Source organism: Micropterus salmoides, unplaced genomic scaffold (assembly GCF_014851395.1).
Source record: "Micropterus salmoides isolate LMB-PRFRI ecotype aquatic unplaced genomic scaffold, ASM1485139v1 Ms_hic_scaffold_20, whole genome shotgun sequence".
Lineage (NCBI taxonomy): Eukaryota > Metazoa > Chordata > Actinopteri > Centrarchiformes > Centrarchidae > Micropterus > Micropterus salmoides.
Genome location: NW_024041151.1, coordinates 12,387,799 through 12,509,450, shown reverse-complemented (window position 1 = coordinate 12,509,450; position 121,652 = coordinate 12,387,799). Strand labels below are relative to the sequence as shown.

General features: G+C 39.3%; 1 protein-coding gene and 2 long non-coding RNA genes across 3 annotated transcripts; 1 reads left to right on the top strand and 2 right to left on the bottom strand.

Annotated features, from left to right (window-relative positions):
• Window positions 1–11,051: 11,051 nt before the first annotated feature.
• Window positions 11,052–14,597, bottom strand: LOC119914749. Its single transcript, XR_005446836.1, has 3 exons — window positions 13,940–14,597; window positions 12,089–12,122; window positions 11,052–11,531 (listed from the first exon to the last, which is right to left on the bottom strand). It is a non-coding gene; the product is annotated as an uncharacterized LOC119914749 (long non-coding RNA).
• A 6,225-nt stretch (window positions 14,598–20,822) lies between these two features.
• Window positions 20,823–21,870, top strand: LOC119915051. Its single transcript, XR_005446883.1, has 2 exons — window positions 20,823–21,137; window positions 21,742–21,870. It is a non-coding gene; the product is annotated as an uncharacterized LOC119915051 (long non-coding RNA).
• Window positions 21,871–35,416: 13,546 nt separating this feature from the next.
• LOC119915098 (potassium/sodium hyperpolarization-activated cyclic nucleotide-gated channel 1) lies at window positions 35,417–112,801 on the bottom strand. The gene is made up of 8 exons (XM_038734676.1): window positions 112,446–112,801; window positions 105,293–105,716; window positions 83,053–83,214; window positions 63,998–64,216; window positions 58,721–58,867; window positions 54,733–54,973; window positions 44,440–44,604; window positions 35,417–36,852 (listed from the first exon to the last, which is right to left on the bottom strand). The coding sequence occupies exons 1-8, from the start codon at window positions 112,799–112,801 to the stop codon at window positions 35,729–35,731; spliced, it is 2,838 nt and encodes a 945-aa protein (XP_038590604.1). The 3' UTR covers window positions 35,417–35,728.
• Window positions 112,802–121,652: the final 8,851 nt, after the last annotated feature.

Here is a 121,652-nt window from a genome sequence, read left to right as displayed (position 1 = left end):
TTTGGAATTTTCCAATAAATATCATGGGTAGATTATGTACAGCAACCCAAACAGAAGCAAAGCAAAACAAGTGGATCACAGCCATAATCACTGTGCTGCACACTGTATGCACTGTACTGTACACTCCTCTACTGTTGTGATTTTCTTGCTGTCATCTCAGTGAGAACGAGTTCCCGCACCACACGTCACTGTGACTCCCTCCCTCTCTCTTTCTCTTTTCTTCACTTGCACCAGGGGTAGGGTTAAGAGATGTGCTGTGTGAGGAAGTCAGCTGCTGTAAACATGCCCATCTGCACAGAAGTGATCCTGGAAAGCAAGCGCTACACGCTACATGCATAAAAGGAAGATGATGGCTGTCCACAGCTAAAAGCACATGTCTAAGGTACTATTGCACAGTAAGATTACCCCCCTCCAACACCCCATTGATTACTACCCCAGTAAAACCCCAGTAACAATTCCTGTGACAGTGGAATTTGCTTCTACTACAGTACATGTCACTGCATGTGTCCCCTCAAAGGTTCCGCGATCAATAAATATAAATAACCACAGTGCAGTGTCCTTGGGATGGCCACATTTCACTGCCCCTCCCAGCCATTATGTCTCTCCCCCTCCTCTGGATCTCATAGCTCACTGTTACCATCCACCTCTAACACACACACATGCACACACACATGTACAGTCCACTGCATCCCTCCTTGAATTCATCCTTCCTTTCCATCCTCCTATCAGATCCACATGCTCATTAATAAAGGAATGTATCGGTCTGTTTACACTGCCCTCTGTGGCAAGCTGCGTGTGTGTAACGTGAACTGGGAAGACAAGTAGCATTTGGAGTTTATAATAAGATGAATAAAACCAAGTTATAAAATAAGTTATGAGTGAAGTGGACATTGCTGATTTGCTTAACCTTCAGTAAAAGGCCTGACAGGACTGTTGGCAGCAGTTCCCGTATCAGATGGATAGTTTAATTTCTTTAGACATAAAGAATGTGCTGCATATTTCTTGATATGGATGAACTGAAATATACAGCCAGGGAGCAGATGGTTGGACTGTGGCAACCCATGCGGGAAAAATGGGAATAAGAAGGGATTCCTTCTCTTCGACAGACCCTTTGCAACATGTCCATCCAAAATAATGCAATCGGAGTTCACCAAAATTTTTCTCTACATGAAAACATAGCTATCATGTAAGAGTATTTCTAGGCAAAATTTCTGTGGTAGTGATCCAGTCATAACAATTATTGCTTCAGATGGTGACAAATGAGTTTCCTCTTTGCCTGCCTTTCTCAACCCTCTGTTATCAGGATTAGCACAGGTCTGGTAATATGGCTCATCATCATTTAAATTAGTTCTGAGGCATTAGGCAGAATTGGCCCTGGGTATCAGTGAATTTATGGCGCAGTTGTGGCAACATGCACCAATACACAGAGCCATATTGTTTAGCTTACAAGCAATTATCATACCTATTTGTTTCCTTTCACTGTCACTGGATATTGGAATTTGCAGCAGTGCCCATTGATTTTCCACTCAAGCAGCCGTTACTTTGAGATTAAATTCACGTAGTTTCTGTGTGAACTGAGCTAACAAAGGGCATTGTTTCGATTTGTCCACAATAATGTGAGGTGAGACTAGGGTTGACTTGTATGCTTGTACAGTTAAGTTCAGACACATGCAGAGGTGCACTTTTCACTGGTAGAGTGATCATTCTTGGCAAGCTGTAAGATATCGCCTCTGGATAGGTTACTTCTCTCTCTGTCTTTCTCACTCATATACTGCTTTTACTGAACCAGACATGCTGCCACCTGCTATAGGAAAACATTCTATCTCCCACTTATCGTATACTGCCATTGGGGCTGTTTGTATTTTTATACTTTCTGCATGTAAATGGCTGCATTTGTATAGCACTTTTATCCAAAGCGCTTTACAATTTTTGCCTCTCATTCAACCATTCAGACACACAGTCACACGCTAATTGCAGCAAACTACCTCGCAAGGTGCAGGCCTTAGTTATCAGGAGCAATTTGGGATTCTGTGTCATAGTCTAACAAATATAAGAGCAACTTCACATTAGTTTTCATTGTACCGTTTGCCTTTCAAGTGTTCAAGTATATGTACATAAGTATATGTACAGTAAACATCGCTTTAAGCTTTATTGCTGATGTGCTTTGTAAAAAAAAAAATAGTGCATGTATAGAAAGCTGGAAATTTTTCATCAGTAAAACTTACAAACCCTTGATTATATATTAACACAGCTCATGCAGATTGCTGCTTTGTTGTCCAATTGACCTGTCTGAGGGGTCAACTTGCTGATAAGTTTTCCCCCCATTAGCCAGCTGCAGCCACAGCACCCTCACATTTTTATCCTTGAGTACACCTACATTGTAACTAATCTCTGGCATCTGCATACAGTGCCTATGCACTGATATTTTCTTATCATTCACAGTTGATCAGTTATGACATGTGGCCCCAATGCAGTTTTACAAACTCTATGTCACCACAGGTAATGACGGAACAATAGGCCAAATTGCTTCCACTCACATTGATTTCTCAAATTAAAATCACTTCTTTCCCCATTTTAGATGTTTATTTATTCATTATTTTCTTAACACTTGAATCTTACATAATCATTCTGTGAGAGAGAGGGTTTTTTAGTGAAAATAGTCCTGATTTGTGTATGCATTTACAATTAGCTTCTTGAAATTTCCAGCAATCCAAGAATTCAAACCTATTTTGTTTCGGCAACCATTTTAAATGTAAATGTAAATGCATCAAAAGATTCCTTTACATTTAAATTCTGACAAGCCTCCTGTTTTACCATGTTGTTGATTCTTCCACAAGACAGCCAGGAGATAGGCAAGATTACCTTAAGATGAAAAGCGTTGTGCCCTGGACAACAATGCACATTATCAAAGGTTACTTGTAGCATTTCCTGTTGCAGTCAAAGAGATTCCCTCAAAGCTTTAGTTTGAATTTGTGTAAAAGTGTTGTGAACATTATAAAAATATCTAGGATGTCATCATATGGGAAAAGTTTACATCTCACCCTCTTATATAGCTGTGGTTAACGTGCGTTTAGGCTTGTGACATTCCTCACGGTTGCATCAGTCTGTCAGTTTTCATCAGTTCAACCCAAGAGTCCTTGTACTAGACCAGTAGCACCAGTTGCAGTTATATTTAATTTACTAGTAGAATCAAGCCACGCCAGCCACGATGCTATTATGGCAAAAAAACAAAAATACATCATAAAAACATGTTTTAGGTAGCTGAAATACTGTATGTCTTTCTGCTTTCTTATCCTGGAAATCCTCTCACAACCCCTCAGTTTTGATCATCTTGTAAACCCGAAGTTGGGACTGTCTTATATATCATATCAGTACTTAAAAAGTGCTTAATCAAATTTCATTTATGTAGTAAAATTCATATGCAGGGAAGTGTAAACTCATACAAAATGCCAAACTTGAGGCTTCAGAAGTCCACAAATCAATGGGTGACATCACAGTGACTACGTGCAACAGGGTTCAACGACAGCGTCTAACACACAAAAAAACACACGATTTTTGTTTATCCACTGACACAAATTACATTAATTCTAAATTGGCTCAGTTGAAAGACAGTTGGGGCACACGTCTGGTCAATTAATAAATTCTTGCAGCAACTGGAGCATAATGATTAAAAACAGTGCTATTAGACTTGGAGAAAATACAGCTGGATGAAAAGTGACCTGGATCTACTGCCATTGTTAAACCCCTCTGGATTGCATACAATTATGGTCACTGTACAAACATTGCCATCTCGTGCGCTGCTTTACACTTCAACTGTTGATGCACAAATGTGTTGATTGTACTATACAGGCCAAAGTAATCATAATCTTACAGCGCTGATGTGCAGTGACGTTTTGTGCTCCTGAGGAGACATGGGCACCGTGAGCAGAGAGGCACACAGCATGACACGCGGTTCACTAACTGGCTGCTTACTTGATGCTCATAAACAACATTCTGAAACCATTTTCACACTTCACACATGGTTCTTCATAATGTGCAGCGCTGTGCAGTACATGCTGTTTCAGTAAGTGTTCGCACTCCCGGCATTCTGCCTCTCTAGCGAATGAGCACCTTTAAAAGTACCAGTGTTAACTAGGCAGTGAATATTTGCATACAAATACATGCAATTACTCTATGCTGTTGAAGCATGAAATATCAAACTCTTGTCATACTCTATATATTGTTCTGAGCACTTGAAGCCCGCAAGCCATTTTAATAATGCATTAAACAGTAACTTTCAGGTCAATGCAAGGAGGCGGTGGTGGTAAATAAAGCATCAATATGGATAAGTCTCCAGCAGCCTCGTTGCTGGAGTCTTGGCCGCTTTGCTCCCTCTCTCTCACCTCAGACACACGGTCATCTCACTTTCTCTCTCCTACACATGAACTGTACACACACACACACACACACACACACACACACACTACTGATAGGGCGTGATTGCATAACACTGACGCTCACAGCTGCTGGTTTATCATTTATTAATGCTTCCTTCAGTGGCATAATTTGCTGTGCTCTGTATCAGACAGTAATAACTCAAGTAATATGCTGAAAATGTGAGATGGGCCAGGAATTGGATCTGAACTTTGGAGAATTGTTTCCTTTTCTTCACTTCACATCAAAGGGGCTCATTTAACAACCTGAAGGCATCAGTATAAAGGGAAATAAGCCATTCAAACTATATGATAGAGAAGTCATTTGACAACACAAAAACAAATCTAATATGCAGCTGGAGCACATACCTTAATATTATTGTAAATGAATGATTATGTGACACTACTGTTTTATCTGTGATGTGCACGGACAGACAGGAAACAAGGCTGAGGGCCCTTTTTATTCCACCACATGCAGCTACCATGTGCATGTTCTGGGCCTCATAGAAAGTTGATTCGCAAACACTGTCGGTCAACTTGAGCCTGTTCACTGGAAATATATGAATTGGTTGAAGTACCTGCACATTTGATCCTGCTAATTAAATTACCAGTGAGCCAGGCTGAAGGACAGAGGATGGTGGAGACAAACTTGAAATTCAGAACATGATAGAACGAGACAAAGAGGAGAAAGAGATGGGAGGGGTGCACTCCAAGAGATGACAGATTGAGTGTGAAATTTGTTCTGCTCAGTCCTTCATAATAACACTATTAAATGTAAGATAAATAGTGCAAGTGCAAAAAAGTGTCCAATAAAACCAGTGGAGAGTTTTTTGGCTTCCATATTCTTATCGTCATCTATAATGTTTTGCTACAGTGTTGTAAGTGTTCTGTAAGTATGCAACTTGATTTTGATTGAGGCAATGGTAGAGAGAGTTGCAGTAAATCAACCATTAACAGATGCAGGCATGAATGACTTTCACCAGGTCAGCAAAAGCCCCTCAACTCTTTTCATCTGTTCATCAAAATTCTCTTTGGCACCATAAGTTGACTTATGGCACGGATGGACTAAGGGCACATGCTCTTTTCATGGTACTATGGATGACGGATGTATGAATTACAGGAGTTTACAGTCCACAGCATTCAGCCCGAGAGGAGTTTCTCTTAGTATGGTATTGTGTACATTATGTTGGGGATAAACCCTCAGAATGTTGAACTTCTCTTGATTAACAATACATAGAAAGAAAAATACATAATTTATTGCAAAGTGAACATAAAATGTAAAAATCAAAAACATAACAGTTGCCAACATGAGATTGATTTCTTTAAAAAGATTAGATTTTTCTAACTTTACATCCTTTTGACCCTGACACTAATTGGCAAGACTTATCAAAAGATAGAAGAATTGTCGCAGTTTAAAGTCTGTTTACAGCTCTTGAGGTGTACCACTTCAGAAGGATCTGTGAAACATCTGATAAACTGTGTCGACTGACAACACTTGTTACTATGATTCATGAAAATACAAAGCGGACAGTGGAGGGTTGACAGTGCATGTGAAAAACACTGAGGACAGATTTGATTTTTTTTATTAATAATATTTTTATAACTTAATAACCAACTGAAATCATTTTTCATATGACACAATGTATGTAAATGTTTTCTTAGCCATGCTATCTTGTTTGTCTAATTTGCATATTATGCTTAATGATAGTTTTCGTTTTTTCGGAAACCTGGGTTCAAGAATTCAGGGCCTGGTTTGCCTTTTTAAGGGTAAACAGATTGTCAGACTATTGCACTTTACAGTAAGGTCTGTGTAACATTAACCTGGCATGCCATCGCCATCTGGATTACAATTTATATAAAAGGAAAGATAACATGGGTTGGTTGCTTCAAACATTATGCCTACAGTGTTGAGCGTGACTCAACAGTGCTCAGAAACATCAAAATAGAACATTTAAGTGCTGAAATGAAACAAGCCTGCAGAGCAACTTCAGCCTGACAACTTAAGTGGTGCTGTGTTCTGACCTGCCAATGTCTTGGCTGAATTTGTGGAGTGCCATTACCAACTGGAAAGTCCATTTAAGCTGTCAAATAGAGTCGCTAAATCTTTGCCGCTACTGCTTCCTGTGCAATCACACTGCACCAGTTTGCTGCCATCCACTTGTGGATGCATCCCGAGTCAGTTAGAACTGATTTTCTCCATGCTCTGTTGGCAAGGAGATAGAGCCGTATGGCCGTATGCCAAAATTAAATCTGTTTTCACATTTATTCTAAATAAGACACAAAGTCTCCATCTAAAATGCAATTAAAAGCAAAATTAGGGAAAGAAACAGAATACATTAAATCTAGTTATAATGAACTTTTTGTCCATTTTAAACAAAAACACAGTAGGATGAAGTGACTTCATCAAGGAGTCTATCATGTCAAGTGACAGCAAAGGATTACTATGTTAAAGAATACATGTGTGACTGTATATGAGGACTTATCATAAGGAGGTTAGACTGGAGAATGATGAATAACGATCAATCATACGAGTTTCAGTTGTGTGCCTTTCATCTCCATGACTGTATTGAAAGCTACTCAAACCTATTAGATCATTTTAAAACACAGTGCCACGTACAATCACCTGGCCAAAACACTATCAGTTCTCTCATGCTCTGCCTGAGGACACGCAATAAAGTAAACAAAAGGAAAAAAGGAACAAAGATGACAAGAACAAAATGGATATTGTTCTGAGATCAGAGAGGATACTTTGCTGAGCAAGCCAATAACGTGAGCTAGAATGGCTCTGAATTACATTGTGTGTGTTGCAGCGGAAAATGTAACAAAGATGACTTGCTGGACTCAGCATTACAGGACCATAAGGCCTCAAAAGACCTCAAGTGTTTTCAGTTTCACCTGTAGTCAGATGTTGCATGATGAAGCATCTCCTGCCTGTCATAATAGTGACTATAAATCACATACAGTTTGGGTAAATTCTAGCTTACTGCCAACAGCTAGCTCCAAAAGCTTTAAATAAATTGTATTCTTAACAGAGGAACATGGAAGAAGGCCATCGCCCCAGAGGAGACCTGTGACTTAAGGCCAGTGGTATTAATGTTCGTGGGAATTAAGGCGTTTGAGAGACTGATCAGGACTCAGCTGGCAAATTGCCTACAGGGCAAACAGAGAGGTCAATGATGCAACCGCAACTTCTCCATCTCTAACTAACTATCTCTATAAATGATTAATGGTATAATAACTCATGCAAGACTTTTACAAATTGATTTCCTCCCCTTTTATAAGGTCTATATTTTAAATAACAAAAAACTACATATTTTAAATTTTGATATCCAGGTTGTGAGATGAATTTCAGACTGGCTCACTTATAGATATCAGATGGTAAGGGAGAAACATATTCTGTTCTCCACAGGCTTCCCACACAGTGGTGTCCTGTCCTCGCAACTGTTTATTCTCTACACCAATGAGTGGAAAATATTTAAAAACAAAGACTCTTTTATTGAAAAGACAAACATCACTCCTACCTTCTCTGAGGAGTGTTGCAATATATTGACGAGAAATTGAACTTGGATAAGAACACTGAGGCAATATGCTAGCACAACAAAGACTGCACAACTATTTCTGCTGAGGTTACGGTAAATGTTTTTACAGAAATGACGGGCAGACCCCAGTAGGTGAGGGTGGGCGGACACACTTCTTCCACCCTCATCCCTAACACCAGAGCACCCCAGGACTGTGGTTTGTACTCCCTGTACACACGACTGTGTTGCCACTTCTAACTTCAACACCAACACAGTTGTGGTGGGTCTGATCACAGGTAAAAATAAAGCTTCCTTTAGGGAGGCCACCTGAAAGAAGTAGAGGTACTGAGGAATTTCTACTCCTGCACCACAGAGAGCGTCCTGACAGGGAAAATCACTCCCTGGTACGGAAACAGAACAGGACCTGAGAAAACGACCCTGAAAGGCCCTGAAAAGAGTGATTTGTTCGGCTGAATGTACAATGGGTGGTGCTCCACTATGCCTAAAGGATATTTACACCAAGTGTTGCAAGAATAGGCTAGGAGAATCAATAAGGATCCCAACCATCTGGATAATAGCCTTTTCTCTCTGCTGCGGTGTGAGAAGAAGGTACCAGATACACCAGTCCAGCACTCAGGAAGAGTTTCTGCCCTCAGGCCAGTAGGATCCTAAATGAACACTGCGAGACAAGAATCATCTGGACAACATTGTGAATATTGGTGAGTTACACAGCCTTCTTTTTCCAAGATTTTTATTTATTTACACTGAAAGCTAAATTGCATCATGACAAATCTAAAACATCGTCTCTTTAAGGAATTTGACATCCCATCCTCCTGGTCAGAGATAACAGTTTCTGAAAAGTATAAACCATTTATGGCTCTTGGTTCCCCATAAAGCTTTGCACTTTGTCTTATTCCTATTCTTATTGTCACTGTTTTTCTTTGCTTTCATCACATAATCCGTTGCTGCATTCCGTTTCACATGTCTAGTACCAGCACTTTGAATGTCTTTAATGCTCTTACTGTCTTATTTTGTTTTTATTGCGTTTATGTTTTGATGCTGCCTTGCTCCAAAAAGAATTTCCCCTTGTGGGACAATGAAGAGCTGGGCTGAACAAAACTGAGTTTTACACATGGTATTATAATATTTTATGAATTATGGAGTTTTCTATTTTATTCTATTTCTATTTTTTCTATTATGTTAAAACAAGAATCTGGCATCAATAAAAGATTTTCCCTTGCCTAATAATAATCATTGATTTTTCCTCTGAGGTCATTGTGTTCAGGTCATCTGAGGTTTGGCCAGTAGTGTATGTCAAGCAACCCAAGTTTCCGTCTTGTCAATAAAACTCTAAGGATGCTACATTGGAGTCATAAGCAAACACCGATCTAGAAATAGCTTTTCTCCAATGTCAGGATGACAAAGACAAACTTTCCACAGCAACATCTGGGAACAGAATACATGAATACGCCCACAAACACACAAAATACACACTCACAACAAGAAAGACACAAAGAGAGAGAGAGAGACAGTGAGACGGGGGGCTCACCTGGCCTCTTTGTTATGTAAATTGATTGAATCAATATGACAAATGCACTGTAAAGGGGAAAATACAATGCTTTTTCATCTCCACCAGCATAAATCCTCAACCATTGGTCTTATCACCACTCCCAGCCATGAGCAAAGACCTGATTAATGGCTGCCACGTGTCACCTACGTAAATCGTCAGGGCACGCTTGGTTGCATATGAATGGACAGGGTGTGAAATGGATGGCAACACGCAGAACAGAGGGCTCAGGGTTTCCACTTTTGAGTCTACAGAAGCTTGGAGGCACTATCTCAGATGATTTATCTGGCTCTTTTCTTTAAAGGATTTCTACAGAAAACTCTTTTATTTTCAAGAAAGGAGACAGACTGGATTTTCTATCAAAACATTAAAAATCTAAAAAGATGTTTTAGAATATGAACATTCAGTGCATGACTTGTGTTACTAAACAAAACACAACATGACTAAGAGGCTACAGCCAAGCTAGCAGCTCTGTGACACTGTACTTAGGCACAGTAGTGCTTTGAGCTAAATGCTAATGTCAGCATGCTCACAATGACAATGCTGACATATAGAAATATAGTTTATTTATGTCTACCATTTTTACAATTGCTTTTATATTACTGTAAATTTTCTGCTATGTAGCAGAAGGGAGTTACAGACTTAATTTCACTTTACAACCTGTTGAAATGTGACAAATTAACCTACCTTGTACCTTGTATACTGTATTTCATGAGTGCAAGTTGCTTTATGTATTAGTTAATGCACCTTTAGATTCAAAATTGTACTTTGCTACTTTGCTGATGTGGACTGACTGACTGCGTAACAGCCACATGGCCACTCAGTGTGCCTACCATTACCTCAGGCTGATCATCAGTGTCTGGTTGGTTACTTTATTCCAGATCTGTACATGTCCATTCATTCTGTGATGTAATACTTTCTCGTGACAGGAAGCCATTTGATTATCACATAGCTTCTGTCAGGTCCTGCAACATGAGGGGACATGTCAGGCCACGCAGATGGCTTTTTTTTTGACATAATAATGTTTTGACATGCTTATGTTTTACCCTTAAAATGCTTTCCTCTCTCTAGTGAGGCCTTTTGTGATTTTCACAAAAATTAAAAGATATTTTTGACATCACAATTTCCTTTATTTTTCCTTCTTTTGTGAAGATTGTAGTCTATTTGATTTGGGCAAGCATACACTCAGAAATCTCTAAGGACTGTAGCATCTTCATGTGAAAGAAGAAATTATTCATAATTATATTGTCTCTTTACAAATTACAAATATGTGACCCAGTATCTTAATGTAATCTGTATATATAATATAAATGTGTATAAAATAATTACACAACACCATGGAACTTATAATATGCAAAGAAATACTGTCGATTGTCCTTAAGAATAGTTCAGTGTACTTCAAAGGCTATCTGAGGAATCTGGACTCAAATCTGCACTATAACAACACACACTCAGAATCTAGCATGCATGCAAAAGAGGTCACAACTATCTACTACTTAAGACAACTGTGACGGCAAAAGAGAGAAAGAATTTACAAAGTCTCTATTGGTCCATCCTTAATGCCAGATTATATCAGGATTGCATGAGACATCTGCCATGCAAAGAGCTCAGTAAACTGCACAATATGACTTGTGAATGTCACAGATGACAAAATTAATCTGTTCAACTAAGACGTGGAGAGAGAGCGTTTTAGATGTCTTCATATGTTTGGTATGCCGCAATAGAATTAAAAGGACTGGGAGTTGTTATAGGTGGGAACTCTTCACTTTCCTTGTTGGTAAGATAGTATGTTTATTATAACTGAATAAAAATAATTATTTAGATTGTGATTATGATTGAAATGTTGTTACAATTAAGGCTTTTTAGATGCATTTTGATTGTAAAACCAGTACCTTTAATGAATGATTAAGTTAGAAAAGGAAACTGTACAATGAACGATAGCCCACAATGAACTCTGCAGTGTTGAGGACCTGTCCTGTACCTCAACCTGGAATCTGACCTCCAGGGCAGTGGGAAAAAAGTAGGAGAAATTTCCTGTGGGGTTCAATAAAGTATCACAATATTACATTAAATTATTGTGCACGTTTCATTCAGGGCATAGCCTACTTATCAGCATATCATTGATATCATTGATCTATCACTGCACAGAGACTAGTATATTTAGACAGTACATTTTCTTAAGATGACAGTTTAGTATTACCCATATACCAGAACATTCAAATAAACTTATGTTAAAATAGTACAAGTGATAGTTTTAGTACTATGCATGACATTAGATGTCGCAGAAGTAATAGTAATAGCACTAGCAGAAAAACAAGCAGCAGTGGCAGTGCCATAATAGAATTACATTAGATCCTTTTCATATTTTATTTTGGGGGGAAAATAAAAGCTTATGTCGTCTAACAGACGGTTCAGGATTCCACAGCTTAGATTTAACAGGCTCCCAGAGGTCATTCCCTTCACAATCCATTAAATTACAAATACATGTTTTGTGAATGTGCTATGCTAGTCAGTCTGAGTTCCCTCCACTGTAGCTGTAATTTTTCCTATAGTGAGACGGGCATATGCCTGACGCTGCTCTGTATACTGACCACAGCAGCTCCGCAATCTGTTCACATCCTTGTCCTGATGATACATAGAACAGAAAACGAGAGGAGAATCATAATATTATCATTAATATTGTCACGGAAACTACAACAAAAAGTCAATTCATAGGGGATTTGCTTTAATCTGGCTGGGTTTAACGAAGGCAGGATTATTTACTGTTATGCAGGAGGCTTTAGGTGTCACATGTCCATGGAGTCTAGGATAGGGCTCTACATCAGAGGGAAACCTCTTACATCCTTTTGCCCTCCAACTGACCAGATTATAGTTTACTTTAGTGATGACAAACTGATACTGAATGACCAGGATTTGAGTCCATCTAGCCACACAAAATACATAAACACAATGTTTTTGCAAACCTCACTCACACACAGCAGCAATGCCCAGACTATGCATTTACTGTTTAAGCAGGTACAAAATGCTCTCATAGTCAGTTCAAGTTTTCCAATTTTTTTTTTGCCACCAAACACTATAAAACACATATCACAGCAGGGGGAGGGAAAAGGTGTTTGAGTGACAAGACCCAACAGACAAGCAGTCTAAAATATTTTTCTTTATAGATGATCAAAAACTAATGTGACCTCTTGTCGGTATATGGTGTTAAAATTGGATGCCATTACATGTGAGATTGTCAGACCAGATTCAGCTCATTTATGCTCGGGAAAAAAGCAGGTGTCTTTCCTCAGATCAAATATAATCCAACAATATTACACTGTAGTTATTAATTGTTGTAAGCGGTTCTCGGAAAGAAAAGATTCATCCACAACAGACCTTAACAACTGGCTGCTCTTTTCCTTTGTTAACTGATAATACAATGTCATGATTTGTGGTGCAATTACGTAATAATGTGTTCATTCCTTTCACTACATTAGAATTCAATACTCTCATCACATACTGGTAAAATGTACCATGTAAAGGTATTATAGTTTTTTTCAGGCAGAAATGGCATTTAGAGTAATTGAGGTTGTGAGGATACATGTGCCACCAATGGTAGAAAGTAATTAAGTATCTACTAGTATTTAAATATTTAGGGACACAAGATGCTTGTACTTTACATGAGTATTTCCATTTTATGCTACTTTAAACTTGTGCATCACTACATCTCAGCGGGATATATGATCCTTTTTACTATTCTACACTTACCTAGCAGCTACAGTATAATTGTTATGCAGATTAAAATTTTACTTACAGAATATAATCAGCTTCTATGATGCATATTCATAGTTTGAGCAAAAATGTGCACCACACTGATCAGCACATTTACTCAAGCAATAGTAGCAATAGACCAATATAACATGGACCATCGTGCAAATTCAGTATTTTTATTTTTTATACTTTGTATCAGTGGCTGATACACTTATTTTCTTTTACGTCAGTAAAATTTTGAATACAGGACTTTTACTTGTCATAGAGTATTTTTTCAGTTGTATTGTTATTTTTACTTAAGTAAATTATCTGAATACTTTCACTACAAGTCAGTTGTGTGCAAAGTTGTTCGTGTTAGTGTAACAGCACCACAAACTACATCCTCCTTACAGCTGAATTAAACAAAAACTGAACATTTTAACCTTCATGGAAGTAGGAGTATTGCAATAAAGTGCATAACTTTTGGCTGGGTGTAAGTTACCTAATAAACTTACAAGTGAGTGTAGGTCCAATGAACCCTTTCCAAAAAAAAAAGAAAGAAAGGCAGTCCATTTCATTTACTGAAGCAGTCACTACAGGGCTGCTCCTAACTAACTAACTAACTAACTAACTAGCTTGCTAACCAACTGCTAACCCTGCTGGGCTACACCAGCTGCCACCTCTACATATAGCATTTTCATAAGCAAGCTCACCTGTCAACATGTCCATCATGTGACTTCAGGACCTTTGAGGATCTTTGTTTGCTGCACAGCCATTCTCCATGAATTTTTTTTTTTGTATTTAACGTTATGCTACATACCGAAAGGGTTCATATCAGCTGAGGACCTCAAACTTGAAGTGTTTTTTTTCCGTCCTGCTGTCTCCCGCTTGGGGCTTCCTGCGACTTTTGAAATGGTCGTTTTGTGACGCACATGATCACTGCAACAACAAGGTAAGAGTTTACTTTCTGCTTGCATGAAGTATGCATTAGTTCAGGTTTTGGCTGTGTCCAGTCAGTGTTTGAGGACAATTTCATGAGGCTTCAGACCTCCCGCTGGCTGTGCAAGTTTCAGCTTTTATGTCGCTTTATGGAGTATTTGCACCAACTTTAATTGTATATTAAAATTAATTACTTGTTGCAGCAGAGGTCAACTCTCCTTTGGTGGTTGGAGACTTTTGCTTAAAGATGATTTCATGCTGTTGGTGAAGAGAGTGGTTTCAGTATTGTGAGTGACCTGACTTGAATTGGCTGACTATGTCATGTGCCATATTTCCTGTTGTTTGAGGCAGTCCTTAAAGATTTAAAGCGAAGTGGTCGACTCTAGTGGAGGTTAATGCTGCAAACTGACACAAAATGAAATGGCACATTTTCCATGCACTTCAAGCATTGGATATCAATCTAATTCAAAGCATAGGTTTGACACGTTCTCTTTTCCGGGCTATTGCTTGTAACCTTACGTTAGCATGGACTCTGATGTTTGACGTAGCCTAATGAATAAGAAGAGATCGGCTGCTCCTAATTTTTGTGTGTGTGTGTGTGTGTGTGTGTGTGATTTTAATATCCATCCATCCATCCATCTTCATCGCTTATCCGGGATCGGGTCGCGGGTGTTATTTTAATATTTGTTAGTTAATTATTTGCTACAAGGTGGGTCTCTTGGTTCAAGTGTGTCATCTCACTTAACTGATTATGCCACCAATTATTGCTTGTATTATTGCTGGGAGTAAGTGATCAGAGCCTGAGGCAGATATCAACTCCATAGCCTAATTGACATAATAAATCCATGTGAGATGGGTGGCTGAAATACCTTTTCCATATCCATACCTGCAGATTTTTAAACCCAAGACAAAACTTCAGTGTATTTATTGACACTTTTGTATCCAGCTGGAACTTTCTCAGAATTGCAAGGCTATAAAAACTGCATCTATAGGCTATATGAAAATGTATCTTTCATCCAAATTCAACCTTCCAGTATCATTTGTTTTGTTGTCTTTCTTTCTTTATATTTACTTGTATTTAAATCTGCATTGGATAGCCTGCTTTCTCTGTACATTGGTTGTAAATTTTTCTCTTAAGTTTTATGCTAAATTTGATATCTTTGGACAGTTAGTTGAAGACATCATCTTGGGCTTTAGGAAATAGTGCTAAGCCATATTTCGATGTTGTATAGATGATTAGTTGAGAGGATAATGGTTGATTAATCTATAATGCAAATAATAATTTCTAAACATCAAAATTGTGACATCCAAGCAACAAGTAGGCTAAGCCTGCAATATATTAAGGAGAATTTCTGATTTTACAGAATTGTATTTAAAAGCTCTGAAAACATCAATCAGCTTCTTAAGGTAAGTTATAGAGTCCAGGGCAACTAAAAGTTATTTGCATTATCAATTTATCTGCTGATTATTTTGTCATTTAATTGTTTGGTCTATAAAACATCAGAAAATAGTGAAAATAATTCATCACAATTTCCTAAAGATTCAGTTTACTGCGACGCAAGAATCTGGAACTATACATTTTTTCATTTTTAGCTTGAAAATTTACCTAAACAATTTAGTAATTATCAAAATAGTTGCAGATTCATTTTTAGCTCTTACATCCTACATCCTATTGTTTTCTACCAAAGTTACAAAAGTTATGGTTATATCACATGAGAGATTTCTTTTTATCCTCCATTCACCAATCAGGATTAAGAAACATTTGACTTATGATCTGATTACAATTGTTGGGTTGTTTGGTCACTGTCAGTCCAATCTGATCAAACCACATCCTCACAGTCCTGATGAAGCATATTAGCTGAGATTTTAATTGTTAAACTACTAATAAATAATACCTAAAGATTTTTTTGTTGTTAAATTAGTCATGAATATTTAGTGTTCCAGAGGAATACTGAAAATTTGAAATCAGTTTTTTAAACTGGATTGTAAGCTAATATCCGGACCTCTCAGAAAATACCCTGTTTTGTTTGGTATAAAATCCTGTGGATCAGTTCAGTGTACGAATCAGGCTCGGTGCACATTTAAAAACAAAATTTGTTGTCTCCGACCTTAGGTGGATCAGTAGGAGGATGACAGATTTCCCTTTGCCCCTTCACTTGTTCATATTGTAGGCTGGCATTTCTGGGAAAATATTATCCTGGCTTGTTCAGACAGATTAATGTTGGAGAGTAGAAGAGAGGGACTGCTAAAGGGATATTGTATGTTGTCGTTGCTGCAGTTATAAGATAATCTGCTGATCGAGACCTCTTAAGAGGACCCCTGCTGCATGTTTGTGGGATCAAAGTCAGTCAGGGGGAGGGTTGCAGAGATTGAAGATCTGTAGCTTCTCAAGGGCGATTCATCCAATGTTGAGTTTGTCATGTGTTTCATATCATAAAAAAATGTAGAACAAGACAAGAACCTTCGGATAAAATGTATACATATAATTCTTATGAAAAACCTGAGATATGACAATGGCTAAATTGCATTTGTGAATGCCAATGAAGATAAGTGATTATTAGAAAGGCCAAAATATTTACTTTTTCAGTGAATTCTACTCCTGCCCTGTAATGGATCAAATATCCTTCTTCCTGCAGTTAGTCAGCAGTTTATACCGCTATTATCTCTCTATTAGCTCTAGATTGTGAAGATCAATTGGATTGAGGCAAACCTGTGGTGCTCTGTGCCTTTCTAATCATTTTAGTCCCCTCATGGATGCGTACTGATACTTTACTCTGTGCAGATGTTTGGGGAGTTTTAATCCTGTTGTATATGTTGTTGTGTATAGGAATGCAACAGAATAGATCATACTGATAAATTAATAATGGCTGTAAATAAATTGACATTGGCTGTAAAATCTTATCATTCAACTAGGCGGTCGCATTGAGAATTAAATACTGTGTTTTCTATAACAACTAAATGGATTTTCACATTATTTAGTCTCTCTGGAAGGACTTAATGGTTTCAGAATGTGCAAAGTTAATGTGGTATGTTATGGACTGTCAGACCTAGTCATCTATAAACATAATCACACTTCTTGACTCCACAGACAAAGACTGCGTTTTCCTCTGTCTCACTCTTTGTTTGTATTTACAGCAGATTTTGGGGTTGTGGGAAGGACAAGAGAGGAGAGTAAAGATGCAGTAATGGGGGGGAAAATCCTTTGGGTGTAATTGATGGAAAGATGTGTTCCATGAAGGAGATGACAAACACCATCTGTTGACAGTTCATCGATAGGCGTTTTAGGCGGTGGAGGCAAGGCAGCATCACGACACAACACGAAGGACCGGTAGATGATGAGTGAAGGTGGCTAACATCATAATATTAACATTTCTCATTTCTCATTGAGAGAGAGAGAGAGAGAGAGAGAGACCTTTAACCCTTACCGTGAAGTCAGCCCAGACGTCCAGCAGTCATATCTGAGGTTAAACGCTGTGTGAAAGCGAGGTGCTTGGGAAAGGCTAAAGTGACTCACCTCACATCTGGGTACTGCATAAAAGTCTTCAGCATGAGCCCTGCGGGAGAAGCTGCTGCATGCAGCCTGATTGGTACGACAGTTCATGTGAAGGTGCTGAAAGGATCAATAGTTCAGTCAACTGAAAATTAATCAATGAAAATGATGTCAAATGTAAAAACTTGTTTGTGAAATATTTTCAGATTTTCCAGTTTTAGTGTGTCCAGTCAGGCTTTATTATAAAACGAGGAAGGAAACAAACTTATTGAGAGTGTCACTTTGGGATCTGGTAACTTGTGATGGACACGTATCATTATATTTGGCACAATAAATTTGCTGCCGAGGAAATTTAAGATATTTTTAGCTAAATTGATAATGACTAACTGACTTTAAATTACATTTAATTAATTGACATACCCTATGATTCAAAGGTGTTGTTCAGTGTGTCTTTCTTGGCCAAATTTGTCCATTTTGATTGACAAAAAAGTCAGAGATGGCTGGAGTTGTAGGATCTGGCAGATACAATTGATATTTGTTATCATACATTTAGCCATCGCAATTAAGATTCAATGGTGAAATTGTCACATCAAAAGTATATACATCTACGTATCTGGATAACATCCAGCACCCAGACAATTAGCACTGGCGCCCTTCAGGGGTGTGTGCTCTCCCCACTGATCTACCCTCTAGTGTAGAGCGAGAACCCGGGAAGTCTGGCTGGGGTCACACAAAAATTATAAAAATTATGTTAGGTTTTGGGTCGGGTTCGGTCACGTAGGCTAAGTTAGTATACTTGCTAACATAGTGCTTCAACTACTTTTTATTGACAATGTAAAAATAAATTAAAATGGTGGACCTACTGTCTGTCACTGTGTTGCACTTCTATCTTGCTGTTTAGTGATGGGGTTTGATATTTACGTCACTTACTTGGCAGCAACGCCTGAACGCAACACATAGGCTACACAACAATTGCGTGATTGCATCAGGCTCAGGTCTGCATACAGACGGAATATCGAACAGCTGGCTCTCTGGTGCAGTCAGAACAACCTGAATCGTAACACGCTCAAACAGCGGAGGTGACAGTGGACTTTAGGAGGAGCCCCCCACCACCATACTCAACAGCCTAAGGAGCTGCTGATCCACTTCTACACAGCCATCATTCAGTTCGTTCTCTGCATGTCCATCACTGTCTGGTTTGGATCTGCCACTTAATTGGACAGGGACAGGCTGCAACGGACAGTCAGGACTGCAGAATAGGTCCTTGGTGCCACCCTGTCCTCCATTCAGGATTATACCTGTCCAGAGTGAGGAAACGGGCAGGAAATATCATTGCAGATCCATCTCACCCCGGACACAACCTGTTCCAGCTTCTCCCCTCTGGTAGGCGCTACAGAGCACTGTACACCAAAACAATCAAGAAGCAGTCTCTTCCTCAGGTCTTTGTGTCTGGAGATAACTGTTCATCAGAATGATGCATCACTCTGATAAACAGTTGACTTCAGACACAGTGTCAGGAACAATCTCTGTACAGTAACTTTGTAACTCTGACTCTTAACACCTACCTGAACTCTATTTATTATTATTTATTCGTCATTTTTTAAATTCAGTAGCCATTTATATTGTATATACTGTATATACCATATCCTGTCCTATCATGTACATAACACCGGCACAAAAATAATTATTCCATCATTTGCACTACACTTATTGTGCTGTCTTGCTGTCTACAAATGCTGTTTTTGTTTATGGTGTGTGTACAGTATGTGTGTGCTGTACACTGTAGTCTGTGTCTGCTTCTTGCTGAGCAGTTTTTGTTTATGCTTGTTCTGTGTATGTACATCGTGAGCAATGTAAGACCGGAGTCAAATTCCTCGTCTGTGTACACGTACCTGGCCATTAGGGCTGATTCTGAACCTGATTTATTGTGACACAAAACGTTATTTCTGTTCAGCCAAGCTGACGTTTATCATGGACAAAACCTCTCAAACCTTGCATGAGACAGTGAGGTCCCTGAGCAGCTTCTTCAGCAACAGACTGCTGCACCCACAGTGCAGGAAGGAGCGCTACTGCAGGTTCTTCAGACTCTACAACTCAGCAATGACGTGCAAATGTGCAATTGTACATGTCAGTATATAAAGTATTAACCCTAAACTATACTGCTAAATATATTTTTGTCCTGTGCAGTCATATTTATTTTCTACATCATGTACACTATAGTGTATGTATAGATTCTTAGTCTTATTTGGTCTATGTCTACTATGTTGTGTATTTTTCAATTCTATTTTGTTATCTAATTTGGATTTTCTTATCTGTTGTGTTTAGCTGCCATAACAAGTGAATTTCCTCCATGTGGGATCAGTAAAGTCTATCTTATATTATATTATCTTAAAACACCAGATACTGTACATTATGGGGATTTGTATGGAGGTAGATCGGTGCCAAAAACATGGAAAATGGACAGACTAAAAGTCACAAACAGATATTACAACTTGTAAACACATAACACAATCTACAAATAGATTAAAATTTGCAAACAAAGTTCTCATGATCCACAAATATAAAGCATGATATACAAAAATATTAAAAATCTACAAATAAACACATCATGATTCACAAATAGAAATCAGTGACTTGTACTTGAAAACCAGAATTTGAATGAATGTAAAGTGATTTGTTTGCAGGTGAATTTCATGTTCTGTTTATAGATTGTGTCACATTTGTTTTCAGAATTTTGGCACTATTGTTTCGCTGTGGTGACAGAACAATGCCATAATTGTTGAAAATTAAGAGACTATGAGTCAAAAATGCATATTACAATTTGTAAACACAAAACAAGATCTACAAAAAGTTTTAAATCTGCAAACAAACTCTTTATGATTCACAAATAGAAATCAGTGACTTGTTCTTGACAACCAGAATTTAAATGAATTCATAGTGATTTGTCTGTGCATGAGGGTCATTATTTGTTTGTAGATTGTATTGCATTTATTTTCTGAATTTTGGCACAACTGTTTTGCTGTTTTCCCATTAAAAATTCTACAAATGCCCTCCTCACAATTTGCAAACAAACGCAGTCAAACTTGTATTTTCAAACCACTGTAAAAAGACATTCTTACACATTCTGTGCAAAGCTCAGCATGCAAGTGTTGAATCTGTGTTTGCAGATCACAGGGCATTCACAGATCCCTCTGCACATGTCTACAGATCATTTTGGGACTATCTTTCCGCAGAGTGTGTGACTACGATCCACATGTGTAGTCAGCCAATCAGGGGTATTGCTTCAATGTGATGTCACGTCCCCTCAATAAGCCCTTTTCAAAGTAAGAGCTAACGCTTCTCGGATAGGTGGGTTGGGCTCACTGCCAGTTGCTGGTGTCACCGCACTGACAGGCGGGCAGAGCCTCTGCAGACACAGCCTGGGCAGTGCTGGGGAAGGAAGGACGGACGGACCGACGGACACTCTCAAGATGGGTTGTCAGGTAAGCGGTCGCTCGATCAACTAATTATGTGACATTTAATAAAGAATAATGTTATCGCAGCCCAGTAACCGTTAACGTTATGCACCACCGTTAAAACTGTCCAGAACCTGGCTCACCAACAGCCTGGCGTTAGGCTTGTGCGGACTACACGACTTTCAGCGTCGGCTGAACAAATGGCATTGTGTAAATTTGCACTTGCGCGTTGAGTTTTAATCAAGTCCCCAAACTTGTCCAGCTAACGTAATATCATTTAGCTTTGGCTATAATTGTATAACCAAACGTGTTTACAGCATATGAACAACAGCACATACAGCTAGCTAGCCATACCGCACCAAACAAACGTTCGCAGGGGACGCATCGGCGTCAGGACCCCCGCCGAAATCTCGACCTTATTACTGGGAACTAAAGGACACTGCCTCCCCGTAGCATTTATTTTTATGGCATGGCAAATATGTAATGATTAACCGAACAGAGCATTAATGTTAACTAGAACGACCCCTCTGTTGTATCGCAGCTTTTGTCTGGTAAAAAAACCTACTAGCGTTTCCGAAAGCAATGTGCTCATGTCTTTTATATTTTGTTTTTTTTCCCCCTCTGTCTGCAGAATCCTGACCGGAGGCGCCCAATCCGTATCCAGAACTGCCAAACTGCTGTGGTTGTGTTTGTTTGTTTTGTTCTTTTAAGAACTTGATGGCTTTATCCAGTTTGATATTAAATTTGTTATGAACTTTAATTGTGTGTCTCTTCATTTTACTCACACACAAAGTAGCTATTTTTATTGGTCAGGCATATTGTTTTGCATTATATTCCCATCAAATCTGATGTTCATGTATAGCCCACACTTAGGTCATGGATTGGATGGTTTTACGCCCATTCGGCAGGTGAGGGCAAAATTAAGGGAATGTTCTGTGTGCGGGGGTGTTAAAAAGACTCTTAAGCCTCTCTGGGACAGTCTAGTCCATATTTGAGGGCCCTAGCTGTAGTGGTTTTTGATCTGGCCCAGGGCTTAAGTGTAAATATCCTAAATCACCCTTTTTATAGTGTTTTCACAAACAGGAAAAAGTGGGTTTCTGGCAGCATTAAGGTGTTTGAAAACCTGGTTGAGTAAAAATTGTACCTAAATTTTACCTAAAGTATGAAAAGGACTCATAATGCAGTAAAATGTTCCTGTCAGTGTTGCATTATTATATCTGATGTTTCTGCTACACTAGGCCCTATCTTGCATTTTACTGTGATTGTTATGTAAAATCATTTTTGGGTTGTTTTAATGGAAAGTCTTTAATCATAGACCCAGTGCAAACTTATTGTTCTCCCCCTCTAATCAATGTGTTCTGGTAAGCTGTTTCTGTAGAGTGGTGGCAGAAGTATTCACTTTATTTAGACTACTTCAGTAAAAGTACTACTACCACACAGTGAAAATACTGCAGATTGTGCTATGTCCCAGCCTTGACAAGCCCCCAATTCACTCAAGGATTTACCACACTTTAATTCATTTCAGTTTGCACTTTTCATATAGAGCAGGTCTAGACAGTACTCTGTGATAAAATTTCCAGAGAACCAACAATTCTCACCAAGAGCAAGCACTAGGCAACAGAGGCAAGGATAACTTCCTTTTAAGAGGCCTTTTGTGTACATAGATAAAGTCTTAGATATCTAAGACTATAGTGTAGCTCGTGATGAATGGGGGCAAAAACATATATATAAAAAATACAAAGGATTGTGGGTATGTACAATATTTACATTATTAAAGAATTACGGTAAACAATATCTAGGCTTATATATCTATAAATATATATGTAATAAACCATATATATATGATAGAGATAGATAGATGGTTTGGGGTTAGAAACTTTCGCTGGCTTTTCTACTGCCGTTCTACTCTCTGAGGTGCTCTGGCGCCCTTGACTCACAAAGTATGCGCCACGGTGGCACATTTTTGCAAAAATGCACACTACTCTTAGTACCTGCACTCTCACCTCACAAGGTCTTGGGTTCGAACCTTGGTCGCTCCAGGCCTTACTGCGTGGAGTCTGTATGTTCTCCCTGTGTCTGCGTGGGTTCTCTCTGGCTTGCTCCCACCATCCAAATACATGCAGGCTAGGTTAACTGATGACTCTAAATTGTCCTTAGGTGTGAGTGTGACTGGTTGTTTGTCTATGTGTACCCCGCCCGGATTGGCTCCAGCCCTGCCGCGACCCTGTGCACAGGATAAGCGGCTGACAATGGATGGGGTGTCCTTGGAAAGTAGGCCTTGGCCACAGTAGCCTACAGTGGCAAAAAGCACATTTTCCTACCGAGAAAGCCTCAAACTCCCATGCAGTACAGGTTAAACTTGAAAAATTAGCATATCGTGCAAAGGTTCATTTATTTCATTAATTCAACTTAAAAGGTGAAACTAATATATTATATAGACTCATTACATGCAAAGTGAGATATTTCAAGCCTTTATTTGATATAATTTCGATGATTATTGTGTACAGCTTATGAAAACCCCAAATTCAAAATCTCAGAAAATTAGAATATTCCATGAAATCAATAAAAAAAACAGAAAGGATTTTAAATACAGATATAATAAACATGATTGTGTTTTGTGTTTACAAGTTGTAATATCTGTTTGTGACTTTTAGTCTGTCCATTTTCAATGTTTTTGGCACCGATTTTGAGCCACTCTGATATGACTCTTATTGGAAGTAGATCTGAGTAGTAGATCCACAGAGGCTGTGGCAAACCAATAGCTGCTTGAGTTTGTAATCAAGTAAATAGCTGAACTACTTGCTATCACAGGATATAGGCTATGTGCCCATTGATGCGCACACATATGTAAGAATACTCTTTATTGATTATAGCTCTGCTTTCAACACAATCCTGCCTAACAAACGCGTTACCAAATTGCAGGACCTAGGACTTAACACATCATTGTGCAACAGTCCGTCAGACTTAGCAAGTAAAGCCTAGTTCACACTACATGATTTTAAGCCCGATTTACAGTTCGGCGAGCTCTGTGACCGTCGGGCTGTGATCAGGGGTAAATCAGGGATTGATTGGCGGTCGCCAGTCGTTATGTGTGAACTAATCAACGACACATCAAAACGGTTCCCCGACACATTTATGACACATCGCCGACGTCTGCCAGATATCTAGCATACCAAATATCTGGGAGAGTCAGCCGACTCCACATCCACATCCAGCCAAGAAGCCAACTAGTAGTATGGTGTAATAGTTACAACCTGGCTCTGAAAATCATGAAGACCAGGGATGGGATCGTGGACTTTTGCAAGTCAGGACAACACACTTACACCTCACTCTATACAAGGAGTGAGGCAGTGGAGAAGCTCGCCAAATTCAAGTTCCTGGGCCTAACAGTGACGAAGGAACTGTCCTGGAGCACCAATGCCGCCTCAGTGATTGTGAAAGCCCAACAGCGCCTCTTTTGCCTGACAAAACTGAAGAAAGCAAACGATCCGCAGAAGCTCCTGGTGAATTTCTACCACACTTCCATTGAAAGTATGCTGAAATACTTCGTGTCAGTGTGGTTCACCAGTTACATGAAGGCAGAACAGCAAGCTCTTGAGGGAGTAATAAAGACAACTGGGAAAATCATCGGTCCCAGTTACCAGATGTCACCACCATCTACACCTCCCGCTGCCTACGTCGATCTCGCAGCATCATCATAGACCAGTCCCATCACTTGTTTGACCTCCTGCCCTCAGGAAGATGATACAAGTCTTTCTGAGCAAGGACTACCAGAATGATGAGCATTTATTTCCCCCAGGCAGTGAGGCTGTTAAAATCAACTCTCCAAGCCCCCACCCCTCCTGTTTCATCCCAAAATCCAGCCTTACTCAACAGTATGTTGTACAGTACCTATACAAAAGGTAATCAACATCTAAGCATTTAAGATAAATGCACATTTTAGCTTGTATTTTTATTGTTACATTTAATGAAATATCTTTAAATGACATCCAAATGAATCAACAATCTATGTAAGTCTATGTAAATGAGCCTTTAGGCAGCATTGTGAGGACAGTATGTTTCTTTATGTTGCTTTCACAGAAATTAGGCTAAAAGATTCCAGAAGCGAACAGGGATAGAGGGCAACACTCTCCAAATGTTAATTTCTTTGTGGCTGCACCGAGTAGCTGTACCACATTGAAAATGGCCTCCCATGAAGCGCAGACTGGGACCTCACACAGCTAATCTTGATTGACTTTTCCATTTTGACTTTAATATTGAGCTCAGATCATACTCCTGCTGTGTCCTCTTTGAAGAAGATGAGTAATAAGATGTCTCCATTTTTATTGCCTCTGACCTTTTGCCGTCCATATTAGTGTACGTTCATGGCCCGAACCTTACCTCAATCAAGCCCAGTACTCTTTTGGATGAGATTCTGTCATGTGGTATTTCTATAGTTATAAAGAAAGCATATGTTTTCTCCCCTAGGTCAAAGGGTTTAAAAGGTAACAAACCTGACCTCAAAGATGGTCTCTTTGAGGTGTGTGTATGTGTGTGTATAATCCTTGATAAATAGTGTGGGCAGACATAGACAAAAACGAAAAAACAAAGCAGCAGAAGAAGAGGTCAAACAGCAGCAGGACTGCTCTTGCATTCTAATCAGCGTCCCCTGTTTTGGCTCCCAGGAAGGTCTCACTCAACAGGCCAGGACATTGTACATCTCATCAGTGCCTGCACAGATACAGAGTAAACACACACACATATACAAACACACACACACATTGACTGAGCAAAATGAGTCTGTCTAGGACTGTGGGGAAATAGCCGATACGAAACAAGGCGGCAAAACGCAGGACAGACAGAAAAATTAGGTGACCCCCCTAAAATGAGCCCACTGTCCGTTTCTGGAAAGCTGCATGAATCTGACTAATTTTAGATCAACTTCAATAAAAAGCTTGCACAAGCTGTGACAGAATATATGTGGTACTGTCAGAACACCATAAAGCTACTTAAAGGGACAAAGAAGGGACAAAGGGTTTACTGTTAAACCAGCAAACAGCTGCTACTGCTGTATGTGGGATTTATCGCTTATGTATTTGTGATATTGCTAGGCTTTTTGCAGCATGATTTGTTTTCAGAATAACATATTGACATATTGTATCCAAGAGCACAGCAGTGAAACACATTAAAGTACTTGCATGGGGTAAACAGAGGAGGTCTTTAAGTCCTTGATAAATAGTAAACTGTTGCCAGATAAATCACAAGTTATGACCACTGGTGGTACAGATATTCATTAGAGTAGAGAATATCTGATTTAGAAAATAATTACATTTCAAATCCATCATTTCTGAGGAGAACTCTACAGTGTATATTTTATTCCGAACTGACTTTATGGCTGTTGGTCACCAATGAAATGCTTTACCACACACTTCTGTATCTTATACTGTGCCATACCGTCCTTGGTGTAATTACTGACCCCAGTGCTGCAGGTTTAATAAAATGCTTTTATTTGCAATCCTAAATAATTGAATCCATAGGAGAACCTCATTCTAAAGGACAAGCAAACGCAGTTGTAGCTCACAAGTCATTTCATGGTGATACCAAGGTCAAGGCACATGTTCCTTCAGTATACTACTGAAACATCACAGAATTGCTACACAGATGGGTAGACTCTATGCAAGGACCTCAAACCATCCCTGACTGAATACATTTCAACAGTCTATTCTGGTAGCATGAGCAATAATCAGAATCAGAATCAGAAGGAACTTTATTGCCAAGTAGTATTTTACACATACAAGGAATTTGTTTTGGTGTTAAGGTGCTACACGCAGACAGACATACAGCTGACATAAATAAATGGAGAAATATATATATATGTAATAAACAAATGCAAGTTATATAAGAATAACAGTAAAATAGAGAAAAATAATACAACTGAAAATATAAAAAAATAATATTAAAAATAACAATGGAACAACAACAATTTACAATTAACAACAAATTAACAACAAATATGTGAAATGTGCCAGGTTCGTGCATGATATGACACGAAGTGATATTTACATGTGCAAAGACGATATTGTATTATTTGAAGGGGAGGGGAGTGTCAGTGGGGGGCCTGGGCCTTGTTGAAGAGGCTAGCAGCAGATGGGTAGAAGCTGTATTTGTGGCAAGAGGTTTTGGTCCTGATGGACTGCAGCCTCTTGCCAGAGGGGAGAGTCTGAAACAGTTTGTGACCGGGATGGGGAGGCATCAGCTGCAGTCTTTCCTGCTCACCTCGGAGTCCTGGAGGCGTACAGGTCCTGAAGTGATGGAAGATTGCAGCCAATCACCTTCTTTGCAGAGCGAATGATACGGCAGTGGCAGCAGCGTACCAGATGGTGAAGAAGGAGGTGAGGATGGACTCAGTGATGGCGGTGTAGAAGTGCACCATCATTGTCTTTGGCAGGCTGAACTTCTTCAGCCTGCCTTCTTGGTGAAGGAGGTGATGTTCAGCTCCCACTTGAGGTCCTGGGAGATGGTGGTGCCCATGAAGTGGAAGGAGTACACAGTGGCGACAGGGGAGTCACTCAGGATGATGGGGGAGGGTGGGGCTGGGCTCTTCCTGAAGTCCACGACCATCTCCACTGTCTTCAGAGCATTGAGGTCCAGACTGTTCTGGCCGCACCAGGTCACCAGATGGTCGATCTCCCACCTGTAGGCAGACTCATCCCCACCAGAGATGAGCCCAATGAGGGTGGTGTCGTCCGCAAACTTCAGGAGCTTGACAGACTGGTGACTGGAGGTGCAGGTGTTGGTATACAGGGAGAAGAGCAGAGGGGAAAGAACGCAGCCATGAGGGGAACCGGTGCTGATGGTCCTGGAGTCAGAGACATGTTTTCCCATCTTGACGTGCTGCTTCCTGTCCGTCAGGAAGTCTGTGATCCACCTGCAGGTGGAGTCAGGCACGTTCAGCTGGGAGAGCTTGTCCTGCAGCAGGGCCGGGATGATGGTGTTGAAAGCAGAGCTGAAGTCCACAAACAGGATCCTGGCATAGGTTCCTGAGGAGTCCAGGTGCTGGGGGATGTAGTGAAGGGCGATGTTTACTGCAACATCTACAGACCTGTTGGCTCTGTAGGTGAACTGCAGGGGGTCCAGGAGTGGTTCTGTGATGGATTTAAGGTGGGACAACACAAGGCGTTCAAAAGACTTCATTACCACAGAGGACAGGGCGACAGGTATGTAGTCGTTTAGTCCTGTGTTTCTTGGTTTTTTGGGGACAGGGATGATGGTGGAGGCTTTGAAGCAGGCTGGCACATGGCATGACTCCAGTGAGGTGTTAAAAATGTCTGTAAACACCGGAGACAGCTGATCAGCACAGTGCTTCAGGGTGGATGGGGAGACAGAGTCCGGCCCCACTGCTTTGCGAGGTTTCTGCCTCCTGTGAACATCCCTCTCTAGGATGGTAAGAGAGGGGGAGGAGGTGGGGGATGAGATGGTGGACTGTGGCCGATCAGTGGTGTGATGGGGGATGGTCTGTCCCATTGTCTTTCAAAGCGACAGTAAAACTGGTTCAACTCGTTGGCAAGGCGTGAGTCGTTCATGGAGTGGGGGGATTTAGGTTTGTACCTGGTGATCTGTCTGAATCCTCTCCAGACAGAAGCAGAGTCATTCCTTGAGAACTGGTGTTGTAGTCTCTCTGCATACAGTTGTTCAGCATCTCGCACCGCCTTGCCACCGCCGTAGAGTGGAATTATTCATGTCCATGTTTACCAAAGAACAAATAGGCACATTAAAATGTGATGTCCAGGTAACTGTAGCTTTCATTCTAGCTAATGATAATAGTATTGTCTACAAATATAATGACTTTGGCTTCTCTCACAACACATTTGTCAACCTAGACTTACTGCTGGATCAGTGAGGGTCAAGCCTAAGCTGGTAACCTTATTTTACTCTTTTCCCTCTTTTCAAAGGAGATAACTCCCATTAATCCTAACCATATGCATGCAGGCCTGTAAGAGAGGACAGAGCCTTACATTGCAATAATGTATGAAAAGGAGTGACGGATGAAGGGATGCTTGGATGCTGGGATGAGAGACGTTCTTTTTTTAATGATACTGACAGGTGCAACCTGGGAGTTTCCTGACCTACTAACGCATTCATAACAGCCTGGTTTGACATCACACTTCCTAGAAAGAACCTGAACAAGCCATGACTCATGGTAGCCTGATCATGTAATAAAACTGGTAAAAAACAAACGAGCAACTAGATAATACATTTATTTGAAAATAAAGGGCACATAGTTGTGTGTTACAGATGTCACTCAGTCTGGTTGGCTATTCTCTCTTCCCTTCGGGTGGACTTGAGCTGCTCATGCTGTTTTAGGTAGTGGCAAATGTTTTGGTGCCCTAAGTCAGTGGTTCTTCTTTATTTTTTTTATTTAATTTCATTTAATTCATCCATAAGTAAAATAGTGACTGAAAGCATGACTATTTTGGTCATGGATTTCATACACTTTCTGGAATAAAACATCGAAAAGCCAAAATCCTATCAAATGGGCGACCCTGGGACAAAATCTTATCAAATGGGGGTCCGTGGTGTCAGTTCAGGGGTCCTTGATGTGAAAAAGTTTGAGAACAATTACCTTAAGTGAACTGTCATTAAGAGCACCCTGCCAACCCCCCCGCCCCCTAAATTCAGAATAAGAAGTCTACTCAGAAGAGGCATCGATTGGCATGGTGGCGGTTAAACTAATTAAAATTATTGGTTGTTTATCCATTTTCAGATTTCCAACACTGTAGCCATGCCTGTAAAGACAACTATCATTGGATTCTTTTGATACTGAAAAAACTTAAAACTTTTGTTTTAAGGGCACTCTGTAAATCATGTCTATGCCAAAGAAGCAAATACTGATAGAACTGTAATATAAGAATAAAAAAAACTTTTATGGTGGCTAATAATGTTGGTTGTTCCATTGCCTGTGTTTAAGCATGTTAATCAGGCCATTTGTTCTTCCCTTTTAAGTCTGGTATCTATAATTAAACAGAAGTTGAACAATTTTACCAGCTGAATGGAAGATGAATGGATGTGCTTGTTCATGTAGCGCACAGAACCCATAGTAGACAATGCTGCCAAATTGTATTGACTCATAGACGTAAGGTAGAGCTTGAGACCGCAGATGCCTTACCAAATGTTGTTTCATCATTCACTGTATAGACATGTATGACAATGGCACATAGCACACTGATTCATGAAAGTTCATTGTTGTTCTAGGAAAACATATTTTAACAATATAACCCCAAGGTAAAGCTCTGCACAGCTTTTTCCAGAGCTATAAATCCCACCCCATTTGAGCATCAGTTTGTCTTTAACAGAGGGAAAAATATACAACCACCAGTTAAGTAATATGAGACTTAAGTTGAGTCAACTTCATGACACCTGAGGAAGCTCCAATTGTTGAATAGGACTGTGAAATGTATTTGAAAGTAATGGAAAAAGCTGGCACGTGGACCTTGAGTTAAGATTATTTTATCAAACCATATTTAATTTGCCTATTCTCAGCTTCATCACAGTACTAAAACAATAGACAGGCCGTATATTCACATTCATACAAGTATACTGTAGCCTACATACAGTATTTTGTGTTACTCTTTTATTTTTGTATTTTCCAAAGGGATAAATCATATGAATATCTGTAAATTGTAAATATCTAGTGCCACATAATAACTCATTGTGAGACGATGAGTCATTATGTGGCAGGTGACGATTCTCTTGTGATGATAGCTTTGTAGACAAACTTTGGTTGTCATATTTTAAGTCACATCACAGAAACGCATACAAAAAATCAATTTCCCCTGAATACACTCACTTATATGTAATGAAACATCAAATGCCTAATTGAGGGCCGTATTTCTCTGAGAATGGAGCTACATATCAACTGAAGCATGCGTCACCCCAGCGTAACCCCTGTAAGACTGGCTTTCAAAAGGTAACCGCACACCACCTCTGCAATTTGAGCTGTGCTCAACTTCTATTTCATATTGGGAGGTGGAAACAGACAAGCTTGCCGTGCAAAATACTCATTCTTCGAGATTCAAATTCACAGTCAAATGTATTCATAAATGTTATAATGTTGGACATTAGGTTTGCAAGTAACTATTATTTTCATTATGGATTAATCTGAAGGTTATTTTCTCGATTAATCTAATCATTTTGTCTGTTAAATGTCAGAAAATATTCAAAGATGCCCGTCCAATTGGTTTCTTCAAATGTCTTGTTTTGTCCAGCCAACAGCAGAAAAAACAAAGTGATTTATTTTACTAAGATATGTGACAAAGAAAATCATCAAATCTGGATATTTGAGAAGCTCAAACTAGCAGATGTTTGTGATGGGGAAAAAAAGAACAAAACAATTTTGCGATTATCAAAGTAGTTGCAGATGAGTAATCGTTTGAGATCAATTGAACATCAGTCAAAAATCAATGTAGCTTTAACACAAGCAAGGTGCTGTTCTATTGTAAGTAAGTAAGTAAAATGTATTTATATAGCACTTTTCACAGATAAAATCATAAGGTGCTTCACAATATAACAACAAAATACAGTTCTAGCTAGACACCAGAAACACATTGACATATGTATAAAAAGCAACACATTTGCCTGTATTTAGTAACTTGTCCCATCTCTGAGCACATTGCTATCCAGAGAAATCTGTCTTTTGCATGACTTTATGACTGGTAACTGGATTTGTAGATAATGAATGGAAATCCCTGGAGGCCACATGGACCAATTTTTTACCTCGCCTGTAACTGCTGACAGACGCTATTCCTGAATACACTATGACCCTCTCCATCACTGCTTCATCTCCTGAAATCATTTCTCCGCTTTCTCCACCGATCAAATTGTAAATGAGTAAAAGCTTGTTCATGCAGCGCCTGTCTCCATCAAAACAAATACAGTTTGACAATGGAAATGACACACACTCGTTTTTTTAGATGACAATATGTCGTTTATTTTCTATATTTTAAAGGTTTATTATTTACAAACAAAATAAACAAAAAAAAGATTTTTTGACAAACACTGTTTGTCTGCATATTGTTGTAAGAAAGTTTACATTTATCTTTCTTTCATCTGTATCAAGTAACCAACTGACAGTTCTTTTTGTCTAAGCCTTGGATTACATAAATGAGCTGAACAGTGACCATGTGAGCGGGGTTTAAGAGGACCAAGCAGCTTGTCGTAGCTTCTGCCCCTTCTCTTCACTACGCATATCATCAGTAAACATATGAAACCTGTGGACCTGTCATCAAAACCAAAAAACATGGTTTGTCCTCTCCGGGCATTTTTCTCACTTCTTTTTGCATTTCTTTTTTTTCTCAAACCAACAAAACAACAAACAAAAAGAAATATACAAATATATGTGCTGGTTTGTTGAGTCTCTATACTGCTAATATGTAAGCTCATTAGTTTGTGTTGTACATCACCATTAATGCCCATTCCAGTATGTTAGTTGTGATTGGTATAGTGAAAAAGCACATAGTTGGGAAGCTCTCCCTCCAAAGGCAAGTATCAAAAACAGCACAAACTAACAGTGCTGCTATCCATCTTGACTGTGTACTAGTTCCTATACGCTATGGCATATTCACAATTAAGCACTCCTCGTTGTAAATAGAACATCTCCCCCTCATTTAGAACCCTCATACAGGATCAGGGCAGCACAAATTCTCTGGGATATTGCTCCTTTACTAACTCATTCAACATCTAACCTAGCTGAAAGAATCTTTTTTTAGTAAATCAGAAAGTGCAATTTAAAACAAAGACAATGACTTGTTTTGCTTTGGCCAGTTACCTTCCATACATCAATATTCAACCCAAACATCAGTGGCTAGCTACAAAGAAAGGTATAAAGGTGCTCCAAATTTGTACAATGTCTCATTGAGCGTGATATTACTGCAAGTCTAAAGATTGCACTTTTTTTTCAACTGTACATTACCTCATTAAATATGCTATATAGCTTGACTGACAATGTTAGAAAAAACCTGCCTCTAGAAGTTCATATTGTATGTTAAGATACCAATTGGGTAATCTGAGACATTTGGCCATCATCATTGCTTACTCCTTTCCTGTCTAAAAACACTGGGACATAGAACACATACAGTATAGTAAGAATGAATGCGCAGTTGTGTGCAGAAGTACCCCCTATACACACCCGAGCTCACACTCATAACAGAAGATGAAACATGGCTATAGTTTAGGCACAAATACTTAAGAATGTCCATGTGAAAAGTCAATGTTTCTGTTCACACACAGATAACGTCTAGGCAGACAGACGATGAACAAAACATAATCTAACATTACACTTAACGTCAACATTTTTTGAGATAGTATCTTTTTAAGCATTTGTGACAGTGCATGCTTTCATGACATTGGTGGGTTGACTGTATTGGTACACTATCAACACGATCTGTAGCGAAGACTTGAAATCTTTTCAAAACGGTATCTCTAAGGGCTTAGTCACTTTGAACTGATGGGCTATTTGGTTGCCATGAAAACTATGACTCTAAATAGTTCCCATTTGACCCACTGTATGAAGACAGCAGTAAGGCCTTGCGCACAAACGGCAATATACTGTATGTGCATGAAAATGGCCCTGTAAGCCGACATGGATGGCTTATTTTAGTTGAGTCATGAAATACTTTGGTTATTGGAAGATTAGAATATTCATAATAGTTAATTTTCTTTTTGATAGAGTCGCAATTTATTGGGGCTTGACCTTGCTTCTCTGCCTTAACATCAGTCAGTCAGGTCAGTTTAGAGTAGCTAAGCCCACATGATGGATTTACATGAGACAGAAACCTTAATGCAAACCAGCATTTCTTTTTCCGACTTGTGACAGGAAAACACCTCTCAGTGAAAATGTCCTCACGCACACTTGAGTGACTGATGTCTTTAACTTATGTGTTGAAAATGTCGTGCCAGGCTCTTCAACTACATGAATTGTGATTTGACTGCGTACGGTACAGTTTTAGTCAAGAAGCGGATGAGCAAGCACAGAATTTGTAGTTAAAAAAAAAAAGAAGAGTAAGCCTCATTTTGGTTCTTAAACACTACATTTCATAGAATTATCAGTTTGATATATGAACCAAAGAAGCATTCTTAAAATGATCCTTAGCAGTTTGGGGAAATGAGGCTAGAAAAGACACATTTACTTTCTATAGGATGACTTTGAAATCAAGTTGTGTTTTGTAGGTAAATATTGTATACGTTCAGTTGGTGTGAAATGAAAGACTATATTAGGACTAAGAATCGTATACAGACAGAGGGAGGGATTCTTACTTTAAATGTCCTTAAATCAGGCATTTCTCAGCATCAGGTAGTGCTAGCTATTGCATTAAGGTTTGTTTATCTCTTATGAAACGTGTGTATTTTGTCACTTAACCTTTTTCACATATAGATGATATCCAGGTTCCTGATAGAAATAAGACATTGTTATGATAGAGAATGCACCACACAGTATCTGTAAATACTAGATCTACAAAACTATTTACAGCACACATATAGGTAATCTTTATGTCACAGTCTATTGCATAATGGTGATAATCTTTAGTTTATAAATATTATAAATATACACAGAATTTTTAAGCAACATTACATAACATATCAGCCATCTGAAATCAGAAATAGAAAACAATAGCATCCATCAATATCTTTCTCCACACTCCATTCTCCGCGAAAATAAACAAAGAAAGCAGCATTTCTATTATCTATTCCCTTTGGACCCATAACACTGTCATGGTTTGTATGTGAGCCGCTGTGGGGGTATAGTGGCTCAGCAGACTGCATTTCTGTTGCTGTGAGCAACATAACACTTTGTTACAGTATCTGTGTTGATTTCTGAAATGAGGGTTCAGGAAATTAGTATGAGAGTGTGTGCTTTTTGAGATTATTTGTCCGAGTTTGTTTGCATTTTATTATTCCACAGTGGTGCCTAAAGCTGATTAATAGGAGAAGATAATTTGTCTCTTCCTCAGTGGTAAAATAAAGAAAGAGAAAAATAGTCATTGTCAGAATCCACAATGCATTCCAGTTAAAAAAACAAACAGAAAGCAATAAAATAAAATAAAACAATGTCATACATTGTATATAATTCTTTATATTTCTCAGAAAGGAAGACTCATGTTTATACTACAGCTTTTAAATTGCCATTGTCAAATATTCTAGTTGGATTTTACACACATGGTCACATGCACGCACACACACACTCACACACCCATACATACAGCAGTGTATATACAGTATATATATGTATATACACACACACACACACACACACACATATATATATATATTGTGGTTTTGTGTATGTGTGTGTGTGTGTGTGTGTGTGTGTGTGTGTATACATATATATTTATATATAGAGATAGCGTAAAAGAAAAGAGAGATGTATCTGTGTAATATACATTCTTAAGTTTAGGGAGACAATCTGTCTAAAATATAATACAAGGGCTTTTATGTACAGGATTTCTATGAGGTTATTTTAGAATAAAATTGGAGAGAAACAAAAATGCTGAAGGTCCTCACTTTTATCTCTTTTGTTGTATCTCCATTTTTAAATATGAATTGAAATATATGGAAGTTTAAAAAATGAGAAGGGAAAAATGGGATCATAAATTTGATGCAAAACGCATTTTGTCTTGCTCAGTCTCTGTACTGCTCAGGACAGAATCTCTTCTAGATCCGGGGGATTCCCTGTGCTGGGTTGATGATGATGCTGCTGCCGCCACTGCCGCAGCCGCCGCTGCTGCTGCGGCTGAGCGCACAGGGGGCAATGCTCCTGACGACATCTGGCGGAATAAATTGACCCTCTGGGGCACTGTGGTGCGGATGCCACTCTGCAGATTCATCCCCTGGATCGCTGCCGCCGTTGGTGGCACAATGGAGGCCAAAGAGTCTCCTGAGGCTGGGTGTACTCTGGGCCCCAGAGATGTGTCATGTGGCAGTGATGGTTGGGAGGCCGATAAGTGTCTAACATCTCGACTCAAGCTGCCTGACTGAAGAGCCTGTGTGCTCTTGTGGATTTCTCCCCGCTGAGGTGAAGGGACCTGCTGCTGCTGTGGTGACGGCTGCTGCTGCTGCTGCTGCTGCTGCTGCTGCTGCTGCTGCGTTGCAGAGGCTGCGGCTGCACTTGACACAGCAGGCTGCTGGGCAAGCTGTTGCTGTGTGGATAGAGATGGTTGGGCAATGGGCTGCTGGATAAGTGACAGCTGGGAGGCTGTGCGTGAGCCATACTGGAAGCTCCGGCTAGCCAGAGGGGTCTGCACGGGGGGACTACACATGGCAGCCGTGAAGGAGCAGGGCGACATGATCGCTCCTTGCTGCTGGAGTGGGGTCTGTGGGTTAGTTAAGGATGAATTCAGGTTGCCATGGGAAAGACTGGGAGCAGGGTAAACCCCCTGCGCTGCAGCAGCAGCGGCAGCTGCTGGTAGCATGCGGGCAGCAGAAGCATTGGCAATAGCTGAAGCACTATAGGTCATAGGTACAGAAGACTGCTGAAGCTGACTTGTGCCGAAGGCAGTTGGGAAGGGCGGTTGGGCTGGTGAGTTAATGATGGAGTTTCCTGACATTGGTGTTGAGTTCATCCCGGTGACTGACTGTTTGCGGTCCACCATCATCACCATCTCCCTGTCCTGACGGATAATCTGCTTCAATATCTCGTTCTCCTGTGTGTTGAAAACACCGGCGTTCAGATCCTTCTGGAACTTCTGCAGCAGCAAGGAGTTCTTCTTCCCTGTTGGGGTGCAGTCAGAAGAGGTGAGCACATAAAGCCATGGCAAACTTTGGTTGCCCTAAACCACAGGAAAAGGGCAGGATTCAGGACAGGGATGATAAAGATGCAGCTTGTATGTTTTAGTAGGAAGACTTGAGTGCATTTGCATTATGAAGCAAAGAATTTCATCTTGATTCACTCCACTAATTTCAACTTTGTCGCTCTTACGAGCTGCATCTTTTCAAGTCCACTAATGTCTGTCATATTGAATATAAAGTGTGAAGGACATTGAATGGTAATGACTATGGGGAAAATTACGGTCTGAGAGGAGTGAAGGACACATAAGGAGACAAAGATTGCTCAAAGTATGACGTGATAGCATAGACTGTGAAGGTGCTGACAATGAAACACAGAAGAATACTGATGAGTTGTACCCATATGTCACGTTACTGAAGTTTTTTTTTGAAGAAGAAAAGACAAAGTCTAAGCTCTAGGAATACATTTAAAGCCACATTATATTTAAATCACAAGAACTCCGCTAAAACACATCACAAGAACACTTAGAATAATGCCTTTTTTATGAACAAGGTGACAATAAAAACAAACAAAGAAAGCGACAAAAGTCTATTCCTAACATACTACCTCAGTGGGTACAGATTGTAAATATAATTCTACATTAAATACCTTTTAAGGAAAACTAAACTTAACTCACCTTACCACAGCATGCTATGTTATCTTTTTCATTAAGATTTGCATGGTATTCTCTGAAGATATGTTTTCATTTTTATAAATAAAATAAAAATAAAAAGTTTGTTATTCTTTAATGTGAACATATTTGTCTGCAAAGTTAAATATTAATTATAAATCTTTCCTTAATACCGAATACAGTTTGTTTTTTAAAGTGTTATATATGTGCACTACAAAGAGCATTTTTAGCCCACAGGCCTGTAAATATTTCCCGGCCTGTCAAAAGTCATGGGCTGTGATAATAAAAGCTTGACAGATGGCTTCTTTAAACACCTAACACTTTTGTGGCTTTTATGAGTTTGGGAGCAAAACTGTGGTAAAATGCTACGTGGTACTAAAAAGCATGAAAGACATCTTGAAACTGGTCTTTTGTAGAAAGAATGGCCACATTTGAACAATGATAATAGTAAAGATCTGTGTAACATCTTTACTTAGAGGATGTCTATACTGTAATTACTGTTGACCTTGAGTATTGACAGGCTGTGACGTGTTATTTGTCGGTAAAGGAGACTGAATTGACTTTCAGTGTGCTGAAGGCTTTAGCCACAGTCAATCAATCACTAAGCTCCGTCCTTGAGGGCTGAAGCGGCATTTGCTGGGTGGCTTTCTCTCTTCTCAAGGCTGCCAACAAGCCATGCATTCAGCTATAAGACAGGACTTTCACAGCTGTAACAGCTGAAAGTGGATTAATGTTATGTTTTGCAGCCATTTCTCAGAATCAAGTTCGCCATTTGACGTTGTCCATTTTGACTGCAACAGTCACTACAGGGTCGGGTAGTTAAGGGCTAAAACTAGCACCACATAAACGACTACTGTACACTTACAAGGCTGCTTTCATTGCATTTTTAAAGGTGGTAGGGTTAAACTCTGTAGATCGGAAGGATGAAACATATTCATTATTTCTCCAAATAGAACCTGTGAGGGTCTGAATGTTTGCTGGAAGTTAGACAGAGTGGTATTGTTAGGATTTCAGGGCAACAGTGCTTAAGATGTCATCAAAATGAAACGGGAAGTTATCATTGTGGTGCACTGTAATGTGTACATACAATTGTCTAGACTAGGCAGAAGAACAGTTTGAACTCAGACTTGCTGCTCATACATTTTGTTTGGCAGTTACAGGCTACCAGTAATGTATACAGTGTGCCGTCTGTCTCATCTGTTGCTGTTCCTGCTGCCCTTCTAGATTCTTCTGGCTGCTTCTTACAGTGTTTCTCTGCTCCTCTAATCTCTCTTTGACATTTCATCGCAAAAGATAAACAGACATGTATCAAAGAATATAACAGACCTTTAGAGCTACTGTATGTATTTACTTACATTTAAGTAATTTTTAAGAAGCAAATTATTTTCCGTGCAAGATTATGACTATGGGGACTTAGATTGTTTTTTCATCAAAGAAAATAATCAGAATGGATGTTTGTTGTGCATTAGTAGAATAGGTAAAATTTCAAAATATCACTTTAAGTCAAGGTAAACTTTTATCCATGGAATGTTAAACTAACCAAAGCTAAATAGGAGGAGCTGAATTTGACTCATTAACCAACTGTGAGGTTGACATTTTAGTGCTACTTAACCAATGTCATGGTAAATGTCAGAACTCCGTATGAAACATAAACACATACAGTAACATGTGAGTTTGAGTTTGCCCTAATACACACCTTGTTCCTTATAGAAAAACTGGCCTGCTCTGACAGTTTCTGATAGTTTTTTTTTTTTTACAGTGCAATTCTCTACAGGCAGAACTCGTAATGGGAGAGAGAGGCAAACAAAGCACTGACTGTATATTTCTGTTTAAAATATTCTGGACTGTTTTCCCAAATGAATGCCAGTGGTAATTTCTGAACATGTCTGCAAAATGCAGTTTACCTGATTTAAAACTCAGAAGATAAAAAGAAGATGTCAACATATTATCCCTTAAAAAACAAAATGCAAACAAACAAAAACATAAATAAAATGTAAACACCACTCATGGATAAAGAAAGGTTCCCTTTTTTTGCATACAAAACTGTACAATTGAAATAAAAAATGATCAGATATGGGTTGAATCACCATTTGGAAATAATGCAATTATAGTATGAACTATGTTGCTTATTTGTCTTTCCCTGGCACAGTAGAACCAGTGTGATGTTCAATATACAAACATCACCTATCAATTTGATTTCAAAAGATAATACTACAGTAATTAACCCATATCTGAAATCTAAAACATAATCATTGTAAAACAGTCTGAAAGCCAACAAACACACCAAACAAACACGTAAAAAAACAAGCAAAACACAAACATCATAATGTTAACATACATCATAAATAATGAAGGCTGTATTTGATAAAATTCACAAATTTTGAGATTAATTCAAGGCTTTGCAGAAAAATTAAAAAAATGTTCATTCTAATTTACAATTGAATTTGATAAATCATTTCACCAATAATCTGTAATAAATTGTTTAATTTATGAGTCACTGCAGGGAATGTTTTCTTGATTCTTCTTGTTGAGGGTTATTTAGTACACCATTACTAAAGAACTTTTAAAGAGGATAACTTGTGTAAATGTGCATGGAAAAAATGATAATGGATTAAATTAAATTAAAAACTTGCCCTCCACATGTGCTCAATATGACATTACTGTAGCTCTGTGTTTGAATACAGTTTAAGCCAAAAGATGTGATTACCTAATTCTTTGATAAGTTTCAGTGAAGTACAAAAATTTTTCCAAATGATTTATACAAAAGACAGAATTCATATTGCAAGTCAGACAATCAGAAACAAACTATATTTTTTTCTATTTGTGAAAACATGAATAAATAATGAAATGGGATTTCTGCATGTAACAAAAAGTGTATGTGGCATTGCATTAGTAAAGTTTTTTTACTAATCTGCACGCATGATTTCATTTGTGAATACACTTTGAACAAAGGATTCAAAGGTTAAATAAAAATGTCACTGAGCATGTGCCCATAATCCTGTTAGATCTGTGAAAGTCTGTTACAAAATAAACATGGGATGTAACACTGAATGGAATTCCTTTGTTTCTTTGATTGTCTTAGTTGTTGACATTTTGAATGTGTCCATCAAAACATCTGCAGGACTGGTGTGGGTGACTTGAATTATGTGTCACTGATGCAGGAATTAAACAGTTTGTGTAACCTTCAGCAAGAGGTCAAACTCCTGGAGGAAGAATTTGAGACCGGATCCATTTAGCAAGCCTCTATAGGTCAATTTGTCCCTGTTCGAATATTGGAATTGGAATAAAGTGTTTACCTGATGCCTACTCGTCGGCCAGGACACTCTTGAAAACGAGATGTGCTCGTCTCAAGACGGACTCCTGGTCAAATAATTTTTAGATAGATAAAAGATAATGTCAAATGTGCAACACGTTATTGGTTTCAAAGCATGGTTACTTTTTTTTCTTTTCCTTTTTAGAGCAAGACAAGCATGTAACCAAATGCAGTTCATATATAGAAACGATACAACCAGCACGGATCATGACAAAGTATCATCCCTCGTATGAGACAAAACCCCCTTCATGGTTAGTCTGAAAGGATGGATTGATATATATATATATATAACTCTGAGAAGTGTCAGAGTGGGCAGCTTTCATTTGCTAACATTTAGCTATAGTGAAACTGAGCTTTTAACTTTCATAAAAAGGGCAAATGTAGATTTTGACTGTTAAGGCCAAAGGGCATACAGTATGTTGTGAAGGGCACAAATCCATACACTTCACTACAGGGCAAATAAAGAATCTGTTTTTATTTTATGCTAGTCCAAAAAAATACAACCTTGTCTCCTGTGAATTAGGCTCATATGCAGCTACTTCACAATTAGCTATTAGTGTTCAGTTTCAATGCAAGAAGAAGTGACATGCGTAAAGCACAGAGAAAAGTGTGGGCGTTGACTTCTGGGTGGATAGAAGTGCAAAGCTAGAGGTGAAGGTTTGTGTCTTGTATTAAATTAGAAATGAGTGTTGTCATTTGTAAAAATTTAAACATTCTCAGTAGTTTTTTTCTTACCTTAACCATGCTTCAGCTGCCATGAGCAGATATTGTAAGAATAAACACTGATGGTGAACATTTCGCAGATTTGTTCAAAATAACGTTTGCAGACACGGCTTGTATAAATTTGGATGTGAACATTTTGCAGATATGTTTTGTGTTTGTCAGATATTTTGATATAATCCAGTCATCCATCCACTATACCCCCCCCCCCCCCCCCGCCCTCCATATAAAAGAAGTAAATAGTAGTAGATGAACTTAATTCTAAGGAGAAAAGGTTGTCTCAACAGTGACACACATCTGTTGTTGGATTCTGATTTACTCTAAGTGGTCTTGTTCCAGATGTATTGTTCATTGCTTGTTGCTGACTTGCCTGACGCTACAGTATTTCAATGTTGAGTCAACACTTGGGTTGCAAAGCAATTCAATATTGATGTGCCTGTGTCAGGCAAAATGATACACAAATACAAAGCCATGACAAAGAAAAACAACAATAACAGATAGAAAAGTAGATACAGACTGCAAGCTTAACCACTGATATGAGACAACATTGGCACACTGTCACTATGGAAAGTCAACTTTAGTTTTGTATTCAGTTGATATTGTTTTCTGGTTTATATAATAGGGAAACAAATCACCAAACATTGTGGTCTCTAGTGTTACTGGCAGGCATAAAGGTTTGTTGGCAAGAAGGCAGCTTTATTGGTAAAAGCCAGCAGCGCCGCACTGAGAAGGTGTGGCTAATTTATGATAATGAGCTGCTTGGGTTGTCTGTGTAGCAGCCATAAAAGCTAATGATATGAAACATAAATCATTTCAAAAGTGTCTTATTTAACAAATTCCATTTCTTTCTGCATAATACATAATAATAAACTAAAATTTTGTTTTTGATTTTTCTCTTTCTGTGCAAAGGAGGAAGCAGTTCTATGAAACAGCAGGACTGCATGAAAATATTTACTTTATTCACCACCAGTAACCTGGAGAGCATCCAGCTGCAATTGAAAAAATAAAGAGGCTTGCCTCAATAAATTAGCTTTACTGTCTGCTGATTACTTGCAAACCTTACAAAGGTGGGAAATGCTTTTCAAACATATCGTGAAGTTCTCTGGAGCTTTCAGTTAATTCAATGTATCATAAATCCCTAATGAATTAGAGCATGACTAGCAAGACACTTTGCCGTGACCTTATTTTTATATTTTATATTCTGTTATTTAATTAGAGGTTAGATTAAAATGCACTGTAATATTTTAAAATGTTCCAATAGTAATTCATGGCATTTCATATCATTTTATACAGTAACATACATTGTGTCATTTCTTTTCACCAGTGTTTGTACAGTTTTTTTTCATATGCCCTTAGTATATCCTTACTGTATGTAGACTATATGGTGGTATAACCTCCTTTCCTCATTATATCTATCTAGAAGTTTGTCAGGTAAAGGAAGATATTTGTTTGCTAGTTGTTACATGTGGAAATACACTAGTCAGAATATTCGTAGCACATCAACACTATGATGGCACATACATTACAGCGGTAAGGTACAGTATGGCAATCGCACTATTCTGCTGTACTGCCTCACTGACAGTGTACGATAGCTGAGCTACTAAGAAAACAATAATGTACTTTAAGAAATGAATGCATGCTATTCACGTGTCCATACACATCAGTGTGTTTTGAATCTGTACCTGCCTTTTTTGTTTTAACGAAATGTCATTGTATTTCCTAATGGGGGTTGGGTAAGACTGATACCAGATCTTAAAATACATACAGTAGTATCTGAGATATCAACACAAATAATACTCATTAAACACTTAAAGTTTACTAACTATACACACTGAAATGTCTATATGAAATGTGCTGAATTCATTGTCAAGTTATATATATATATAAGAGGTAATAAAACGAATACATTTTCATTTCAAAAAGATACATATAATTAATGCAGCAAAACATAAGCAAAGACAAAGACACATTCTACTTCTGTCAGTTTAAAAATATTTTTTAGACAACACTTTAATATTGTCATATTATCTTCTACATGTTTAATATGTCAGGTCCAATCAAAGTATTAAAGCAGATTGAACACATTTAAAAAAGGAGAGGGAGAATGTGCAACATAAGGGTCAATGCAACCAATTATTGCCCTGTTTGCCGTACATACATGTGCCCCTTTTGTAAACTGTAACAAATCTATGTGTCTGAACCATTATCATTTATTCTATTTCAGCTACAATCTGTCAGGGCCAAGCTCTTCTATCAGACTATGAAAATAAGGAAGCATTGTTGATAATGAGGGTATAGTTGAATGAAACTATACAGGCCTGTTGGCCTGATGGATGTTTGGGCCTATAACAACTCCCTGATGTCACCTGGCCCTGCTCTTATTTCTTTTTTTGTTTCTTCTGGCTGATTTTGAGTACTCTGATATGGGGTGGGGTGCTGCTCATACCCAGGAGTGCAGATGGGTGGAAAGAGGGCCAGACACACATGCATGTGAGGTTAGCTTCCATCCACTCGCTGACATCCAGTGGGGGGGTCAACACCAAACCAACAAGGGGGCGAAGTGACTCCCTCCCGGACAGCGACATGCACTGCCTTCCAGTTAATCCAACCACAAAACGCTACTTTGGTTCTTTAGAAGGATTAATGCTGGTTACAACATTTTTTTTCTTTCACGTTATTTAAGATAAAGAAATAGACAGAAGTAAAAATAAATAGCATACAGGTCATGCAGCACAAGATGGCAGACACAATGCTTTTATGAAGAAAGAAGGCAAACGAATACTGATTAAGACAAGACGACAAGGCACGATGACAGGCAAGAGATCCGACCAATCAGACAGGACAATAATTAAATGTAGGCAGGTCTTACCAATGCGGTCCAATCGGTCAATGGCAACAGTTTCGAAAGCACGTCGCATCATGGGGTACTCTTCTAGCACCTCATTGAAATGGTCAACAGAGAGAGAGAAGAGTCGACAGTAGGTGTCTGCACGCACACTCGCAGTTCGCCTGCCCTTGGTGAGCAGACAGATCTCTGTTTGATGGGGACACAAAGAGACAAAAGAAAACATAGGGTGAGAGCAGAAGACATTTTGAGACATGATGAAACGGTTACAGAAGTGAAGACTGTAGAAGGACATTAACAAAATTATCCCAGTAATTACAGCATAGATTACCATATAGATGAACCTTGAGTACAAGAGGTATAGAAGCAGAAGCTAATGTGGATGCAGGACTGCATCAGTGCACTGCATCAGTTGTGAGACAGTGTATAACTAAGCAGAGTGGTTACTTAGGTAGTTTAGCCCAGTGGTTCCCAACTTCCCAAAGGGTTGAAGACAAATCTCAGGGGTCATGAAAATTTGTATATTTTAATTTTAAATATAGGATAATTTACCAAGAAATGAAACCACCTGAGAAGTTGAGAGGGGATATCTCTCTTCAGCGGAACTACTAAGAACTCATAGACATCTGAAATGTGAAAAGGGGCCCTAATTAGATGCTGCTTATTTGTAAGGGATCAGAATCCAAGAACGTTGGGAATCTAAAGTAAAATGTAGTGTGGTATAAAAAGTTACATTTTCCCTCTGAAATGTAGAGGATTAGAATTACAAAGGATAAAATGGAAATACTAATGAGGAAAGTAAGATGTACATAAGTGCAGCGCTTGAGTAAATATACTTAGTTACTTTCAGGGGAGGTGGGGGGGTTGTAATCTGAAAGAGGCTTGAGAGGGAAAAAAGATAATCTTCCCAACTTTGTCAACTCCACTCTAGTTTCATTCAGCTATACCCTACATGCAAAGGCTAATTCAGCCCACTTTTACTGAGGATTTGAAATATGTCAGAAAGTGTTCTCTTAGTAGGGTGCTTATAATTACTAATACTCATTCATACTAAAATCGTCTGAACAGCAATGAGATGATTGCAAACAGACCACATGCTGAGGGAAAAAGGTCATGCTTTTGATTCAGCCTACAATTTTAATGTCCAAAATAGGGGTTTCACTTCTGATGTCAATAACAACAGACTAAAATCCAGTTTCTATGGTACAGTGATTAGACAAGATGATTTCATACATGTGTTTAAGAAAACTAATCTCAGTATTGCTATCCTGTAAAGGACTTGCAAACTAATCTGAATTTCCTCACCTGTGTGTCTTATTGAGCTAGCAGTAAATGATACGTGATGGTAACACCTAACATTAACAAGGCCTGAGCTCCTCAGTGTTTTCATGAATCAGTGACATAAAGCAGAAAGTGCACATAATGCACAATCAATCAATCAATCTGCCTTGTATTTATTCAACCTACATCTTTTTCTTCTCTTTAGCTTTCAGTGCCTGTCTTCCCAGTATCAAATTCCCTTGCTTTCTGTTCAGTCCTGTTCACCCGCCAACACCACTCGACCTCCACCCACATTTGCACTTCAGTCCAGTCAAGAGCGCAACTTCCATCTTCATTAAATCGTTAAATGTTAACTTGTCGTGGTGTGATCTTTTCTGGCTATGCTATGAGCTGTCGTGAAAATAGAGCACAGAGTATGCAAGGTGTGAGAGCAACACTCTCAAGCTGTAGGTGTGAATAAGGTGTCCGTGCTGTTATAATGGTACCTCTGTTAACACAAGATACACAGAGAAAAAGACAGCGACAGAAAGAAAAACTTGCGCTTTGTTAATTTTGTTTTCACAAAGGTGAAGAAACAGAGGCAGACACAAAGACAGTTAGTGGTTGATCCACAAGCTAGCATGAGGCGCTGTGCGGCTGCATCCAGAGGTAAATGTTTTACTTATCAGTGATCGACTAGTGGCTCAGGTCTAGTAAGGTGGGTTAAGTTGGCTGTATTGGAGAGCTGGAAACGGCTGACATCCCCCAAATTACTGACTCTCATGGCACTCAATTTGGACTAATGCCTAATACAGCTTTGAAACTTGTTAAAATGAAGCACTTCTAATTACTGCTTTGTCATTTCAGTTCATACTGAAACATTTCCCAACCATAGATTCAACCAGTACAATCAAATGATTAGTTGGAACTTGGTGCCAAGGTAAGCTACTCTGTTGCATCTGTTATTCTCCAAATCACTAGGTATAATTGTAATTGACAATTAGAGCCAATGTGACCTGAAAGCCCTGAAGTGGTAGCTAAAAATGTTCCTCACTATGAAAAACACAAGTATTAAAACATGTTTTAAAGGAATGGTTTGCCATTTTGGAATCTCAGACGTGTTGAGTGGTATCAATCTTGTCATCTAAGTCTCAACAAGAAAGTGAATAAGCACATTTCCCAAAATGCCAGTTCTTTCAATAGTAGAATGTATATTTTGGCTAGACATGCAGGAGGTTTTATGTGACTTTTTCTGCCAAGGCGACCTGATCTACTAGTAGGAGTCACTAATAAAGCAACCAGCATGAGAACTCTTTAGCCGTGTTTTTACCAAAGGAACCATACCCCGGAACTAGGAACCTTTGGAGGAACTCACTGCGTTTCCACCGAAGGGACCAGGGTCTAAATTTAGTTCTAGGGTCTTTATTTTAACCACCAAAAAGTCCCTGCTTGGGGGGGTAGTACTTTCCAAAAGTACCGGTACTTTGGAGGGGATGGGGCTTGCCTTGCAGTGAATTTCTGAATGGATGAGTAGAGGCTACTGGCTTTAAATCAAGCATGTCGGCTGTTTTACTACTACTGCTCCTCTCTTTTCCACCGTTGTTTGCAAACCAATAAATCACAATCAATAGTCAGATAGCGCACACACAAGTCTCACAGATGGAATTACACTAAATACTGGGTCCGAAGTTGTTGTTTGAAGTTTTCATCTGTCAGGAAGTTTTTACACAGAGCCGAAGTTGGTCTCCTCCTCTCCAAAACAAGCGGAACAGCTGATTACAGCAGGTAATATAGCTCCTCCGACGCTTCGGCGGACACAGACGTGAGTCCTGCAGCCAATGTGCAGCTCTTGTCGGCTGGAACTGTTTTAATAACCTTATAAACTGTCTCGATTTTATGTTTCTTTCTCTGTGCTGGAGTTCTTTTATGAACTTGATGGCTTTATCCAGTTTGTTTTTAAATGTATGTCAAACTTTATTGTCTCTCCATTATACTCCCACAAAAAAAGCTGTTTCTAATGGTCAAGCATAGCCTATAGTTATTCATTATATTCCAATCAAATCTGATGTTCATTTATAAATTTTGCTCATGGATTGTTGTTACTAAAAATTATGACTGTGCATCGCTTTGTATGGCCTACATCAGCTGGTTAATTTGCCTAATCTTCACAGGTGGAAACGCACACAACAGTGGGCTGAAGGAACCTTTTAGTTCCCTGAAAAGAGATCTGGGGACTAAAATGTCCAGGTACTTTTGTTGGAAACGCGGCTCTTGCAGCTTCCCACCAATCAATGCAACCCAGACATTACAATGCCTGGAATTGAACCACAGGCCCCTGTAGTGGTGGCTGAGAATTTTAGCCTTCAGTTTTTTAAGCTGTTCATGTTCTGTTTCTTCTCAGAAACTGCAGTGAGGCGGATAATTTGCTCTTCCTAGCTCTGCTTTGATTCTGTTGTCAGGTAGCCACACCACCCTATAACTGAACTGCAGAATAACGGCACAAGCAACAGTGGGAAACATTTCTTCTATTTTTTGCTTTCCTCTGTTGGAATAGCACTTTCAAACTGTGCTAATTCATTCTGTCAGACTACAGTGAACTCCATTTGTGAGTGATTGTTTGAGAGGATGAAAGCATCATGCTGACAAGTAGCTGACAGACAGAAGGAAAGGCTGTGCTGTGCTTACCCACTGTCCACTGTTTTAACACTATATACACATTTTTTTTTTACATCAAATTGTTCAGCTTGTTCAGCAGTTTTTTCTTAAAATTTAAATATCAAAATTCAAGTGTCAGGGGCAGTACACAAAACAGAAGAGGCCAAGTATTAAAATGAAGACTGAGAATCTGATTTCATAAAGGTAATGGTGTGGCCTCTGGTGGTGTGATTCTTACTCAACTATTTTTGAACAGCCAAAAATTGTGCATTTAAGCACAATTTAGTTGCTCCTCTGTTGCTGGCAGGTGGAAAACTGAAAAATTTCCAAACTAGGGAACAGACATATTATAGATATTTTAAAACTCTTGTCACCTAAAAGACCTGGTGCGGTTTGACACGTATCTGCTGCCTTGTCACAAACACAAAGCATCACCGCTGACCCCAGGAGCATTGTGGATAATTTGCCTTTACTTCATGTGTCACATACTCTCATGGCAACCAGCTCCCCTGCTCCTGCACCCCATGGCTGGGACTAAAGAGAGGGAGTCCCACAGGACTAAGACATTCAAGTCCAATAGGGATTTCATCTGCTGTCTGTCATTGTCCTAGCATTATACTCCAGTAGTCCCTTAGCCTCAGAGTGACTTCACTACAGAGCTGTGTGGTACCAATATGTAATCCTATTCACAGGGGCCCAGGAGTGATTACTGTGATACCTTTTTAGCATGCAAGCTTAGCATTGACCATGGTTGGAGGTGCTTTGTGACCTACTGTCCTCATAGATGTCCTCCTCATTACTATGCTAATAGTTTCCTGTGGCTGCACTCTGTTTTTGTACTCGCTCTCCCTCCCTCTGTTTCATTCTCAGTCCCCCTCACTGATTTCTCATTCTGGCCACGGTATGGCCTGGTTGTAAGGGGAGTGTGTATCATCGGAGAAAAGGGGGAAGAGTGAGGTGCCTGGCACAGCCAGCTGCTCCCAACTCAGGGCTCATCTACTAATGCCATACAAACGGGTAAAAATACCAGCTGGGCAGAAGGCAACGGCAGGTGGCCGGGCACCAATAAAACTCAGCAAAATGAGCAGTGCACCCTTTATTATTTGGACAGATAGAACAGATATCTTTTAATTAAAAGATTAAATGACTCATTAAATGGGAACATCTACTGTATGTTCTCCAGGTTCTCTGTATGTTTTTTTCCATTTTCAGTGAACTTATTGGTCACATGGTCAGCTTCTTGCACTACCAGTTGCACTTATGAACTCCTTTAGATTCTGGTGAATCAATATGAACTGATTTGGACATATCTGCGCAGAATGAGAGCACACCAGACAGTAAAAACACACACAAATACACACAAATTAGAGGTACTATTTTGTGGTACAGAATAACCTTGAAAATGTTTGAGACAAAGCTTGAAAAAGATCATCCAAAAATCCCTGATAAGTATCCTCTGTCTAGCTTCCTCAATACATTTCCTGAATTTTTAAATTTGGTCTCCAGAGGTTAGTTTACAGGGGAAACTTTAGCTCAGGTAGCCTAGCAATTGTTTGCTAGGCTACGTGTAAACTGTTTTTACTACATGTTGCCATTATACTCCAGTTTAGAGCTGAAGGGATGACTCCATCAATTAGTCAATTGATAGAAAGTCAGTTGTCAACAACTGATAGTTTGACTGCACTTTCAAACATTCTACTATGTGAGGATCTTCAGTGAAAACAATGGGAAACAAGTTCTCAAGTCATCAACAAGTACATTTTTTAAGGTGAAATGTTTGTGTGTAAATGTATCTGGCCACCATTTACACACTCACACAGTCACACTCTTTTAGCTCCGTGTTTGGTCTCTACCTTCTCACCTGAGGGAAATATACATAGTTCTGTGCGCGCCACTTTAAATTCTAGTTGCTATGCATGCATGACCGGGAAGCTACGCTTTAGGCAGTTGCCTCTGCCTTACACAGCCTGCATGGAACGCTCGCATGTAGTTTCCAAATTTAAACCTTTCCCACTCTCCGACACCTGGCAGACCCGGTCGAGGCCTGGGAATGCATGCTCACACGTGGCTACAAAGTCGACACAGCCCTGTTAGAAACTTAGGCTAAATATCCACTCCTTGCCAACACAAGCACAGCCACACCTACTCCTAAAAACACCGCAGTAGCGACAGATGTCAAATTTAAATGTTTTCACAGAGGCGAGACTCATTCCAAGGTTCACACGGCTGTCGGTGGGGCATTTTCCTGGGACTGCACAGTAGACAACAACACAGACTGCCACACTGCATACAAGCCTAGCGCTGACATGTTATGACACCAAATCCGTGCCATCCCTGACCTGTACTGGTCCTGTGGGAGTGGCCGGCTGTACCAAACTCTGCCGGAAGGATGGAGAGGTACATGCGCGAAAGTAGTATTGGCATTGGATGTCCTGATCATGCCATACGAAGCCTCACAGGCAGAAATGCTCCAGCCAAGACTTTTTCTCCATTGATCCTAATGTGTTGATAGAGGCCATCGGGGTGCCCTGAGGGGTCCCAAATGAGTTTAAAGAAAGAAATTAAATTAAGAAATTAAAAACAAACAGACGGAGAATGGTGGATACTTTTATTACAATCAACCATCAAAGCTTGTAACTGTTAAATATTGAAATAATAACATGTGATTGTCCGAAAGACTAATTGAATTCAATTTAAGGAATTAATTTACAAATATAGACCAAACTCTTTATTATCAATTTCTTTCCGGTGACAGGACCATTAGATTGGTGAATAATGCACACGCTTGGAAAAGCTTTTATCTGATGGAAACAGGCAACAGTTTTTCAAAACAAAGGTCTCAGACACAAAAGTAGTCCTGCAAAGAAACATTCACACTTAGCTTTCGTAGATGTCCTTGTTTTATCCCACAAGTTAATCTAGGAGACTAGGAGATTATAGATTATTATAGACGCTATAGGTCAGTTATGAATATATATGTTTTGTATTATACATGATATTTGATAGCCAAGGTTCTCATCCAGGATGAGTACAAATATAAATATGTTTGATCCCCTGCTTATTCATAACTTAATAATGTCTATGTTCTGCAAAATTGGCTATGGCTAATTTTCTATTGTCAATTTTCTGTATTTGGATGTCCATATACAGTGCCTTGCGAAAGTATTCGGCCCCCTTGAACTTTTCGACCTTTTGCCACATTTCAGGCTTCAAACATAAAGATATAAAACTGTAATTTTTTGTGAAGAATCAACAACAAGTTATGAAGTGGAATGAAATTTATTGGATATTTCAGACTTTTTTAACAAATAAAAAACTAAAAAATTGGGCGTGCAAAATTATTCAGCCCCCTTACGTTAATACTTTGTAGTGCCACCTTTTGCTGCGATTACAGCTGTAAGTCGCTTGGGGTACGTCTCTATCAGTTTTGCACATTGAGAGACTGAAATTTTTGCCCATTCCTCCTTGTAAAACAGCTCGAGCTCAGTGAGGTTGGATGGAGAGTGTTTGTGAACAGCAGTTTTCAGTTCTTTCCACAGATTCTCGATTGGATTCAGGTCTGGACTTTGACTTGGCCATTCTAACACCTGGATATGTTTATTTGTGAACCATTCCAGTGTAGATTTTGCTTTATGTTTTGGATCATTGTCTTGTTGGAAGACAAATCTCCGTCCCAGTCTCAGGTCTTTTGCAGACTCCACCAGGTTTTCTTCCAGAATGGTCCTGTATTTGGCTCCATCCATCTTCCCATCAATTTTAACCATCTTCCCTGTCCCTGCTGAAGAAAAGCAGGCCCAAACCATGATGCTGCCACCACCATGCTTGACAGTGGGGATGGTGTGTTCAGAGTGATGAGCTGTGTTGCTTTTACACCAAACATAACGTTTTGCATTGTTGCCAAAAAGTTCGATTTTGGTTTCATCTGACCAGAGCACCTTCTTCCACATGTTTGGTGTGTCTACCAGGTGGCTTGTGGCAAACTTTAAACGACACTTTTTATGGATATCTTTGAGAAATGGCTTTCTTCTTGCCACTCTTCCATAAAGGCCAGATTTGTGCAGTATACGACTGATTGTTGTCCTATGGACAGAGTCTCCCACCTCAGCTGTAGATCTCTGCAGTTCATCCAGAGTGATCATGGGCCTCTTGGCTGCATCTCTGATCAGTCTTCTCCTTGTATGAGTTGAAAGTTTAGAGGGACGGCCAGGTCTTCGTAGATTTGCAGTGGTCTGATACTCCTTCCATTTCAATATTATCGCTTGCACAGTGCTCCTTGGGATGTTTAAAGCTTGGGAAATCTTTTTGTATCCAAATCCGGCTTTAAACTTCTCCACAAGAGTATCTCAGACCTGCCTGGTGTGTTCCTTGTTCTTCATGATGCTCTCTGCGCTTTAAACGGACCTCTGAGACTATCACAGAGCAGGTGCATTTATACGGAGACTTGATTTCACACAGGTGGATTCTATTTATCATCATTAGTCATTTAGGTCAACATTGGATGATTCAGAGATCCTCACTGAACTTCTGGAGAGAGTTTGCAGCACTGAAAGTAAAGGGGCTGAATAATTTTGCACGCCCAATATTTTAGTTTTTTATTTGTTAAAAAGGTTTGAAATATCCAATAAATTTCGTTCCACTTCATAATTGTGTCCCACTTATTGTTGATTCTTCACAAAAAATTACAGTTTTATATCTTTATGTTTGAAGCCTGAAATGTGGCAAAAGGTCGAAAAGTTCAAGGGGGCCGAATACTTTCGCAAGGCACTGTATATGGCCAGACGGAGGATTGTTATGGCAGAAAATTGTGTCCTCTTACATTTAATCTTTTATGTATGTTCTTTTACTATTATTATTATTATTATGTATTAACCTTTCCTCTCCTATACTTTTTTGTTAGTCTGTCCACATTTACTAGGGTTTAGGTCAGAGCTGTGAGATTTTTTTTGGTGTTTTCCCTCTCTTGTTGTTCCTCTCCTCTGTTCCCCAAAACATAGAAACCTAGACTGTGTAAATGATGATGCATCCCTTTGCTCGGGGCCAGACGTTAGTGACTGTCTTAGGAGACAGAACCTCTGGTCCAGCTGATTTGTGTTGTAGTACTTCTCTGTTTATTCTCTTTTGTTAAATAAATTCTTCAAAGACAATTGTTTGTTGTAACTCAATTATTTGTTGTAACTCAATTATTTGCTCAGCCCATCACCAGGAATATAATTTCCGCGACAAGAACTACCATTATTTAACTTCATCTAACTGGAAATAATAGCCTATTAAACACCCTGTGGTTTGGTAAATGCACTCACTGCCTTGAAGATCCATTTGTAAGAGCCTTATTGGCCAAAGGTTTTATCCTGACATTTCAGCTTAGTTTCTTAAACAAGATGTACTTGTTCTGTGCCACAGCGATTCTGCAGCCCCAGAGGATTAATTGTTTGATTGCTGCACTCCCACATTTCTTACTATTTGACATGTCCACTCCATGCAGAGTTTAAAATGCCCCCCATCCCATGGCATTCCCATATTTGAAGCGAGTAACTTTGCACACTGGCATGACAGCAGTCCTGTGGTTTGAACAAGCACGAAAAAAGATGACTAACTTCTTTTTTGATTCACTGCCTTCCCCTAGCTTGCCTGTGAGACATGAACTGCGTGCAGCAGACGCACCAAAGAGAAGGTATTCTTAGACTCCTCAGTCTCCTTCCATAGTGGGGATGAACTTGTGAGATAAAATATGCAAGAACCTCTAAAATAGGAAACTTTGCTTTGCTTTCACATTGACAAAATCCGCAGGAAGACATTGTCGTGTCTGAGTAAACAACGTGCAATGAAATTACATTTGACTGAAAAATTAATGCTATCTGTAATGTTTTGGAGAGGGAACGGGCTGAGAGGAAGAGAGTACAAAGACAGAGAATGAAAGCACAGCAGAGAACAGAACAATATAGTAGCTCCTGATTTTACACAGAAGGAACAACTAGCTATTCTCTTTTTTATAAGCAGAAGGGATGTATGGAAAGGGGAGAAGAGTTCATGAGTGTGTGCACGTGTGTGTGTGTGTGAGGGTTGGGGAGGAACCTCTGTGTGTCCTAAGGGATGCCTGATCCATGCCTTGGCCATCTCCGACAACCAGATGAGAGGTTATATAACTGCGGAAGCTGTCCAACACTAGTTAATGAGAATCTACATCTACAATAACTTCAAACAGCATCAAACGCAAGACCTTAGGCTAGACTCATGTCTTAATAAATAATCATATGAATATACTGCAGGAATGCATGCGTGACTATGAGTACGGTGCTCTTTCATGGCAGTACCCACATATATAATTCATGTTTGCATTTTCATGTGAACATTTCAATAAAAAACAAAAACTCATTTTGGATTGTTAATTTATTGTTCTCTTACCTCCAAAGTACGATCCATCGGTCAGCTTCATCTCCTTGTTGAACTTGGTGATGACACTTGCAACACCATGTTGAATGAAGTACATCTTCTTCCCAACGGTGCCTTCTCGGATAATGTAGTCGTTGGGTTGAAAGACCTCAAACTTCAACTTGCTCAGCATCCCCGTCACGAAGTTGGGGTCCGCGTTGGCAAACAGTGGCATGGTGGCCACAAGCTTACGGCAGTTGAAGTTGACAATTTCCTGTTGGAGACAAAAAATGTTGGTTGAACAGATGAGATCATTCCATAAATAATTCAATAATCTCCACCTACAACTTGAGAAATTACCATCAGTTAGGTAGTCTGACACAAAACACCACAGTAAATCCTTCCTTTCTGCCGCTTTTATCTGCAGGCACAAATGAATTGCATGCATATTGCTGCTTTATCCCTAATACTTCTAAAGCACTTCCCATCACTCCTGAGAAGAAACTTTTTGGCACACGCGTCAGATCCTGATGAGTTTGCCCCACGGTGCCGGCTGCAGGCCATCTCTCTGGCCTCATCCTGTCCCCTCAGACCCAGCAGGAGATTAGGAGCTTGTTGTCTGTTTACCCGTGCATCTATGTTGCTGTGCAGATGGAAAGCCGGGGCACTTGGCATCTGCGGTGGTGTGTTGCTGACCCCCCGTGAGAGATGACTCTCTTGCAGTGACAACAGGACATTAGCGGAGAGATAACCAATCTCTGGGACGCTCGCTAGCTAGTCGAGGGCGACGCAAAGAGATGTTAGCTCAGTGTCAGATGCCGGTGTCAGCTAATGCCACGGGCCTCTGACCTCAATCATGCATCAGAACTAATGAATTAGAGAGGGTAAGCAATTTTCATGCCCACCCGGGAGTCCTCTTGGGGAAACAATCTTTGGCTATGCCTATTTAAAGATTTGTCATATGGCAGAAAATAAGATGCAGCAAGACAAAAGAAAGGAAAGGTGGGGTTAGCAGAAAGAGAGAACAGTCTAGCTATTATGTTATATTTTAGCGCATAAATAACAAACTGCATATATTTGACGTTGCTATATTTATATATATTATGGTAATTTGTTTAACAACTTGCAGAACTTTTAAACTTGCCCAAGACAGGCAATCCATCACAATGAGCATTCTGTCACATTATTTTTTGTCAAAGTCACTTTGTCATTTTCTGGTAATACAGTTGTGAGCAGAGCCTGTTTGGAAAATTCTCCCTGCTGGTGCATTAACAGACAATCTGAGACATGACTGATGAACAGCAAACCTTTTAATGCAGTGCAGTTTTCCTTTTCATGGTAGTTCGTGTTTGCTTGTGCGTCTTGCTGACCAGATTTTCTGATACCAGAGCCTATCAATTAAATGCTTCTTTTGCAGCTAACTATCAGTTATTGTTGTAGCAGTTATTGATGTTGGGGCGTCCTCGAAAGAAACACCAAGGATAGTTTTAAAGTGGTTTGTGCCAACAGCTGCAGTACAGCAACAAACTGTTCAGTTTGATGGATTATTATTATTTCATGGATGGTTTCATAGTGTACCGAAATGAATACAAACCAGTAATGGGTTATTGGAAAGACTATGTAGATACAATCATGGACTAAAATATAAAAGAAACCCAACATCTCAGCAGATCCATTTGAAATCAATTTAACAGTTGTCCACAGCTGCACACCAGGATGATTAAATGAGGACTTTGCTGTAAGCATCATTAGCTCTGACCTTCCCAACCCCACACCAAACCTCAAAGTTGTTTTATCCACTGAAGCAGAGTTGTCATGTGAATCCCAGGTAGTCATAATTGCTTGAGCCAGCGGCAGGCTGAATCGGGCCCTCCTGGTTGAAAGACTCATGCAAGACTTATGATAAATGACATCCCAGAATCAGTTGAAGTATACTCGGATTGATTTCATGGCCCAAAGCAAGTCTGAGTGTTGCTAAGTAGAGCTGATTCTGAACCCAAATTGACCTATAAGTTGCTCAATGCTCATTGCAATCAGCCCAGACCCCGCTACCTCCCGGTCATTCTACCTGGAATGGGTCTTGAAGCAACAGTCATTGATTTTTAAATGGCTAGGGAATAAGACACAGACCAGGGATACAGAGTTTGAAAAAATCTCCTTGCTCCCTTCCTTTAGCTCTCAAAACAAAACATATGGTCACTTTACTACAGAGGCCAAGAAGGCCAAGTGAAACAGAGAAGGTGCCACACCGACAAATCAAAATGTATCTAATTTAATAAGCTATAATTTTATTACTGTTTGTTAAGTGTACAGTTACTTTTAGTCTGATGTGATTCAAATAGGAGCTGGCAAAAGCAAGCTCATTTACATATGTGGTATTGGAACTTGCATTAAGGTTGGCATTAGTCATTTAGCTTTTTAAAAGGATGGTCCAGGAACAGAAGAGGTGAGGGATGGGGTGTAGCTGGGGAACACAGACAATTCTGAAGATAAAACCTGGCATTAGCCAAGTATTTTCCTCACTTTTTCACTGTTTTGCTCACTATGCTGTGCTTATTTCATATGTTTTTATTTTGGTTGTGTTTCTTGAAGACTATAACAAAACTAGATAATTACACATGTTCCTAGTTCCATAGTAACTGACCTAATTCTATGATGACCAGACAAAAACCTTCATTTATGTAGATGACAAATAAGCTGGTCGCATGCCGGACATGGGGGGAAAACAATCATCATACTCGAGTTAGTAGTACAGTTGTAGCAATCATTGGATTAGAAAGATTTTGAAACAGATGTTTGGTTGGCTGTATGAACTCGGTTCTTATTTTTATATCTTCCATTCCAAAAAGACTGAGCCAGCACAGTTAAAATAAGTGGACTGAAGCCATCAAACATGTTGTGAAAAGTAACACAAAAGTAATTTCTGAATTAACCAGCTTCTTGTACCTTCTATGAGAGGAAGAGGCTGTTGAAATAACCCATAACTGACGTTTCATAAGAGCAGCTTTTCAGTGAAATGGCGATGTAAGCTAGTTTCCGTGTCCTGATTTGCTGGGACACGACTCTGTTTGTTTTTATCAGGTGGTCTCGCGGGCATAGCTTTTACTGTGACACTGTCTCCATGCAGATTTAAAATTTGCTTGCTATGCACGGTGAACCTAAGCCTGCAGGATTTTCTGTGTAGTAAGTCATACCTTTAAATCCCAGCACCTCCCTGTGAGTGTCTGGCATCGTGCAGCGACTCTCCTCGCCCCAGCATTCGACTCTGCAAGGTGACTTAATTGGGCTACGTGAGAGATCACAATTCCTATGGTTGCTTTGCTTTTTATTCCTCTGCTTTTCCTTCTACCTATGCATAATTACCCATGTAATCTGCTCACACGAGGAGGTCAGCCAAGAACTTAAAAAATGGTCACTGACTCCAAAATTGAATATTCCTTCCCATTACCTCTCTTTTTGGGTAATATGCAGTTTACTCAGATGGTCCTTGAGTTGTCTAGCTGTGTATCTGTGCTACACTAATGAGTTCAAACTTGTAAAAAATTTAAAATAAAAGAGCTCTGGAACTCTGGTTATTTATCACAAGTGAAAGTGAGACGCAGGTCATGCTTCTGTAGTGAATTTTCTCATATCTTAAAGGATGCTCAGTCTGGGTTCACCCAGGATGCTAAGGAGAATCCATTTAGCTGTTTTTCTTCTTGACCTTGTAAGACGAGACGACAGGTTTTGGTATTTCAGTTGCAGTAACTGCACACTTAAAGGTGCCAAATGAAGATTCACTCTACATCTTGAGGGAACAATCCTCTAGTTCCAAAACTAAAACCACCTTGTGACAGCTTACCTGTCAAGAACCTTTTTTTTTTTTAATTTGAGGTTTGTGTATTTTTTTTACATGTTCTAAAAATAAAAATAAAGCCTTCAAACACAAATCTCAAAAAGATTTATAAATGTTACTAAGGAGCTTCTTAAAGGAAGCGATGCTTGAATTCAGTTTAGGGTCTTAAAGGAGAAGTTGTCTCACCTCTTTGAGTGGGTCGTTGAGTTCACTTAGGATGTTGTCCTCATCAAAGATTTTGCCTTGATAGCGATGTTCATAGTAGTCATGGATTTTCTGCCGCATGTCTGCTGGAAGCTTGTGGAAGGACATGTATTGTTCCACTTGCTTGTACTGGGAAGACAAACAAAGCAGATGGATATCTGTTCAAATGAGAGCTGCTATATGTTAAACACCAAACATTCTAATGGCAGTGTTAGAAATAGAAACAAGCAGAGGTTTTCAGAGTACACCTTGAATAAACCGCAATGTGTGTGTTTGTGTTTCTCTATTGAGGACAATCCGTGCTCTCACATAGTCACGCTCCCATGTCCTGGTTCTGTGTGTGGGGAGGGAAAGACAGAAAGAGGGGAGGCAGGTGGTGAAGGAAAGTAGGAACAAGTACAGGCCCGGGGCTATGTCAGACCAAGGTAGCAGTTCCGATTATCTCACCCATGCAGGAGCCCATCCCTAATAGGCAACCAGGCTATGATATAATGTGAACTAGCAAGGAATACCTGATATCCTGAAGAGATTTAAGAGATGCATAGACACAGATGGCACAGATTACATGACTGATCACGTGATAATTATTTGCCTGACTTCTCTTGAAAATTCTGTTGTGATTTCTTTAATTCGGAGCACACGAGTAGTACTGAGTACACTTATGTTTATTAGTGTTTGCCAAGGTGATGCCAAAGGGATTGTCCAACCTCCGTCTCCTTTTTCTTTAATTATCTTGTTTCTATTTAACAAAACATGTATGTAAAATATTTTAAAACTGTCTGCACATATGAATTGTGCTGTAAACTTTCCATGCAGTTTATTGATTTGAAATGTTTCACATTCATGACACATTTATTTGTAAAAACTAAGGAAAACAACTGGTTAAATTTCAAAATAATTTAGCAGTAATCACTGACTGGCATAAACCTTTAGATATAATATTATATAACTTATTGTCATATATTTTTGATGCTTAATTCATACTGCAAGGAAAGAAAGTCGACTTGCTGTTTTGTGTGAAAACGTCAAAATTAAAGCGGTATTTACAGTTTACAGCCCTGATTAAATTTTTATGCAAAGTTAGCAGTTGCAATACTTTTCAGATACATCTACCACTATTGAACACAGAAATACAGCACAAATCTAAGTTAGGGTATATTTACTGTCATTTAAACACTGGTTAAATAATCAACAACGAGTTACTTGTTGTTCTTTATAAACCTTTGCTGTTATTAATGGTACAGTACACAGGAGAGAGGAAGAGAAGGATGGAAGGAGGAAGGGAAGGAAAATAGATATTAGAAAGGATGGAATATTTTGTGGCCTCGTCTTTTTGATCAATCTGTATTTCCTCGCACAGGTTTTTTACCCAGACACGTGAAAACAATCTTTCAAGCCAGTCTAAGGCCCTCGCACCTGAAAAAAAGTCTCTCTCAACTCCTCAGGTAATCACAGTGGAACAATAGGTGGGAGCCAACAGCAGCTGTGAGGTTGGTGGTTGGAGGTTGGCGGGCTCTATGGCCAGTGTGGTGCAAGCATGGTCCACCCAATGAAATGTTGCAGTAAGAGAGAAGTAACAATATCTCCGTCATTGATTTCTTGACTTAATTCCCACTCCCACACAAATTCATTTTGTAGATTTGATTGGTTAATTATCCAGTTATAAGGGAGCAATTTAAATCAGTGCTAGCTAGTAAAGTTTTTTCAGAAATGCAATAAATAGTGTTCCAGTTTTATAAACCTTTTGGGGGGGTAAAAATCAAGAAATAGCTTGACATTTACTTATTTGTTTTCTTGCTGAGAATTTGATGAGAAAATTTATACCACTCTCATGCCCCTGTGTTAAATATGAAGCTGGAGGTAGAAGGTGATTATCAATAGAGCTAAGCTAGCTGTTTCCAGTCTTCATGCTAAGCTGCACTAACCGTCTCCTGGCTGTAGCTTCATATTTAACGTGTGGATGTGAAAATTGTATCAATCTTTTCATCTAACTCTCAGCAAGACAGCGAATAATGCAGATGCCAGAAACATATAATTTCATACTTGGGTGTAGGCCTTTATATTATTATTATATTATACAGCACATCTGACCGGTTTTAAACAGTCATGCACTAATTCATTCCATTGTCAACCTTGTGTGACAGATCTGCTCGCCAATCACAAGCTCCATGCACCTCCTGTTACGGTCCTACTCACCAATCAGAGTGGGCACAGGGCGTGTACATTTTACAACAACAAACGAAAACAAACTAGAGGAAAACGTGGGATACTGGCGCCACAGATAGAGGCAGCGGCTGTGCCGCGGTTTTGGCCAACGTCAACTCACACTGATGTGTTTCAGCGTTTGTCCTACACGTTGTTAGCGTGTTGTTAATTTGTCATTTTGTGTGCTTCAACTACGGATAACCGCTCTCTGTGAGCCCGTTCCGTTCTGCTCTCTGCAGGCTGACTTTTCATATCCACATAGAGCGTTTCAGCTATTCTAAGCATAAGTATACTGTGTGTAGAAAAATATGTTCTAACAAGTCAATTAAGAATAAAGTTTTTGTAATTAAGTATAACCTGTTGCCAAGAATGATTCCTTGCATCACCTTTTCTCTTCCTTCCTCATCTTCTGTACTTTTCATATCCACCCTCTGTCCTTAACTAATCTCACACCCACATCCATCTCCCGATCCATGTTTCCAACCCCCAAGCTGTGGTAGTGATAGATGTAATGACTAGAGGCTGAGCACCCAGAACTCGTCCCTGCTGCTGCCCAGCCTGCTCCACTGATATGCACAGCCATGCAGCAAATCAGCTGAATCTGGCTACACACTGGGGCTCTGTTACCATGAGCATGGCATTCACAGCCTCAAAGCTGTCACTTCAATGCCTGGAGGGGTGTTGAAAGGCTAAAATGGGATGTAGATAAAACAGATTTGCTGTGAAGCAGATGTACATCACATACTGAGAAAGACGCATGTAACTAATTCAAACTTCGAACGGCTGACTTGTTTGCTCTGGGTGACCTGCTATTATACATTTTTGGTGGAATGTGCTGTGACATCTATATCTATCTGGCTGTTTCTGTTCAATCATAAAGAGGTGTTTTGGATTACGATTCAATCAAGATTATGAAGAAATCATCACTGTGAATTAATTTACCATGCCGTGGTGTTATTTGGCAAAGTGATTTATTTATTTATTTTTTGTCAGAGTAAAAGATCTTTCACTGTGGCAGCTCTGCCTCGCCAATTTGCATCTTCTTGTCCTGATTCTGGAGTGCACTGATGTTTTCTGATCTGCTATTGATAATGCACCGACTGATGATTAATGTGACGATGAAATTTTCTTTCTCTTCCTGTCCATCTTTCCCAGGATGATGAAATGATTAGGACTTCATGATCCCATTCAGGTTAACTTCTTTAGCCTTGATGTTGGCTAGATGCTTCTTCTCCTTGCATTTCACCATTTCCACCACTGTTTTAATGTGTAAGCTGTGGGTGGCATTGTACCATAATGATGCTGTAGCAACTGTATTTTTCAAAGGCACAAAAGTGAAGGAAAAACAGATTGTGTTCTAATGATGAGTTTTAAGGGCCAACACTGCAGCAAAATCGCAGAGAGGCATTGCATTGACCATGGAAACATCTGCCAAGGTCAGGCCATCACTTTAGAATGAGCTTATATGACCTAAATGCTTTTACGTGCGAGCTATAAATTAATGAACTGGTATTTTAGCATGTCCTGTTATAGTCACAGTCAAGGTGACTCTGCTGATGCTTCGATAAGAATTATGGCAACAACCTCCTGCAGGATAATTGATCTGCACTTTGTGTATCAGTCCATTCCAGTCAGTCAAATGTGAGGAATGTTTTTAGCAATTTATCAGTATTTTCTGACATTTGACAGGAAATTAGGAACTGAGAAAATAATCAACAGAAAATAAAATATAAATTATATAAAATAATAATAGAAAATAAGCCATAAAATATTCACATTTAAGAAGCTGGAATCAAATCATCTTTCTTATAAAAAATGACCCAAAGTGATTATTGGATTCATCGTTGCAGCTCTATTTATCAATAATGAAAATAATCATGAGTTGCCGGCTTTGCAGATTATTATCTCAATCGTTTGGTCTCTTAAATTTCAGAAAATGGTAAAAGCACATCACAGTTTTCCAAGTTTATGACGTCAAACTTCTTGGTATGTAAGATATTTGCTTTACTTTCACATGAGAAAAAACTAGATAGAAAAAACTGCAAATTCTCAAAAGTGAGGAGAATGTTTGGCATTGTTGCTTGAAAAAAAACTTTTAATTAAATACTTGTAGAATATTTTTCTAGAAATATACATTTCATATGGCCAGATCATTGCCAGTTTCTGTTCACTGCTCTTTCACTTGACTCATCGTCCCTAAATGACACAATGACAACCAATTTATATACATTTCTATGTGGTAGATGAATCATGATGTTACTGCATAAGTTAAAGGTCAGCTCTTCATTTGATACATAACTATGTCCTTAAGTGGATCAAGACTTAACATAGAGGGCCATAATCCCCCGCACTACAATTTTATATGTACATGGAATTCTGTAGCATAAGGGCAGGAAAAGTTTTGGAGTTAAACTCAAGTTGTTGCGTGCAAGCGCACAGTGCGCATCAGTCATGGCCGTGTGTTCTGGGAATTGCCCAGGCCCCTCAGCGGGATCACAGATGGTGGCTCGGCTGAAACACTGGATAATCACCCTCCATGCAAAAAAAAAAAGTGATGTAATAGGGACTGAAATGAAAGGGAAGAATAAAACGTGTTCACTGGCAGCATATAGACAGTGAGGTGGCTGGTCATGTCATAGACCTCCTCACCCCGTTGGCCTTGTATGATCTGCTTGGGGGAGAAAATCCTCTTTCCTAGTCATCGCCCCGGATATTGTGATCTGTGAGAGCTCAACCCATTGGTCCACAGTGCCACTGAGAGAAGACCTAATTTATTTAAGTCTAGCTCCAATGAGTAGGATTTTATGTAGTCGGAAAGAGCAAAACCCTCAGATTAATTCTTTAAGACCATCCCAGCGGTAATTAGCATTACTTACCTTGAAACAACAAAACATTAAAGATTTGTTCTTCATACCATGCAGTTCCTTGTTGTTAAATAGTTGCTTAATTGAAATAACATCCAATATTATTTAAATCATGTAAACCCAAGTTTTTTTTTATAATGCTAAGGTATTTATTATTAGAATGTGTGTCACTGTTTCATTGTTACTGTACCTTTTCTTGGTATTGCCTGCGTGAAGAGTCCAGTGATTGGATTAGAGCTGTAGCGTGGCCCACAAACATGGCGTAGCACGTGGCGCCTACAATCATACTCAGCATGGTGATCCACAAGTCAGACATGCTGACGGGTGCCCGGGCACCATACCCGATGCACAGCATGTGGCTCATGGCTTTGAAGAGGGCATAAGAGTACTGCTTACCCCAGGAAACATTCTGTAAGGAAGGAGACAAAGAGGGGGGGGGGGGGGGGGGGGGGTCGGGGGGGAAAGGAATGGAGAGACAGAGAGGGGTGGGGGGGAGTTACTGCAAGGCAAGGCAGGGAGGGAAGGCTCTCCAGCAGGCAGAATGGAAAGACAGGCTTTCCTTTGATGGATCACTGAACCTCTACCAAACATTCTGCCAACGTACTCTTCATGCCTCAGAGCCTAATGCCCTCACTGACTGGCTGAACACTCTACCTGTCTCATTTTCACCCTCCTCTTTCACTTACACTTTCAACACCGTCTCTGCTCTCCCTTTGCCTGGACCTACCGGTTTTTATTCATTTTCACCATTTGCCAAAGGGTGGAAAACAGTTAATGTTTGCAAGTGCTCAAAAAAAATAAAATAAAACTGCATTATTTACAGACGTCTGAGGTATTGTTTCCTTTAAAGCCCAGAGCAACCATCCACCCCTCCACCAAGAAAAAGAGGAGGAATTGGTCTGGATTGTTGTGTCCTTCCTCTTAGGTTTTATTTTTATAATGGGACTGAGTGTGTCGGAGCTGGGAGGGACGGAAATCTTCTGCAGTCTCCACACACTCATGCAGAGGACTCAGTGCTGACAGTCATGTAACATATCAGCTTGAGTGTATAACAGTCTTCCTAGTTGAAAATTTCATGAGTCAGTCATGAGCGACTCTTTTAAACAGCTCTTTGTTACAAAGGGAAGGGGATGGGAAGTAATTTGCGCTGGGTGAGAGTCATTCCTTTTATCGTTCGCAGTATGTGTTCTCCTCACATAGTGACATCGTCTTGTGTGCCTTTAACTACACAGTAAGATTGCGAGTTGGGTTCATGAGGCCCATATTATCCAATGTGTCCAGCTGGGTTTATGAGAAGCCATTTCATTGTCCTCTCGTCATTACTCAGACTAAGTTGTTTGAAAAGAACCCGATTGGTCGCTGCCGACTGGTAAACGCTGCTAGGTAGAAGTGTAATTCTTCCACTCAAGATCAGCTTCTATGACTCCTTTCGACGATGTGCACTATAAGACTGAGGTATTATGAGGCATCTGACATTGTCATGAACTTTCTTGCTTGTTATAACATCAAAATTAATGTTTTACGTTTCAGTATGCTTTAAGCAAAGTGCTTGTTGGATCGTCAAACAGCATCTGAAACCCCCTCACACCGGCTTTTGGGCAATGTTTTTCCCAATTATTGAAAATGACTATTTGTTTTTTTCTTTGCTGTGCAATGACAAATCTTATTAACCCTCACTTCCCACATATGCTCTTACTACTATGTGTTGGATGGACCAGCAGTGCTACTCTATGACATGTCATTGGAAAAGGAAGACAGGTCCAGATTTCACAGATGAATGTTTTATTTTTTGTTATTCAGCCCCAGGAGAAGTCATGTTTTGGAGTCAGAGCAAGATCTAGACTCCTCATTAATACAGTACACGTCAAATGTGTGCTTTTTGCCCGGAGACATGCAAAATCTCTAGTGAGCAGCTGAACAGGCCCATCGTGGCTACATCTGTGAAACCCAGTAAGTTCCTATCTGGAGGCAAATGTCTCCAGCACAGGCCTTGTAGCCACAGCTAAGTTGCTGACTCCTCCAACTGTGAAAAAGAAATGCTGAGGAAGCGCTCCATAAAGAATACCTATCTCACCCAAAACAGAATAGATAATGAAAGCAATATGAATCCAGAAAATATAGTTAATTTTCCACTGGCTGACATAGTTCCACATTCCAACACATACAGATATCTTCTGTTAATAAATTCGTAAATTTACTGTTAATCATCTGCTCTGGATGACTCACCACTTCTCATATCCATGCTGATTAGTTGTTTATTCCAGAGACTGATTAGAACATTTGTGATAATTACACTTTCCAGCTTAAATAACAAAATAGAGTCCAGTTTGTTGGTCTTGGCAGTTTCGATTTCTTTCTCTAAAGGGTTTAGCCAACAAAATACTACCTTCAAGTGCCAGACAAATAATCACCATTTCCCCCCACAATATACACTGTAATGGAAACATTTGTAGCTACTGTGTGAGCAGTAATATATGTAGTATTTTTCTGTGGCACATGACACATATACTGAATAATCTATTTACACACAAACTGAACAAACCCACCCAACCATGTAACAGGAACAAACGTCATTTGTGAGGTCAGGGGCCTTTCACATGTGTACACTTGGCACGGGTGGTTGAGATGGTCAGCGACTTATTGAGCAACACTGCAGAAAACAGATGAGCTGGGGTGACTCACTGCACCTTTTGCTATGCATCTTTGTCCTGTGTGTGTTTGGTGCACAGATACAAACAGGGAATGTCTGCACTGAGTGTGTCACATAATCCTATTGTAGTACAGGTTATATAGGGCTTGGGACTTGACGTCACATCTTGTTGCACTGTATGTCACATTTCTCTTTGTTAAGAACATATGACGCAGGCGCTATTTTGGGGCACATTTCAGTACCGATTTTTGATTGAAGATGAACAATGAAATCTTGAAGAAGCAGGTCAAATGGCTAGATAGATGTTGAGGATGTTATCATCCACCACAGAATAAACAAGAAGTCACTAACAATTAAGAGTTTGCGCTGGACAATGCATAACAGGACATTTGAGACTTTAAACAAAGGAATGTGCTTGGTGTTAGTATTTACTAGAGTCCTGAATGTTTGAGTTGTAGTGCTCGTATGAAATTTGATGACTAGTGCCTGTTTGCATATATTAATAAATCTAGTCTACATCATAAATTAAAAACTAATTTGATCGAGTGTAAGTAGCTAACAGCCTACTTACAGCTAAGCAATTTACCAACATTGCCATTATGATGTTATTTTTTTATGACAAAATTATCTTTGTTTGTTAATGAATAGAATTAGAAAAAATGTGTGCGTAGCCCACATTTATTAAGACATTATATTAGTGATATATTAGTCAATAATATTAAAATATAATCATGACATTTATAAGTGCGCCTATATTTTCTTATAGTATTATGTTTCAGCCACTTACGAATTCAATTCAAATGAGCTTTATTGGCATGACTGTATAACAACAATACTGCCAAAGCATCATACAAACTACATAAGAACAATCAACCCCATACATTTCATTAAACAAGTAATTAAAGCGTAAAGTAATTAAAGTGTATGTGTGTGTGTGTGTGTGTGTTAGAAAAATAAAAATATATTAAAAATTTAAATAAAATAAATAGATAATACCGTAATACGTAATTACCATAATATTGAAAAAACTGCTGTTAAGGGATGTCTGACAGTGCTTTTATATCAGATTGACGACACCTTTATGAATCTGTCAACAGCTCTGAACTGTAGCTTCTTCAGATGAAGCAGAAATGTATGTAATGTAAGTAATGTTAGCAGCAATTATCTAAATTATAGTCAAAATGCTCTTGCAATTTGACAATTGCGCTCTCAACCAGACCAGTGATAGTCAGCTCATTCATAAACCAATCACTGTCTCTATTGGACTCAACTGTCAGAGAGAGAGAGAGAGAGAGAGGTCAACAATAAGCTTCAGTTTAGCTTCGGCTCACAATCGCCGTGCACAAAAACACACGATTCGACTATCAGTTGACTATAGCTGGACTTGACGATTCTGATTCGACTATGTAAATCCTTAGTTGGGGACAGCTCTATAATGAAGTACAGCATCATAACAAAAAATCTAAGAGCAAAGCAGCCGTTTGGGGAACAAAAGCCATCTGTTTAAAATCACACAGTTACAGGTTTTAGAATTAGAAACTGTAGTTCTTCCATAAGCAGATAGTAAGTGGCTGATTTTTATAAAGATTTGCAGTAGGTATTTTTTAGATGGATTTTTGAAATGTGGTTGTATGAGGTACTTATCCATAGTCAGTCTAGTTCCTACAGTAGAGGCTGTCAGCCCGCCCCCAGTTTGGAGAAGCAGACAGGATTACCAGGATGGAAGCTAGGCAACCTCCTGCTGTGGATGGGGTCAGCAACAAAACGTGCATCAGTGTGAGTGTATGTAATATTTAGAATATTTCCATCACTTTACCTTGCCGCCACTGGCACTATATTATTCTCAACACCAGAACTTCCATATTCATGTGCACACTGTATTATGCTGCAGATCATCTGTTTGTGTCAACGTTAACACAATTTCTCTAGAAAATTCAGTTTGTTCCTTCCCCTACAATCTCCTTGATTTTAATAAATGTGGCTAACACAGCAGATGTGTTCTGTTCCTCCAGAGGTCTAAATATAATTAAACTCTGAATGGAGCAAAACAAGTGACATCAGATACTGCATATTCATCTTTCATCAGCTCTGCCCTTATTTACAAGTAGAGCAGTAAAGTGAATTCAGAGACTTCATTATCACATGCATTAATACTAATCTCACCCCACGCCATCGTCAAAGTATTTAAATCGACAACTTAAAAGTTTCTATAATTAGACTAAGCCCAAGTGTCTGACTGTACTTGTATATTTAACAACTTGCCAGCATTTAAATTTATTAGTCACAACACTGTGCCTCAAAGTCCGCTCACACAAGATGTTACTGGTTATGTGACCGGGAAGGCGATTGATGATTCATTGTTCCAGTGTCGAGTGTAACCCAGAGACGTCGGTGGTTGTTGATACAAACGAATAACTTTGAGACTAACAGGACGTAACACATGACTGCAAAGGACAGGATTTGACCCCTCAGCAGCGTGAGTGCTCATAGGGCAAATAAAGTGATTTCTCATCTGTACTCCCACAGTTGCACACTGATTCAAAAGATGTCCTTCGTTTTAGAGCTATACTTGTACATAAAAGCCAAGAAAAGTGCTTTTCCTTTCATATCACTGTGAAAGTCACACTTGAGGGACTTTTTAGAATGTGTGCAAGTGTAGACTTTCCATTTTCAATATGTCTAAGTTTCATCCTGTCTTGATTTTTCAAGCATTTTGTGTTTACATTTGTTTTTTTTAAACATTTGAGAACAACATGATGGTTTTAATTCCTCAATCATATAACTCTCTAAAACCCGGCAAGCTGTCCCATGCATGGGAAAAAAATGTGATGCCCAATATTCGTTTTTCAATTACATAATCAAACTACAAGCTGTTCACCCTGGGAGTGCACAGAAGGCACGGCAGTCTTTGAACACATAAGCGAGGAAGTGAAGGGGTCTGCGGGCCCGCATGAGTGCCAAACTGTAAGTTGGCAAGAAAAGCACTCACTGTGGTGTATCTCGTAAGTTTTCATGCTTCTCGTCTGCTCAGTAGTCCTAATGGAAATATCCTTCTTAGACTTGGACTGCCCAAGCTTTCTACAGTTTTCTTCTTATTGGCTTTTATTGTTTTATTTTTATTGTTTTTTGCAGAGGTCTCATTTGCTTTCCTCAGGGTTGTAAGTGGAGTTGTTCGTGGGGTTGCAACTAATTATTTTCATTATCAATTATTCTGCCAATTATGTTCTTAATCAGTCGTTTGGTTTATCAAATGTCAGAAGAACAGACCAAAACTCAAAATATTCAGTTGACTATCACATGAAACAAAGAAAAGCAACGCATTCTCACATTTGAGTAGCTTGAACTAGAGAATGTTCAGCAATTGAAATTAATCGGCCAAAAATAGCAAAAATAGTTCAGCCTAATAAGTCAAAAGACTGATTACATTTTTATAACAATTACATTGACATGTCGATAGTGTGGAAGCATTTTAAAGTGTCTGAGAAAGATGCACATCCACTCTATCTGTGGCTGACTTCTTAGAAAAGGCAAAAAATGGTCTGACCCGCTTTGAGTGTTTCTGTCACTCGTTTCTGAGAAGGCGATTAAGCTAGCCGCACCTAAATTTGGAGTGCACACGTATTCAAGCATTTGTGATAATTCACTGAAATGGACCAGTGCGAGCTGACAGGCAGATTAGCGACTTTATTTATTTATTCTGTGCTTTGTGATGCGTTAACTTCCCTGTATTTTCTTTATTGCATAATATACAGTCCCTCTAGGATTTTGCAATGACGCGATCACAACTATTAACACAAATTCAACAAATCCCCGGGTTGCAATTTTGACCAATTCTAGCCGTTTCCTGCAAAACGTTTTCGTCAGCTTATCACTTCCTGGTTTACAAGATGCAGCAGACATGTACTAAAGACAGTGAAAAACAATAGCCATATCGTCTTTACCAAAGCTGGGGTAAACTGCCAAATGTGCAATACTGTGGTCAAACACAAAAGGAAATTGTTAATGATTAAAATGTAATTCTAAAGTTAAAACCATTGCAGTTTTTATTTTTTTTTAGAAAAGCAGCTTTTAGACCGCTGCTTTTAGACCACAGCGATCACTAAAAAGGCCTGCGAAATCCTGGAGGGACTGATTATAAAATAAAACTTTCTACTTTAACTGAAGGGTAATAAATACATGTCTACGACCAGAATGACATTCTGAGGAGTAAGGGTACTTTCCTTTTTCTTTTGGTGTCCAATCATGTGCAATCAAGTATGCAGCAGCCACTTTCACTGATGAGCACACCTTCAATCAGAAAGGTTAAGCTAAGCAGTAGAGAAATCTATTTTATGTTTGGAATTGAGAATCTTCCTGCGCACTCTACATGACAATAGTCCCTCTCGACCTCAACAAAAGTGATCTTGTGTCTATCAAAATTGTTTCAGCAGCAAACTGCAACAGCCCTTTAAAACTATACTGGTGTTGAGTCCTTTGCAGTCGTGCTTGAGATCTTGATAATTCTGGTGGAAATACTCCTCAATACCTTCTGAATACACAAAGACACTCCCGGACGAGTGTGATTAAACTCTCCTATTATGAGCAAGGACTTTCCAAGAGGGGTAAACAACACACCCAATAATTTCAATCAACCAGAGCTACTCGGTACACCAAACAATTCATTAAGAGAGCCACAGAAACGAGCTCTTCACATCAGGGCAGAAGCACGCTTGCATCTTACTCAGATGAAACCAACGTGTCCTCTTGTTGAGGTGACGTGCCATGAGAGAGGTGAGAAGAAAGAAAGTTTTATTAATTCATAAACTATGGACTGAGCCCGGCTGTTGGAAGTGACTCATTCTGGGAAAGAAAGAGATGAGAATGTAGTGGGTGGTCCAGGGATAAAAGAGGACAGGAAGGATGACTGATGCTGAAGGGTGGTTATGCATGGTTAGCGAGGCCTTTCTGTTATTTTTTTTTTGTTGTTGTTTTTTTGTCTGTCGACCTACAATATCTGTCTGTCCGTCTGCCCCTAAACCTCTCTGAGACACCAATCCTCAGCAGACTACTGCTCAGCTGTCTGTCTCTTAATATGAGCCTGGACAGAAATGGTAAGCATACAAACACTCGACAAAAGGGATGTTCCTCCATACTCCTGAACACATATCTTTACACTGTACATGCAGACAAAAGCAACAGCCCATCGGCCTCTCACCCGAGCAACAGCAGCATTATCTTGTCTAGTGATTAGGTAAATGCAGCCTCTAAAGAGTAAGAAGCTACTCTCAGGCCATTAGTCCAGAAGATAACAGTCCTACACCTTGTACTGCACCACTCAGCAGTATCTACAGTCCTCGTAGTCCCCCCCTTCTCACAGCTGGGGACAGAAAGTACCAAGGCAACAACAGAAAAATATGACGCAATCTGAATTTGAAGCAGTCATTCTTGAGCAAATGCAGCTAAAAAGACACGACCTCTGAAGGTTGAACATTCACCTGACAGTCCCTCTGCCGGCGGCCCAGAGAATCACATTACATATTTATACCTGCAGTAAACCGAAAGGGAGGCATCTTATCAAGATTTTTAGCTTATGAACACTAATGCATTGTGATGGATGGTGTGAGAAGAGGAATCCCACAAGTGGGCAGGGCTTTTCACTTTGAATTTGCCAGTCCGCAGTCAGCACACAGGCCTCTTCTTCTGCAAGGATCCACAGGGAATAGATTCAACAAATTGCTCATTCTACCACATCATAGTCAGTAACACTATGTTAGCTGCTCATGAGCTGACATCCTACAGTACAGTACAAATTACATATACAAAGATTTTGCATCCAATATGTCTCATTTAGGGCTGCAACTAAAAACTGTCTTTTTGTATATTTTCTGCACACGTAGGTCCAACGCAAGTGAGAATTCAACACAGATCTGGAACAATATAATATAATTGAAGATTAGATTGATCATTGATTTATCCTCTGTGTTTGTGATTTTTTTTTGCATCAGTGCAGAGAAATCACATATGTGTTATCTTTAATGTCATTATAAGCAAGTATTAAGTATTTGCCCTTGCAAAGCCTTCAAGTTTTGATGTTTCTGCCCTCATGAATAAAGGTCCATATTCTACATTCTATATGTTTTTTTGCATTTTGCATGGATTACCTGACGTGTGTGGATTGGATTGCATTTGTGTATTGGAGACTCTTTTAAGTGCGGGACATTTATGCACAGGAAGCTCCTCAAAAGCAAACTTGATTGCTTTGAATAATGAGTCAGAAGTTGGAAATATATGTCTACTGATATTTTTCCAAGTTGGATTGTATTTATTTGTAAAATTATTTTACATTTGTTCAAATTGGTTGGTATTTGCTGGTGGATTAGAGAATGCATTTGAATTACTCACATATCATCACTGTAAATGTCACTTTAATTTCTGGATCACAAAACACACCGTTATTGAGACAATTCTTTTGAGGTGACCATTGTGTTGTGAGTACAGTGATCCTTTCAAAAGTACAGATTTTTTTACATTAATTGTTTATAAAATGTCCAGAGTCCAAGGTAACTTGTAAAAATGGTAATCATAATCCAACTGTCCAAGAAGCTGTGAAACTGCCGAGATTTGAAGGCATTATAGTGCCTTTTAGACGCCTGTACAGACGAACTTTGAAAGCTTCACTATATATATGTGTGGTAGTCTGCGTACAAGCAGCTGCAGTCATAAGATGTGACTAGAAACCATACATTTGTGAGGAGCTTGGTGACATCTTTGTAATGTATTTTCTACAAACTGAATAGAAATTATTCCACAGTTTAATTTTACCAAGGAGAGAGAAATTTTGATTAATCAGTTGTCATAGTAGTTTTAACTCACCTATAAGCTTCCAGCTCATAGATATCCTACAGTGTATTAGCTCTGTGTTTCAGAGGCCCTTTTAAAATCTCCAGTTATGGATATAGATTTCCACAGCGCAAATGATCCTGCCACACAGGGGGCAGAAAATTTACATCTTACATGATTCCCATTCTGTATTGATTTGGAATATGTCAGATTCATTCTGAGCAAGGGGAGAAACAGGTGTTTATAATTAGTGGTACAAGTAATACGACGGAAAGTTAAAAAAAAAAAAATATATATATATATACACATATCGTGTTGCAGTAAATAAGGGGTTTGTTTGGCCAGTTTTGTGTACATAACCATTAGTAAGGATGAGTTGTGACAGTTATGTGGGAAATTATATCACTGCAAATTCATTTTGGTGCAAACAGAGATGGATAATGTCTGTTTGGATGAATAACACATGTTAGTTGGTATTGGGCTCACTCGGGCAACTCATTGCCTCGAAGTGCAAATAGGAGTGGGATACAGAGTTGTGATGTTGAGGAAAGCTGACATTTTCACCTCCAGTCTGATGCCTCTGAGCAGTCAGTGTGCATGTGGAGTACAGAAATGTTTTAGGAGAGTGGGATATGAGAAGGCAGAAGAGTTCTTCTGGCGAGCATTTACAATCAGCATTACCCAGGAGGCCTTAACACACTTCTACACTATTGCATCGCTCAGGGAAAGAGAGGGGAGTGGAAAAACTGAAATGAAAAGCACAGACAGAGATGAGACAAACCAAGCAATTTTCTGTATGGAAATTCCCCCATTTAGTTTATGGAGAGGCCTGACATGAGTAAAAAACAAAACTTGGACTGCACCAAATAGTTCAAAGCTCTTAGCTTCATAACATTGACATTCAAATTCTAAATCAACATTTTTGAATGCTGCGTAGATTTTTTTCCATGTCCATTCTGCAGTGTGCAGGATGTGAGGTTGGGACTCAAAAACGTAGCGACCAGGTTACATCACAGTGTCCGTCTCTCTCCTCTGCTCTCTGTCAAGTCTGTTTGACCGAGGGCGGGGCTGAGCTACACACACACACACAAGCACAGCAGACAGGATAAAGCGTGACTTCAGCTGCATTCACACAAAATCCGACAATGTGGCTCTTTCCCGCAGGGTTGTGCGGAGGTGTGGCCATGTTTATTTGTGCTTTAAATTAATGTAACGGCCATGAAACAATCAGAAGGTTAGGCTACTTTTTATTTCTCTGATTCACTGCTAAAGCTGCTCCCTCATTTACACTCTGGCTTGCTCAACATCTCTCTCTCAGGGGTTGTGTTGACTGAACTTTTTTAAACAATCTGAAGGCTGTCATTTTGACAGATTAAGACTAAGGGTGATCTACCGTAACATTAAGTCATTTACATGCAACACTGTCAGTAAAGACAGGTACACCACCTGTAGTAGAGCCCCTGTCCAGTTGGTGTCGATTGTAGGGATGTCACGATACTAGAAATGTAGTAGTAGATACCAATATAAATAAAATTCCATGATTCTCAATACCGAATTTGATACCACAGTAATAAAACAAACAAACAATAAAATCCCAAGTACTTCAACATACACTCCTTTAATATCAATAACTGAACCTTTCAAACAGCTGTGAAATGTATGAGAGTACATACAGGACAGATGAGGTTTGCTACATGCATTTTCAAGGCAATAGGTCACTGATACTGGTGTTAAGGGATTTACTAAGGGCTTTTCTGCAAACTAACAGCTGTGAAGGTTGAGAGAGGATGTCCAGGACAGCTGTGATGTCAATATATTCATAAATGAGCAAGCTATTGAAATTACAACCTTGCAATGTGCATAATTAGTTAATTCCCTTTCCCTCACCCCACTCTCCCTATGGAACGTTAGCTACCTTCCAAGCAGTCAATGGACCTAAAGTTGCTTCTTATTTTTTTTTTTTAAGTTTAATTGATAGGGACAGATGTTATAAACATTGAGAATTGTACAACAATTTTCCAATGCACAACATCACAGCATTTATAGCTACTGCTATAATTTCCAATGCCCGTCCCTAGATGGTTACTGTGATGTAGAGAAAGTGCGCAGTTAAAAAATTACGTGTGAAAGATAAATTTGTTACAAATGAACAACTTACCACTCTGAACGGTCCTGCTCCAGTCTAGGTTTCGAAGCTGGTTCGGTCGTTCTGCCTGTGTTTCGGGATCAGATTTGGGCTCAAACATGTACGGCTGAACTGAAGATGGTTATCGCTTGAAGCGGCTTTGCTTTTGATCATACTACCTTCCTTGTCAGGATAGTAGTCCTTACCTAGGAACTGTGCATGTGTGACTCCCAACAAAGATTGTATAAAAGTGAGATGCTTCAGTAGCTAAAACGGGACATTCAACCCACAGGGTGAAAAGAGGTGCTGCAGCAATGTGAAGTATGACAAAAAATATAGACTGATATGAAAATGAAACCATGTAATCCTATTCAGGTACAACCCCTAAACAAAATTATGAATTTGAAAATTAGCATAATATGATCTTTTATTCGTTTTTTTTTTTACAAAGTTACAGGTGTGAAATGTTTAAGCAAGCTCACAAGGGCTGAACGATTAATCATTTTTACATGGAAATTGCGTTTTGAAAGCACGCGATTAGCTAATTAACTTATTAATCGATTAAAATGTAGGTTAATTATACAGCGCATCTGACCTGTTTTCAACAGTCATGCAGTTACAAATTGATTCCAAGATGCCTGTCTGTTCGGTGCAGACAGGTAGCGGCTGTGCGCGGTTTTGTCCGGCGTCAACTCACACTGACGTGTTTGGCCTATGTGTTGTTAACATGTTAACTTGTTCAGATTTTGCTTATTTGTTTAGTTGTCCTTGATTTTTGTGCTTCTACAGTGGTTAAGTAGGCTACGTAGTTAAATTGATTACTTTTTTTTGTCTGTTTTAACTGTGTTTATTGTTGATGTACAATCGGGAGTCTGCAACAGGTGTTTTATTTTGAAAATCGACCATACTCTCTATGCCGTTTTGTGTCTGACTTCCTGCCTGGTTCATCTGCTCTGTGCTGCTTGACACAGCTTCTGTCAAAAAAAGACTGGCGGTGAATACTGAACTTTAGCAAAACTTAGATTTAATTAGATTTTTTCCCCTAATTGTTCAGCCCTAGTGGTCACTATAGGTGGTCACAGTAGTTTCTATGACTGAAAAAAGTTATCGACGATTGAAAGGGACAGACATTCCGTACGTCTGCCTAAATTAGCTTTCCAACATATCCAAAAACTAGGCGAAATTGAGGCTTTGACACAGAGCTATTAAACGTAACAGACGGAAAGAATCATTGAACTAACTGCACCCCGGTGTCCATACACTACTCTTACTGTTCTTTTCGCCGATTCGGAGCTGTCGCTGCAGCTGCAGTTGTTGCATTTTTCCGCGTATTGGATTCCCGGTACATACAGTACCGTAGAAAATGAGTATTGTAATTTTTTCACAATTTTGGCATCATTTGGCTCGTGACATCCCTAGTCGAGTATGCATATAAATTAGCTGTTGTCTAGTAGTCCTGTCTTTGATCTCACTGTCTAGCTGGCTTTAATCATTGCATTATTAGTCAATATCGCTACATAGCCTTGCTTTCGCAAAATGTCACGTCAGCTGAGTGTCCACATTTTCTTTAGAAAGCCCAATAATTGGGACGTGGTTAATAAATGAGATGAATAAAGACGGACTGATGTGGTGGAGGGTGAAGGACAAGCAAGTATTACTGATAATGTTAATCAGCCAGTGGCAGCTACTGTTACAGGGATGCAAGTGGCAGCAAGGAGGTAAGAACCACTCATCTTCTTCATGTGGTGACATGAAAAGTGTCTTTTGTTCATGTTTTGTTCATTCTCTCCGTGCCCTTCTAAATACATAATCTGTAAATTCTGTATATTCAATGTGTTTGTGATCGAGTTGTTTTTGAAAGTGAAATGCTATATAATAGGCTATATGTCTAATTATCATTAAAAAATGAAAATGACAGGTACTAATTCTCTGCCTGTCAAAATGAGACATGAGAAAGTCTAACACAACTTCTGCTCTCCCTCTCTCTCTCTTCCTCTCTCTCTCTCTCCTCCTCTCTCTCATGGGGCCACCTTTCAATGTGTGTTTACAAACAGCACCAGGCATATCCTATTAATTCTACCTATACTTAACAAACTTATTTAATCCGATGAATCACTTTATTCAAATTCAAGAGATTATATATTTTTAGGGTGATGTCATAAAATATGACAACAGAAATTCAAAGCTTCACCCGAAAATCTCAATACAAGCTTGGAATAGGAAAAAAAATGGCATGAATTCGTGTAGCCTGTAAACCTGTTTTTAATGTTCATACTTCATACTGTAACACAAAAATCATAAAATGCAGCACATAACTGTCACAATACCAATGGTTTACATGTACTGAAGACATTTTTGGTTTAAAAAATGGCTCTCTGCCTGTTTAAGCTATGTTTGTTGGTTTGAAAAGCAAAAACATAACTGCAACAGTTTCCCTGATGAAATGCGCCTGCAATCCTTATTTATAGATAAAATACAAATATAAAAATGTCACACAATATGAACATCTTTTTTATTTTATGTATTTGTGAGTTAGTGACTCCTGCTTTTTATCTTTACTATACTGTTATATATATTAGGGCTGCATGATTTGGAGAAAAAGATTTGCGATTCGATTATAATAGAACAAATGGTACTGTGATGGTAAGTGTCTACTTGCTTGATTGTCAAATGCACAAAATACTGACATTTTGAAATGTTTTTTATTATTTATATTTATAACAATAACTTTAGTAAAACAGATATAAAACAGAACAAGGGGTGTGTGTTGCTCTCAGGAGGAGACAACTAAAAGGAGCAAATATTGGCACACTGGCATTGTGGATCTAAATCTACATCTGTCCACTGCAGAGGCTGTATCCACAACCTGGAGGAGGAACTAGTGTAAATGAGTGTATTAGTATTATAACATTAAATAAGGAGTTTAGTGTTCAGTTAATAGTATACTGTTGGTATAATGTTATATATCAATATATTAATTACTATATTCATTATAATTTATATATATATACAGGTAGCACGCCAGATCATCAACGATCCTCCACCAAATTTTACAGTGGATGCCAGACACTGTGGCTTATAGGCCTCTCCAGGTCTCCGTCTGACCATTACGACCAGGTGTTGGGCAAAGCTGAAAATTGGACTCATCAGAGAAGATGGCCTTATTCCAGTCCTCTACGGTCTGATCCTTAGGGTCTTTTTCAAACTTGGCTTGTCTTTGCTTCTTATTGATGAAGGGCTTTTTTCTGGCTTTGCACATTTTCACCCCTGCCCCTAGGAGCCTATTTCGAACAGTCCTTGCCATGCACTTCACCCCAGCTGCTGTTTACCATTGTTTTTATAAATCACTTGATGTCATCCTACGGTTTTTGAGTGACATTCGAATGAGTTGGCAGTCATCCCAGTCTGTAGCTTTGTTGTCCCCAATGTCTGTTGCTTGACCTTGTTCTTATGAACTGCTGTCTTTGAAATTTTAAGGATGGAAGCAACCTGACGCTCACTGTATCCTACTACCAGTAAAGCTAGAACTGAACCCTTCTTTTTCTCAATCAAAACTTTTCTTTTTAACTCTTTTGGCATGGTCAATTGTTCCTTTTTTTGTTCAGATTACCTTTGAGGTACTACTAGTACTGTTTTTGCCGTCCAGCTGGTCCTATTGCAAGAGGATAGTGATTACCACAACAGTGTTTTTTATACTTTTCCTCGTTAATAAAATTTGTCTCAGGTGTCACTTAATCAGCTCCTCATTAAGTAGAATGACGTGTGCATGTGTTGGAATTTTTGTATATATATATATATATATATATTTTATTTATTTTTTCATAGAAAATACTTTATTTCTCAAAACACCTGTAATTATGAGAAATACTATATTATTCATGGTCTAACTACAGTCCAGCTCACTGTGCAGTGCGGCCGGCCCTAGATTGAACAGTAGCCTACATGTCATCGTTTGTACCAGCAAGCAGTTCTGGACTGGGACAAAAAATCTGGCAGGCGGCTCACCAAAATCAGTCGGACACCCCTCACAATACACCATCCTTCCATTTAAGGGCTCAGATCATGAGACACTTAGCCCATGAGACATAACATTGCACAGGTTTGGGGCCATGACAACAAGACTAGAATATATTTTAATAGGCCTACTATTTAGGGGAAAAAATGTAATGATGAAATAGTTTATTAAGATTTTGAGCATTAAACACTAATATCCTGCATTCTGGAGACATTTTCTGCACCAGGGAAGCACAAAATTCAAGTGGCAGGTGACAATTCAGAATATAAAAATATAATACAGTAATCAGTAGCTTAAATATTGTTTTTAGACTAGGTTACGTTTTTTGGACAACACAGTTTTCATCTATATTTACATTGCATTACAGGCTTATTGTGCAAATAAACCTTTTCTCATAGCATTTTTATTTGTTAATTAACATTCTTGGTGCAAGCTATTTTTCAGAACAGCTTTCAAAAAGTGGTGGGTACATGTCCCCAGTGTAAATGACCCCACCTCCCTTCTCCCTCCCTACAGGTTGAGCTACTCCATGCTTACCGCTACCACTCCCCCAGCTCTCTCGTCCTCAGCTCTGTCACTTTGTTACTTTGCTCCGCTGTCTCATGCCTCCTCCTCTGCCTGGCAGTGGCCACAGCTCTCCTTTACTCTTTCAAGTGCCTATGCCTGCACTACATCTGGTACTGCAGCTGACGCTGAAGCTACTGCAGCCCCCGGTAGCAAACATATCTGTCAGAAGATTTTTTTATTGGGGGGGGGTAACGCAAGAAACAGAGAGCAGAGGGGGTCGGGGCTAGTAGGAGATGTGATTGGGCTGGCCCAGTGTCAGTATAGAAAATTACCCAATGGGCCGCTGTCTGCGCTTCATGGGACGATCGTTGGCCCATTTTTAAACAGTTATATAAACACATAATTTACGTTACACCGGCCCCAAAGGTGTCGGCCCACCAGGCATTTGCCCAGTGTGCCAGATTACCAGTCCAGCCCTGCCAGTAAGACTCACATGTTAATGCCTTTACTGGCACCTAACAAAATCATCACCTTTGATGTGAAAATGTCAAACTTTCACACTGTCAGAGAAATAACAAGTGTGCGTTCTAATTAAAGTCCACTGTAGAGTGTGGTTTGTGACAGCACTGTCAGCCGAGGTTGTGTTCACACTGGCTGGACAGCGGTAGAGGAAGCGTTAACAGCGTCTGGTTTGGTTCAGGAGTGGATAAGTCAACCTCGAAAGTGTTCACCACCATAGCTGCAAGCATCAGAGTGGTAAGGAATTAAAGGGTCAGGTAGACTGTTTTGTTTGTGAAACTAAAAGTAATTTTGGTATTCTGTGTATTGTGATGCAGCATAAAGTGCTTGAACTGACAACATGAGGTTTGAAGCGGGGCCTCTGATCATTCGAATCATTGAAATTTAAGGGGCAGCTCTTAAATCTCAACACTAGATTACACTTCTAAACCCCTCCACTGCAATGAACTTATCTATAACTTTGTTCTGAGGCTATACACAATCTATTGACAACACACCTATGAAGTATAAATATAAATTGACTGTTCATTAAACCCCTTCCCGATTGATGGTGAAGTCCAGAGGCCAGGTTCTCATTCCCAAAGTGTCAAATACCCACGCTTTGTCATGTTTAGCATCATAGTTCAATGCATTAAGGGAAGCCCTTTATCTTTGTTCAACACTAAAAGTAGGCCTAGTATAAATAACAGAAAAGTCAGAGTAGACTTCACAAACCAGACTTTCACCAAGAGACCGGTGTTCAATTCCATGTGAAACACAAAGTCACCATTGATTCTTTTTAGTTAAAGTAACAAAGCAACTTATAACGTTAACTTTAACGTTAACTTATAACGTTAACTTATAATGTTAACTTATAATGTTACAACTTACGTTGTAAGTAACAAAGTTATTTTAACCCAAACCATGATCTTTCCTAAACCTAACCAAGTAGTTTTGTTGCCTAAACTAAATTGCAACATTTCACAACATTAACCACATGTCAGACTGTTAACGCTGGACGACATGGCAAAAATGTTCTTTATGGTCAGAACATGACAAACACTTGCTAAAGAGTGGATCACTTAACAAATCTGAGGTAGAACATTCAAAACAATTATGATAAAATATCTACAAAATATAAACAAATATGCATGAATAAAATTAAGTAAAATATTTTTTCCGTTCTTTTTCCAACAAAATAAATATCTTGATAGAAAAATTAAGTTCTAATTTGTTTGTGATTCAAATTAATTAAATCAAACATTTATTGAACATTTATTACCATTTGTTATACTGTTATTGAGGAAAATTATATTGCAAGTATCATTATTGTTTTATTGCCCAGCCCTATGTTTTATTTTGAAAAGTCAAAACGGACGTTGCATATTTATTCTTGCTAACTTGACCTACACATGCAAAAACAACACTAAAGGGTACCCAAGGGTGTTGACAAAGCATCAATATGTGGGAATAGCTGGGAATGAGAACAGGTTGAAGGTACTGTATATTATAGGTTGAATTATATTGTAGGGTTAAAGGCTATGTTAAAAAAAGGGGTATAGAAAAATGGTGTTTCGTTAAAGGCCACTAAAAAAAAAAAACTATTTAATAAACAAAGATATTTTATATTTCAGAAGAAATAAAAACTACCATCTTTGACATTTTCTTAGACATATAAAGCGAGCACACACTGACATACAGTTGAGTAAGGCTCTGTTCCAAGGTTTTATTTTTAGTTATTAGCGTTATATATATAAACGTCAATGAGATTTTGAATGGGGTTTTTATACTACTGGAACAGAACCCAGTAGTTCTGGTTTCACTTCCGTTCTCCATATTTTAATGAAATAACACTCTGAAATACATACAAAAATGCAAAAATGCTGTTTCTTTTTTTCCATGTCTTCTATGTGTTTCACCAGCTGGTGATGCTCACTGGGACATGTAGCTTTAGTTGTAGCACAAGATAATTTATGTAACCTTCAAGTGCATTCTTAGGAAAACTTTTACAAGATTTGTTTTAAAATGAGTTGGCTAGAAACATCAAGTCAATAGGAGACTGCATTTTCAACCAGCTCATTGAGCTAACATTAGCTTAATGAGCTAGCTAGCAGATGGGGAGGGACCACCAACTAAATATCAAACTTGTGAAAATGGCGGGTGAGGAAGCTGCAGCAGTTGCGATTGCACACACAAGCAAGTAAAGCACATCAATCTTGGTGGGTGACAATCACGATCAAATGTTGCGATAATGCGCCGCTTGGTTGCAATTCGCCATTAGAAAGGAGAAGGTCAAATAGTGCGAATGTTGGCGCGCTTTGCAGACAGCACTACCCCGTCAAAATTCACACACTACACAAGTACATAGTGTACACAGTGTACTACATGTTAGTGTATCCGAAATAAAATGCATCTTAAAACTTTTCAAGAAGTAAATCTGCCACTGTTAACATTGAAACCCCCGTGCGAGAATGGAAAACCTGACAGGCATAGCAACAGTAACTTAATGGCTAGCAGGGCTTAGCGAATGGTCAACACATACTGTATACACAGTTTGATTTTTATATTTATATAAACACACACACAAAATGCCAAAATAACAAACAAAAGAGAAGAATGTGTAATACTTACAACCATACCGTTTAGGGACACCCAGCAGTCAGGGGGGAAGTCTTGGAGGAGAGGCACCAGATACTGCAGACAGCCATCCCAGTGACACAGAAGCAGCATCATCCCAATCAAATTAAATATTCTTACCACTGCACTGGCCAGGTCATAGGTCATATGGAAAATCTGCCAGAAGAGAGAGAGAGAGGCAGACAAACCTCAGTTAGACCTCTTCAGTATCTCCATTGTTGCGTAAAAATGTACACTCACATAAAGTGGTTCGGATTTAGATCTGTCTCTCTGAAACACCACATGCATTGGTATTCCAGAGACACAGAGAGTTGTTTTTTAAAAAGATGAAAAAGATACTTAAAAAGTATCACAATAGTACAAAGTCACCTTGAAGTGGAGGGCATGGTGTGCCTGTTTAGCCTCTAGAGAATTTGGTTGCCATCAGTGTGTGTGTATGTGTGTGTGTGCGCAAGTGTGTGCATCTCACAGATGTTGAGCTGCATAATTCAACATGGCTGCTTTCCAAAACAAACTGACCAGTGGAGGAACTACACTGAGTAGGTAATACAGAGCGAGTCTGTTGAATGAAATACTGAATGATGACAGGAGTGCAGACCTCTGGAATAATCAGCCAGTACATGTGTTTAAATGCCATGAGTCTTACTGCTGGTGTGGCTGTTAAATCAAAGCAGGATGCTTCAGAATAGAAAGTCATCAGCAGGGTGAATAAGCATATCTTCAATGTGAAGCTGTTTCATTTGCGTGGGATCTGGGCGAAGAGAATTGACTCACGCCTGGTTGGCAGTGGCACTAATTCAGAGTTTCTCATTAGCATTAGAAACCCATTACATCTTTCCAGGTTAGTTATTCCATAATCGCCCTCACACTGAAGCTCGATTTCACCTTCTAAATAAGTTAAATATGGAAAAAAGAGATTGCTGATTGGTGGGTTTTGCATAATAAACCTGCCCAATCTGCCAATTCATTGAATGCAAAAGATTTCCAGTAATTATCTATTTTTAAGTTGATGGCTTCCATTCTCTATAAACTGCAAATTCCACTTCTCATAAGTGTAATGACAAATTATCTGGGCCTCATTACAGTACTGTCATGAGGTTAAAATCACATAAAGTGAGAAATAGTGAACTTTGTTTTGTTTCATAGTTGTAAATGATGCAAATCAAAATAAATCTAGCTCTTGAAACAATAAAAAGACTAAATGATGCAGACCTAAGACTGTAAAGTCAGGCATAGAAGTTTGAAATCACACAATGAGTGTGTACAATACATTCAATTATAATATATTGAAGTATTTTACGTGAATAAGAGATGAATGAGCAGTACTTTGTTTTTCATTTTTATTTTCTAATAGATAATATTTTGCTTTATATTTAACTACAGCTCTAATATTTCTTTTGGTGTTATTTGCCTTTTATTTTACTCATCAGTTCTATTTTTGCTTTTTCTGGCTTGTGTACCAGAGAATTTGGGAAAAATACTGACCTCTTTTGACCAAATTGCAACGGCTACTTACTACCTCTTCTCATAGAGTGCAATCACTCTATCTCTCAGAAAAGAACATGGACTTCATGTTGGGCTGACATGTGTTCTGAGATATTTCTGAACCAGTTTTGCCATACAAATGCAAAATCTGCTGTTAAAACTCCCCTAAAGCCCAGGTGTTTTTAAAAGCTCTTTGAATCCACCCCGGTCTATTGTGACTGTCCTGTAACCTTTCTGCACAAAGGACAGTGTCCACACACAGAACAGATGAGAGAACAAGAGGCTGAGCTGATGCTCAGATCCCTCTATAGTTCAACTCATCCACAGGGAGATACGGTGCACTGCCCTGACGGGCTAAAATTAGACACTAGCTTACAGGATGGCTGTCTCAATGCACCCAGTATCTCTTTGGCTGCCTACATCTTTATTCTTAATTTAGCAGAACTCTCTCTCCCTCTGTTGTCTGTGTGTGTGTGTCTTCACATTCATCATAGTTTGATGGCATATCAGGAGAGAACAGAACACACATGGGGCAAAGCAGATAAAGAGAGAATGGGGGAAACAAAGACATAAAGACATGAAGTTAACTAATAGAGGTAAGGTACACATTCCTGGAGGATTGCAACAAGAGTGGAAAATAGCAAGTTGCACTTTGAATTGCAAATTATTCTCACCAGGCAGAAATAAAAAAGGATCGACTGCTTGTCTGCACTTTCCTCTTTTAACTAATGCATAATCAAAAAACACAACAAAAAAGACTGAACAACAGAGCAAGCAAGTCATAAGGTGACGTGTGTGAAGGTTGCAGAGAGCTTTACCAAACTCCCAGGGACCATTTCACTTTGCTGGGAAGCCTCTGCGAACTTTGGGTCATGCTGAGTCACCGAGGTCACAGAGGAAAAATGTAGAATCTCATTAACACAATGTTGGATTTGTTTGGGTTTGTATTACAGGGGCACCAGTTTGAAAAGTCTGCTAGTGGCAGCAGGTAGCCATGAGGTAACAGTCTATTAATAGAGTTCTTAATAATAGAGGCTCCAGGTGTAGATCACCGGTCAGGTCACAGGATTATACAGGATAACCTTCATTGTGATGTAGGGCTATATGAGGATGAACTATTTGAGGTGTTTCAGTTGTTACCACTGCTGAAATATACTCAGAACAACAATGTCTAGCACTCCAATTAGTAATAGTACAAATAATATTACATAATTTTACAACTTTTCTATGCATGTGCCAATGTTATTATGCAAATAAACAAGTTAAGGCCCTAAGAAACAAGACAGTCAGAGAGAGATGTTAAAGAGTGTGGGTGTGGCGGGAGAGAGTTTATAAGTTCAGGCTCAGAGAGTACATTGAGGTCTGTGTCTGACTCACTGAAGGACTTGAAAGTTACTCAGAGGTACCAAGTTCCTGTCGTGAAGAGCAGGTCCTATGTCGCCAGAACTTATGCTAAACAGACCTCAGTTTCCATCACTGTTTATGAGGTGCACTGAGGCCACAGAGAGGGAGACGGCAATGTGTCTGTGCGGCACACAATGTTGATGGAAGGGATTAAAATATAGGCCAACACAATTTTTTTCCACATGTAAAGTCTAAAAATAAAAAAAAACACACCACTGAGGATGTTTGAGCCTGTTTACTAAATCTCTCAAGTACAAGAAATGTCATCACTCGAGGGAGTTACTTTGGAGTTCAGTAAATTAGCTAGCTACTACCCTGAATGAAGTAAACATGGAATAAAATGGAATTTCTCTCTGACTCCTCTCTACACCAAGAAGCATTGCAAACATTTAACAAACCTATTACAAAATTTCTGCAACTAACAATTGTTTTTATTATCCATGAATCAGATTATTATTATTATGTTCTTATTTTCTTGATTAATTAATTAATTGCCCATCGTAGTTCCCCAGAGCCCAATATGACATCTTCAAATTGCCTGTTTTGTCTGCCAAACAGTCCAAAAGCCAAAGATTTTCAATTATATAAAACAGAGAAAAAGCAGTTAATCCTCACATTTGGGAAGGTGGAACAAGCCAGTTTGGGGCATTTGTTAAATAAACTACATGTTTCAACTTTAAAAAAAAACAACAACTTGTGGAGCAGCATGGCATTTACACAGAAATAAACAAAATCGTATGGGTGGGGAGATGCAAAGCTTGTAAACTGCAACAAACTGCCATTTAAATAATTTCAGGGCTTCTGATTGGTTGCAGTACCAGCCTGTCATACTCTCTGAGTGTGGTCACCTCTCTGCATGTTTTTGAGAAGATGTGAGCAAAGCTGCTGTGCAAAAGCAATCATTAGTATAAGCTTACACTGTGTTCTGTCACGCAAGACCCCACTTCAGTTCGCAGGTCTGTGCTCTGTGTGCTGTGTGGTTGTGCTGCTCCTTCATCAATGTATTGATTTTGAGACACTTGTGTTTGTGTGGATCCCTGTAGGTTACAAGTATGGCCTTGCTTGTCCTGTATAATCCAACACGTCTACTTCCTCTGTGTTGTGAATTTGCATGATTTGTGTGTCATACGTTGAGTGGGGTCCGGTAAAAATCTTTAACCACCCGCTGACATTACAAATACATGGGAAATGAAGGCAGCGACAGTAAAGAACAACATCCCTAATGTTAGAACCATCAAAGCAGTTGACCAAGCCCACAGGAAAGATCTGAATTCATTTTGCTCTCTTTGCCACTATAAACTGTCATAAACAGTATGACTACGGGGAAATAGGTAGCATTGACTGAGAACCAGAAACACCACCGATACTCTCGCTTGGCATTGGCAAAATATGCTTAGAATTAAGTGCCTCAAGCTTAAATTTGACCGGGGACAGGGCCATAGGTCAGCATAATCCAGCATAATACAGTTGAGACAAACAGCCAAGATGTGATGTGATAGCGGCACAAGGTCACACGCCGGTTGTGTCCAGCCAGCACAACGCTCATTCAGATTTGTCACGTCCCCATCCATTCAACTGTGGCGTACGGTAGAATAGAGTAGATGAGGATTTGGGCGTCAACCTGGGAGGTATGAATACACTTCTATAAACAGGATTTCTAATACTGCAGGCCCCAACACTTAAATTAAAGCCATCCGTACTGTACCTTTTTATAGAGAATTTTTACATTATGATTGCAACAAATCTCTTGGTGTAAATCTTGCAGTTAAGAGTCCATGTGTTACATGTATCCAACATGTATTTTACTTTCAAATAGTTTACACCACTGCAATCTGTCAAGCTGGTGTACTGTGTGGACTGGAGATTGACTTTCTGAATCTGATGTGCAGCGAAAAGAGCATGCAGGAGAATAAGCTGTGGGCCTTGCACACGCAATTACAAAGTGTTCTTTATGCATCTTCAAATTGGACATGAGTGACCTCTGTGTGAGGTTAGTGAGGATTAGCAAGGGACTAATTTGAGGGGATTAAATCCACCACTGGCTATTACATTGAAGGATGACAAAACTGCTTCCAGGAAAATCTGGAATTTTCCCGCTTAACATCGTCTTGTAAATCTCCTTTTGGATCTCTCTTGGTTTTGCTTAATCACAAAATTACTGTTGAACTTGGATTTGAAAAATCATATTATGTGTATGTAATGGGAATTCACTGGGATTTAGCAAGTCTCCTGTTCTTCTTCCCCTGTCTCTTTTCTGCTATATACCAAAAAACTTGTTTCAGTTTATTAAAAAAAAAACAAAAAAAAAACCTGAAGACACTGTATCTCTTAGCAGATGAAGCTGAAAAAGGAATATTTTATAACCCCTGGAAATCTTCCCCAACGAAAAGCAGCTTGCTGGAAGTAATCACAATTCACATGTCTGTCATGCCCTATGCATAATCATGTAACTATATGTATGCTGCATTATTTCAGTGCTCCAGGCAGCAAACTGCATACTCTGAGAAGCTAATCAGTCTGTAAATCTGTCTACAATAGAGACTAGAATAGACTAGACTACACAAAACTACAAAAAGCCATGTTAACGCTGTAAGAAAACTCGAGAAACATTGTTTCTCTGCATAAAAAGCTCTGGATTTTCAACTTCAAGCAGTCCATTTAGGTAATGAGGCCCAACAGTAATTTGTAGCCAGAGACTTAATTAAAAGGCAGGTGGTGATCGATGGGATCTTTAGACCGAAAACAAGTAGTGATCTATTAATGTAACATTGAAACACTTTAAAGAGGAGGTAATTATTTCTTCACTGCATGCTCTCCTGCCTTACATGCACAGTAAAGCATGATTTCCATGGAATGAGTACTAGGAGGTGAAAGTACAGAAGTATTACCAGTGAAATATGGCAAAAATGTGGATTAAAAAGTACAGTATTCTCCTCTAAAATGTAGCGGCAGCGAAGTATAATGTAGCATGAAATGGACATGGATTCAAGTAAAGTATAAATACCTCAAAATTGTACTTGGGGACAGTACTAAACTATCAGTGAGAAAACAGAAGATAATAAAAAAAAGTCTGAGTCTCAATATTGATATCAATATTGATTTACTTGACACTCATTCATCTTGTTTAATTATTGCCATTTTAAGTTGCTACAACCTGATTGTTGCGTCATTTCAGCAGCTAACCTTTAACAAAGAAAACTACAATATTTAGTCTTTCTTGAAAAGACATTAAAATATATGCGCCATTTCCCTCACCGCCACTAATTAACCACAAAGAATTGAACTGTAGAGATACAGCTGAAGCGCGTTAATGTCAAAAGTTGGCTTCCTTGTAAAGTCTGTCATTTGATGTCCAGCTCACAAATCAAATGATTATTTAATGTTTTTATAGGCTAAAGTTGTTATTTTTCTCTTGTTTTTTTAATCATTTTTATAATTCTGCAACACATTTAATTTACGAATGTTTGAATGTAGCCTTGTGACCTCAGTGTATGCATATTGATTATCAAATACTGCTGACATTAAGGACTCAAATCTCCCAAACAAACATGAAAGTGTTAATATGAGTGGGGGATAAATATAGATGGTCAGGTGTGGTGCGGTATGTTGCTCTATACTGGATTAGCCCATATTAACCATCAAACAACGCATTCATTTAACTGGAAAAGTCATCCCTGCGTAACGTGTCAATCATAAGTTAAATTAAGACTCTTTCTGCCCAAGTAGCTCTCTCCTAAGGGAGCTCATTCGCTCTGTTTTCCTTCATTTTTGTGTCCATCAGCAGTATTCTCCTGTTCTTCCACTAAGCACATCACACTGCGAGCGTAGCTGCCTTGCCCGCTGTCTCACCCGCGCTGCATCTATTTTGGTCGTGTGAGCGTGATAACCTCAACACTACTGTTCCCCCTTAATCTGTGCTCAACCATTCAGCGCTGCACTGGCAGAGGCAGCATCCTCTGGGGCAGAAGCTCACACAGCCACAGGGGTCACATTTATGATGTTTTTCTGCATAGACTTCATTGGTGGATCATGTGAGGGTACTGTGTTGTTAATGACTTCCGGGAAGGGTTTTTTGGGGGATGTAAGGATACAGTCTGCATCCCGTATGGATTGTAAAGCCTTTTGAGACAAATCTGTGATATTGGGCTACATAAATAAAATTGACTTGACTTAAACTAGAAACATTATATAAGTCCCTGTGCTAAGCCTTCTTTTGATCGCAATAATGTCTCAGTGTGGGGATTAATGTATGCAGTTAATGTATGCAGTTAATTTATGCATATTCTTTTAGTAATTTCTTTCAACGCTTGTAGAGTCCATTCTATGCGGGGAAAGGCTCAGTGCAAGTAAATGTATTTATGGCTGAGGAGGAGGTTGAATGTTCTATTGATTTGTACCTGTAACCTGAGCAGCGGTAACAAAATAACATCAGCTCAGCTCTAAGAAAACATGTATACATGACTGACACCTCCAAATACAATCAGTACATATAGTTCAGACAGCGACACCTGTTTTATTGATAACTCATCAGTGCAATGAGTCAATTGCTGAGAAAACAAATAAATATGGTATGTGTGGACATGTTGTTCATAAATATGCCACCAGGCTCAAAAACAACTGTTTCCCCCACATGACCCATTTTCCCTCCAATTGTCTGGTTATACAAGTCTGTTTCAGCACGACAGTTTGACAACATCATTCCAGGAATTAAATCAGTGTCCTCAGTCAGTCTATGATGGAGGAAGGAAGGAAAGAGACAAAGAGCTGAGAGGGAAAGGCATGCGACATCGATCCGAGGCGCTGCTGCCTGCTATCGTAAAACAGATTGTGTTTGATTTCAGATAGAATTATTTGTCTGCAGTTGATATGGTGAACTTGTTAGCAAACAGTTGCTTATTTACACATCCAGCAGTTTTGGAGCAACATTATCAATCATTTGGAGCAGTATTTCTGACCACCTGATGACTGAAAGTCCAATATTCACTCTCTTTTAGCTCTGTTTTAGGTCTCTACCAGCTCCCAAGGGAGGTATCTGGCTCTTTAGCTTTTAAATGCTCCACTGTGTTTACCAGCTTGTTGATAAAAAAACAGAAAGAAAAAACAGCAACCTGATGTGGCTGAAAATTATGCTATGAGAGCAGTGAGAGTAAACCAAAGCAGTATATTTGGAAAGATAGATTCAGGTAATAATTCTCTGTAGGTTGAGAGCGACCTCTTTCACATTTGTCACAATGTTTTCACATTGTCATTTGTTATCAATTGTAGCCGCTGAGACTTTACACAGCATTCAAGTTTACAGGAATAATTCAACATTTGGGGAAATATTTTTATTTGCTTTTTTCTCAGACATAAGAGTGGTATTGGTACTCTATCCTAACTCTGTGAAATAAACTAAATTGTTTATTTACTTGACATTTCATTTTGATCTTTAAGAAGTTCATGTATTAAAATGAATGCATGTACATCTTGTGGCCATTTATTATTTGAAATTTAACCGCACACAAATTACAAACAGAGAATAAACAGCAGGAAGGCAAGCGAGATGCAGTTTTTGAGTGTTGTGTCATGGAGGAGTGAACGAGAGGAAGGGCGAGCGTTGTAGCCTGAGTTGTGGTTCTGCTAAGAAGGCAGTCATGGAAGATTAGTGTGAGAGCAGGAGGGATTTGACTGGATTGCACAAAGTGACCCGCTGTGCTCATGTAAACATCAGCAAGATGGACCCTTCCTACCACAGTTTACAGCGAGGACACACCCTTCCCAATTTGCCAGAGGGAGCACAATGACCTCAATATAGTATCTTAAGATGGCTCTAATTGTAACCGTGTTTCTTCTTAGCGTGATGTGAAAAACCATAGGCTACTGTAGTGTAAACAGCACAACATTAAATGCTATTTAACCATAACGATACAATGCTACTTATAATACTCAGCCCTATGGGGGCGGTACAATATTATAATCAGTCACGTGGAGCAACAACAAATAATCTCTCACATACCTTTGATTATGTTAGCTATAGCAGCATGTGTAACTACACTTGATATCCTACATAATCTAATCTATGCTTAAGTCACAAATGAACATCCATAATAATACTTCTATGGTGTAATAACGGTTCATCTCTATAGTGGCCCCCCTGTATGAAACTATATCAGTAGATGAGCACAGCGGTCGTCATGACAGATGGCTGAAGGGTGCCTTAGTAAATCCATCCACTACAACGTTAACTCCTTGGGAAGTGAAAGTAGAAGAACACTAAATGCCTCACTAGTTACTAATTAATTATTTTGCTCAAGACATCATTACAGGATGTCTGCCATGAGTGGTGTTGCTCCCATCTAAATAACAAGGGATCATTATGTGCCTCATGGAGAATCAATCATTCAAGAATGGAGAGTCTGTAGCGCGCAGATCATGAAAGCTTTTCTACCAGGGATTACCAGTGTGTCTGCTTTCTTCAGTGTGACCCCTTCATACCTCCTAAACACACACAGCTACCAACAACAGCACAGCAACCCATAGAACAAAAATAACTGAGATTAGCCTAATCTCAAAACTTATCACTTGAGCTCCCTCCCAAGAATATATCTGTCATCTGTCTGCTTACTGTACTGGGCACACCATGCAGAAGGAAACTTGTGTTCACAGGGGGATATCCCTGGGGGATGGACAGAAGATCAAAGCTGCTTTCACTGACAGTTTTCTTACTCTGCAGGGGGTTAACACAACAATCATTGAACATATATAGTTGCTAAATATCAAAATATGAGTTTAAAAAAACCAAAACCATGCTAAAAATAGGCAGCAGATGTTCGAAGACATAGCAGATGTTAATTTTGTTTCACTGCTGTGGGTTGCACCCGAGGCTCAGTCAGAAGATGGCAGTGGTTTGAGGGCACTTAGTATAAACCTGGTTCCATTTATCTTCAAGAAAATATTTTTGATTAAAACACTTTTATTTTTATATCGCGTACAATTTTGCCTCCTGTCTAGACAAGCTATTCCTTCTGTTCTTCTCCTGTCTTTGCCTCTCGGTGTCACAGCCATTCTGTCTTTACTGTGCGGACGTGTCTGTTTAAATCTTACATCAAATAAAGGGTCGAACTGAGAGACAGACTGACAGTGACAGAGAGAGAGAAATAGAGGTACTCACAGTGGAGGAGTGTACAGCATTTTAAATGTCATGAAGAGCTTACAGAAATCTAAAACTGACAAATATGATCTATCAGCAGTGTCTTTTTTTTATTTTAAATCACATACGTTCATTTGTTCAATTGCCTAAGTGGACTGAAAATCTTGTTTATAAGAGACATAAGAGGCATAATAGCAAGAAGACATGTTTTCATAAGCAGCAGCTGTCAACTTCGATATAGTATCAAGTATAACAGCAATGTATGTCTCATCATTGATAAAGTTAAATGATTTAACAAACATAGGTTTGTCCCTTTAACTGCTATAGAAGTGTACAAATGGCATCACACTTTGTTGTTTTAAAAATTGTTTTTCCACCAAATTCATGTTTATTCTTAAGTTTGACTAATCTAAATTTGTCGTTGTCCAAATAGAGTGGGTTTTTAAAGGTTTTTTGCAAGAGAAGATAGACATAGTAACATATATTTTTTTTAATTATTTTTGTTTAAGCTTGAAACATATGGGTGCCGACAATGCAGCCTATTTTTTGCTATCCTATTTTTTTTCTCTCACTTGAATGTTTGATCTATTTATGAACATATCTAGAAGACAAACTCGGTTGTGTATGTGTGGTACATCCAGTACTTGAATATATCAAAAGCACACCATCGCCTATCCGCACTGTTATTAATTTAATCAATAAGTTTAATTAAATAGTACATAGGAGTCGCTGTGCAAGCATTACTGTTGACATAGTAATTTTAATTACCTTGTATTTATAGTTATGTGTGCAAAACGCCATGGTGTTCTTATATTCAGATGCAGTCTCAACAACACACAAAATAAAGCAGTGGCGCAGAACCAGTGTGTTTAAAGCTATGCTTTTCTACCTACCATGGGTCTGACAATTAACTCTGTACTCTAAACCATATGGTCAAACAATTAACGCTCTCTTCTGCAGTTAACAAGACCAACTAGCAACAGAAGGAGCGCTGAGTGACTTGGCAAGGGAAAATGGGTTAAATCTACAGGGGATGAGGAGAAAAACTTTCTTTCAGGCAGTGGAGTCTGGGATTTTCCACCCCTTGGGCCAAGAGTGAGCTTCCCTCAGTGAGCTGAGCAAGAACACGATTCAAGGCACATTATGTTCATCGTCAGAGAGCCGTGTCTTAAAACAGAGAGGACAAGAACACAGACGGCATGAGAGGGAGAAAGCATTGTCCTTTATATTTGTCTGCTAGACAAAATTGGACCGGAGGAGTCCATTAGGCTGCTGTGTGTGTGACTTTCCTTGCTTGTTTGTGTGTAGATGTATGTGTGTGTGTGTGTGTGTGTGTGTGTGTGTGTGTGTGTGTGTAAAATGGACAGACAGGGAGAGAAATAATGTTGGAGAAGATTAATTTATTACTGCACTAAAAGAAAGACCTGCAATCCCTCCAAACTAAATGTAATACTACATTAATATTTGCATGAGAATGAAAATTCTAACGCCTTAATATATTAAATGAAGCTCAGTCTAAAGCTGAAATAAATCAAGTCTACAACTATGGTAGCAGAAATGACAAGATTCCTACATTTTATGTGTATTCTTTAGTTTGCATAGATGAAATAAATAACACATTCTTGTCCAGTGTATTGAACATTGATACTGGTGGGTACTCCTATGACACTAGAAACAGGGAGACGTCCCCTTTTTCACATGTCAAACTTGTGACAGGCTGCTTGTCACACATTAAGCCACAAAGCTCTTTAGCACCCCTCAGGCTGCAACTCCAAGCAAGCAAAGGTCGCCTTCGCCCGGTCGTGCTCTGCAGTTCTATATGCAGAGTGGGGTTCCCAAATTTGTTTGTGGCCGTGACTACCAATATGCTATAATACCATGTTGGGTCCTCCAGCAGCAAAACACAGCCTTTCATCCATTCACATACTATTCAAAGTGGAATACAATCCGATTTGGATAGAAAATGAAGGCATTTGCAAGCTATCATGTCAGGAGGTCAAACCTGAATAAAAAGATGCAAAACATGGTCATTGTTATCATGAAAATGCAAATTTGTTAGCTTTCTCCATAAAAAGGGCTGCTGTTTTAAGACTTGTTCAACCAAATGGGAGGAAGCATGCACAAAACATCACGATGGTACTTCAACACTGATGAAAAATGCAAGAGTGAAGAATTTCACTGTTCCGTAGCCAAGTGCCTAGATCCACTGGACAGCAGATTTGCTTCTACTCATGCTTTAGTGACAAATGCTAACTATGCCCACATCCCGGTCACATTAAGCTTATGAGATGCAGCGGTGGAATCTGTCCATCAGGCACAGGAAAGAATAGATAATTCTTAATAAAGTAATGAGCTCTAACAGCCCACAATTCACCTGCAAAATAAATAAATATCTATTACTCATAAAATCATAATAAATATTTATATATCCAAATATATTATATATAATATATTGCCAAATGCAACAGGAGCCGTTCAACTTTGAAAGACATTACAGTGATGTAATGTGAAGTAATACATTTTTAAAAAAGCAGGAAAAAGTCACTTTAGAAGCACCATAGCAAAGATGGGTGACCCAGACAGAAGAACTACACCAGCAGACGCTCAGATTAAAGCTGCATGGAGGATGTAGGAGGCACCTAGATGAATGATTTATCCCTAGACTCCCACATTAACTGTATCCAACATTTGCACCTTCTCTTTAACGGTGGAGAAATTACACTGTAACCTGCCTGTCTGTAAAGCTCAATCTCCTCCTTTTAATGCATATGCATAAAAAAAGGTAAACTTCAATCATGACACCCAAGCTAGTGCCTTAGGTTACATATGGCGCTTCCAGGCTGCTGTATCTGTTGGATAAATGACATGTATGTCTCCAGGCACAGAAGAGTTTTTTTTCCCTCAGTGTCCTCAACATACCTTCAAGTGAAACCAAACCTTTGTGTGCTTTGCGAAACAATGTCCCATGTCCCAACTTCTTCTTGCTGGGACAACCAGCTGTGCAGACTTGGCTATGTGTGCTTTGTGCAGCAGCAAATACAGAATCTGGGCTAACTAACACCTGCTCCAAAGTTGAAACATGTCCTGCGTTGTACAACATTCCCAGCAGCCTCATCTCACATAGGTACTACTGTATATATCATAAAGCAGTGTGTGATTTCTCTTCAAGGAATGTTAAATTGATGATCTTATCCATGCTGCCTTACTTAAAAGATGCATTACCATCAGAATGTTTGATGTCTTCAAACACTCATCTTGGGCCATTATTTCCATTGTTTGCCTTTGCTGCAGTGAGGACATACATGGTATTGGGGGGCCGATAAAACTACCAAGCTGCTGTATGCCACCTCTAGACTACAGGGTATGAAATATTTAGATGCGCACACACACATAGACATGATACATACCCACAACAGTCCTCAGCCTCACACATCACATCAGCTCAAATCATGTCACATAACGTGAAACAGTTGCGTACAGTCATCAGCCAACGGCTCTGCTCCAACACAGCTCTTCCAAAGTCCTGCAGACAGGCACATTTCCGCTCCTCACTACTGTACGCATGTCCTACAGCTAAATGCCATCAGGGAGAACGTGGCAATGAGGCCAGGCTCCCTTTAATTATCCTCCCATAAATGCCATTTGCTGTTCTCCTGTGATGAATTCATTGTGTATGTAAGGCAGCGCTGCAGTCACTGTGATAAATTGCATGTAGGTGCCGCTTTAAAAGAGCAGAGGTGGATTGCATGATGCACTGAAATGCAAACAGACAAAAAAAACACTACCAGGTCACATTTAAAAACCTTTGTCCATACTTCATTTACAAGATGTAATTACAGAGAGGAATAGGACAACAACAGAAAATCAGTCGTGGGAACTTAGTACAGAATCACTGTTGCTGCTGTATGTGATACACACCAAGATAAAATGTAACACATGCTACCTTCCGCCTTATCTTTCTTCTCTTTCTCTGTTTCCATCTGTCTTTCTGTCTCTCTGCTCTAACTTTCAACCTCACACATGATTCAGCACTTCATGATTCAGCACACTTTCTGTGTGTGTGTGTGTGTGTGTGTGTGTGTGTGTGTGTGTGTGTGTGTGCGCGTGCTAAGCTTATGCACCTGTGTCCCTGCATGAGACCAGGGGTGGTGGCCTCACCGAGGACTTGGCATAGCCTATTCTAAGTCCACAGGACTCTGTGAACCAAAGCCGACTAATCTCCTTTGACACCAAACTATCTGTTGCTGAGGTGGCAAATTACGGTACACAGTGGCTTCATCATGATCTGCTTTTTTCACTTTATGATGCCTGTGCCTTCCATCTCTAATATATTAATTTTTAAGTAACAATCTTGAGGATTTTCTTTTAAATAAATGTCTCTTAAATCACTATGCAATGCCAAATGAAGTTACACAGGGGTAATTGAGCCTATGGCCTAATAATGAAAGTATTGCAATATTTATATTTTTGCAGTATTGCGAACTGCGTGTCTGTGGCGTTACTGTGGAGTTAACTGCTAATGCAAACAGAACATGTCCTACTGCTGCAGCTTCACATTATAAGCATTTAACTGGCGAACACGCAAGTTGTCTTTTATTATGAAGAAGTCAATTAAATGCAATGTGTTTGTCTGTTATAGTTTATAAAAAAATGTGTCTACAAAACAATAAAATGGGCATTTTTTTGCCTTTTTTTGACAGTGGATCAGTTTGAAATATGGCACAAGGAGCAGCCATAGTGAGCTGTTAGATGAAGAGCTGCTGGCGACAGGCTGCACACCTCCAACTTCTCAGCAAGGTAACCAACTCCTTTCACTGTGCCCTGCTATGTTCGCAGACTCATGCCAAGTGCAGCATGAAATGAGATCACGGTTGCACACAGAATGATGGGCAAAGGCCAATTATTGCCTGACTTCTTTATTAAAACGATTTTGTTTGTTTTATAAGAGTAGTATAAGACCGCACATGCTGTTTCCACCAGTTAGTACAGGTGTCGCCAAATCAACCAGTACTGAACTCTTAAGGATTAGCACTTTAAGTCATTTATCAAACAAAAATTATTTTTTATATTTTATCATTGTAAATAGTAACTCTTTGAGTTTTAGACTGCTGGTTGGTAACTTAAAGACATCATCTTGTGCTCTGGGAAATTGAAATAGTATACACACAGAAAATAATCACCCTATTTTCAGCCATCTCTTGTCTTATACCTTGACTTGAAATTTTTGTTACATGGATGTATTTAATTTTGTAACACTAAGAGGAGGTACATGCAACTGAAAAGAAAAACTATTTTTATAACTATGTATAGGAAGAAAGACCTTTTGAAGTTCTGTCTTGGGTTTAATTCAGCATTACACTAAAAAAACTAACTATGTAGAGGTGCAGACAGACTCCACCTCCATTGTTTACATTCTATGTCTAAAGGTGGACAAGTTAAAAAAAAGGTCTGCTGTCAGACTGTCACACAATAGTAAGGGTTATTTCAGCGGAGATCAAATTTAGCCAGTGTAATGTAGTTACAGTCTCCTCTGCTGCTCCCACGCAGTGAACTATATACACACCAGGTCGGTTGGCTAACATTTTCCCCTTTTCAGATCAATTTATAGACTGAGCTGTGAATTAACCAAGCGCCTTAGCTTAGGATAAGGTAGCCCTACGGACTCTATAATTAAACAGATCTCTTGCATCTGGCTCTGCTGTCGTCTGTAGCAGATACTACCTAAAAATAAAATACAAAATAGGCAGCTTACGAGACAAATTAGCTAACAATTATTAGCAGTGAATTGATAGAACAATCTGATCTTGAGAAGTGAATCAGTCTGTCATGTTGATGTTCACAGTAACAGGATGTACTTTTGCATGACAGATTTATGATTCTGATGCTGACAAAGTGTTGATGCACATAGTGGCTAGCATAGCTGCCACTTCCTACAGGCAGCTGATAAGTACCTCACGGACATTGAGTTCATTTTCCTATACACATAGTTATTAAATTGTATGCCAGGGATATTAAAATGAATCAATATGACTGTTTCAGGAAAGGCCTCACCCCACATAAAGAATGTATACTGTGTGTCTGACTGGCAGACGACAAATGAAACTTCAGGGCAAATTTATGCCACAGACCCAACTCTCACAAGGAGCACCTTTTTAAGAGCATAGGAAAGAAACTGGAAAAAAGGGATGCAAAGACAAGAAAAAAGTCACCACTCATGACCTATACTGAATGTTTTATCAATGTAGTGGTAAGGCCCTTTTAGGTAGGAATAAGAATAAACAATACGAATAATGTAAGCTGGTAACTATAGTAGCAATGAAGGTGAACTATCAGCAGTTGAAACTAGTAACATTACCTCATGTCCTGCTACTGGAGTATGTTTATACTGACTGTAGGGGCAGGGAATCATCGTGTAACTCATGACAGTGACACAGTGAAACGGTGACAACAGTATCAAAATACAGCTGACTCGTGACCACAACGTGACCACACAACATGTGTTGTGATACGCCAAATATGTCTTAACTTAAAGAAAAACAACCCCTAAATAGGAGAGGAAAATGGGTCAAAATGCAGTTAATGTGTATTCACTGTATTGTGAAGTACATATTTGAATAATTCTGGTTGATAATGTGTATCACAGCAGAATCTGTGCCATTTTAACACACACAGATGATGTGCTATCTTTCAAATGTGAGGACCCAGCTGCCACAAAGTAGTTTCACAGTTAAATGTCAGTAGGACAAGTCTCCCTCATAAGAGAAAAATATATTGTTATATATCACCATAAATGGTATCTTATTATTTGTCCCAAGAGACTAGTAGGGCTAATACAAATTGGTCATACTTATGCATTTATTTAAATATTCAATGCAGCATCGCATAGAGAAACGATAATTAGGTTCCAACAGATGTTTATAAAGCAATCAAAATACAACAAATAGTAAAGCAATTAATTAAAATGTATGTGTGTGTTTTTGCCATTTAAGAATAGCTACTAAAACTCAAACTATTTAGACTAAATTGGAATGTTTAACATATGTTAAACCATAGAACAGTAGCAGAAAAAATTGCACTTTTCTATGTCTAAGCATTGGCACAAACATCTCAAAAGCTTAAGCCTGAAGCTAAGATGCTCCTCTTTTTGGTGCATACAGGTTTATTGATGATTGTTAATTCTCAATTATGTTCAATATGCCTTCTGCTGAACATGGGCGTAGTACTAGATTACAAAACGTGCCATTATTTACAGTGAAACATAACAGTTATTCAAGTCAGTAAACAAAATGCAATTCTATAAAGATCAGGTTTACAGCTTTGTTACTGACATGTTTTAAAGCACTGTAGAGTAACACACAAATTCTGCCTGGGGACTCAGAAAGGGTACAGCCACCCCTGGGGGCTGGTATGCTGCCACAAGCCCAACCTGAGCCCCTGTGCTTTAGCTGGGATCTGGCGGGAGGCCTGGTGGCTGTGATGCGCCAGATGTGGCACTGGGAGCTGTGGGGATTCTCTACAGCAGTTTAAAAATGTTATCCCCTTAGTCTGCTTTTGTATTTTTTTATTAAATACAATGAAACAAAATCAGCACTTGATGTGGTGGTATCTAAATCTATTCCTGGTAACATAAATCATGACTATCTCTCCAACATTTGCACATATGTAAAGGTTAACAGCAGAAGTTGGAGGAAAAACTGTTGTGACTGTAAGGTCATTGGGATAATTAGCTGTTTAACTGAGAGGACATAATATAATAAAACATAGGGCAAGCAGGGTTAAAAATTAATAGGAGCAGGGGGCGAAAATGCCCTTGAAAGATCTAAAAATGCCTGTGAAATTAAAAATGAATGGGCAAAAAATGCCCCTGATAACTGTTCACATTATGTCATTGAATTATTAAATACTAGCCATTAAATATGATTCCCCTGTGGGTCACTATATGTGCGTCACATATACTTTTTTTTCGCCACATGAAGGTAGCAGAACAAGCTGAAAACACTACAGTAACATATCAACTTATTTAACTCATTTAACTATTACAACTATTAGTAACTCATATAACATTAGCGTTTGTTTATTAGGATGTTTCTGGCCCCATGATAAATATAAATGAAATATTAACTCTCCTTTTAGCTCTGTTTTGGTTTCTACCAACTCCTGAAGGAAATATCTACCACTTTGGCTGCTGCTCTAAATCTCCACTATACTGATTGGTTAAAACATAATGCGTATTTCACACAAAACCATTATGTAAACATTTTTTTATTAGTAGTTCTTCAGAAAAATGTGTTCTGAAAATGACCAAAATGCTTAAGATCATATGATAAAGGCAAAACTGCCCTTGAAAAAACATTACCCTAGGCAGAATATGTAACTTCTACATTTCGTATTGCCCTTTCTGGCTCAGCTCCACACACTGTACAGTGAAGACATGTTGATGTCACTTAAAATAATTGTGTTAATTTGGTCGAATATAAGAAAGTCACTTCCAGATGTGTGAAGCGCAACATTTTCAGTGCAACAGTTCAACTGCCTGTATTTGGTTAATGCTTGTTTAAATTGTGGTATTTGAGTATGCAGTGCATTTACTGCTCTGCATGACCTTCACACTGTACACTCCAATTTCCCTAAGCTTTGTGTATTGCCATAATTATGTTTGTCATTATGTATGTCAAACACATGGAGAACCAAGCATCCAGATACGAATAGTAGCATCTAGTAGCACGCAGAGATGGGCACAAAATAAATAACAAGCTTATTAATGTATTATGTATGTAATTTAAAAGTAATTTGTAATTTGAAAATGTAAAAATACATACACTATACAAACGGATAATATTTTAGGGATTTAGTAGCCTCAATATGGGTCTGGCCTTAACCCCTTCACGCTGAAAAGCTACTTTCCCAATCAGGATATCTTGGAGGTGGGAGGCTGCACATTTAGAAGTGGGTGGTTTCTAGGTAGTAAGTCTAGTTGCCACGTGCACACTAAAGCTCTTTTTTTCTGCTGTTTTTTTTTGTGATTCTGTAAGCTTGCCTTAGCATGCAGCCTCTGATCATCTTTTGATTAGATACCTTATCTCAGGGGAAATATACATCCAAAGCAGCTTGTTTCCTCAAGCTACTGGTTACGAGGAACACAAATGATACTGTAGTTCAGTAGTCGTGATCCTGGACCCAACATGACATGCCACGTGATTCATTTGCATTGCTTTAAATACACAAATAACACAAGTTCTTTTTTTAACATTTACACTTTTTTTGCACAGCGAAATACAAATTACAAAATACTCATAATTAATTAATTACATATTTTAAATACATTGAAATACTGCCCATCTCTGGTAGCATGAGCACCAAGTAAGTTGGTTTTGGAGCCTGTATACTAATATAAGTATAATATTACATCTTCCTGGTGATCTAAATATCTACTAGAGGTAATATTAATGCTTATTCAAACGACTGCATCTAATAAAAAATAAAAATAAAACTTTTTTGCCATCATCATTTTTCATGACTAATTGGCACAGCCAGATGGAGTCATTTACTTCTCCTCTCTAATGAGTGACAATTGAGTGAGTTGCTTAAATAAGATATATCAGTTCCTTTGTGGGCACTAATACTGTAGCTACTCATTTTTTTCTTAGACCACAATACCACTTCTACTGTCTGGAAGAGGTTTCTCCATTAAGAGGTTTGTAGGAGTAACTCTATTAGAGAATGTTGATGAACCAAAAAATCTGACTTAGCCCAGTTCTGACTGTCCAGCCTGCACTGATGAAATAACGACCCTCGTTACTTCGCAGATGGAGGGAGGAGATGGTGACGAAGTGAAAAGGGGGGGAAGGGAGCACACAACAGATGAAGGAATGACGGACGTACAGGCTGGGAGATGATTTATTGTTGAAACTCACAGTCTTAATAAGTAACTGAGTCCATCCCAAGGCTGATGTAATGATAGTTCACTGCTTGAAACTCATTATGATGGCAGGAGTCTGCATTTGTCCCTCCATTAAAGCGCTAATCCAGCATCCTACACCTAACATGTTACGACAGCTTGGAATTTTTCCACTGAGTGCCCTTTCTTTCCTCTCACGTCTCCTGTGGATGTGTCTGATTTGCTGTTGTTTTATTATTCACTGTGACTATTTAATGCGGTTAAACCAAAATAATGTTCAAGTTCTATACTGTATTTTTACAAGAACTGAAGTTAGACACAAAAACATCTAGAGAAAGACAGAATGCTAAAGGAGGATGACATACCGTGAAAGAGAGAAGGCATGCATGGGAGAGAAGGGGTGGGGGGAGAACCAGAGAGGAAGAAACGGGCAGAGTTTGATAAGCAAAGAGAAGAACGGAGGCAAAGAGGAATGACTGAACGTGAGAGAGGAATGGGCAGTGCTGTAAGCTCTGCTGTTGTATGCAAGTATTATGACACATCCCTATATACTGCACTGCCTGTCTCCCTGCTTTCTTACTGCAGATTTTCATTAACCTTGCGGCACCGTCTATTTGTTTTTCTAACCTAGTCCATGCCATCTCATCCTCCCACTGCATACAGCTCTGCAAACTAGATAGCAATATATTATACAGTACTGCCCTATCTGAAATTTAAAATCAACTTCCTACACAGCCTGCATGCCAAGATAATTTTGCCAGGAAACTGTAATCCATATGGTGCTAACTTTTCAGAATATGGTTTGTGATACAGTAAGCGTGTGTGTGTGTGTGTGTGTGTGTGTGTGTGTGTGTGTGTGTATCCTACAGTAAATCCAAACCCCACATTTAGCAAAGCTTGAATAATGCTTTGCTGAAGCATGAATAATGCTTTTGTTTATCAAATGCCACATGGTACAGTAATGCTACTGGAACACAGTTTGAAACGTACCCTGACAGAAAAATATAAGCTATCGTAAACACTATAAAAGTACTGCTGCCTCATTGGTACTTTAGCACAAGGATGATCTTTTCCTGCACCATTAATGTTCAGTGATCCATAGCGTGGGGGGCTGTGAACTGGACACGCTACACACTCATACACAGATACTGTTCATGACTATATAGTAGCTATTAGTGGGCTTGTAAAATATTTATAGGTTCGTAACATGCCAAATGCATCTTTATACAGCAAATAATGTATTTTTGCATTTGCCTTTTGCCATTGTTACTGATAAAGCACAGGGCATGTGCTACCCAAAGATTCTAAGTTCAGGTTGTGCTCTGATAGCAACACAATTTGCTTCAACCAGTGTAACAAACAGCATGGATAACAGCGGCGATACCAACAGGGGAGTCAGACAATTAGGGAGGGACAAGGAGTTGAGGTGCAAGGACGGTCAGAACGAGGTGAGAGAGAGAGAGAGAGAGAGAGAGAGAGAGAGAGAGAGAGAGAGATGGTGACATGGTCAACCATTTACATATTATCTAAGCTACATTTCAAATCAAACCTAATGCCAGGGCTCTGGCCGTGTATCTATCTGCTGGAATGGTTCAGTCACGATATGGAGAAGTGTAATCTTTCGATCGGTCAGCATGTAATGAAATTGTTACCAGGACGAGGATAAGACTAGAGCTTGGTTAAATAGTCTTAGAGTCAGGGAGTGCAAGGACTCAATGGAGGGTAATAATGTATCACTCTCTTTTATGTCCGGTGGGGTTTAACCTTGAGGATGTTCACACACAATCCACCAGTCATCTAGAACAACCACACTAACAGAACATTGATTTAGCCTCTAATATACTAGCTTTATCAGATATCTTCTTATACTCTCTGGATAAAATCGTTGACTACATGATGTTATGCACTGAATATATATATACCCACTATGTAGTTAGAAATAAGGCTTTTTTCCTGGAAAAATGGAGGCAATTACTTTTGATTTCTGCTTTTAAATTAATTTCACCCATCAATGAGCTGAAACTGTCATTACCACTTGCGATCCACGGATAAGCCTTCTGACCAGTGGTGATTGACTGCACCTAATAGTTTTGTATGTGCACAATTATATATCTGCATTAACCTTTCAAGGTTGTTGCCATGCTGTTGGGGAAAGCACCCCAGCCAGAGAACGACCATGCAGACCAAAAAAAAATACAGTAAACAACCACTCTCTAACTCTGGCTCATTGCTCTGCAGAGAGCAGAGATGATTTTATATCGATGCCTTTTAGTATTTTTTTTTCTGTTCACTGATATACACAGACAAAATATACGTACCTCCTCCCACTGATGTATGTATCTTATGAGTCGGGACAGTCTCAACAGACGCAGAAGACTGAGGATCTTGGTGAAGCGGACGATTCGCAGGGCACGGGCTGTTTTATATACCTCCGAGTCAAAGCCTTTCTCTACTATTAAAAAGATATAATCCACTGGAATGGAGGAGAGGAAGTCCACTACGAACCAGCTCTTCAGGTAATTCATCTTGATGACCTTGGGGTCGAGGATGATTTCTGAGCTCTCCTCGTTGACGATGCCCGTCCTGAAGTTCATGACCAGATCCACCAGGAAGATGGTGTCCGAGGCCACATTGAAGACCAGCCAGGTGGTGGTAGTCTGCTCTGAGAAGAAGGTTATTCCCACAGGAATGATGATTAGATTCCCCATCATCATGATGAGCATTATCAAGTCCCAGTAGAACCTGCAGAGCGACACACATGAATCAGTAATGCAAGGGAGAAAACATGTCCTAGAAAATTAAAACTGACAGAGTGTATTCACATATGTATAAAAATATTCATTTTTCTAAAGAATGTGAATACACTTCAAGGACTTTGCCTGAGAGTCTACAGTGGCTCTGCAAAGCAGTGCTTTGAGATTCATCCTCAGTCGGAAGTGGTGGATTGACCGACCAACCATCACTCCTAGAGCCATGCAGCTAACGTTGCTAAACAACAATGGTATGGTTGTTATAGTCTGACTTATTTCCTGCTATGGAGGTTCTATTAGCATATATTGTATAACATGTTGCCAATTTGTTTGGCAACTAACAATAATCGGTAGGAAATTCTTCAAGACTGAGCTCACATGCTTTCCTACAAAGTGAAGACATAAGCATAAGGTCCAGCTCTGACGGCAACATATGATTGTGCTGTTACAAAATCTCTTCTTATTCTTTTGCAACTCGCAGCCCAGAGTTAACTATGATTCAAGGACATCGAGAAATGTTCGGCTAGCACTTACTGTATGCTTTCAGGGCCCTGTTAGAATGAGACTCTCTCATCCTTCCTGGCTGTGTTAATGTCCCTGCCCTCTGTGATGAACAGAGCCAGAAGTGATTCATCAGCACCCTGCTCTTTTCGCTAAGCGTCCTGGGCCTCGATAAAGGCCGGGCAACCATGAATGAGAATAGATGCTTTCAGGAATCCTATCTTGTGCTAAAAACTCTCCACTGAAAACTCTACTGACTGCCTGCCTCTGCTCTGCCTTGCTGCCCATTCATTGCTGCTGTTGAAGATGGAAATGGACTGGCTGGCTGGTTGGCAGACTGGCCACCCAGTAATGGATCTGTTTGAATGAATTAAGGCAGGGCCTTGGCTTTATAAATATCCACAGATCATGTGTCTGATAATTGTCTTCACTTCCAACTAAACATCTAGGTAGTTCAAACGCCGACCGCGGGTATTTTTACACCAGCAGGCATTGAACTGCAGGCTTTGGAGTGGGCTCTTCATATGGACAGCCTTGACTTAACACCTTGAGTGGGACATCAAAGCTCAGAACATGATACACTTTATTTATACATTATTTGATGCTATCCATTCCTCTATATACTTTTATAAAGGTAGTAACGTACTTGTGCAACAATGAGCATGAGAGCCAGAATTGCAGGATTTTAGTTCACCTAAGTTAATACCACTCATACCATTTTGAATACACACAGACTGTTGTGCACCTTTCAGTCTATTGATGCCCCTTCAGCCAACAGGCCATGTCATTATTCTTTTTGTTATTTATGTTTAATAAGAGGCTGCAGTGAAGACATTTGCTATGATTCATCTTTTCAGTTGCTTCATAGCAAGATACGCTGAAAAGTACAATTCATATCTAAGGGGAAGAAGCAAAAAGATAGTTGATTCCATGATTCCATATTATATATTTTTAGGGATCTTTTTAATTTGTAGAGAATATACAGTGAATTACTTAAAAAGCTTAATTAGTCTGTGGTGAAAAAGAAGGCTATATTAGAACAAAGAGAAAAATCTGATTCAAAACAATACCTCAAAAAGTCAAAGTTCATGATCTGAAATTAAGTAATTTATAGAACAGTGTACGAAACACTTTAATTCATTTTTATTTTGAAACAGTGTAATAACATTAACTATACAGTATAAAATTCATTGTTAAGTTAATTTGAAACTCGTTTGGAAAAGCTGAGGCAAAAGTTACACAAAAGAACACAGTAAACTCAGAAACAGCCTTATACCACTCAAGAATTCAATGTTTTTGTCACTCATATTAATATGATCAAAAGCCTTGTTTTAAAAATGTGAGCCCACAGAGTGCCCACATCTGCAACATATTTCTCTTTTTCATTTGACTTGTGTAGGTGAAATTCACACTACCCATGACCTCTAAGACACCCACTTATCTAATGAATAAAACATTTGTGCTTCACTTCTTGAATTAGAAAGAAGTTGTTTACAAAGTTAAAGAATTGATTCAATTCCTTAAAAACTGAAGAGCATTTCAGTCGACCCCTTCCTTCTTCAAGAGCCAGTCACAAAGTTTGCCAATGCATTCAACTCCCAATCTGCACCCAGCTCTTGCCACATCATTATGCTCTTGCTTTGGATGCCCCAGCTATGATAATGCACTCAGCCCCAGTTAAACCAGTAGCAGAGAGCAGCTGTAACTGCAGCTCCTACTCCAGCAATAAACTCAGTCACCAGCCCCTTTGGACGTACCTAAAACAGGAGATGGGGGCTTTAGAACCCAAAAACAGAAAAGAAAAAAACATAAAGCATTGATGATTATACTGTAGCGACCACCCCTGTGGTCAATCAAAGAACCAGCTCAAGCTGTGGCAGAGAAATCGTTATCAAAACAATCTTGCTCCAAATCAAGCCAGCTCCCTTCAACTTGTAGCTTTCCTCCCAACAACAAGTGCTCCATCATAATCAATGCCAGACCTCTCCTGCCAAGCAGCAGAGGGAACCCCACACAGTCTTACTCAGCACAGCCCGACCCTATCCTGATTTATACAGCGAGGAAAAATATGTACTTCAGATCAAATAAAGCGAGGTAAAAGTTATCTATGAATTATGAGGTTAATAAAACACAACCTGTGGTTACAGATTGTCAACCAGACATCATTCTCTGTAGAGCCATCTGTTGGAGGGCAATATATTTATTTGAAACTGTTAAAATGTTCTTTATCTTCCTTAAATCCTTAAATCTTTAAATAAAAGCCGTTCTCATAGGGATAGTAGGGTAGTATTGTTAAATGTGGGTTTCTAATCACACAAACATTGAAGAATGACTATTTTATAATATGGAACATCTGAATTCTCAAATTGAGGAATGTCAAGTGTAAAAACATGTCATTTTAAATGACACGGAGAAGCTTTCAGAAAAGAAATTGCCCATACTTTTCTGCACAGTACATTCTAAATAGCATGAATAGCATAAATGGCTAGAAAAAAAAAATTGATGAGCAAGAACAGCAGTGTGGCATTTTAGTTTAGAGACTTTGTAGTGGCTAAAACACAGCCTTCTTAGCATAAACAGAGGTGTATGAGCCCATGCATGACGCCCCTCTAAAATGTATGAATAATGAATATTACTAACCTGCCATTAATCTTTAAGCAGCCACTGTGTACAAAGAATATGTTGGATATTGAGTTTCAAACACTCCCACAAAGCAATATAGAGCCTGTGAGAATAGTGGTGTCATTCATGCACCGTACTTACGTAAGACATTTTTTATTAAAAGACCATACAATGTTTTTTTGTTTTGTCTTTTTGATCATACGAGGTTCTGCCACAGTATACAAAAGAGGAAATTCTGAAAATAAATCACACATCATTCTGCCAGTTTTTGGTGTGTTGTCAATTAGTTTGGTGGCATTTGATCCAAAACTGAGCAAACAAGAGAATGTTGTGCATACTGTACAAGTTATGGCAAGATACTGAATATCACGGCAGACTCACGGTTTGACAGATCTAAAAACCCTTTGATACACTTGATATCGGCCATCTAGAGAATGGCTGTGTTGATTTTATTAGTGTTTGAAGAAAGACTTGTGGAGATAGAGATGTTAATTGAATTAACCTATTCTGAAAAATACAGAGTGACTGACTTCTGAATTGACCATAGGTTGCAGTGAGGCAAACATTTGTCACATATCAGTGGATGTGCTGAAAAAGTTTCAGCTCTCTAGGACATACGGGTTATTTTCTTAGATTTATTTAAATTTAGTGCCCCCTAAGAATATCCCAGGACTGCTCAGCGAAGCTCGGACCGAGCACCAGAACAGTCGCGTCAAGTTTGGTTACAATAACTTAAGCCAATTTCGATTTACGAGCATTTATGTAAAATTGTACGTAAAGACACAACTGTAAACATTTATGGAAAAAAAGATTGATGTATCAAAAATCTTTTTTAATTCAGTGACGTCCGTAGATGATCCTGCCAAAGTTTCAGTTTGATTGGCGAAACCGTTTGTGACGAGTTCGCAAAAGTAGGTTTTAGAGAAAAGTGATAAAAAGTCATAGTTTGATATTTTTAGAGCAGAAGAACATTGAAGCAAAGATGCAGATGAATCCAGAGATTAATGTGATGAAAGAAGTTCGACGAAGCCATTTTCGAGATAATTGCAAAAACGTAAAGTTGATTGTTATAGTGCCACCATGAGGTCTATGAGTGCCATTCAGAAGTCAGTCACTCTGTATTTTTCAGAATAGGCTAATTCAATTAACATCTCTATCTCCACAAGTCTTTCTTCAAACACTAATAAAATCAACACAGACATTCTGGGAGGAATTTGCAACCCAACTGCCAATTTAGCAGTGTTTGCTGCCCAAACACTTAGCGGAGAAAAAGAAGAAAGAAGAAGAATGAGAACAAAACCAATAGGGCTCCAGCAGCTTCGCTGCCTGGATCCCTAATGAAGTTGTTAAGTTAAACCCCACAGTAGAGAAACAGATTACCTTTTAAGCTATACATTACAAGGAGACCTTCGAAGCAAAGTGTACCCTTGCACCTCCATCATTTATGCACCAGCATGACGGGTAGCTTGAAGCACTGGGATATAACATCACCGTACTGTACCACTTTCAAGCCAGGAGGCAATCTCCCTGGTATAGAAGGGTTGTGTCTTTAAACTGGCTAGAGGACAAGGACTTCCTATGAAAAACTGCCCTTTGGAAAATGTCATGAGGAAGGAACCTTAGGGGGCCTGAGTTAGTGAAACATTTTCTAATACGGCAGGAAGGAAAGGGCCAATCTCCTTTAAGAATCCCTGTTGATGGCCCAATTTGTCTTTTATTTCAAATATTTTAAAATATGCTGTGAAACATATCTGCCACAATGTAATTTACCATCATTTCCCATTATTTAGCTTTTCCCTGCACTTTTTTCCCTAAATTCCCCACCCCCACCATCCCCTTACCCTTACAAGAATTTTCAGCACATAGCATATTACAAATACAGACCCTACAATTAGACAGCTAATTAACTGCTAAATTAATAACTGTGAGAAATAAACATTGTGCAGGTCCTACCCTTTGGCCATTTTGTGTGTATGTGTGTTTTTTTGGGGGGGGGGGGGTTCAATCTCCTTACATAATTGTTTTCAGAGACTGCTAAGCTCATTGACTGTTGTGTTGTGTTACTAATCCTTGCCCACCATCATTGTACATCTGTGAGTGTGCACTTGAGCACATGCATATGCCTGTGGGAGTGAGTACAGGCCATCCTAGTTAGCATTATTCCTATGAGAATCATTGTTGCCCTGAAATAATTGCATGTGAATAAAAAGCTAAAGCCACATAGTGATGCAGGCCAGTGGAAGTGCAATTCTAACTTTCAGTGCACCAGTTCTTAGTCTGAAATCAGGCTGATAGCAACAGAGTGCTGCAGACTCAGGCCTGCTCTGAGTTCAGGACCATGGCCAGCTCTAACGTGCCCTGGCATGTTACACGTGGCTTCAACGGAAAACGGGGGATGATTGTCACCATCAAGCTGTGCCCGGGGACACTGGTGCACAGACTGGGCCAGATGAGATGCTTAATTGGTTAAGTGGTGAACTGTAAACACGCAGCTTGTGGTGAACCAGTGCTGTATTGCTGTACCTGATCTAATTTGTTTAACATTTGAAACGCATTGTGCTAGAAATGTTAAACAGATTACAGCCAATTAGAAGCAGTTTGTCTGAACTCTTAACTGAGCAGGGCTCATCTGCTACATCATAAATGTGTGATAATATGGGGGAGCCGGTGTAGTTTTTAACGTACAGCCTCGCTCTTCAGGACAGTGGGACAATGCACCACGGGCCAGGTGAGAGACTGACAAGCTGAAAGAAAGAACAAACACAAATAGCCCACTTATGTCACTGTGGCATTTAGTGGACACCATGAAGGAAGTGTGCCGTGGTGCTTTCAAACAAACACATTCCACGACATTACCTCAGCAGGGCAGCTTCAAAAACAGATCACCCATTCATTAGTGCTGCCAAATGTTTGCCTATCTGTGATTAGATTCTAATATCGATTGATTAATTAAAAACACGGATACTTTCCCCTTAATCGTTTCCTGCACGTTATTTTTTCCGCATTCTGTGCATTTTTGTGTGTGTGTGTTTGTGTGTGTGTGTGCGCACACAAGGCCCGTCTGTCGTCTCACCGCCGCCCACAATTAAGTGTGTAGAACCGTGATGGTGCAATGGTATTGTCACGTTGTGTCCAGGTAGCCTACTGTCGTCCCTACACGGGAATATGTCGCAATGAGGTCCCTGACTCTGCTGCTGCTATGGAACAATCCATCCAAGGTGCGTGCGCGTGTGTGTTTTCAAATCATGACATTCACCCTCCTTTTTCCAAGGACATTTCACTGGTACACCTTTTGTACCCTTAATGCGTCCCTCTCTATTATAATAAAAATGCCGCAATGAAACCCACACACACACACACACACATACACTCTTTCGCCAGGCACATTTTGTCTGAAGCCCTTAGCGGCGGAAGCCTGATTGCCTAAATACAGAGGTAGATTAGCTTATGCGCTTCGGGGCAGGCTGTGCGTGTGCCTATGACAGAGCGTTATGTGTGAAAGTGTAGGCTATAGCTTGCACACACCCTAAGGTGACGGAAGGGGTGGATAAAAGGGGAGGGGGGAGATGGGTGAGCAGGTGTCTTTTCCAGCCCTTACCTAAAATCGCTATATGGATGAATGATCCAGTATCCGGCCGTTTGAACCCTCTCTTGCTCTTTCTCCACGGCTTTCTGACTGCCGAACATACGCAAGGAGAACTTATTGACTCCGGGCTGCATCATGGCCCCAAACTGCCTCTGCATAAAACCATGTTGCCTGGACGCCGCCTCCAGATCGTCAAAACCGACCATGGCCTCTTCCCGCTCCCCCTTGAAACCCACTGAGTTGCCGTGGTCCTTCATGTTCTGGCTCCCCGTGTTATTTTTCTGTATCGAGTCTTGCCTCTGAAATACATTATTCCCATCCGCCTTGTCCTCCTTGCTGCTGGAGAACGAATTCGATTTGTCTTCCATGGTGTTTTTAGTTTCTTTGTGGCAAAGCGTTCCGTCTCCTGCTCGGAGGGCTGCGCGCTAAACTCGAGAGGACCCGCCGTGAGCTCTCCTGGTTGTTGTTATTTTATGTCCTTCAAACTGTTCAGCTCCTCTACCTTCAGTGTGAGTGCTGCAAACTGAGACAGGGTGCCGAGAGCCCGGTGGATCAGGTTTCTTGGGTTACCGCCATCTACCGACGGCCCCGGCTTCTGCCGTCCAAAGCCTCTGCCTCGTCTCACTTCGCACGGCACTGCGGTTTAACTGGCACATGCCCCTGCACCTTATTTACATAATATGGCTCACGATAGCCCCCTGCGTCCCCCCTCTCCTCCTCTGCCACCAGTTTCACACACGGCAGGAGGAAGCATACACCATAGAATGCAATTCATTCCTATACCACGTTAATGAAGGATAAGGAGCGTGTGTGCCTCCTGAGGAGTCATAATAGAAGACAACACGGTGAAACAGATTGCAATGTCGGTGTGAACATAGTTTGAGCCACCGGTCATATGAGGAAACTAGTTGAACATCTTGTGGATATCACACCCTTTTAAGGTGTTGCAGATATGGTCCAACATTTAGAGGGTGAATATACTGACTGTAGGCTGCTACTGTCTATAGTTGCAGGCTGGAAGCACTTATTTGCCCAGCCCACATTGCAAGCAACCTGGGCTTTAATTGCAAGCCGATAATTTTCTTCAAATAAAGTGGAAGGGATAACAAACTACTCCTCTAATCGCCTACATCTTCTAAGATATTTTTAGGAGTTGGAACCATGAATTGATCAACCGACTAATTGTTTCAGCTACCATTGTATAAAGTTTTGTTGCCAAAGCATCATATTTTAAAAGCTCTTCAAACCACCCTCTGAACTGTTGTGGAGTAGTAGTCTATAAAGTGTCATGAAAAAAAAATACTCACATAAAGTGCCTCAAATGTGTACTTGAACACAATACTTGAGTAAATGTATTTACATTCCACCACTGAAAAAAAAAGATTGGATTTATTAAACAGTGAAGCAGTTTTGAGGAAACAGCAGAGGAGTGAAGTAATGGGGAAGGAATATTTTTAACAGAGAATGGAGAGAGCAGAAGGAGTATTATAGAGCAACACATGGTGTACAGTAGAGATGAGACAATTAGTCAACTAATTAATTTGTCAATCAGTAGAAAATTAATCAGCAACTATTTAAGTCATTTCTTGAGGATCATGGCAAGCACTCCCGTTAGCTTTTTTTCATTGTAAATTTTTTATCTTTGCGTTTTGGACTGTTTGATGACATCGGATGGAGGTGGTGATAATGGTCATTTTGCATTAGACAAAATGATTAATCGATTAATGAACAAAATAATTGTCAGACTAACTGACAGTGCGTCAAGAGAACGCACACAGAGCTGTTCAGTCTAAAGGAATACCCCAGCTAAGGCTTGCCCCATGATGGCATCATTGCAGCATGACACGCAAACCCATCTGCAATGGACGCACAGTACAGACATCACTGCTAAGATGCGCCGTGTTTTGTGTAGGGGATGGAGCTGGAGTCATGCCTTCTGCAGGGAAAATCCAGTGTTGCCACCTCCATGTAAGGCATGTTCTGTATAAATGTAGGATTATTTTATAAAATAGGATACGTGTGGTTTTCAATAAAGTATAGGCTATGTATAAGAGCAACTCTAAGTAAGTGGCTGGTTACCAATACAGATATATACGCTTAATACAGAATAGAAGCACACCTGATTATTGTTTGGTAGTTATTGTTTGTTTACTTTCCATGTCAGAACCCCAATTGGATACTTTGGTATACCATGAGCATTACCCCTTCATGCCACCATAGATGACGTATTTGTGAATTTGTGGGGTTTAGCAACCTGGAGAGTTTACATTCTTGAATTAAAATAAAGTAAATGGTGGGTATTTTCATAATTTTATTTTTGAATAAAAACTTTTATATTGAACCATTTAAAACCAGCTTTAATTTAAATTTGTGTAAAAATGATCATAAAAACGCTCCCAAGAGCCATAGTTGAGTCAGAGAGCGTCATTCATAAGACTATGACTCTCTCCACAATGTGGCATTATATACCCATGCTGAACCCACACACTTTTTTTTTATGGCTACACAAAACCGCAGGTGGCTGTGTACATCACTAGAGAGGACATTAGCTCAGATATTTTGCACGTTTGGTTGCGGATTATTATGTAATGATCCAAATGTTATCATAATTGAAACAGACATGCCATGATTTTTTTGTGCGTTTTCTCTCTCAGCAGGGTTTGTGTTGGGTTGGATTAGTTGGCGTGCCAACTGTTTCCCCTACACAACGCTTGTGTAACTTCAGTCACACAGTTAATGGGGCAGGGAGGGGTAATGACAGAGAAAAAAATGTTGCATAAGATTTATGGCTTAAAGTAATACTGATATTGAACAAAGTGCAAATCCCAGATGGCTCATTCACTTGTCGGGAATAAATACAACAAGAACACATTTAATGGGTGGAGAACGTGTGTCACAGAAGTAAAGGATTCATGTAGGGTAAACCTTGATTTAGTTTGCCAAATCTCACCGCTGATTCCAAATGTCGTGCATCTGAATCTGCAGAATAACTCCTCTAATAAAATAAGAGTGAGTTACTGGAGGTAAAATGTCAAAAATGAGGTAGGTGAAAAACTGTACTGATTGATGTAAAGATCATTTTCATTAAATTACAAATTAAATTTACATTAGACAGTTGAAAATAATGTATGTTGTATCCAATTTGAGCGTATACCAGTGGGATTTAATCCTGCCTTATATTATAATACAGAATATCCAGAAAATGGAGGACCAAATTTCCTGCTTTCCCCAGGATAAAATGTGTTCCTCATTCTAATGATGGTCTCATTGGCCCTGCTGAAATTGCATTGTGTCGCTAAGATTACATTTAGTCATCTCTGCTTACAGTCGATACGTCATCTAGACATGAAACATTACAAACCCCGCACTGCCAGCCATTGCTTATTCCACAAATAGCATCAGCCAACTATAGAATGGTAGCATTGTGTTACAATGCCCCTCTCGGCCACTTTTAATTTTCTGCAAGTCACTCAATGTAAAGCCAGTTCATACTTCAGAGAGGCTTTGTTTCAGGAAGGAATGCTTACAATGTAATGGGAGGAAAAAGATTTATGTGATTTTTACCAAGTCAGAAGTCTTACCATATCCATTGCAGAGTAAATTTTGGAAGTAAATCACCTAGAGTTTCACTGAAACATCAGAGAGACCAAGCTCAATAACTGACACAAATTAAAAATACAAATCTTCCACCTCCTGGGCCAGACATGACTACTAATTCACTCGTCCTCTTTGGACTCTTGACCCACGACCGACTACTTTAATTAAACCGTGATTGGGGCTGGGAAGATGGTAGTGTTGTAATAGGATTGCAAGCTTTGGTCTGTCTCCAGCTGAGACTATCAGGGTATCATGCACCTCAGGGATGAGGCCGTGGCATTGGACAGGGACCAGCTGAGGCCAAGGTTGACTTAATCGGCAAAGCAACTGGTACAAACAAATGAGAGCATTACAAAGCTCGGTCAAGATGATTATAAAATGATGGGGTACAGGTGTGTAAACATCAAAGTTAGCAACCCAATTAATGGAATGTACAAAAACACACCATCCCATTGTTGTTCTTCCTCACCAGTGAGCAATTAAACCCATCTATGAACTTGTGTTAGTCTCCCCATTACAATATAAAACACTACGCAAAATTTTATCAAAAAATTGAAAGTAAGAATTAAATATTTGGCATCCCATGTTCTTAACTTGGTGTCAGTTGTAACACAATGGTGGGGTCGGACTCGGACAAATAAGTCAACTAAGTTACATGTCAGTTGGGTTAATGTGACAGTTGGCATTTCCATATCATAATTAGATCCACACAGCTGAGCTCTTGTTTAACCTCCACAGATTAAACAGCTGCAAGGCTACAGCTGCACTTAACCTTTAAGCTCATTGCCATAAATTAATGGTCAGCTACTGCTTATCAACATTAAATAAGAAAGACCTTTTATGAGGCCTGGCCATAGTCCTGTATGTGTCTGAAGTTGCACAGTATAGGGGGAACATCTCCAAGGACGGTTGATGCCTAACCCACACATTCAAGCCGATCAATATCACACAATTTCTGAATTGAAATGAAATGCTGTTGTTGGACTGTTACTTCAGTTGTAGAATTGGTCGTGTAAGGGTTAATAATACTATATCCACACTTCTGGGTTTGATTACCTTAAGTGACATACTTTGTGTGCGCTTAAGTAATATTATAATGATATTGACATCAGATGAAATATTGAGAGCTGTTTGCTGTAGTCGGAAACTGGTTGCTTGAAATTACGGTGACTGTGATATGACATGAGCGCAGCATAAGCGCTGTTGAATTGGCACTGGTTGTGATGAATTGATGTCAGGTAGTGCACGGTAGTTACTTGTCTCCCAGTTCCACACTACAATCAAATTCTAAGCAGGTTTAGAGTAAGCAGCGTATTAAAAAAAGTAAGTATACTGAAAAAAGTCAGTATGAATATGGACACGATTGTTGATTAATTAAGTAATAATATTTTTGGTAAAAATTCGATTGTTAAGTAGCCATTTTATTTTCTACTTGTGGAGCTTGATTGCCTGTGGCACTCCAATGTCACAGGTTAATTGATGTCTTGTGCAATATCACCTTCTATTTTTATCACATTGATTTCTTGTCCCAAAACAGATTATTTAGAGAATGTGTAACATACTGCAAACTATTATATGGAATAGTATTATAAGGAATTGAGACACAGCAAAGGTTAGTGCCTAATACAATAGTGGGCTCCCTGCCTGGGTTGGATGCAACCCAGCTTTTCCAGACAACAGAGTGACCCAACACCTGATCCTGATTAGCTTGGAGGACAACTTGTATTTGTTGGCTATTATAAGTAAATCATTTTATAGGTCCATTAGCTCAGTGTGTACACAGTACGTCACCCTGGAATCTGGCCCCCACCTCAACATGAAGGAGGAACATGTTGCTGGTTCTTTCTGTTTTATATGTTAAAGCATAGAAATACTTATATATTCCATATATATAAATTATATAAATGATATTCCATCTGCTATATACAATATACGCAAACACGCACAGATCAATCATCAGCCCCTCTCCTCTGAGTCTTTGCCCCCAAGTCCTGACAAAATTGAAACACTGCATCCTGTTTTTGCCTATTAAATTTCACGTAACAGCGCTATATATGTACGTTAGCCATGTCAAGCCTCTAGCCACCTATTTTCTCCATAAAATGAAACTGTTATTTTTTTCAAAAGTGGCTTTGCTGCTAGTTTCCTTTTAACCTTTTTCAAATAAGTTGACAAAGTTCAGTGTGACATGTGTTGCAGGCCAGTTGAAGTGACACAGTTACAGGCACCTTTGCCCTAGGAACACACATGCCTAGACAGTGGATCAGGTGTTGATGCACCATTGACAGCCTTTCACTGCCTAATTCCAGATTTGTGGCATACACAGTGTCCACTTGCTACGCGTAGTAATCCCAAAGGATTGGCAAGTATTTTTAGTAATGGATTTACTGGCGTCCGTTGATCCCTTGATGGGTGGCGTCTTTCAGAACAGTCATGGAGGAGTGGGCCACCCCAACCTTGCTGAGCAAAGTCAGTATGCACGTGTGTGTGTGTGTGTGTGTGTGTGTGTGTGTGTGTGTGTGTGAAGGTGTGTGTGTAGGCTCCTTAGCAATCTACTTGCAGGGCCTTACCACACTGCTTGAATAATGGTGTAAACCCAATAGACAAGGGCGTAGAATTCAGTAGGGACAGTAGGGACATGTCCCTACCAATATCCAGCAACTACTGAATTGTCCTTAGCAATAATTGTGATCAAAGCATTTAAATATAACCACTGTTGTCCATCAGTGTCTAGTCAGTGTATTAAGTACACAAACTCTACTCAAACAGCTCTTGTTCACTACTACGAGTCCAAAGCGTTTTTTAATTTTGAAAGATCATGTCCTCCCCCTCACATGCCTCACAGTGGTTTGGTCCGCTGCCTACCCTTTTCAAACCCTTAGTGCCTTTATTTCTAAAAATCTCCCACTGGGAGATGGGTTTTTTGTCCCCACAGTAACAACAACGAAAATGAAATATCCGCCCTTGACGACAGAGAAATGGAAAATGCAATCAGATTTTCTTCCATAACTTAAGAAAGTTGCAATGTTTTTCTATCTGTTGTCTTATCTGAAACTCTTCCTAATGAAAATTAAACAGGAACCTGAACATCTCCTCACAGTGACTGTAGATACTTTGTGTGCTCAGCAATGCTGGTTGGTTGGACTGTCCTGTCCTCTGAAATTATGTTAACAACTGGTCCTGTACTGTTTCTCAACATTATTTCTGCTCCACAATGACCAAATGTTCACAGTACCATGGGAAACTGAACTAATTTTAGAACAAGGTTCGTCACATGCTAGGTTGAGGTCCCGTACCTACTGAACTGAAATAAGAGAAGTTAAGAAATCACTGGAGGGAACTCTTGTGTGACTTACACATTCAATATGTTACTAAAAAATGTTTGTAATCCTTAAAGTTTTCTAAAATTTTTTTAAATATTGCCTAAACTGACCTACATGCACCTATTTAAGACAGATCTTTCTTCAAAGTGCTTCTGCTGATGGATCAGCAAATTGCGTTATTTCATTATTACTTTCAATATCTGCTGTATAAGTGTGGGTGATTTTGTCTTTTCTCACTGAGGCACCTGTCGCATGTAGTGATTTTATCTCATTGGACAAACTCCAAGTTTCTATATCATTATGTTTCTTGTTTTTTTTTACGTCATTGTCATTGTCTGTGTCATTAGGTAGGATTCCTTGATATAAATGACAATGTATAAAAGATGGCTTATGTTTGTTTTTGTATGTACTATGGAGTGTGTGCACATTTAAGAAATGTCTTTTCTCAGATCTTTATATAATGATACCTGGTGGACTTCATTTTAATAGTTACTTTTTCAATTTTCAATTAAATTCAATTATATTTACATAGTTTTAATTCATAACAGGTTAACCCAGGACATTTTTCATATAGAGCAGGTCTAGTCCTTAGTCTTTATAATAGTATTTACAGAGACCCAACAATTCCCTCCATGAGCAAGTACTTGCAACAGTGGCAAAATGGTGGGCAGCCAACTGCAGTCGCCGGTTGGGTTGAGTAGCAAAATGCAGATTCCACACAGAGATTTTAAAATAATTATAATGATAGTTGTAAAAATATAATAATAATAATTATCAAATTAAGAATAAGACTAATAACAATAAGTGTAGCAGCGGGCAGGAACACCTGCAGAGAGTGACAGAAGGAGAGAGATGAGTTAGTGACATGCATTAATGGGATAAGAATGCATACAGATGGAGAGGGAGAAGGGGAGAGAAAAGCTCAGTGCATCATGTTAAGTCCCCCGGGAGTCTAGGACTGTAGCAGCATAACAAAGTGATGGTATGGCTCACCTGAGCCAGCCCTAACTACAAGCTTTATCAAAGAGGAAAGTCTCAAGCCCATTCCTAAAGATAGTGTCTGCCTCCTGAACCCAAACTGGGACCTGATTCCACAGGAGAGAAGCTTGACAGGAGAAGGCTCTGTCTCCCATTCGTTTGATTCTACTTTTGGGGACCTGCACATTGTGAGTGCAGCGTTCTAATGGGGTAATGAGCTCTTTAAGATATGATGGCGCCTGACCATTAAGGGCTTTTCCATTTTTATGATATATTAAATGATCTGTGTCTGAGCTTTAAAACCTTTTCATGAGTGAAATGTTGTGTGTACATGTCTGCCATGCAGTGAGCAAGTTGAAACCCCGGAGTAAAACGGTAGCTACGTCATGGCTGGCTAAGTATGAGAGGAATCTAAACGTTAATTATGGCTCCAAAAAGTCAAATCGCCTAAACGTTGAAAGCCAGAGATTTTAGAGGCTGTTGAGAAAATCGCACAGTAATCCATGGTGATCTGAAGTACTCTAGCTCCCAGACAGCGCAGGCAACAGCCAGTTGCAGACAGACAAGTGTGCATCTGTGTGTGTGTGTGTGCGTGTGCATGCTTGTATGTGTGTGTCTGTCTGCATTTGGGGCAGGGAATGAGAGGAGGGAATTACTTTAAATGAATTCAGAACGTTTTAGGGTAAGAGGATACGATGTGTTCGCGGTCCAAGGCTGGGGAAATGAAGTGAAGGGTATTCTGCAGAACTCAGAGCAAATACGTAACCTGTGATGTCACCTCTTCCGTCATCCACCCTCTGCCTTATCCCCCTTTTTCCTGTTCAAACATTGAGCCTCCCTGTCGACTATTCCTCTCAACCCATATTTTTCATAGTGATACTTGAGCCCTCCCCTCTTCCAACCTTTTTTATCCTCCTGTTACCTCTTGCCTCTTCATCTGTCCTCCCTAAACCCCAACCGTTCACTCAACTCTCTATATTTTTCCCGTTCTGCTGCCTCAGCAGCTCAGCAAGGTTAAATCTCCCAAAAGAAAGAGGTTCCCTGCAGCTCTCCCCATTACTGCATACAGGGCCCTCACCTTGGATGAGTGAAAGTGTTTAGGCTTGATTATACAGTTCACATACAAAAAGGACAAACAAAGAGGTAGCAATGAAATATACATGGTAAATTCTCATGCAGTACACTTTGTTTAGATTAAAGCAAAATATGTCTCAGGAGTGCACAAACCCCAGTGAAATGCACAGTGAGGAGCAGATCGGAGCGTTGTGATAAGGGTGCAGAGGTGGTCAAGAGCATATCACGATGGCAAAGTCTCATAATC

Bases quoted from the DNA above. Each gene is read 5' to 3' on its own strand.
- LOC119915098 (XM_038734676.1), bottom strand. From the start codon at position 112,801: ATGGAAGACAAATCGAATTCGTTCTCCAGCAGCAAGGAGGACAAGGCG. The intron at 83,215-105,292 runs GTACGTATATTT...CTCTTCTGGCAG, and splicing joins ACATACATCAGTGGGAGGAG to ATTTTCCATATGACCTATGA. The intron at 44,605-54,732 runs GTAAGAGAACAA...CCCATCAAACAG, and splicing joins CGATGGATCGTACTTTGGAG to AGATCTGTCTGCTCACCAAG.